The sequence below is a fragment of the Kogia breviceps genome, chromosome 15 (genome assembly GCF_026419965.1).
Source record: "Kogia breviceps isolate mKogBre1 chromosome 15, mKogBre1 haplotype 1, whole genome shotgun sequence".
NCBI classification, from domain to species: Eukaryota; Metazoa; Chordata; class Mammalia; order Artiodactyla; family Physeteridae; genus Kogia; species Kogia breviceps.
The window spans coordinates 63040513-63180179 of record NC_081324.1 but is presented as its reverse complement, the minus strand read 5'-3'; the positions used below and the strand labels follow the sequence as shown (position 1 = coordinate 63180179).

Sequence of the window (139667 nt, the reverse complement as noted above, 5' to 3'; positions counted from 1 at the left end):
TCTGGGTGGGGGGGCGAGAGCAGCCGCTGGGTGGGGGTGTTTCACACACACAACATGGCTCCATGAGCCAGTGGGTGTTGGCAGGCTCTGGCTCAGCCGGCGGGAAGATTTCAGTCCCGAGGTGCAGAGCCTGCAGCTGAGCAGTGCTTGGGGGCCAGGAAGGAGGATCCTGTGCTGCCAGGTGGGATCATCAGGGCACCTCACGCCGGCCTGACCGTGTCTGGGGGGCTCGGGCCAAGGTCCGGTGTGCCCTTGCCTTGTGTGTTTGCTTCCACGACCCAGCCGGGACAGCCTGGCGCAGCTTGTGGCCGGCCTCGCAGCCTAGACACCATTGCTGACCCCCCTCCCCACCAGGCAGCAGAACTGGACTCCCAGCCAGCTGTGTCTCTGGGTGCTGGGGGTGGGGGGCAGGGAGAGAGCACTCTCCCTCCAGTTTGGATGGCCCCCCTCCCCCGCCTGTGCTCACACGCCCACCTCCATCACAGCTATTCCAGCAGCTCCTGGCAGGTGCCGAAAGCCGGAGCGGCTGGCTCCGTGGGCGGTCTTGGAAAACGGCCGCTCGAGGCGGGGCTGTCTGGCTGGGGGTCTGCGCCTCGCCTCTGCACCCCCAGGTTCTTGGCTCCCCCTGCAGCCTTCCTGCCTGGCCGCCACCCGCCCTTCTCGGTGCAAGATTTTGCGGTGGTGTCTCCTCACCAGCTTGTGTCTCACGTAGGGGATGTTTCCATTTTTACAGCAGAAAGCAGCAGATCCAAGTGCCTCAGCCGAAGCCGAAGCCGGAGCGCAGCGGCCCCCCTGGGAGCTGCTGCCACGTCAGGTGCTTTGGGGGGAGCGGGCTGCTCTGCCAGCCGCAGCCCTAATTGCTGTCACTCGGGGAGCCAGCTCTAGCCTGGGGGGGCACAGAGTGACAGGGACGGGGTTGACAGGGGCCGGTGGGTGGGGCCCTGGGGCAATCTCGGCCCCTGGGGGACTTGGGCCCCGTGGTGGTCCTGGGGCAGGGGCTTTGCCTGTGGGACGCATGTCAGGTGGGCTGTCTGATGGCCCAGGCCGGGAGGTTAGCCCAGGTGGGTTGGAATCCTGGCACCGTTCCTGCCAGCCGTGTGGCCCTGTCTCGGATCCCCCCCATATCCTGTCCTCTGTCTGCTGTGAGGAGAGACCAGGACGGCTGGCTGCAGCTCGTGGTAACCATGCAGCCATGGCTGTTACCAGATTCTGTTCTGTTGCCATATGTTGCCTGTAGCCTCTGGCAGCATCCCCAGGGGTGGGGGGGACACGGTGTCCTCCGTCACCTCCCAACCTTGCTTGGGGCTGGTCTCCCAGGACACAAGGCCGTTGGAGCATGAGGATTGTTAGGAAGACCCAGGGCACAGCAGGTCCACGAGCTTGATGTCTGAGGGTCTCACAGGCCGGTGTGAGCTCCACTGTACTCCTGAGACGTAGAAGGAAAAGGATGGGAAGGGCAGACGGGACACTTGGCGATTCACCAGCCAAGTGATGAGAAGTCTTAGGAAACGGAGGAGTATTCAGCTTCACCTTCATCAAAGCCATGTGCATGGGCACAGTTGGGTGCTGTTTGGCTCATCAGACTGGTGGCTGGGGGGACACTGCTGACCCTGCAGCCCCTGGGACATTGCCAGCGCAGCAGTCCCACGGGGGATGGGAAGGGAGCCAAGGGCAAGACCGGCCACGGATGCTGCGCCCCGGGAACTCAGGGTGGGATGCTGGGCTGTGCCTCCGCCCTGCCCTGTGGCTGACCACCTGGATGCGTCCACAGGCTCCAGACAAGGAGGAGAGGGTAGCCTGAGTCTTGGGGCCCAGGTGCGTCAGCATGCGGAGGTGTGTCCAGCCTGGCCCTGCAGTGCCTGCCTTTCTGCAGGCCTAGTAGGGACTCAGGACCACCCAGCTTTAGTTGTGTGTCCAGGGACCTGACGGGCTGGTGCTCAGTCAGCCAGAATCACAGCTATGTGCACTTTTGATTTGAACGGCAAGAGGAAGGTCTCGGGGCTCACAGCAGTGCCTGTGAGTTCTCACGCGCGGCAGGCTGGATGCAGAGCTGTCCACACACACACGACTGGAACCAGAGCAGGTGCACTGGCCCCGGGTCCCCCGGGGGTCCACAATGGTTTGGAACCGAGCCTGCGGGTAGCTGGGCATGAATCCCACCGCTCCCACCGAGCAGCCGTGCTATCCGGGGACTCACTGCCTGCCCAGCCTCAGTGTCCTCCTGGCACCTGCTCTCCCGGGACCTTGCCAGGGTGACGTGTGTGCAGTTTCTGGATTTTCTGAGGCTTCCCTACAGCCACCCTTGTCTTCACAGGGAAGGGAGCCTGCCATGGGTCGTGAGCCTTCCCAGCCCTTCCTGGGGTCTCTGAGAGCAGGGGTCCCATTTGAGGTTCCACAGCAGCTCCTGGCTCCTCGGTCAAGTTCCACATCATGGAGCCTCAGTTTCCCCTCATTAAACGGGGCATCATCTCTGTGTGCCCTCCACCCTCTCCAGGCTTCTAGCCTCTGCCTGTCCTGTGTTGTCACCCCCAGCAGGCGAGGTGCCCATCTGGGGGTCCGGGACCTGCTGCACTGGTGGGCAGGGCTGCTGACTTCTGAGGTGGGGTCCTCCCTCAGACACAGGATGTACCTGTCCTTCCCCAAGTGACGGAATCCGTAGCTCGAGTGCTTCCCAGGGCCTGGCTACCTCTGCCTGTGCTGTGGCCTCAAGCTTGGACTTGGGGTGTTGGATGAGGGGGCCCTGCCTGGCTTCTGTCTTCCTGCACCTGGGCTAGGCAGGACGCCTTGCCAGTGTGGGGCTGCCTTGGCCTCTGCCCACTTGGGAACCCGTTCCCACGATGCTCCAAGTATATGATGATGCCAGGACCTGGGGACAGAGACTCTCCTGGGGCTGGTCCTCAGGGCAGCCACCATGGTTCAAACATCTGCACACCCACACATGTTCGCTCACATGCCTGTTCACACACATGTCCACACACGTGCATGTACACGCACACACAGGCACATGCACTCACACACACGAGGGGCTGGTGGCAGGAAGGTCAGATGGGAACACTGGCCAGCGGTGCCCAGGGAACTCAGGCCTCATGGCGGGCTGGGCTGGGCTGTGCTGGGCTGGGCTCGGCCCTCCCTCTGCCCGAGGCGGTCTCTGCGGAGGCAGGGAGCCCATGGGGCCAGGATTTGGAGTCGGAATCAGGAATTTGAATCCCATCTTTGGCCTGGGGATGTCAGGGGTCCTTCTGCCTGCCCAGACAGGTACCCACCTCCCAGGTGCAGAAGGCACAGAGGAGGTGCCTCAGGCCTGGTGGAGGATCCCCGAGCTCAGGAGGGGCAGTGTCTGGGGATGGACCTGGCCTGTGCCCAGCGAAGCCAGGGCTCTGAGGCCTGAGTGCGGCTGAACACAGAGATCCCTGGGCCACAGACTCAAGGGCCACCCCAGGAGTCGGGCCCCACTGCTTGTCCACCCAGCCACCCTGTAGGTAATGAGGCCAGTCAGTGGGGTCTCACTTGTGCCCACCAGACCCAAGGACATGCCCAGCTCCTGGAGGTCCACCCAACAGCCTGCCCTCCTGGCCAGCCTCCCTGCACTGTGTTGGCTGTGCTGCACACCTTTCCCCTGCCCAAGACCCCTCATGGGGACTGACCATCAAGACCATGGCTCTGAGAGGCTGCCAGGGGCCAAGTAAGGTGCACCTGTGAGAGCAGCTTGTCCCCTGACCTCTCCTGCCCACTCACTGCCCGGCCTTCCTTCTGTCCCAGCTCTGGCCCAGCCCCACGCTGTCCTTGACCCTGGGCCCTGGGCGTCCCCCACCTCCTCGTCTCAGCCCACTGGGGCTTCGGGCAGAGTCCCCTGCTGTCAAACATGCTCCCACCCAGCAGCCTGAGGTGAGGGGGGAGCATATCTACACTTGCTCCTGCCCACCTCCCTCCCCAGCCCTCGGCCCCTCAGGACCCGTGGCCCCCAAATGCCCAGGGCTCTGCCTCTGAGCTTCCATTGGTGCCGGCTTCTCTGATGACTGACTTTCCCACCGATTCCTGTCGGCTCTGCCTCGGCTGCTCCACCCGCCTGACACTGTGGTGGAGACAGATTCTTCTGCCTGTCAAGCCCAGAATGGGGAGGCCCCCAGGGAAATTGAGGCTATATAGCCCCAATGGTAATTACTCTACTCAGCCCACCACGTCCTTGGCCTCAGAGACACCACCTGTGCCTGGCAGACACGGGAGGACCAGATCAACAGGGCAGCTGATTGGCATCTGTCCCTGGAGGGTGGGGTGCCCAGGGCACATCACGTCCTCTACCCCCTCCCGCACACAGACACCCTGCCTGGCATAAGTCTGGGTGCCTCCAGCAGCCCCACGCCCACTGGTATCTGTGCCACCCTGGGGAGCTGGTGGTCCCTGGGAGGCCCCACCTGAGGGAGGAGCTGCCCCAGAGGGATGGGGCCCCTCATGCCCCTGCCCACCCCTGCACCTGGCTGACCCGAGAGTCGTCGTGGGATGCCTGTTTTAAATGTAGGTCTTGTTATTAATATTATTCAGGTATGGCAAAGCCAACAGATCAGGAGACAGCCGTCACTGAGAAGAGAGTTTTTACTCACAGATCCCAAGAGGAGGGGGCACTCCAGCTCCGGGGGCCACATGGGGAAGCTGCAGGGTCGGTGAGGCAGAGGGACGGGGGAGCTGTGGGCAGGACCCTGTCTTGCCGCTTCTGAGTGAAGGAACTGTGAAGCAGGTGAGCAGGCTGAGGGTCAGCTCTGGGGCACCGGCCCTGGGTGACTAGGGCAGGTGGGAAGTGGCCTGGAGTGTGGGAGCCCTGGGGCGGGGGAGGGCTGGGGGCGGGCTCTGGATTGGCTGCTTTGTGTATGAAATGTGCAGACCGGGGCATGTTTGCTCTCTCCCAGGGCTGGGAGCTGGCTAGCCCAGGGCAGGGACAGTCCCTCCAGGGTCAGCAAGGACCAGGATGACAAAGCATCAGAATACAGAAAATAAGGACTTCCCTGGTGGTCCAGTGGCTAAGACTCTGAGCTCCAAATGCAGGGGGCCCGGGTTCGATCCCTGGTCAGCGAACTAGATCCTGCATGCCACAACTAAGGCCCGGTACAGCCAAATAAATAAATATTTAAAAAAAAAAAAAAAAAAGAATACAGAAAATGAAAAGCATGGAAAGCCAAGGGCAGGGAGTGGGAGTGGCCAGCAGTTGCTGACACCCAGGCCCCCTTTCTGCCAGGACCCCAGGGCCCACCCTGGCTGCCTATCCCACTGAGCCACCTGGACCTGTGACCCGCTAGAATCCCTGAGGGCCAGCGACACGCTAGAATCCCTGAGGGCCATCCTTAAATGTTTGGAAGCGGGGGCAGAGCCTCAAGAGGACTGGCCCCTGTTTCAGGCCTGGTCCCTCCTGGCAGCCGGCTGACCTACCTTCATGTGCTTTCTGGTTATTGTGGCTTTTCATTACAACTTTTGTTTGAGGAAATTTAAAAAGTATGAGAAGGAGGAGCCGTCCCCTCGGAGGGCAACTCTCTGACGTGGGGCATTCCTGCTTCTTAGCCCCGTATGTGTCCCCCTGAGAATGTCTTGTCTGCCCCATTAGCCACTGTGTCCCGGAGCCCAGCACGAGTGTGGCCACAGAGGCCTCTCAGGATGAAGCCCCACGTGTCCCTCACCAACTCTGACTCCACCGCGTGGGACCCTTCCCCACGGCAGCTCAGGCTGTGGGGATGGCGTTCTGAAGCCTTGTCCCTTCTGAGGGTGTCCTCCTTCCAGGAAGCCGCAGTGGACTCTGGTGCCAGGTCCGCTTCGGTCTCCAGTCCTGAGGGCCCCGTTTCATGCTCTCCTGCTTCAACTGAGATGACCCACGTGCTGAAAGATTGTGTAACCAGGACATTTTCTCTGCAGGCGATCCTGCGCAGTCAACCTCGAATGAAGCATAGAACTATTTTTATGTACTTTAAACAAGTTAATGTTTAAAATACATACATAGAGACTTACAATGTTGGGGCTTTTTTGGAGGGAGGACATTCCTTTTTTCTTTAATGTGGTAAAATACACATAACACAAAGTTTACCATTCTAACCGTTTTTAAGTGCACATGCACAGCTCAGCAGCATTGACATTCACACTGTCCTGCATCCGTCACCTCCGTCACATCCAGAACTTTTCATCTTCCCAAACTGAAACCCTGCTTCTGTTAAACACTGAGTCCCCCTCCCCTCCCCCAGCCCTGGCAACCTCCATCCTACTTTCTGTCTCTGTGACTGTGATGACTCCAGGGATCTCATACGAGTGGAGTCATGCAGCATTGGTCCTTTGGTGTCTGGCCTATTTCACCCCTCTGTTTCATGCTTTTTTGCTGCCTGGCACCTGGGCTTTCTGGGTCCTGCAGCCACGGGTGGTGAGGCAGACAGATGTCCCGCTCTTAATTTCGAGAACTCAAGTCTCGGTTTTCAAACACACACCTGCCTCTCTGGTTCTTCAATTATCAGGCATGTGTAATGAAGCGATTCTTCTGACTTCCCACCGTGCAGACTCTGGAATGACATCCCAGACAGCATCTGGATTGAGCCGGAGTCCCTGGGCCCGGTACCTCTGCAGCCCAGCTCCCGAGTTAACAGAACCTCTGTGCTGAGTCTCGTGGGCCAAGAGCTCAGGCTCTGCTGTGAACCCCCCAGGCCCAAGGACGTGTTTCAGGATGGTGTGGGCTCCAGGTGGCCTCAGGACACAGAGTGCCCAAAAGGTGCCCCAGCCCCTGTTGCCACTTCCCTACACGGTCAACCTTTCCAACTGGTGGGTCCCCAAGCTGGACCCGTGGCCCCAGCAGTGCCAGGCTTGTACCTCCAGACCAGGTGGAGAAAGGGGCTCCACCTCCTGCTTCAGTGTGAAAAATTCCAGGGAAGCATCTGACTTGGGGCATTTACTGCTTCTAGGCCCCGTCTGTGTTCCCAACCAGCCTGGCTTGGGTCACATGACTCTCCCTCCACCCAGTCACCGTGAAGTGACCAGTAGAGCAATGGTTGTGGCTGGGCTGCCGCCTGCTGCCGTCCCCTCGCTGGCCTGTGCCCAGCCGCATGCTGGCTCTCCCAGGTTCCCGCCAGTATTTCCTCCTTGAGCCTCGGGGCCACACAAGCCAGGCCAGCCCTGCTTCCTCAGCTGCCACCCTCTCATGTGTGGGGCGGGCCTGCAGGGATGGACTGGCCTCCTGTTTGCCCATCGGGACCAGGCTGGGCCCCCGGAGCAGCGTGGAGCCCTCGGCCTGCAGTGCGGGACCCGGGCTGCTCCTCCTGCCACCAACGGGCCCAGGTCACCTCATTACAACCAAGTTGGCACCCGTTTTGTAAATTATGAACATTTGTGTTTGGGGAGCCCTGGTGTGACTTTGACGTGCGCCATTGATGATTTGGCGTGGGGGGGCATGTGGAAACGACAAACCTTATAAATGGGAATCCGCTGGAACGCCTCGTTATGGAGATTTACGCCGATCCTTAGATATTGGAGATTAATTTTTTGAAAACATCTATAAAATAAGAGATTTATACCTAAAACAATACTGTACACTATGACAGGAAGGGATTAGAGTCAATTTATTCACGTATTAGTCAAAAATTCAATTTCATATATTGTGAAGAAAAATTAAACCCTTTCTGCATTTTATTACAAATTATGTGTTCTCCATATATGGAAATAAATAATTGATAGAGTTACAAATACTTAATCTAGAAAATATTTATTGGGAACAGACAACTCTTTTTTTTTTTTTTTTTTTTGGCTGTGTTGGGTCCTCGTTGCTGCGCGCAGGCTTTCTCTAGTTGTGACGAGCAGGGGCTACTCTTCGTTGTAGTGCGCGGGCTTCTCATTGCGGTGGCTTCTCTTGTTGCGGAGCACGGGCTCTAGGCACATGGGCTTTAGTAGTTGCGGCACGTGGGCTCAGTAGTTGTGGCTCGTGAACTCTAGAGAGCAGGCTCAGTAGTTGTGACACACAGGCTTAGTTGCTCGTGGCATGTGGGATCTTCCCGGACCAGGGCTTGAACCCGTGTCCCTTGCATTGGCAGGCAGATTCTTAACCACTGTGCCACCAGGGAAGCCCCAGACAACTCATTTTTCATGTGTTTTCTTGAGGACAATATCGCACACTTTAAAAAATTAATGACGACTTTTTGCAAGAAAAAAATATCTACATCCTAATTCTTTTGTTCAGTATCATGTTCTAGCTAAGGATAGGGAGCTGGGCAGCAGGATGAGGGTGTCGGCTGTGATATCTACCCCTTGACTCCAGCTGTGGGCAGGCTGAGGGGCTCCAGCGTGCTGGCACTCAGCCAGCAGAGCCTCAGACCAGGGAAGGTGCATTTGGAGACTATTCTGCTGCCCGAATGCTCCGTGGTTTGTAGTTTAAGAAATCAGTGTTTCTGACTGAATGCCTGAGAAAGCATCAAGTAATGGCATTGGAAGATTGACTTGCAGAGCCGAGAACTCAACGCCCGTGGACTCTTAGCCCAGGATTTCACGAAGCTGAATCAACCAGGCTGCCAGCTCCGGTCCCAGGCTTGGTGCGTGTAGGAAGGCAGGCCTCACGGGTGGTGTGAAGCAGGGCTCGCCGGGGGGACGGTGGCCTCACATCCCCAAGGCCTGCTTGGCCCACCCTCCCCACACGTGCTGTCCTGCCAGGGGATGCCCAGCCCACACCTGGAACTCTGCCGGGGCCACCTGGCCCTGGGCTCCCTCCACACACCTATCACCCCATCCTGGGCCTGCAGTGGGGGACGTGAGAGGAACCGGGGGGCTCTGGGAAGTGTTCACCTTGCCCATGACCTCTGCCCTCGGCCCTCTGCCCCACTGTGTGCTCAGGAGGCTGGGCCGGTGGGGTGTGGGCTGACATTGCCCCTGTGTCAGGCCACCACAGAGTGCCTAGGGATTGAATAAATAACTGCCGTGTTTATTAAAGAATAAATTTGGTGCCTAACGGAAGTGCCGTTTCTATACATAGAAAAAAAGATTTAAAATAAAAACCAAAAGAGTTTCAAAGGCGCTGTGACATTAATTATTCATCTCTTGCTAATGAAAACATACGTTTGCAGGCAGCATGCCCCTCATGGGGTCTCAGGGCTCCCAGATAAGCCTGGCCAAGGGCAGGGGCCCTGGAGCGATGGCTGCGGTGTGGCAGACCTTTTGGGGCCGGGGCAGGTGGCCTGAGACTTGGTGTCCCCTTGTGTAAAATGGGGGGACCAGGTACCCACTCTGTGTGCCAGGCTCGGCTGCTCTAGCACTCAGGACCCAGCAGGAGACAAAAGAGACAGCCTGGCCTGGAGGAGTGAACAGTGGGTGCTGGTCATCAGGATCCCCACCCTTCCACAGTCTGGTCAGGGAAGCAGGGAGGGGTCTGACCTGGCCGGGGAGGAGGGAAGCAGGGATGAAGGCCGGTAGCTTCATCCTGATCACATGATTCAGCCCCGAGGACAGTTGGGTGCATGTGCCACTGAGCTGGCCTGGCTGGGCCACGGGGCTGCGGCTCTTGAGGGAGAGACTGACCTCACTGAGCTGCAGCCCAAGGCCCTTCACTGCCCTGCAAGGCCCAGGGGACTGTGGCTGCAGTTGGTGCTGCTGGCCTGCCCATCAGTTTCCCCCTCATGGGCTTCAAGTCTGCAGACTGCTGGCCCAGCAGCTCGGACTTTTGCCCGGGATGGGGCGTTACACCTGTGCCACCCCTGGCAGCCTCAGACCCTGCTTGTCACCTGTTTCTACGTCCTGTGCTTGTCCCTTGTATCCATCAGATGGACGTGTTAAGCTGATGTAACAAACAGCCCCAAACCTTAAAGCAACAGAGGACGGTTTCCTTCTCACATGAAACCCATGGTTGGTGGGGGACCCAGGTCTACATCATCTGTTGGCCCAGGCTGATGGGCAGCCACCACCCGGGACGTCACTGGATCCCGGCTGAGGGAGACAGGTAACCTGCAGGCCTTGCACCCGGCCCAGATGTGCCCCACCTGCTCCTGCTCACAGAGTGGCCAGAACTGCACACAGGGCCACCTCGTCAGAAGGGCCAGCCTCCTGGGCGGGAAGGTGCTTATGGGAAATGCTTGGGGAGCATGACTCTGCCCTCCACAGGCCACACAGCGTATCCAGCCCACCTGGCCTCCACCAGGAGGCCCCGGCCATGCTGCAGTGGCCAGCAGGTACTGACAGGAACCCCAAACAAAGCTGGGTCCAGGGCCCTCCACAGAGCCCCCACCTGTGGGGCCCTGGAGCTCTTGGATCCTACCATCACCTGGGGCAGGAGGATCCCCGGGGATTTGCTCTTTTTTCCCATTCATTCATTCATTCATTCACAAACACGCCTGAGCCCCCAGCACCACGCAGCCTGAGCTCACACTGGGTAGGTGGGTTCCCTGGGGGACAGAGGGTGCTAATCCCATTGCCCACCCCTCTGGGCCAAAGGACCTGGGGCCCAGAAGAGGAGCATCTTCAAGCTGCACTGACAGCGCAGGTGGTGCAGGTGGTGTCCATGGTGACGGCTCCCTGTGGAGATGAGATGTGCCCTTGGGCGGCAATGGAGGGGGACCCTGGAAGGGGCCTTTGAAGCTCTGCCAGACCTGGAGTGGGGGGGAGGAGGGGCCTGCCAGGGCCCTGTCCTGGTGCCCCTGTGCTGGGGCGGGCAGTGGCGTGGTAGCTATGACCTGCTGCCTGCTTGCGAGGACCTGACCCCAGGGTTCATATGCCGAGTGCCCCGCAAGGGCAGATGGAGCCTTGTGGGTCCTGGCCCTCGGACGGCCCAGCTTGGCCTACAGAAGGCACATTGGGCGCTGGCACAGACGCTTTTAGACTATGAGCAGGTGCGGGTAAGCAGCCTGGCCCACCCTCCCTTCCGCATTCCCCGCCCCAACCCACAGGTCTGACCTCGCTGGAAGCATTGCTCAGCCCAGGATGGATTTCCTGTCTTCGCCAAGGCAATGTGTTGTGAGCAGGCGCTGAGCTGATGGCTGGCCCGGGGATGTTTTTCTGTTGTTGAGGGGAGGGCCGGGTGGGGTGAGCTGCCCAGAACTCAGGCTCCTCTTTCTGCCCACGACTCAGGGAAGCCTCACCCAACATGGGCACTGAGCCCCACTCTGCAGTGCAGGCAGCTGTCCAGCCCAGACCCCTTCCTGGCTAGGACACTCTGCCATCCTTAGGGCACCACCCCAGAGCCCTTTCCAGAGCTGGGGTGACCAGGACACAATCTCTGAGCTCGGCACACATGTGGCCTCATGTGGGGGACAGTGCAGTGGCAGCTCACCCAGAGAAGGGTCATCAGCTGCCCAGCATCTTACAACCAGGCCCCCGGGAAAAGTGCCCCCCTGCACCTGAAGGCTGGGGTGCTGCGTGAGGACACGGGGTGAGAAAGAGGAAACTCTGGGCAGAGACCACAGCTGGGTGTCTGCCCAGGAGGGCTGACTCCATGACCTCACAGGTGTGCATACTCACGTAGCGAGTTCAGGGATACACACACAAAACTTACTGTGAAGACTGAAGTGAGGACAGCTGAAGCCTTGGGCAGGCATCAGAGCTGCTGCAGCTATAATTGGTCCCTGGTAGCTGGGCCTGGCTCACCCTCTCCAAAACCAAAGGGCAACCACAGCCCCCGGCTCGGTGAGGGGGTTCTGAGAGCCCATCCCCACCCCACAGTGTTCCTGAAAGCTGTGGGGAGCTCCCGCAGCAGGCACCTGGGACGTGGGACTGTGTGGTGTGGTCCCCGAGGTGGGGCATGCCCAGACCCCCCAGCTCCCATGTCCCCAGATCCCCCAGCACAGCAGTGGTGGGGTAGGGGTGTAGATGGAGGGGAAGAGGGGGAGCTGCAGGCCAGGACCATGTGCCCGTGGTAGGTAGACAATTGGCTCCAGGCCTGGCTCGGGCCCTGTGAGGGTCTCGGGGATGCAGCCTAGGCCTGGGCAGGATCCATCACTCCCTGGACAGGCTGACCCAAGGCCCTGAGGCTGGCTGGGCTGCCCCACTTTCAGGGGCGGGGCCAGGGCAAGGGCCACCTAGCAGGGAATGGAACTGCCAAGGCCCTCAGCCCCAAGCTGCACAGAGCAGAATAACGGCTCTGCTGTTAAAACAATTTATTTTGTTCTCCAAGAGACTAACAACTGTTTACAGTCAGTGTGTCTGAGTTGCTCCCTGAGGTGGCTATTCTACCAGAGCCAGCCTCCCCTCGGCTTCCCATGTGAGGAAGGGCCCTGATGGGCCTGAGGCTCGGGAGGGGCAGAGGATGCCACAGGGAGCCAGGCCATGTCCTTCCGGGCCACTTCCATGACCCTGAGGCATCTCAGACCCCCCAGGTCCACTTCTCCTCAGCCGAGGCCTCTGGGAACCATCCTGGAGCGGACAGCACTCTGTGGCTTGAACTGCCTTGGGGAGGGTGTGGGGTGCAGCTGGGGAGTTGGGGAAGCCCTTCAAGACAGTGGGCTGTGAGCACTGGCCCAGAGGAGGAGGGAGCTTGTGCCCAGAGGGAGTGCAGTGGGGGTGCAAAGGCCTGGGGTCCACACTGGCCATGGCCAAGACTCATTTAGCTCCACAGCCTGTCTGCCACGAGGGCCACACAGCACCGCCCTCAACTATGTGCATACAAGGTAGGTGCTCAAAAAATCCTTGCTGAATTTGAAAAGTGACAGTTGTGGAACATGGGACTGGGAAGCACGAGGCCATGCACGCGCAGGGTCTCCTGCTGCCTGAAGCCCTGGGCTGCTCTCCAGGTGAGCCCTGTGAGCAATGGCCCCAGACCACTCCCACCGCACCTGCTCCTGGGCTCATCTCCGGAGAGGCCCTAAGCTCTCAGGAGGCTCTGGGTGTGGACACTGGCGGCTGGGCACCCGCCCCAAACCCGGCCAGGCCCTCCCACCACGCTCCTGGCTCGCTGAAGCGACTGCCCTTTGGGGCAGGGATTTGCCTGAGGTTCAACAGCAGCTTGTAACCTTAATGCCAAGTGAACTGTGAACAACCCGCCACAAGGTAATGAGGGGCAAGTGAGCTAGGAGCAGAAGCCCTGGCCCCTCCAGGCCACCCTCGCTCCCTTAGCTGGGTGCAGGTACCCCACAGCTGGGTGGGTGGTGCCAGGGAGAAGGAGGGCGACACTGCAGACCCACCCAAGCCTGAAGGCAGCTGCTTGGGGTCAGGTTATGAGGTGGCCTCCCTACCAGCACCGTGTCCCAGGACTGAGCACCAGTGAGCATCTGGAGCTGACAGTGCCCAGTGTGGGCTCGAGCGCTGTTCCCAGGGCCACGTGGTCCGGCCTGGGCAGCTCAGGACTTGGGGGGTCCCTGGGCTGATGATACGTCTTCTGTCAGTAGCTGCTGTGGGCTGTGGGGCGACGGGAGGAGGCCTTAGGCTGGACGAGGGGAGACACAGATACGCGATCCTCGGAAAAGGGTGGAGAGCTGGAGGGCTGGGTGAAGTGTGGGCGCTGTGTTCTGTGCACACGTGTGCACACATGAGAGTCCATGTGCACACGTGAGAGTCCGTGTGCACGTTCGGCGGGCCCCTCCCGGGCACAGCCCACGCACGCTGTGAGTTCCTTGGAGAGTGTGAACTGCTGGGCTGAGGAGGGCGGGCCCGGGGCCTTTTGGTGATTCCCTGAGGAGGTCTCCCTATCACCCCATTTCACAGAAGAGAAAACAAGGCCTGGGTTGGTGAAATGGCCCCCAGGGTCCCCCAGCAGTGGGAGGCCAGGCTGTCAGCCCCGCCCAGTCTCCTTGCTGCCCCCCATGCTCCTTTCGGAACCTTTGTCTGTGTTTTCCCCAGGAGGCGGGATGGCAGTTGATCCTGGGGCCTCTTGTGTCCTGCTGCTCAGGCCAGGTGCCCAGAGACCATAACCGTGTACATTAGCTTGGCGCAGTGGCCTGAGCAGGGGAGGTCCAGGCAACGTCTGTGGCCCCAGGCTGTCCCCACCACACCTGGGATCCATGCCCCTCCTGCTCCGTGGCTCCCAGGGACCAGGAGCTATTGCGGCTTCGCCGGCTTCTTGGCTCTGCCAGGCTTCGGTGAGCAGAGATTCTTGCCGACGTTGACAGGCTGGGCACCACGGCGCCCGCATGGGCCCTGACAAGGCCCAATTAGAGGGGAAGTGGGGGGACGGGGCAGGCCCGGCCAAGAGCAGGTGAGCCCTCAGGCCCAGGCTTCCCGGGGTGGCCACACGCGGCCACCAGCTACCAGTGCCAGTGGGTGCACAGCACACCCTGCGGTGACAATGCTGGGTGCTGGAGAGGGAGCCTTTCTCCCCAGGACCCCACTTGGTACCACGCCTGTCAGACCCTCAAGCCAGTGTGTCCAAGTGCATTCTGGGTGTGGGACCTGGGTGCACAGACTCCAGCCAGGTGCAGAGGGGAGGTGGAGGGTGGGCATGGAGCCCCTGGACGGACACAGGAAGACCAGGACCTCCTGTGGGCAGCTGCACTGGGGGCCAGGGACCCCCTCCTACCCACTCAGCATTGCTGGGAGAGCGCTCATGGGCTCAGAGCTCTCCCGGGTGCCGAGTGCCTCCTCATCTTGCTCCCTGGTGTCCCCACTCAGCTGCCCTCTGGGCAACATGCACGCAGCCAGCTTGCCAGCCAGCCTCAGTGACAGAGCCGTAGTTGGGGAATTTCCTTATAAATGAATAGTGGGCCACAGCCACCAGCCTGGACTGTGCCCTCATGGGCACATGGAGCCATGTTGCTGGCGTTGAGATGTGAACGCTCTGGGAAGGTCGAGGCCTTGGCAGGGTCCCCAGCTGACCCCCTCCTCCCTCCATCCGCCTCCCACTGGCACCTCCCACAGACCTCACACGCTGGAGGGGTCCACGAAGCAGCTCCTTGTGGCCTGTGGCCCCGACTTGGGCAAGGCCTGCCCTGCCCTGCACAGGGCCCAGGGAGGGGTCCTCACTCTGCCCCCAGCCTCATAGCTGCAGCCTGTTCTGTGGAGACATCTAACCCTGATGCCCTCCACACTACCCTCGGGTCACCCTGTCTGTGTGCCCAGCTCAGCCCCTGCTGAGGTTGTCAGCTCTCTGTCCCCTCAGGCCGACCCTGCCAGCTCTGAGTCCCTATGGGGGACCCAGAAGGATGGGGGTGAGCTGCTATTTTCAGGACTGAGGACCACCCACACTCAGAGCCACAGCTGTGGGGCTCCTGACTGGGGCAGGAGGCCCCTCTGTTGTGAGGCCCCCAGAGCCAAGATGGAGTGTGGGAGGGGTCAGGCAAGACCCCCCCACCCCAGACCCCTCCCACAAGGGCACAGGGAAGGGCTGGGCCTACTTAAGGCTCTGGGACTGGTAGGTGGGGCACTGTCCCTACAATTTGGACTGCCTACCTACTCACAATACACTGTCCTTGGCCCTGAGCAGGCAGGGGCCGAGGTGACAGGCCCAGGATCCCCTGAGCCCCACTTTCTCTACCCTCACGAGCACCCGGGCCAGACCTGGGTGTTCTGCCCTGATGCCTGGATTTCATGTCCCTGCCCCCACCCCTATGTGAGCCTGTCCTCTTATTAGCACTGTTTTGCTGATTTTGCAAGTCAAATCCTTCATTACTGAGTCCCTAGCTTGATATGCAGCCAGCTGAGCTGGAGGCCAGCTGGGAACAGGGAAGGCTTGGCATCACGTGACAGCAGCCGCCCATCATGGGGGCCTGGAGACCCCAGAGGCAGGTGCAGCAAACTCTCCAGACTCATCCACGGGCGCCCAGCGTCCCTCTGCCCTCAGCCTCACCCTGCCTGGCCTAGCACCCCTCACTGGCTTCCCTGGGGACTCCACACCTCACGGCCTACAGGTAAACCTGACAGGTGAGCCCAGGCCCCACCCAGGCTGCCCAAGCTCAGGGTAGGCGGTCAGCCTCTTGCTTTCCCACACAGTCTGTTCCGTCTGTCAGGACCTGCTCAGCCAGGGTGGGGGTGGGGTGGGAGGGGGTGAGCGCCCCTTCCACGATGCCCTCAGGGACTGAGAGCTGAGACACAGCAGGAGAGGGTTCCACCGCCACAGCCTGGCTCTCCACCGGGCTGAGTGTATTTTTAGTTTCTCCAGGGCCGGAATTTCCTTGACTGAAGGCTCAGTTGCTCCTTGGTCCCCCTGGCTTTCAGCAGTGTTGTGGGTGGAAGGTGAGGGGCTGGGGGTGCCAGGTCCCTGGGTGTGAGCTTTCTCCCGTCCAAGCGTCATTGACCCCTACTGCCCTCCCCAGCCTTTCCTCCTCTGTAAGTCCCAGTCCCCTCTTGTACCCTACCAGTGATGGTGATGGTGACGGTGGGGCTCAGCCCATGGGCTGCGGGACAGAGACCCTCCGTGGCCCAGGCAAACGGCAGGTATGGTGGCAGGTGGCTCCGGGCTGGTGGAGGCCAAGGCCCCCTCAGCTGTGCTGTCCGTCGTCGGTGCTCCACTCTGCCTCAGACTGCCCTGTGGTCCCAGGAAGGGACCAGGTGCTGTTCCAGGCATCACAGTTGTTCCCACGTTCCCTCTCCAGACCAAGGAAGCCTTTCTGGGGAGTGGTGGTCAGCCCATGCCTGATGCTCGCTTGCCACAGACAGGAGACTGGGTCACCCCAGACCAAGTTTGGAGGGGTTGAGTCAAGAACTAACAAAGTTAGGGCTCTGTCAGGGGGCAGGTGAGGGCTCAGACTCCAGGGCTGGGTGGATGCAATCTGGGCTGGCTTCCAGGAGGAGGTGGCCCCAGATCCAGGTGTTAGAGCATCCATAGGACTCATCGCGGTAGAGAAGGCTGAGTGCCAGACACCGTGCTTGCAGCCTGGATGCCCACAACAGCCGGCGAGGACACAGAGGCTCCCTGAGATGCCGCTGTGGGGACAGCGGATGCCAGGCGCCCCCTCACTTCACCGCATGGCAGTTCTCACCCCGGCGCATGTCCTATTTCTGGAGTACAGCGCTGGGTGCTTCTGTGTGGTGGTGTTAATTAGGGTTGGTTTTCACAGAACACGCCTAATGTGTGGGAAACCTGCAAACGTCGCTGTGCTCAGTTCACCTGCACGGAAGGGGTGGGTTTGGGGGCCATCTCACCCCTTGGGCACATCAGTCCCCAACAGACAAGGTGCACGTCCCCAGCCTGGGCCCCTGAACAGTTCAGACCCAGCAGTCAGCATGGGGGGCGGTGCACAGTCTTCCCTGGGCACGGCAGGCATGGGGGCGACAGCGCCACTGCCCCGGCCTGGGTGGTCACTCTGAGTCAGGCTTGGCCCGGGACAGGGCCTTGGGGCCAGTGTGTCCCTCTGCAGGTCTGGAGAGGTCCAGGGCTGGAGCAGGGTGTGTGTCCTGGGTGACATTGACCCGGGGACAGGAGAGCCTTCGTTCCCGCACACACACACCCCACCAGGGCCTGTTGAGGGAAGAGCAGAGGAGTGTGGCTGGACAGAGTGGGACAGACAGAGAACAGGTGGACGGGTGTGTGGACAGGGCCCTCAGCAGTCATGGAGAGTCAGATGCTGACGGGCGGGTCCAGTAGAGGGGAGAGAGCAGAGGGGTCCTGGGGTGGTGGGGCAGGACGGGAATCAGGGATGGGTGGTGGTTGAGAGCCTGGAAGTGGGCAGGTGTGGCTACAGCTGCTCCTGGGGGGCAAAGAGGCCCCAGGAAGGGCTCAGCCATGAAGTCCCTCTTGGTTCTCAGGAGCTCCAGTGGTCCCAAGGCCGAGCCCCTTGAGCTCCTGAGGCCCTGAGACCCTCCTCCCCTTCACGGCACAGCGACTTCATCCCAGAAGCCCCTGGTATCCCAGAGCCTGCAGCACCCCCCATGCTCCCACTTCTGCTCTTTCTCTGTTCCATCATTTTTCAAAAATAATTGTGTAGCATCAGGCTGCCCCTGACCTGGGATCGTTGGCTCTCGTCCCCAGGCCCCCCCAGGCTGGCCTCACGCGATGTGTGTGTCAAGGTGTTTCCCCTGCAAGGCCTTCATCGTTCCCTGATTGTTCACATTAATTTTTCTCCCTCCTCGGTGATCCTCCCCTGTGCTGTGGTGGTTGGGAGGGGGCTGCCTCCTCCCATCCTGCCCGGCTGCTGCTCCTCTGCCCTCCCCTAGACGGGTGTTCCTTTATTGTCCATAAATCTCTGCATAGCCCTTTGTGAAGACAGATCGGAGGCCTCCTGCTCCCCAGTGTTTGTCGGCAGTGGGTTTAATTAGCACTCCCCGCAGAGGAAGGGAAGGGGCTCTCCACCGCCCCCAGGCTTCTTCTAGGGGACAGAGGCTGGGGCTCCATCTGGATTCAACACACCAGACCACAAAACTGGCTTCCCCACGTTCCATCCCAGGCAGCCCCATCTCCCTAGTGGCCCAGGGGGTGGAAGCCCAAAGCCCAGCAGCACCCCTACCAGCCCCCAGCACACAGTAGGTGCCTAATAAACACACAATGAGTTGGTAGATGCCAGGATGAAAGGCCCCACCTTTCATCCCACAGCAGCTGCTGGCTGTGAGTCTGCTTCCCGTTGCCTGGCCGGGGTGTGCAATAGGCTGCAGGAAGGAAGGGAAACTCGTGGGGTGCTCCCAGCCACCAGCTCCAGCAGCCCGTCAGGGCCGAGGTGCACTCAGGTGGCCCAGCCTGGCCCCACAGCGTGCCGCCCAGCCTGGGAATCCAAGTGTGTGCTCTGTGCCAAGGTCTGAGGGCCAAGAAGACAGGCCTGTGGGGGGTAGGCTGGGGGGTTGGCTGGAGGAATGACCTCAGGATGGTGTGGCAGGAACGTCCCTTGCGCCTCTCCACCGGGGGCCGCAGCCATCTCAGAGGCTTGGGAGTCCCTCTGGTGCTGGCCCAAGCTGAGAGCCTTTCTCACAGCGGCTCCACGAGCCACGGGGACCCCTGCCATGAGGGTTTACTCATTCCTCATGACAGGAAGGAAAACCGAGGGCCAGTGAGGTGTGGTGATCTGCCCCGACCCAGGACCCAATCCTGGACCTCCCCAAGCCCTGGCCGTGTAGGTCTGGGCACTGTGGATCCATTCCGTGACTGCCTGGCTGGTTGGGAATCAGCCTGAGGGGATCACAGAGGTCTTCCTGGAGGAGGGGGTTGTGTCGGAGTTGAGTGTTGAAGTAAATAGGGGGTGCTGGGAGGAGGATCCTGCGGCACTTTGTGGCTGGGAGCTGGGGTGGGCAGTATTGGGGGGGGATGGGGCAGGGCCCCTGTATTCCTGCAGGATTCCAGCCTGGCCACGTGGGATGGGCTGCGTCCAAAATGCTGCTGTCCCCCCAGGGCTGCCCAGGCATCACGTGCAGAGCCCGGCCAAGCCCCTGGGCTGTTATGTGCACCGGCCGGGCCAGCTGTCCAGGGCTCTAGGGCAGCCTCAGCCCAGCGCAGGGTGGGAAAAGAGGGGGGCAAGGCAGGACCAAAGGCAAGGCTGCCAGAGGGGCCGGGCACAGTGCAACACATCATGTCAGTGGGGTCAGGGTGCATCCACGTGCCAGGTCAAGTGATGCTCTGGGCAGAGGGACACCCCCAGGCTGACTGGCACAAGGAGGAGAGACTTACGCCAGGGCTGTGCAGGCCCAGCACTGGGGTGAGGACGCTGAGTCTCAGGAGGGAGCCACATGGTGCTCTGGGGCAGAGCCACGCTGGCCGTGGGCGGCTCTGAGCAAGCACAGCCTCAGGCAGGTCCAATGCTCCGGACGTCATTTCACACCTCTGGGCCTCAGTGTCCTTGTGTGCACGCAGTGGACGTCAGCAGCCTCTTCCTGCGAGGTTGTCGTAGGGGGTGAGGGTGGGTTGGATCACCCTGGCTGTGAGGAAGGGCCTCTGCCCTGCAGCCCCTGGGCCCCAGCTCATCCAACAAATAAATACTTCCTTCCCATAGACACACTCCCGACACGTTCTCAGTCTCACTGGACATCGGTCTACAATCAGCTGCTGAATATTCTGCTGCTTCTATTATTTCAGCACTAATTTAAGGATTAAAAAATAATTCTACCAATTACTGTGCAAAGCCCTGGGTGCCAGATAGACAGGGGCAGGTGCTCCTGTCCAAGGACCTGGGCCAACCCTGCAGGTAGATGGAAGGACAGGGTGGCCCCAGGGGCCCCTTGGCTCCCAGTGGGCATGCAGTCATGCCCCACTGCCCTCCCAGGGCCCCAGGGTCAGGGCTGGCAGAGAAGTGATCCCTGGGAGGAACCCAGCCTGAGCCCAGCACCCTGCTCACCTCCCATGCACCCCTGCAAGCCCAGGCCCCAGGTGCCACCCTCCACTGACTTCTCTCGGTAGCACCAGCTTGGCTGGGCTTGTGACACAGATGGGCCTATGCGCTGGGAAGGACCCTATGCACAGGCTGCCCTGTGGCTGGCCTGGCACCCTTGCATGAGGGCCAGGAGCATCCTGGTAAACCAGCAGCTGGCCTGGGGAGATGGACATTCCCAGTGCACTTCTCATGGTCTGAATTAGCTTCCTGCCCAGCCTGGTCCAAGGGTCTGGGAGACTGAGGCTGGACATCGGTCACCTCCTGTCTGGATCCAGTGGGCCTGACCCCAGGGGACCAGCACTCCCAGTAAAAGGTAGGGGTCAGCATCGGGTGGGGCAGGCAGGAGCTGAGCCTGCCGCCCCGGGGCCCAGTGCCAGTTGGTGATGTCATCGCTTCCTGGGCTGTAAATATCACCCAAACTCACAACTCCCAAATTGTCCTCCAGCCCGGGCCCCTCTCCTGAGCTCAGCCTGCACAGCCCACGCGACACCCCCACCCAGATGTCTCCTGGGCCTTGACAACGGGGGCCGCTCCTCTGGGGGCCCCCACCTCGGGGACAGGCTGCTCAGCACAGACGCCGGGAGCCCTGCCCACTTCTGCCTTCTGCTGGGTCCAACTCAAACACAGCCGCAGCCCTCCTGGTCCCCCACCCGACCCTCCTTGGGCCTGGCCAGACCTGTGTGCCCACTCACAAGTCTCCACTGTGTTCTCAGAGGCCAGATGGGTCTATTCAGGAAATCAGAACCCATCTCTGCCCCTCAGAACAAAGTCCCCAAGATCTGCACCCCACCACCCCCCAGGTCCACCTGCTTTACCCTCAGAAGGCCTGTATGGCCCCTTGTGGCCTGGGTTTCTCTCTCCTGGGGGAGGGGAGGATGTGGGGCCCCAAAGGACGGGCTGGGGCTCTGGCAGTGCCAGGAGGAGCGTGTGGCCATGGAGGCATGGCACCTGGGGGTTAGCCAAGTCCCAGCTCACCATGGGGCCCTGCAGCCTCCTGAGTTGCTGGGGGCTCCCAGGCCCCACCTGAGGGCCAGCTGGTGGTGACAGGCACAGTCAGCCTGAAAAGTGCCCTGAGGGCAGATGGGTGTCTCTCAGCAAGAAGCAGGCTCAATAGAGGTAGTGAGCACCCTATCCCAGGAGGTGTGCAAGCTGAGGAGCTCAGGTGTGCCTCAAATATCTTTACAAATGCATGTCTGCAGTTTCCTGGCTGCTAGGGAGGTGGTGGGAGCCCAGGGGCCACCATGCTGAGCAAGAACCCTACACCCTTCCCGGATTTAGCAGCTTGGCTGTGTCTTCTCGGGCATGGCAGGGGCTGCTCAGGAGAAAACTAGATAAAGAAACTCCTGCCTACGTTCCCTCTGCGCCCAGGCACGGGCTGGCGGACTCCCGGCCTGGCTGTGCAGTCGTAGGGACGGTGCCCAGGGGTGCTCAGGGGTGCTGATGGTCACCAAGGTTGCCCCATACCTCTACACCAGACTGCACGGAGCTGTGTGTGTGGAGGCTGTCTAAGTGGGTGATGGGGTCTCCTGGGCTCAAAGGGGCCTGCCCATGCTGCCCACTTGAAGCCTGAGGGCAGTGAGGCCTGGTCTTGAAACTCAGGTGTACCCGCGTCCACCGTGCAGAGGGGCAAACTGCCAGGGCTCACACAGGGGGTGCCAGGGGGCCCAGGCCCAAGGGTCCCTTAGAAGAAGAGATGGGGCATGTGGGAGGACCTGGCTGAGGAGGGGGAGGGGCCGGACAGGAGAGGCAGGGACCCTCCCCCAACGGTGCCCTGACTCTGCCTTGGGCTGCGGCAGGGAGGGTCTGAGCTCCCACCATGGGCACAGAGGGGGCCAGGTGCGGGAGCGGGGCCTGGTTGCTGAGCACACCCCCTCCCCTCCCCTCTCCCCGGGCTTCTGGAGCCCTGGCCGCCCCCACGGCCATCTGGCTCCACCAGCAACGTTCCCCCACTCCCTCTCCCAACTCACGGTGTGTTCCTCCCTCTTCCTGCTCCCCCAGGCCCCTGCCCTGAGGGGGATGGTGGGATGGCCACGTGGCCTCTTTTGTTACTGAGTCCTCATGCCCAGTAAGGACTGAGGAAATGTGCATGTGCATATTTTTGCTTGTGCTGCGTGTGAGCACGCATGTGCGTGCATATGCGTGCACACATGTGGTCCCTGCCCTGCCTGTGCATGCACGTGTGTGCAGTATGGTGTAGGTATGCGGCACCCTGGGCACATGCCAGAGCAGGCATGGCCACAGCACTGGCATGAGACCACAGGCAGTGGTATGAGGGTGGCACACGGCCCCTGCCAGGCCTTGGAAGGGGAGGTCAGCCTCACCTCCCAGCACTCCATCAGGAACACCCTAGCCCACCCACATAGGGTCCTCCTGGACCTCAGGCTCCTCCTGGGACCACCTCAACCCACATGGGAGCGGGGGGCAGCCGAAGCTGGGCTGGAAGGCTGGGACCTCTAGGGACTCTGTGTGACCACAGAGCAGATGTCCCCACAGAGGCCGCCTGGTCTGGCTGGGCATGGTCTGTGCTGGACACACACCTTTCTCAGACACTGCTGTCAGCCCAGCCGGGAGGGAGGGGGCCAAGGCACACTGAGGTCAGTCTTCATGGCCATCACAAGTGCTGGGCTGAAAAGGGTCGAGCTGCCTGTAGCTCAGGCCACACCACCAGGCAGCTGCCTTCCCTTCCTGGGACTCCGTGTGCCATGATGGGGGCAGGGCTGCACCTCCAGGGCCCACCTGCCTCTCACGGCTCACAGCAACCCCCAGCCTGAGAGGCTACAGCTTAGGAAAAGAGCTCTTTATTCCACATCGTCCAATATTTTTACACAAGTAAAATAAAACGCATATCTCTATATACCGCGATCCGGGCGGGAGGTGGCGTTCTGGAACAAACGCCCCAACCGCGCCCTGTAAACATGACGGGGTGGAGATGGGACAGGCGGGTGGGCAGGTGGGAGGCGCCGTCAGGGAGGGCCTGCCACCCAGGGCTGGCTGGCAGTGGGAAGGGACCCCGTATGTACACACACCTGGCTGCTGAGAGAGGCTTTGCGCTCAGTGGCTGGTCAACAGGGCCCGAGCACCGTCCACAGCACCAGCGCGAGGCTCAGGGGGACGAGGCCCAGGGGGGCGAGGCTGCAGGCAAGGCCAGGCAGGGCACCCGAGCCCTCCACCCCGCCAGCCCCGCCAGCCCCACCACCCGCCTGGCCCAGACGGCACTGGCTGCGTGTGCGGTTCTTGCGGGAACAACCTGGCCGCCGGCGAGGGCCCGTGGTGGGGGGCTCTGGTGGCTGGGAGCCCTCAGGCTGCACTGCGGTCAGCGGGGGTTCAGCCGAGCCAGGCAGGGTCCCGAATGGGGAGTCGTTGATGTGTCGTGGGCCAGAGCCGTTGCCCGGCGGGCTGTCGCCAGACGGCACACGTCCCTTGAGTGCGTTGCCAGCCGAGGCCGCACTCCCGGCCTCCAGCACCGAGGCCTTGTCCTCAGCGTCCGGCTGGCAGCACTTGGGCAGCCCCAGCAGCTCCTCATCTGCAGGCCCGCCGGTCCAGAAGGGATGGGACGGTCTGGCGGCCACAGCGCAGCCCTCCAGGTCGGCAGTGGCCAAGCGCTTGAGGTCGCGGCCAGCCAGGCGCGGGGGCAGGCTGCAGGGCAGCTCGGATGAGGAGCCGCGGAATTGCTGCAGCCAAGCCCAGAGCGGGCGCGCCCGGCAGTCGCACACCCAGGGGTTGTCATTGAGCCGCAGGTACTGCAGGGCCCGCAGTGGAGCCAGGGCCTCTGCGGGCAGTGCAGAGAGGTTGTTGGCAAACAGGTAGAGTGTCATGAGACGGCCGAGGTCCCGGAAGGCGTGTGGGTGCACGCTGGTCACACGGTTCTGGTGCAGCAGGAGGCGGTCAAGGCTGTGCAGGCCGCGGAAGGCGCGCTCGGGCACGCTGGGGATGCGGTTGCCGTGCAGGAAGAGGTGCGTGAGGTTGCCCAGGTCGCGGAAGGCGTCGTCGGGCAGCGCCTGTAGCCAGTTGTCCTGCAGGTAGAGGTACTGCAGGGCAGCCAGGCCGCGGAACAGGCCGGGACCCAGCTCCTGCAGGCCGCAGCGGTCCAGGTGCAGCGTGTGCAGGCGGCTCAGGCCCTGGAACGTGGCGGGGTCCACGGCATGCAGCTGTGCGTTGTCGCTGAGGTCCAGCTGCTCCAGGAGCGTCAGGCCAGCGAAGGCGGCGGCGTCGATGTGGGCCAGCGCGTTCGAGTGCAGCCACAGGATGGTGAGGTTGCGGCAGGCATGGAAGCCGGCGGCTGGCACGTATGTGATGCGGTTGCCGTGCAGGAAGACGCGCTGGCTGGCAGCCGGGATGTCGGCAGGCACGGCCTGGAGACCCTGCTGCGGGCAGCTTGTGGTTACCTTGGGCTCGTTGTAGCACACACAGGCACCCGGGCACGGCGCCGCCACACTCCACGCCTGCAGCCACAGCACCCAGGCCAGCAGCTGGCTCCCTGTGGGCAGAGCAGAGGGCAGTTAGTGGGCAGGGGCTCCTGCAAGGCTGGGGTTGTGCAGGAGGGGCTGGGGCTGGGCCCAGGATATGCTGCCGCCCCTGGGAACTCAGGTGCTGTGATCCTTGCCCCACCCGCCAGGTGGAAGCTGCTGCACAACAGCCCTCCAAGGGGTTGAAAGCTCCACACTGGGAAACGTCACCTGCAGACGCCCACGTCACCCTGCCTGGCACTCAAACACACGAGCTAACACGCCCACACCCCCTGCCACTCGGGGTTAGCAGGTCACCCCCAAGGCCCAAGTGAAGGCCTCCTGGGATGAACATGCACACCTGCAGATACCTTCTCGGACTCCAGTGAACACAGAGCCCCCGTGGGCCTGCCCGCTGTCCCTGTCCGTCCCAGCACTGACCCAGCCTGTCCCTGTCCCATCAGCCCACGGACCAGGCAGGGAGAGAGGTCCCGGCAAACACTGGAGCACCAGGCCAACCCCACTCATGCAGAGGAGCCCTGAGCCAAGGATCACGGCCAGGCTTGCCTCCTGGCAGCTGCTGCAGCAGCCCTCCCAGAGCGTCCTCTCGGGCTGCAGGAAGGGTGGAGCTGTGACTCAGACCTGGTGCCCTGCCCAGGCCCCCAGAGCCCCTGGGGCCAAGGCCTACCTGGATTCTGAGGGAGCCTCCCCACCTCGGGGAGCTGAGCTTTAACCAAGAAATTGCAGGGGCCTTGGTGAAGCTGGGAGCCACAGCCCCAGTAGCCCTCCTGCAGGGGCCTGGGTCCCACCAACAGGACACAGGAAACTGCCACAGCAGCCCCAGGCTCCAGAGCAACTCTGCCATCACAGGATCAGGAGCCTAGGCCCTGAGGGCAGGCATAGCAGGACAGGTAGGTCCAGGGCTTGGGGGGGCACTGCAGCCCTCCCCCGTGAGCCCCTCAGGCAGGCTGCTCCCTCCTGCACATGCCCTCCTCACTGCCGCTTAGTGCTTCCTGGCCTGGCTCAGAACACCTCCTGCAGCCTCCTCCCCTCGGCCTCATTCTCTGCTTGGTCTCCTCCCTGGGCAAGGAGCTTACTCCTTCCCGGCCAACCTCTGCATAGTCCAGCTGCCCCCAACCCTCCTGCCAAGACATTCTCCCAGCAGGTTCTGCCCCAGCCCAGGGGGCTGCAGCTCGCCTCTTCCCTCCCCCATCTCAGGGCCTCACCAAAGACCTAGACTGGGTAGGAGATCCCTCCTGGGGTGCTGTATCCAGGCTGGGCTCACCAGCAGGGCCACATGCCCAATACTAAGCTCCCTGCCTATCATCCCACCGTTAGAGCCACCGCTTTGAATGCTGAAGGTTCTTTCCTCCTTCAGGAGTAAGTCTATTAAAATGTGAATCCCCCTGGGAGGGTTATGGCTTATCAGCTAACACTTGAGTTATCAGCTAACACCTGCGTTGACAGCTAACACCTTCCTTGGCAGTCAGCTGAGAGCAGGATTCTGCAGACATAAGGCCGGCTAAGTGCTGGGGCTGGAGCCAGGAGGGAGAAAGGAAGGGACCACAGGCCAGCTTCTCCCACCCAGAACCATGACCTTGGGCCCCGAACCCCCGTTAGGTCCTCTCTGCCAGGGCCAGTGCAGACGCTTACCCCAAGCCCAGAGGCTCAGCAAGCTGGGCATGTCCAGCGGTCACAAGGAATACGCCCTCCCAGACTCTGGTCCCCAGGTACTGGGAGCACCGTTCCCACAGCCTAGGGGCCTCCTCTGTCCCCTGTGCTCTGGTGGCCACTGAGGCTGGGCCATTTCTTGGCTGCTGGGGACATGGCAGCCCCAGGACCAGCCCCTGCCCAAGCCCTGGGTGCCCCTCCCTGGGCTGGCTGCACACAGGAGGCCATGAGGGGGCATCTCAGTTGTTCTATTTAAACTGCTGGCATCCTCTCCTGGCTCTCTCCTTATGGGCCTCCTTTGGAAAGTCGGGCCTGATTAAGCCAGCTCCCACGGCATCTCACTGTTGCCACGGGATGTGACTGTGCTATGAAAACAGTACTTCCTGCTCCCGAGACCTTGTGGCAGAGGACAATCTGGGGCAGGGGGAGGTGGGGCCCAGGTACTCATCAGGCCAGACTCTGGACCTCACCACCACAGGCTGGGCCACACCACCAACTTGGTTGCCAGTGGCCGTCCATCATGACCATACCTACCACATCACCCACTGCACTGTTACCACTGCACCCTGACCATTGGCTCCCAGGTCTGCAGCCATGGTCTGTGAGCTTGGCTGGGTTGGGGTCAGCTGACCACTGGAACTGGCCGGCTCCTCCAGCCTCCAGCCGTCACTATGCGGGGCCCCCAGAAGGCTATAAGCCATGGGCTTGGGGCTGTGCCCACTCTATGAATGCCCTGAGATAGGCACTAGTGTTGAGCCATGCATGGGGGAAAGTGGAAGAGCAGCCACGTGGCCCGGCCTGCCAGGAAGTGGGCAACAGGCACGAAGACATGGCTCCCCTCTCACCGAGGCAACTGCTTTTCGGAAACCAACTTCTGACGGTCGGTCCCTCAGCACGGGCCCTGCTGTCAGCATAGCAGCCGGCAGTGGGCTCGCTCCTCGCCTCAGCCACAGTAATTGGCTCCAGCCTGGCCCCCTTGGGGCCTGCCCGCTGGTCTCCATGGCAACCCCTCTGCTGAGCAAGCAGAGGGGGTATCTTTCTATGAGATAATCAAACCCAACTTTGTGTCATATTTTCATTCTCACAGCAGGGGCCGGGAGACCCCACCAGGTAGTGGGAGCGTGTCCCCTGGCCCAACCCCCTGGACCCTATCACTCCACCTAACCCCTCCCAACCCTAAAAGTCCTCCCCATCCGTCCCCCCGCCCCGTCCCCAGCCTGTCCTCCCAGCCCATCCTCTCATCCCACGTCCTCTACCCCCTAATCCATCCTCCCTGGCTTTTGCAGTCCCCTGAGCCTGAGGTCTCTCTGGCCTGCAGATCTGCACTCCCTGGTCCTGCCCACTCATCAGAGGCCCCCAGGTTGCACCCTTCCTCACCAGCCTCTCCTTTCTCTCCCCCCAACCTTCCCACTGGCCCCAGACAGCCGCCCATTCCCCTGGCCCCACCTCCCAGTCAGGCCCAGCCTCACCGGGTCCAGTGGGAGCTTGCCTCCTGCACACAGGGTGAGAAAACAGCCCTGCCCTGCCTGGCTCTCATACACAGAAATCATCGCGAGGCACACCACGCCACACCAGGGTCCTGGTCCCACACCAGGCCACCAGGCCCCCTCAGCTAGCTTCCCGCAAACCCTGCCATCCCTCCTCTTTCCTCGGGCCTCAGCACAGAATGGACGGGTCAGGGGTTTTCTCTAGTGCCCTCCCCACGGACGGGACCCCTGGGTCACAGCTAGGAGCCCCCACCTTAGCCCAGGTCTGCTCTGGAGCTAGGGCAGGGGCAAAGGGCTATGGTTGGTGGACGACCAGCCACTCCGGCCTTGGGGGTGGGGGCACAGCGACCAGACTCTGCTCAGGGTCTCTCCTCCAGGCCAGCTGACAAGGCCCAGGAGGCTGGGGGGCATCAGGCCTGCGTGTGGCCTCGAAGGTCATCTGCACTGCTCACCCTGATCCAGCTCCTGGGCACTGCAGGGGGCGGGGAGGAAGGTGGAGGGAGCAGGAGAGGGGAGCAGAAGGGAGGGGAGCCAGGAGGGGCGGAGGCTTCTGAGGAGTCACCAGCAGTCGCAGGCGCCAGTGGGCAGTGGGAGGGCGGCTGCTGAGGTCAGCAGCTCAGAAACAGGGCGTGCTGGAGGCTGCAGGCATGGGGAGGTCTTCAGTGTGTTCCCTGGCCACTGCCACTCCCGGGGCCCCCCAGCCTGGGCTGAGGTTGCAGGAGTGCAGCTCCTCTGAGGTCTCATGGGGATGCCTCTAACCCCACAAGTGAGGCCGAAGAGATGGCACAGGGCTGGCAGCCTTGGAAGCCCAGAGCCTGGGCTCAGTGCCCTTGGGCCTCTATGCCTCCCTGCGGCTATGGGGTGGCTGAAACACTCCCTTTGGGGGTCATTACAAGGGTCCACCAGCTGATATAAAGAGGCGTGAGTTGGAGCTGCATAAGAATCAATTTTCTTTTTGGTGTCGTGAGCCCATTTTACAGATTAGGAAACCGAGGCAGTGAGCAGTTAAGCCATGGCCTGCTCCCACTCAGAGCCAGTCCAGGAGGAAAGGTGGGCAAGAGAAGGAGCCACAGAGCTCCCAGAGGGGCAGGAGGGATATCCAGCCCAGGCCTGAAGAGCGGCCGCTATGTGGCCATGGCAGGAGAGTGTGGGCAGCTCCCTCCTGTGCTCTTGGTGGCTGGGAGGGGACGTTTCCCGGGAGGTTCTGAGCTGCTGCCCACCCCCCTGGAGGCTGGGGTCAGCCGTCTGTGGAGGGGCCAGACCGCTGTAGCATAGCTAGGACATCAGTCTGCTCAGGACCCTCTCGAACACCAAGAATGTCTCACGAAGGGTCATGTCACAGACCGCAGTTACAAGGCAGAACAGGAGGCCACAGTCAGCATAGCCAGGCCAGAAATAGCTCTGAGCGGGGGTGGGAGCCATTGGCGTCCACACACCACAGAGGGTCAAGGCACCCCTCACGGCTGCACCCATACCCCTCCCATCCCTGCCAGCCCCCCACTCGCGATGGGCTCACCACCCGCCCCCGTCGTCCATCTGTCCCCCTTGGTCATCGTTGTTTCTCATACTCACCACCCACCTTCCGTCCGTCCTCCAGGCATAGACATGCGCGGCGGCAGCACACGCGGCCAGGGCGTTTCCTGGGCCCCTTCCCTGGCTCCGGTGCCAGGGAGGAGGGTGGCAGCCGCTCCCGTGAGGCAGCCCACCCTCAACAGAGCCCTGCGTCTCCAGGGGTGCGGCTACCAGCTCCCTGCCCGGCTGTGCCCCTCAAGGCCCCCTCCTTATTGATCTTTTCAGGGTGCAGCTGCGGGGCAGGGCAGGGCGGGCTGGTCAGGTGGATTATGGGCAAGGTGACCTACCATGGCAGGAGGGTACTGGACACAGGGCTGAGCAGTTCCAAACACCAGGCCAAGCTGCGTGCAGTGGGGGAGACTGAGGCCCACTGTGAGCAGAGCCGGCCTCCTGACTGCGCTGTGCACAGGTGGACCCAGGGTGAGCAGGCCAGGTCCCTCTGTCTGGTGAGCTCTCCCAGGGGCTAGTGTATTTAGCCGTTTTACAGGTGAGGAAATAGGCTTGGTGGGGTGTGGGGGGGTGTCTCTTGCTCACAGCCCAGGAGCCGGTAGGATTCCCAGCCCTGTGGTGTCCAGTTGCTGAAAAGCCTTGCTGGGCAGTAAAAAGTTAAAGCTCCCCCGCCCCTACCTCACCCATCAGCCCCACCTGGAACCCAAAATTTCCAGCCGACACAGCACCTGGGAGGCAGCTCTGGGCCCTTTCAAGGCAAGGAAACAGAGTGGCGGGGGAGGGTCTGGCCTGCCTGGGAGCTGGAGGCCCTGGATGCAGAGCCCACCCACCAGCGTGCTCCCCAGGGGGCGCCCTGTGGTTGGGATGTGGTCCTGGCTGTGACACCTGTGGTCCAGGAGCGGGCTGACCACAGGTGTCACGTGGGGGATTGAAGGGGCCAAAGAGCCCTTAGCTGGCCCCGGACAGCAGGCAGACGTCAAGCGAGGAGCCCTGGAGCTCACTGCCAGGGTGCGGGTCCAAGAACACCCTCTGATGGGCAGGACACTGGGGCCAGCCAGCAGGCCTCAGGAATATACATCCTTGGCTAAGGCCAGGCTGCCAGCCTGGAGGCTCTGGAGCCTCGCCCTGTCCAGTCCACATGCTCTTCACCCAGAGCCCACCTCCCTCGGCTCCCACTCAGGAGCCCCACATGGAGGGCTCATGACACCAGCATCTGAAGCCTCGTCCAGCCCCAGGATCCTGCCCATGCAGGCCACACCCACACTTGCAGCAGAGACTCAGCCAGCATTTCCTCCCCCCAGAGGTTGGACACCCCCGTCCCCCCTCCCAGCAAACCCCCCACTCCATCAGGCCACCAACAAACGCCTGCTGCCTAATTACCTGGAGAATTCTGTCTCCACGACCAGCTCATCAGGGTCCTGAGGCTAATTCAATCCGGCGGCCAGTGTAGGCTCGAGTCCCCAGAGGATGCTAATGAGAAACTGGCCAGTGGCCGACATGCCCCTGCCCCAGGGAGGCTCAGAGAAGGGGCACTCCCCGTGCCAGGGCCTGGGACCTACCGCCACACACCTACCACCATGCCCACCCGCCTGCCCAGATCCCCGTCCACTGCCAGCTCCTGTCCAGGACTGGATGCCTAGCCTGGCAGGGCCAACATGGGTCCTGCCCTCCCCACAATCCATCCCCCACTCCTCCAGGGACCCTGCATCTACCGCCAACACAAAGCTGACCATTCCTGCGAGGCCCTGACGGCAGCTTCCAACAGGGCAGATGCAGTGCAGAAGCCCACGCTTGGGGTGCACACTCTGGGTGGGGGGCAGGGGTGCACGCCATGGGCACACACAATAGGAACGCACTCTTGGAACTTGTGCTGCTGGGGCCTGCGTGATCAGGGCACAGAGGCGAGCCAGCCAAACAGCAGAGGGGCTGCTGTGCAGAGGCTGGCAGACATGGGAGCCCCACCCAGGAGCCAGGAGCCAGGAGCCAGGCCGAGGGGTTCTGCTCTCTTCTGTGGCGGGAGTTGATGGGTGGGCACATTCCCAGGTGTTCCTGAGCCCTTGGCACTTGTCAACATCACCCACAAGGCAGGCGGTGGCCTCTGGCCGAGCAGGATCTATTTGGCTATGGAAAGACAAATGCAGGTCTCCAGAGGCCCTCGCCTGCTCACCCTTGGGGATGAGCCCGTCCAGCCTCTGGATTAGCCCTCTGCGGATTAGCCCCGTCTGGAGGGAGCAGCTGGACTGAAGCCCACCTTCACTGTCCCAGGAGAGCCGAGTTCTCGCAAACGCTCCCAACCAGGGTGGCTTGGGCCCCAAGAAGGGGTTAACATGGGCAGGGTGCTTGGGGGCTTTGAAACTGAGCTGGAAGAGTGAGGGTCGGGGGCAGCACTCTCCAAGAGAGACCGTGGGGAGGACCAGCATGGTCTGCTGAGCACCCCTGGCCAGAGGCAAGTGCGGGGCCCAGGACCCTCAGCCTGAGATGCTCCCATTCGAGTCACCACCAGCTGGGGTCACTGCATCCAGGGGCCGTGGGTCCACAGGATGGTCCGGGGAAGCCTGTTGGCAAGGTGGCCTGCACGCCGGTGCCTCTCTCCTTTCCTGGACCGAGTTGTCCTACCTTTGTTATTTGTTCCTAAATGGGAAGAGTTGTCAGCCAAGGCCTGAATCCTAACATCTTGGGAAGTGCGTCAAAACTCTCTTGCTGTGTCCCCTCCTCCCAGCCAAGTGGACAGTGTGATGCTAGTGGGCCAGCGAGCTAACCCCTGTGTGCTGGCCACAGAGCCCAAGAGGAGGGTGTGGGGTCCTGAGGAGGAGAGACCCCCACCAGCCCAGAGGTGAGTGAGTGGGTGGCCAGAGCTGGGCACACACGAGACAGCCCTGAGCATTCCAGCAGCAGTGCCTTGAGGCCATGCAGGGCCTTCTTGGTCGAGCTTGTCTCCAGGGAAGCCCTGTCCATACACCTTGACATCCCAGCCTCACACAGCACCAAGCACCAGTGGAGGGGAGAGTGGGGGGATATGGGGCCCTCGCCTCCCTGGAATGCTCAAGTCACAGATGTCCCTCACTCCTGGAGGTTTCGCTACATCCCACAGCACAATGAGGAGATGACCGTCAACCCCACTCCTCAGACAAGGGCACTGAGCCTTATCAAGGTGCGGGGACCACAGGGAACCAGCAAGACTAGGGCACGGGGTCCAAGAACCCCCTCCTGCCACATCAAGTGACCAGGGAAGGCCCTGAGCCCCAAGTGACCCAGATAACAAAAAGAGGAAGCAGCCCCCCTGCAGCAGGTGAGCTGCTGAGCCCCTCCCCCCAACACATGCTCTGGGCTCTCTGACCCCCAGTGAGGCTTATCCTTGGCCCAAGCTTTCCGCTCCATGGGCTGCCCGAAGTGGACCCCAGGGTCCAGGAGCCCTGGGCTCAGATGCCAGCTCTGTACACCCTCACTAAGGTGCTGGGGAAGCTGTCTTTACAGCAGTGACATGAGGATGACAAGAGGCCAGGACCCACCTCCCCGGGGCCCCAAAATGCTTCCAGCCTGGAAGCCCACTGAGCACCTCCACCCAGGCTCTGGCTTTGTGGCCAACACCCTGCCTCCCAAGGGGCTGGTGTGGGGCCTCTGCCGCTCTGACCTTGGGCAGCCCTGTCTGAGGTGAGGAGCCCAGGCAGGAGAGGCCCACAGCTCACAGGTGGCATCCTCAGCCATGCTGATTGCTCTACTTGTCTTGAGGCCCCTCCTGCCTGGCATGGTAGCCCTGCTTTGTCCATGAGAGGCTGCGTCTGGGTGGGAGGAGGGCACGGTAGCCAGGCCATGCTGCGAACACACCTAGGGCAACCTCCCTGCCTCCACTGAGCTCAGCCTCAGTGGAGGGAGGAGGCTCGGAGACAGGCGTGGAGCCCAGCACAGATGGAATGGCCTCACAAGTTGCTGCTGCTCCTCTCGCAGGGCTGGCACACTCGGCGGGCCCCTCTGTGCCCACCCTCCACCCGTGTTAGAGACCTGTGCTCATCCCACCCCAGACCCAGGACAACAGTGATGCAGTACTTGCTGACGGGTTAGGGAGCAGGGGGACGAGGCTGCTCCCCCAGAGAAACGTCCAGAGGAAGGATCTCCACCATGGCCTCTGGGGTGTCCAGAGCAGCTCCTGCCTGATCACCCACACCTGCCAGTCGACAAGCCCCACTTTCAGCAGAGCATCCTGCCACCTTCCATACTTCCCTAGTAAACGTTACCAGAAAACCAGGTGTCTGGAAAAGGTGCCAATGCCGACAATCACGGCAATGCCTCCAGAGGAAGCAGAGACAGTGCAGCAAATAGATAAAAATTAGGGAAAATCTAATCAGTGTCCTCGTAGGGATAGAAGAGGATTTAAAACAAGAACTGGGTGCTATGAACAAGGAGCCATCAGAAAACAAGAAGAGTCCCTGGAAGTTAAAGATAGAATTGCTAAAATTATCCCCCAAATCAATAGAGAGGTTGGAAAACAAGGTTAAGGAAGTCTTCCAGAAAGAAAAACAAAAAGAGAAACAGGGAAAAAATGATGAGATTCAGAAGACAAATACAGATCCAACACCTGTCTTCGGAATTCCAGAAAGAAAACAGAAAATAGAAGGAAAAAGTTATCAAAGAAATAACACCCGAAAATCTCCCAGAGCTGAAGGCTCTCCTGGGTAAGTGCCTGGCACAACACATGACATTCACAGCGCGATTTCAGGTCTCTGGGGGGTCAAGAGAGGAACAGCAACATGGCAGCAGACTTCTCCACAGCACACTGGACACCAGAAGACCACAAAACTGCAACGGCTTCAAAACTCTGGGGGGAAACTATTTTCAACCTGGAATTCTGGACTGGGCCAATCCAGCTTGAATAGATTTGCTAACATTCAAGGGCTCATAGAATGAGTCTTCACTGTGCCTTCCTTAGATAGTTAGCTGGGAATGCACTTCAGCTAAAACAGGACATAAACACGAACCCCAAGAAACACTGGGTGATGAAAGGCAGTCAGGGGCAGCTGTGAGGGGGCCACAGCATGCCCAGCCCAGGAGGGGACAGCAGGACAAAGGCCTAGAGGGAGACTTCCCCTGGGGAAAACGAGACACCCAGTAGAATGCCTGACACAGAGAAGAGTAAGCACATGAGGGTGGCATATGGGACAAGAGAAAAAAGACAAAGTCAACTGTAAACTCCAGGAAAAACAAAAGGCCAGACGAGAGCGAGACGGTCACCCCCTGTGGTCAGGCAGTGACAAGCATTTATGTGACCTGGATTAGGAAATACTGGTCATGAATTTAACTGTCGGTAGTGAAACAGCCACACTGGGGAGTATGCTGGAGAAGAGGGGGCTGGGGTAGGAGACATGGAAATGTGAAGGTAACCACCTGGAAAAACAGAGAACATGGCAAGAGCAGGTGGGTTGGAAGAGGGCTACAAACCAATGCCCCAGTCCAGCCTCTGAGGGTTGGGTGCAGCCTTTCACTTTGAGCAAGATATGGCCGACCACAGTGTTATCTTTTTAAAAAGACTGCATACTTGGCAATGAAATCTCAGAAACAGAGATAAATAAAAAGAAGAAAATAAAGCATATCTGCCAGAAGGTGGAGACGAACGTGGGTTAGCAGCAGGCGTCTCCAAGGTGCAGGAAGAAAAAGAGGGCTGAGAGCTCTCGAAGCCTCCTGGTGCTCAGCCCAGCGTCTGGCTGCTCTTCAGCGGATGCTCAGCCAAGGGTGGCCAAGGACGCCCCCAGCCTTCAGGGACGCTCCAAGCTCCTGGCTCCAGGGGCCTCTGAAATCCAGACTCTTGAAGGGACAGCTTCCAACCTGAAGATCCATGTGTGCCCTGGGCCTTTCACAGTCCCACCACCTCCAGGCAGCCCCTCTCACTGTCCCTCCTCAGCCCTGCCTGCTCCCAGGTAACAGATCCGACCCCCTGACCCCAGACTGGAGACCCTCAGGAGCAGGGGATCCAGCGGATAAACCCGGGGCCTCTGGGGTAGCGGTCTGCAGCCCCTGGGGAGGGCTCCCCTGACCTTGGCCTCTATGAGAGCCCCAATCGCGTTTCTGCATCCAAATGCATGACATGCAGGCAGGGGTGACATGAATAAGTAATTGCTCTTTTATTAACGAGTGATAAATTATTCCTATATGATTGTGTGTGATAACTCTTCCTTATTTGAAATCAATTTGGGATGGAAATTGTTGGTGGCTTCTCATCAGTGAGGGTGGGAGGACCAGGAGCGCTGCTGCCTCCTGGAAAAGCAGGTCAGTGTATTTCGGCTACTTCCTGAGGCTGATGCACCAGGCGCTCCTGGCAGCAGAAGGGGGTCGGCTGCCCTGGGGGTGGGGCTGGGAGGGTGGCCTCATTTCCTCAGCACCGGCCCCCGGGACAGGTGCCCAGCATGGCCTCTTCCACCCCACCCCCTGCCTCACTGGACCCAGGGCACCGATGCCCCTGGGCAGAGGAAGGGGCAGGCTGGGGAGGAGTCCCTGAAGGCCCAAGGCATTGCTGGGGACTGCCGTGGCCAGGCATCAGGAGGCAGGGGGCCATCTTCAGGCCACACTCCACTCATCCCCACTGTGTACACCTGAGGACCCGGGCAGCCCAGTCTTTCACCCCATAGAGGACATACCCAGCGCCCAGCTGGCCTCCCCTGCCTCCCCACCCAGGCCAGCATGGCTCAACTTCACCAAGCCTGACAACGGCATTTGCCTTTTCCCTAAAAATGTTCCTAACGAATTCACATCCTCATTCCCTTCTCACCCAGCCCAACATACAAGGGTCCCCAGCGTGAGCCCAGGCCTGGGTCAGACAGACTTGCTCCCCACCCAGTGTCCTTGGAAGGCCCTTGGCCTGCTCACCTGCAGACGACCTGTGAGGGGTTGCACACAGCAGGTGTTCAATAACCACCGAGCAAAGGAAAGAAGGGTTGCACCCCGAAGGCCTCCCTCACGTTGACCCCACACCACGTGGCCCCATGGGGCCAGGGGAGCCCGGTGTGGAGGAGGAAGCAGACGCGCAGGGAATGGGGTGCCCTTGGCTGGTGCCAACAGCCCCCACAGGCCCCGCCTGCTCAGAGCAGCACCCCGTGGCCCAGGCCTCTGCACCTCTTCTGTTGATGCATCAGAAAAATCCAGCAACCCACTGGGCAGGTAGCCAGCTGCCTCTCACCCATCCTCCTACTGTTCCCTGGTCACAGGCTCGCCCCCGTCATGAGCCAGGTCACCCCAGCCCAGACACGTCACCCTGCTCAGCTCAGGCACGGCAAGCAACCACCGCCTCTCAGAGCCAGGTCTGTCATCTGTAAAAGGGGGAGGCTATGTCTGGGAACTTGACAAATCACTCCCAGGGTCCGTGAAACCCCCACCTCTGTCCACTGCCAGGTGCCCCCTTTGCCCCACACCTCAATTGTCAACTTGGCAGGTTTGCCTTGCTTGTTTCTGCACCCCCGGGTCGTGGGCTCCTCGGGGCAGGACTAGGGCTGGTGACAGCACAGGAGATGCTCCATAAATGTCCGTCACGTGAATGTAAGAAGTGTGAGGCTGTGGAGATGGTTGTCCCAAAGGTGTCCAGGCCCAGGAGAGTCCATGGGGCACTGACATCCCCACAGGGCGAGGCAGCAGTGCCTGATGCCAAGGGCAGCTTCACTTCTATTCCAGGCTGAATGTCTGTGCCCCACCCCACAAAATCATATGCTGAAGTCTTAACCCCCAATGTGATGGCATTTGGAGGTGGGGCCTTGGGAGGTGATTAGGTTTAGATGAGGTCGTGAGGGTGGGGCCCCATGATGGGATTAGTGCCCTCATAAGAAGAGATACCTGAGAGCCTGTTTTCCTGTGAGCAACATGAGGAAGGCGGCCATCTACAAACCAGGAAGAGAGCCCTCACCAGAACTGACCCTGCCAGCACCCTGATCTCAGACTTCCAGCCTCCAGAACTGTGCGAAATATATTTCTGTGGTTTGAGTGCCCGTCTGTAGCATTTTGCTATGACAGCCTCAGCTGATTAGTACAACAAATTTCTTAAAACTCTGGTATATTTTTCCAGATTTTTCTACAATGCACACAAACTGGTAAAATCAGAAGAGTTTTTAGTTTGTTCCGTTTGGTCTCATGTGCCAACACTGGATGGGGCAGCTGGCCCAGGGTAGGGTGGGTGAGGCCAACCCTAGGCAGCAGGAGTCCCTTTCAAGAGCCCCGTGCTGTGGGGTCCCCGCCCGGTCTCCCAACCTCTACAAACCCATTCCCTTGGCTGAAAAGTGCAGATGACAGGCCCCACCTCACAGGGTGTTGAGGCCACACAGCTCACGAAGGCCTGGTACGCACAGTGGATGCACAGGAAATGCCCGGCCCGCCCGCCCCATGGGAGCACCTCATGTTGCCCCAGGCAGGGGCCATGTCCCCCCTGACGGAGGGGAAGTTAAGTCACACCTAGCAAGGGCATGGTGGTGCCTGACCTGACCTGACCTGGCCTGACCTGAGCTAAGGCAGCCCCCCCTCCTTGTTCCCAGACACCCCCCTCAGAAGGGCTCTTCTTCCCAGAGCCCCACCACACCCATCCCACTCCCCTCCCCAACCACAGCCTCGCCCCAAAACCTGGACTTAGCCCCTATGGTGCCACTGAGGGAGCAGGCGAACAAGCAGAGCACATGGAGCTTGGCCGGGGTCTCGGTTCCTGGGCTCCCACCAAGGGTTCTCGGCAGGGAAGGGGCCTCAGCTAGGCCTGAGGGGCCCTGTGCACATGACATGCCAGGCAGGGCCTGACCCCACCTGGGCCTCGGGGCAACGTAGGGACAGTGAACCCACTGGCGTCCACGTTGGCCACCCGGCAGGAAATGAGCTGCGGGGGTCAAAGTGTGAAGGCCTGCAGCCCTACCTCCCTATTTCCCACCACCCACCCCAGGGACATACTGTCCCACCAGAGCCCCTTGTACTGACAAGGATGGTCCTGCTGTATCAGGCTTCCTGTGATCTGGGGGTCAGGGGAGGCAGCCACGGCGTCGGGAGGGCTCCGTAGAGGCACTGACAACCCCCATGCCACTGCCACCCGCCTCAGGCCAGCCTGGGGGCTGGGCCACAACTCCAGCAGCAGGTGAAGAATAGAGTCCATTAGGGCCACCATCTGTCTCAGCCGTGACGGGCCCTCTCGGTGACATCCAGGAGGTGTGTAGATGGAATATCTTTATGGGGAGAGTTTTTCTTTTGCCAATTTTCGAAAAAGAAGCCAGACACTTGTCACACCCGTCCCCGTGTCAGCCTCTGCCTGACAGAAATTGGGGCTGAGGCAGGGAGATGAAAGACAGCCTGGACATGGCCAGAATGCAGGGGCCACGTGGCACATGGCTGGAGCACAGAGCAGCAGGCCGGCCTCCTGTTGGGGCACGCCGCCATCCACCGCTGCGGCCCCCACCCCATCCTTCCAGCCCGAGCTCCCCGAACCCCTCCCTCTGCACCCCTCTTGGTCCCACAATCTCCTCATCTGACCCCCATCTTCCTCCACCCTGCTGCCCAGGGCCTCCTGAGCCCACCCCAGGGGCCCCGCCGCACTCACTGGGCTGTCCCAGAGTCTCTGGGCTTCTACTCGCACCAGGAGCCCCCTCCCCCTCAGCCAGCAGCTCTAGGGCCTCTTTAAGACATAGGCCCAGGGTGGCCTCGGTGAGGGCCCAGTGGGGGACCCAGGCCTCAGGCTCCTCACCAGCCTGCCAGCACCCACACCCTCACTTCTATCCCCTGGGTACCTAGTGGGCTTTGGGGTGTCTCCCAGGGACCTGGAGGGCTTGAATATGTCACATGAATCTCGAGATCCCTGCTGCCTGGCATGGGGCTGGCCTGAGAGTAATGCTAGAAAGCACTTGCAGGGGAACACAGAGGTGCAAGCCAGTGGCCCTCGGGGACCTTTCCAGGGATCCCCGTACCCCCACCTGGATTGTGCATTGTGGTGCACGGCTAACTCCACCAGGGGTGAGGAGGGTCCTCCCCAAGGGAGGGGAGTCACCTGCTAGGCCATACTCAGGAACCCCAGCCCCAGGCCCCCCCCCCCCGCCCTCCATTAGTCCCTGTCACGTGGGGAAGGCCACTGCACAGTGGGATGGGGGTTGCTCACTTCCAGGGCAACATGATAGTTCTGCTGCTTCCTCAGATGGCCCTGGGGGTCACAGCCTCAGCCCGCAAGGAGATCTAAGAGCACGGTCCCCATCAGGTTCATCAGCCACTGCCTTACACGGCCTCACCCTCCGGGAGGCCCTGGGGAGCCTGGAAACTGGGGCTGGACGGTGTGACTGGCCAGCTCTGTGTTCTCTGAGGACAAATGGGGGCTGAACGTGTCCCGAGAGAACAGGGAGGCCTCAGCCGGGGCAGAGGGAGGGAAGAGGCAGTGGAAAGCATAGGAGGGATCACGGCAGGGCTCTGGGAAGGGTGAGGGTGGCCCAGGACACCAGAGCCCACTCGCAGGTTCCTGGCTGGGGTGTCCTGTGGAGGCAGGTGAGAGAGCTGGGTGTGGGGTGTCCTGTGTGACCTTGGGACCCACAGCCCTCCTGAGACTGCTCTGATGCCCAGTGCGTCCTGGCGGCCAGCCAGGACTGGTGTTTCTCTGGAATTCTGCTTCCAGCCACATCTTTGGGAACAGGAGATGCTTCTGGGCCAGAGGCCACACAGGGGGCAGGTGGCCCACCCTCCCTCAGCCTGGTTCCCATCTTGCCCAAGGACTGGGCAGGAACACTGGCCTCCTTCTCACCACACCAGAAGGCTGGTGTAAAGTGAGCTGTGGGGCAAGGCTTCACACTCACGTGGTGAAGCAGGGAGACCCTGAACCTCCTTCCAAGTCATCACTGCAGCCAGCTCAGCACCCACCTGCCCCAGGCCCCCGCTGGGCCTCTGCCTCTCACTGAGAAAGGCAGACACCCTATGAGGGCCCCAACTTCCCCTCTCCCAGTCGCTGGCCCTGCCTGGGGCCTGCACCTCCTACCCCCATCCCACCATGTCCCCCTGCAGCCCCATTTCTCACTTGGGCCCCCATGGCATTAACTAATAGGTCACAGACCCCCCCCCACTTGGAACGGGTGGCAAGGACCTCATGCAGAAGGGCTGGTGGGGGGAGGGAGACCCCAACAGAGGCTCCTCCTCTGCGCTCAGCAGAGGCTCCTGCTCCAGAGAGGACAGTGGGGCCCACACCCATCACACATCTGCCTGAGTGCCACCATGATGTCCCCAGGGCAGGGAAGGACTTGGGAATCTGAGGAGGCCCCTGGGACATTGGGGCCCCACGAAGTCCCATCACAGCCTCTATTTCCACGCAAGTTCCAGCTCAGGGCAGGAGGTCCCACCTGAATGGGAAGGGGCCCCAGGAGCTGGGACAGTCAAGCCCTCACCAGGGGCTGTCCCGTGGGCATCATTCACCACTGACTCCCCCTTCGCAATCTCCTGTGTGACATGGAGGCTCAGAGGGTGAGTGGCCTGCCAGGTGCACAGCTGGCTCTGGGCTGAAGTCCTGGGCTCCCAACGCAAGCCCCATCAGCCCTCAGCTAGAGCAACTCCCCCACAGGTTGGCACCTCTGCTCTCTCTCCAGACCTGTGCCATGGAGGGGACCGCCCTCTTGAGCCACCTTGGGCAACTGGCCTGTGCCTGATGGCCAGTGGCCAACCCTGAGGGCTAGGACCACCAGCTCCTGCGACCCTGGGAGCTGACTCAGGGCACTGGCTGAGGCCACCCGACCATTCATGGCTCCCTGCACACCGGTTCCAGGCCCGAGCTAGACTCAGGGACATGAACGTGGGGAGGCAGACACAGGTGTGTGTGCCAGGCAATGGGACCAGGGAGCCAGAGTGGAAGAGATGTTCCCAAACCAGACCCACTGGTCCAGGCCTCATCAGGGGGCAGACACAGGAGAGTTCAGTCAGGAGGGGCCTGGCCGGCAACATGTTTTAGGAAAGCATCTCAGAGCCTGAAAGGAGAATGAGATGGCGGGCAAGGAGACGTGGGCGTCTGAGGCCACGGGCCCAGGAGGGGGGCTAGTCCACAGCAGATCTTTGATGAGGGATAAAAGGGGACAGGCAGGGAGGGCTCAGACTTGATACTGGACTTTGGGGAAGGGTAGAGGGAGGTGGCCAGGACTATGGACCTTTGGCCTAGATGTAGGGGGTGGAGGGGCAGGTGGTATAAGGGCGATCACCACCAGACAGGCTGAATCTGGGGGACCCAGAACACCCAGTGAAGCAGAGCAGCACGTGTAGGGAAAGTGGTGTGGAGCTGCTGGGTGGGGGCAACCGAGGAGCCTGAGACCCCCACTCAGCTGCACAGGTCTGGCACACAGCTGGAAGGCAGCAAATGTTTGCTAACCAACCACTGGGACCCAAGGGCCAGACAGAACTCCATGACAGGCCAGGCTAAGGCCTCAGAGCTGGCCCTGCCAGGCAGGCCAGGAGGCCAGTAAGTCTGGGGGCTGTGGATTCCCTGCCAGCCTCGAGCCCTCCCCTGCCTACCATGTCCACTCTTTGCTCCTCCCTATACACTGAGCACCTACTATGTGTCTGGAGCTGCCACAGGATGCCATGAGCCAGCCACCCACCCCCACCACCCCCAGAGCCCAGCACCCCACACACCTCAGACTCAGAGGGTTTTCCCACCCATGAAGGCATCGAGTGGGAATCCCACCTCTGGCCGACAGTCGTGGATTATGGACAAGGTCTCCGGTGACCAGGAAAGGGCAGTGCTGCCCAAGGTCACACAGCAAGCCGGTACTGCAGAGGCTGATCCAACAGGCTGCCCAGACTTCAGGGCAGGGAGAATTCTGGCAGGTCCCTGAGCCCACCCCATCTGGGCTCTGGCAGGAGGTAAATAAAGACAACATCTCAACAAGGTCACAAGGGCTGGGACAGACTGGGCACACGGTGCTGGGTCCAAGCAGTTGAGGGGCAATCTGAGAGGGCTCCCGGGAGGAGGTGAGGGACTTAGAGCCTTGCCTTGGCCTGAGCCCCTCAGCACTCCACCCCCTTCCTCGATGGGCCCCTCACTCATCAGCTTCAGCCTTAGCCTGACATTTCCCGTGACATTTGCTGCAAAGAAATAGAGCCATAAACCCAAAGGTTAAATTTGCACATTGCCTTGCTGCCAGGAGAGCATGGTCCCTCCACCCACCAGGTGCTTGGCTGCAGGATTTGTGTGGGATGGCCCACCCACCCTGGAGCCCTTGATGGACCCAGGCCCTCCAAAGGACCTCAGCCACTGTTTCCCAAAATAGGTTACTGGATACACTAGACCCTGAGTGTGTTACACAGGGGTGGTAAAGGAGCTCTGTCAGCACCTCTTACCCAGCCATTCCCAAATTCGCTTGACCACGAAACACTTGTCCAATCCCCACCAACATTCCATGGAACCTCAGTTCCATGGAGCGTGATCTGTGATGGCATTAGGCCAAAGAGCATCCCCCTGGGGCACCAGGAGGCTGCCTGAACAAAGCTGAGTCAGCTCCTGACACCCCGGTTCCTCCACTGGGCTCCCCGTGTCACCATCAGCCCAGCTCCACGTGCCAGGGCCTGGCCGGGGCTCACCACCTGCCAGGCCCACCTGGGCCAGCCCTAGACAAGCACAGCTCCTCCCCGGGGCCCCTCCCCCTCTGGGAGGGCTGCCAGCCCTGCCCTTCAGCTCCACCTCCTGCCCTGCGTTGGCGGCGGGGGGCACTAGCAAGGCTGTAGGATAGGGCCGCCATGGCCCATTCTCTATCCCCAGGCAGGGAGAGGCAGCGGGCCCACTAGGAGACAGGACTGTCAGGACACTGCGGGGCCGGGGTGGAGGCTAAGTGAAGGGGGCAGGAGAGAGACAGCCCCAAAGCGCCGCCGGCTGCGCTAGGGCTGGACCAGCAGCAGAGCCAGAATCCTGATGAAGGCCAGGAAACAGATTCCACTTGTGAGTAGCAGAAATGCAACCCCAGGGGTGGGAGAGGCCCCAGGGCTCTGCCCGCTCCACTTAAAAGGTTGGGAAGGGTTGGGATCAGGCCCTGCCTCCTACTAGGGGAGGGGCACCTGACCACGCCCCCGGGGGACCTAGCAGGGCTGTACCAGGGACACTTCTCTGGTTGTCCAGCTGCACAAGCACAGGCAGTGTGAGAGGCCGAGGCAGGTTTGGATAAATAAATGATGGCGCATCCTCGGGAAGGGATTCCACACAAACCCATGATACACAAGACCAGTTCCTGACATACAAAATGTTTAAAATACAGCGACCAAAGAAGAAACTGCAGCACAAGACACCCGGCTGGGCCCACATGATCCAGCAACAGCACCAGGAGATGCAGGGGTGTGGATGCTGCTCTGGCTGGGCTGCCATTTTCAGCTCCGTGGCCACCTGTCCTTTAAAGCATTTAGTCCTATAAACTCAGGTGGGCAAGGACCACATCCCTTCACCTGCCTGGCTCAGAGGCAGTCTGAAAGGCCAGGAATAAGTGAGTGAGTGAGTGAGTGAATGAACAGGTGCCTGAAAGCAAACGTGGCATCTGGGAATGGACCGCTGGAAGGGGCAGGAGCAGGTGAGCCACAGGAGGTCAGGCAGCGTGGCCTAGGGGTCAGAGGTCAGAGCCCTGGGCACAGGGCAGCCTGAACCTCATTGACTGTGCAGGGCCAAGAGCCATCAGGAAGCCCAGGATGGGGCCCGGGGGCCAGAGTGCCACTCACACCTACTCCCCATGCTCACTGAGACCCCCATTCTCCCATTCCTTTGGCTCAGTTCACTGGTTCTCCATGCTCCTGACCCCTCTCTGGATGCACAGGCTGAGGCTCCACGGAGACTTTCTGGCTACAGGCCCAGGAGAGCAGGAAACACAGCCCTGGGGGGGTGAGTTCCTCCTGCCTCCACCAGCTGGGCCCCTCCTGGTGCTGCCCCAGCTGCCACAGGCCTCCGTGCCACAAAGCCATGAATTCAAGGCCGGGGCAGGGAGCACTGAGGGGCCGGCCCAGCGTGCCGGCCGTCCTGGGGGCAGCGGAGAGAGGGTGAGGTCGGAGTCTAGAGAGTGGGGGTGGGGACAGTTGCACACATCGGGCCCCTCACCGTCCGTCACTCACAATGAACAAGAGCAAACAAACCCTGGGTCCCACCACGGACCTGGGGCAGCCCTCGGCCTCCCCTGTCTTCCAGAGCCCGAGCACATCTCCTACTGACCCCTAGAAGCCCTCTTGCTTGTTGAGACCCCCCTGGGCCAGGCTCTCCTCCATGACCACAGGGAGAAAGCCAGCTCTGACCTAAGGGCCCCCAGCTGACCGTTAGTCCTCACATAGGGAAACCAAGGGTCAGGGGTTCTGCAGGCTCCCAGCTGGTAAGGGGCAGAGTAAAGATGCTGCCCCAGTGTGGGGGACACATCGGTGGCCACTTCACACCTCCCGCAGGGCCCTCTCTCCCTCCCTGCCTCCCCACCTGCCCACCCCCTTCTCCAACTCCCCAGTGACCTCGATGGGCCTTTACTTCCCATTTGTAAATGGTTAGGAGGGAGGGTCCAGCTGGCAGTGCAAGGGTTCCGGGGGGACTTCCCTGTGTGGGAACCATTGAGTGGGGCAGGGTGGTGGTGTTTTCAGTATTTTGAAGGCAGAAGCACTGGGGTCAGAACTCTGTGGGGGCCTCACCCTTTAAGTGTTCCCAACAACCCCTGAGGGAGGCCCAATTACTGACCATGTCACAGGTAAGGAGACTGAAGCATAGGTGAACTGCATACCCAAGGTCATACCACTGTTGGTGGCTGAGCCAGGACCCACATCCAGGCCCTTGTTCTCCTGCCACCCCACACCCAGGAATCAGGGTCTGGAGCAGCCTTCTGCCTTGCAGGGGACCTGGTTTCTTCCTCACCTCAATTGGAGTAGAAGTGGGAGGGGTGATGGTACCCACTTTAGAGATAGAAAGACTGAGGCTTAGAAAAGGGGAGTGGCCAGCCCCACTGCCCACCCCATCGTGGGAGCCACCCCTCTGTTTCACCTCCACACAGCCTATAAGGATGACCTACTTCTCGTCATTCTACAGACAAGGACACTGATGGGTGTGGGGGAGAGCAGGTGGTATGGCCCTGCCTCTCTGAGCCCTGGCCTGGGGTCCTCCTCACCACAGTGAGTGAGTCACCAATACCCTTACCTCAGACCTGCACACAGCATCTGAGGCTGCTGACACACCACAGAACCTCTCATCAAGAAGGCTCTTGCCGTGGAGACCCCCAGGCACCGGGGGCAGAGCTTTCCTGAGGTCACCCTGGGTCAGCCGTGGGGTGGGCATATACCTACCCTGATCTGGACCTAGTGGCAGACTGCAGAGCATGCCAGGGGTCTGGCCTGTGTGTCACGGTGCTGACCTGGAGGTGTGAAATGGGCCTTCCCTGCCTAGGTGGGTCTCAGCCCCCATCAGCCACCAATGCCCCAGCCTGGGGGGAGGGGAAGGAATCAGACACTCCTTTGGCCTCACATCCTGGGCTGGGGCACTGGGCCCCCAACACACATTCCCTGGGCCTCTGCTACAGATTTGGGTGGAACCTGGCCACGGGCTGCCTGGGCACACAGGGGCACCCACGTCCGGAGGCAAAGAGACACATGCCAATATGCTCACAGGCACACACAGTCATGCGAACAGAGACACACGTGCAGACGCATACCGAGTTCACACACACAGCCCCAGGGGGCTGGGAGGGGAGAATCCCGGACACGGGGATCGGATCCTGTAGCTGGTTTCTCACCCTTCTGAGCTCCGGCTGCCCAGGGCCTCCCCCTTAACACACATGCATGTAAGCACAAGAATGGGTCCCTCGGAGGGGACCCAGTGTGCGCCAAGCGTGGAGACCACAGCAGGCACGCTATGTGCATGCATGGCCGTGGGCGAGCAGGCGGGGGCGAGGACATGGATGTGCACCCACAGCGTGTGTGTGTGTGTGTGTGTGTGTGTGTATGCGTGCACACGGGGCAGCCTGGCATGCGTGTGCACATGCGGTGTGCAAGTGTGCAGCCCTTGTAGACATGTGCACGTGCAAAGAAACGTGTGCAGCCTGCGGCACCTTGGAAATAAGCAGGGCACCCTGGGGCAAGGGGGGGCGGTGGGGGGACGAGGGGAGCACCCTCCAAGCAAGGCATGTCCAACTCCCCCTACAGGAGGTCACCCCCAGCACCTCACACCAGGTAGGGGGGAAGGATCCCATGAGAGCTGCCAGGGAGGGGGTGCTTGGAGCCCCCCCACCTCTGGTGCCCCTCAGAGGACCCCGCAGGGGCCCTCAGGCTCCCTCAGGCTGCGGATAGGGGGTGCTTGGCTGCGCCTCTCCTCGCCCGCCCCCTGGGGGGTACAGCTCTGGGCCAGCCCCGCCCCCCACGCCCTCTACTGTCGCCAACGCCCCCATTCATCCTGCTGCGGTCTAACCCCAGAAAAACCAGATGTCCTGAGCTGAGTCCGCAGGTCGAGGATGGAGGCGGCTGGACACCCCCCCACCTCTGCTCGGTACCCGGGTTTCTTCAGACCTGCTCATTAACCCCTTCGCGGCCGGGCGATCAGAGGCAGGACCCCACCCTTCCAGCCAGCAGCCCCCACACTAGCCCAGCCGCCGCCGCCGCCGCCAACTTTCCAGGGAAGCGGCAACTTTTCCTGCTGCCGCGGGCTCCGCCCTCCCGGGGCCGGGCAGCACTGCGGTGGCCTCGCGGCCGCGCGGTAACCCTCCGCAGCCTCGGCAGCCCGGGCGCGCCCCGCGGCTCAGGGAGGGGCGCCCCGGTCCCCGCCCGCCGGCCGGCCCGGGCGCGGCACTCACCTCCGGCGGACGCCCTCTTCATCTTAGGGGTCGGGCGGGGCGCGTCGGGGACCGAAAGTCGCTCCGGGGCCGGCGCCCGTCTCCCCGCGGCCGGGTCCGCATCCAGGCGCCGCAGCTCCGGCCCGGCCCCGGCCCGGCCGCGGGACGAGGCTGCACGCTCCGCCCGGTCGGCTGGGCTGGCGGGCGGCGGCGCGGAGGCGAGGGCAGCCGGCCGGGAGCGGATGAATGTTTTATGGGATCATGTGGTTTGACGCGCGAGCGCTCCGCCGGGTCCCCGCCGGCCGGGCCAGGCGGGGCGGGGGCGGGCCTGGGCGGGGCCTGGCGGCGGGCGGGGCGCCCACCTGAGCTCGCCGCGCCGGGCCGGGCCGGGCCGGGACGGCGGGAGGGGCGCGGGCCGGGGGCGCGGGCCGGGCCGCGGGAGGCGCTCAGCCCGCCCGATGCAGCGGCACCGCGCGACCAGGACAAAGGCGGCGCGTTTCTAAAGAGGCGGCGGCCCCTGCAGGCGGCAACGGGAATGGCGGCCCGGCCCGAGTCGGCTAGGAGCGCGGGCTGAGGGCGTGGCGGCCCGGACTGGAGGCTTTTGGGGGACCCCGAGCGGCCAGCTGCCGCGCAGGGGTTGGTCCGCAGGCCTGGGAATGCGGGGTGCGCCTCTGCCTGGCCCACGCCCTTCCTCGCCTCAGTAAACGCTGGAGGCCAACCCCCCCTGACCAGCAACCCTTTGCTGGGGTAGCATTGCTCCATCTTTCAGTTAGAAAACAGGCTTAAAGCTTAGGAGATTTCCCAGGTCCCCACCTGTCTTTGTGGCCTTCTCTGCACCACCCAGGGAGGGGACTCAGGCACGGGCCTGCCCCTACCTCCACAGGTGCCCCCCACCTGTTCCCTCCTGTGGGATGGGGTCTCCAGCCCAGGAGTTCCTCTCTGAGCCCACTTTTTTAGTACCTCACCCTCCTCAAAGCCAGGCCAGGCTCTAGGGCCAGAGAAGCCAGTGACACACACTCCCACCCCAGGTATATCTGCACAGGCGTCCCACCTGCCTCTGCTGCTCGGGGATCCACCTGGCCTCACAGATAAGCTCTTGAGTCTTCAGCCAGCTGCCAGGCCAGCGTCCCTGCAGGCTGCTCTGCACATGGAGGAGGGCTGGGAGCTGATCAGCCAGATCTGGGCCTCTCCGAGCCTGCCCGGCAGGTAAGAGGGCCATGTGGATGGGGACTGGCTGGCAGAGTTGGTTCCAGTCTGTAGGACCCTGTGCCCAGGGCAGGCCCTGGACTGGCAGGCTCCCTGTGACTAGAGTATCCTGGCTGAGGGTTTGGTGGTCTCTCTGGGAGCCCAGCCAGTGTTCCAGTGATGTGAAGCTGAGGGACCTGGTGACTGGGAGGCCTGGCACATTCTGCCTCCCCATCAGGCCTCCTGACCTCAGATGTGGCTGGGAGACATCAGCAGAGCAAGGGGATCAAGGCCTGCTGCCCTCACCAAGGGCAAGTGGGACCTCTCTGAGCCCAGTGCTCCCATCTGAGCACAAAATCACAGGCAGCCTCATGGGCTGGAGACCAATGATGGTGCCCGTGCCAGGCCAGCTCTCTGGCCTGGGGTACAGGCCACACTGCCCAGACCCCTCTGGCTGCTGCACTGTGGCCCTGACCACACCTTTGCATGTTGTGTCCCTGTCACCCTTGTCCCAGGATTGGCTTACCAGGTCATTGTGGAGTACATTCAATTCCCAGACACATGGGAGCTGAGGGAGAACCAAGACCCCCAGCTCCTGTGCACTTGTGCCTGCACCCGGCCATGCACCCAGAGCCGCCTCCCCAGTGGGTACTGGTTGCTGGGTGCCACGACTGAATCCTCCCCACAGCCACATGGAGGTGTGTCCCCCATTGTGTAAATGGGGAACATGAGGTCAAGCTCACAGAGCCAGCAGGAGGTTGAGGCTTGTTCCCCATGTCAGCTCTTTCCCCAGGGTCCCTGCATGCAGGAGCTCCCAGATCAGGAAGAGTTCTCCCCAAAGGCCACCTCAGACCAGATGACAAGCCATGTGGCATTGGCCATCATTCTCGGGTCAGGGCTAGTGTGGACCACGATCCCATGCTCCTGGGTGGCTATAATGATCTAGGACCGTGGGCTGGCCCACCACTGCTAAAGATTGTGCCCCGCCTGCCTGTAGGTTCAAAGCCCCCTCCTGCAGCAGCTGGGGGCAGCCGTTCTGGGGCACAGGCCCACGTGTTTCATCCACCAAGCCCGGATTTTCTGGCTGTTCTGGCCTGTAGCTGGGCCTACCACCCACCCACAGGTGTGTGTGGTGGGATTGGGGTTGAGACCTGCAAGCCAGCCACTGCAGGCTGTGGGAAAGATTTCCTCTGCACCCCCACCAGCCCCCAGTCAGCACCTTGACCAGCGCCCTCCTCGTTGGAAGCCCAGCCTGTAGGATGACTCCTGCATGTCTGCTGTGGGTGTTGGCTGGGGGCAGGGAGAGGTAGGTGTGGGCCAGCACTGAGGGGGCCCATGGCAGGCAGAGGAGGAGCTGAGCAGGCCTGGGTGGCAGGTCAGTTGGCCTCCAGCAGGATACAGCTGGCTCCTCAGGCTGGAGACAGTGGCGTGGGTGGGGGAGGGGTATGGTAAGGCACATTTATCAGGGTGTGGGCAGGTCCAGGAAAGCATGAGGGATGGGGCTGCAGCCTCTGGTCCAGGAGCACAGCCAGCCCTAGGGGTCAGTGCTCGGGGCTGGAGCCAGAGACACCGTGGGAAGAGCCTGGTTGCACACTGCTGACCAGTCCCTGGGTCGCCCAGCAAGGGTGGAGAGATGACAGGCCATTCGGGCCGCACTGATCTGAGTTCTTCAGGCTTTCTGGACACATGGCTCTGGGGATCAGGAGTGGGTTTTGCCTGGAGACTGCAGACAGCTCTGCTCTTGGGGCTGAACAATCCTGTCACCGCTTCCTGGCCTGGGCTTCTGCCTGAATTGCCCCCCCTCAGATCCACCACAATGGCCTTCTGTCAGCTCACCCACTACACCCATCCAGTAAAGCCACACACAGGGCTGCCTCAACCCCTCCTCCGTCCTGGGGACCAGCCTCCAAGTTCAGCCTGTCAGGCATAAGAGGGCCCTCCCAGCTGTGTGACCTCAGTCCAGCCCTTTGCCCTCTCTGAGCTCGGGGCAGCATGTGGATGAGGCTGACACTAACACCTCCTGGGATGGATAAACTGGCCACTGTCCCTCCTTTGCCCAACCTATCCTATTCCCTGAGAAGCCTGTACAGGGCCCTTAGCGGGCACGTGGGATTCTCATTCAAACCTCCAGGTCCACTGGAGGTAGAATCCAGCTTGGACAAGGGGACCCTTCCACTGTGGCTGGCGCTGGGTGACAGGGACAGGAGTCAACCTGCTCAGACGCTCCCAGAGGCTTGTTTCCATCTTGGACAGAAAGGCCTGTGGTGGCTTTGCTTGGGCAGCTGATGTGGTACCCATGGGCATCCCTCCCAGAGAGGGATGGGGGAATAAGGGGCATGGCCTCTGCTGCACACATTTTGGGCCACCCCAGGGCAGTGCAAGGAAGGACCTGTTAGCTCCAAGGGCATGCAGCAAACCTGCTTCCACCCAGGTGCTGCTCCAATGTGACCCTTCCCAGCACTCTGAGTGGGTGGCTGGGAATGTGGTCGCAGTTCCAGGGAGCTGGGGGGTGCCGGCCTGCCATCTGCTCTCTCTGCACAGGGCAGCTGTCTGCCCAAGGCCCAAAAGAACTCTGTGCCAGGCCTGCTAAGTGCATCGTCCCATTCTGTCCTATGGTGTAGACAGTACCACCACTACCCATTTTACAGACAAGAAAATGGAGGTCAGGGGAACTCAGGTAGACCCACATCCTGGCAGCCCCTCCCAGGATGACCTTTGCCCACAGCCACTACTTCACCCAGAAACCCCCGTCACCCCAACCTCAGGGCTGCAGAGGGTGTCTTGGCCTTCTGTCACCAGCTCTGTGCCCCTGAGGAGTCCCTCTGCCCAACTTTGGTGCATACTAGGCCATAATTAATCTGCTTCTTCATCTCCTATTCATCAAAGCCACACACAGCAGCAATGGGGGCCAGTGCAGGGAAGGGGCTGACAGCCCCTGGATGCCCTGGCAGCATCTCCAAGAATCCCACTGGGCCTGCCCATCTCCAAATGCCTCCGATCTCCATACCAACTAGAGGCTTCCTCCCACAGGATGGCATCCTGGATTCTGCCATGCTGGATGCTCTTTTTGCCAGGAAACATGCACCTCCCACCTCTGGGAGGCTGCCGGGCATGGTCGAGGAAGTGTGTGCATTACACAGTGGTGGCCCTCACTGTACATCCCATCCCTGCTTCTAGTGGCCGGTCTCCACGATGGGAACCTAAGCCTGGAGAGGGTAGGGGACTCAGGCTGAGTGGGACCCGCAGCACTGGCACGTGGCACCCAAGTCTGAATCTGCCCCTTCTGCTGACTCCCAGAAGATGCGGTGAGTCCCCAGGGCTCCCTAGTGGTCACTGGGGGGTGGGCTCAGGGTCCTGTCTCAGTGAGTGTAGGTTGGTGGCCTCTGTCTGGTTACCGGCTGAGACCGGGGCTAGGGCTGAGTAGGACGTTCCTGTTCCCTGAGGGCCAAAAGTCTGTAAGGCAGGGTCCGCAGGCTGTGCCCAAGGCATCAGCACTTGATTCATGCCCCTCCCCCACCCCTGCAGGGAATGCGGATCCTTCCAGAGCCACCCACCCACTAGTGACAGCTAAATTGGGAGCCACTGTTCACAGCAGGAGCCCAGCGAGCGGTCAAAACCGGGTCGGGAGAGGGGGGCACCTGGTTAGAGGACCCACAAGCTCCCAGTGGGGTGGGGAAGGCAGGCCTAGGCGTGGCCATGGCTGCCAGCTGGAGTAGATTGGAGTGGAGGGCAGGATGGGCATTGCAGACCCATTCCGAAGTCACAGTGAGAGGCTCCTGCTGGGCCAACTCAGGCTTAGTGCCCAGTCTTGCTTTTCCCAGGGCTCCCTGGGCCCCTGAGACCCTCTGTGGGCTGCCATGATCCACGGGGCATGAAGGTTTGCTCCATTTTTCAGTTGGAGAGGCTGAGGGCAGAGAAGGGCCAGTCCAACTTGGAGCTCAGAACTCCCACCCAAAGTGTACTGTGGAGAACCTCCTGGCAATCCTCCCCTCATTGCCTTCATCCGCTCTCTTGCTCAGTCACTTAGTCATTCAACAAACACATTGGAAGACTGCTTCCAGATACGCTTATATCTCTCTGGACCCTACTCCTCTCACCCTCACAGGGTACAAATGGGGAAATTTAGCCCCAGGGAAGACAGCCTTGTCCTGGGGTCACTCGGCTAATGAACCCAAAACAAAGGGTGTGCCCATGCCAAGTGGTCCCCCAGAAACCCACAGGGACTGATACAGTGGGGCAGGCAATTGGGACAGAGATGGCTTGGCACTCACCTGGTGCCCCACATTCTGCTGGGGTGACTCAGTCCAAGGTCTTGAGGCTCTGCCCCCCCCAGCAAGTGGCTCTGCACCCCAAGAGCCATGGGACAGAGAGCCATGCCCCATGCCCCAGCTTATCCTGGACTGAGCCTCACCCTGACCCCTGTCCAGGGTCCCAAGCAGGGAGCAGGACAGGTGCCAAACCTGCCCTTCAAGTGAGACAGAGGTCTCTGTGGTCAGTCCTGGAGACTAGTGTCCTGGGCTGGGACTCACCAGGTGCAGATTCTGAGTTTTCTCATCTGTTCAACGAGCCCTATCACCAGCCTCTTTCACAGGAGTTGAAGGGTACGTTTGCAACGCCTGGCGTGAGGAGGGGGCTCTGAGGCGGCTGCAGCAGCAGGCAGGCCTCTGAGACTGGGGTATTTTTAGCCAGGATTCCTGCTGACAGGCCAGGCTGGCCGAGGTTTGCTGCCAGCCACAGAGGCAATTCTCCCAGCCTGCATCAGGACATTCAGGGTCTGCCACCCAAGTCCAGCCCCGGCTCAGGGCCCCCGCCCCACCAGCTCATCCAGCTGCAGCCCTTTCCAGTCAGGTGGCTAGTTCCTCCCAGGAGAGGCTCTCCCAGGTCAGGCATTCTGGGAACTGAACCTGGGCCCTGAGGGTGCAGCTGAGAACTGGTGAAGGGAGACCTGGGAGCAGAGCCATCGGCTGCCTATGTGCTGGATCTTGGGATCCAGGCCACCACTCTTGACCGGCCTGAAAGCTGGGTTTCTGGGAGTCTCCAATTAATGCCCAGGCTCTGGGCTTCAGGCTCTGGGCTAAGCATGTGTAAGTTCGGCCTGAGGGCCCACTGGCTGCTGCTTCCCACCTGCCTGCAAGCCTCCTCTGGAATGACTGGTCAGCAGAATGGCCATAGCCACCTGCCCCGGGCTTAGCTCCTCTCCCGGACATCCCTGCCCAGTGCTGTCCACCTGCTCTGGCCACTGGGTCTCTCCAGCCTGTCCTACAGGGTGGGCTGGCTCTGCATATGAGCAGAAGGGCCCACACCTGGGCCTGCAGAGCATCCCGGCTCGGCCAGGACCACTTCCTTTCCCATAGACAAGTGAGGACACCCAGAAAGAATGTCCTCCGCTTGGGCCACTCCCTTGGCACACCCTCTTTCAAAGGCCAGGGGGCAGAACCACTGTTCAGCACGCTGGACAGCTCCGCGCCTGCGCACTCTGCCTCGGGGGGGGCGGGACCGGAATGGGGCGGGGCCGCGGGCGCAGGTCAGAGGAGGTGGTTCGGGCGCTGGGCTCTGGGGCGCGTCCCGGGCCTCGCTGGAGTTCTGAGTGGTGGTTCTCTGACTAAATCAAGAGGCCTTGCCAAAGTAATTCTGAGCAAGCAAAGAAACCCAGGCAAAATTTTAAAATAAGCATACCGAGGGAGACGGGCCATGTGGGATCCTAAAATATATTCTAGAACCACAATAATTAACACGGCCCATGGACAGTCAGATGATGGGAAGGAAAACCCAGAAAGAGACTCCAATGCGAATATGAGAAGGGAGCAGGTGAAATCCAGGAGGAAAAATGGATTATTCAACAAATAATTCAAAATATATAACAAATACATCATCTTAGGACAGCTAAACAGACGTTTGGGGGAAATTTTTGGATTCCCTACCTCACTCCTGATACTAAAATAAATTCCAAATGGACTAAAGCTTTAAAAAGCAAAAAACCATAAAACTACTCGAAGAAGAAAAAAAACTGTAAACTTGAATCATTCTAAGAATTATACAAAAACCAGAAGCCATAAAGTACAAGATGAATATATTCAACCTCATAAAAATAAAAGGCAGATGCATGGCAGTGAGAGGGGGGCACAAAATAAAAAGATAAACAACATACTGTGGGAGAATCGGAGACATTTCACAAAAGGCCACTTCTTGTTACATATAACAAATTCTTAGGAATCAGTGAGAAAAAGACCAACAAACCAAGAGAAAAATGACCAAGATATGAAATGAACGCATCAAAACAGGTTCAACTTCACTCAAAATAAGAAAGATGCACGTTTAAATTGCTGTAAGATGCAATACCCCCACCCCCTGACAGGGCAACAGATTTCATTAAGGTCGGGGGACTCACTCTGCGAGAGAGGGGACACCTGCAGGTAGTCTGGGGGGGCCCACAGGTAGGGATGGGGGTGGGGGGACACCTGCAGGTAGGGATGGGGGGTGGGGGGACACCTGCAGGTAGGGATGGAGGGTGGGGGGACACCTGCAGGTAGGGATGGGGAGTGAGGGAGGGCACCTGCAGGTAGGGCTGTATTGTCGGATGGCTGGAGATGGGGTGAGAGTGAGACACACTCTTGTGCCCCTTTTATCTACATTACAGGTTGGGGATCCACTCAAAACAGGAAATAAAGCATTATTTAAAAAGAAAACAAATGACCCCATCCCCTCCTGGCTGCCACCACTGACAAGGTGGCAGGCAGGGACTCTCCTGGTGCCCACCTGTGCGGAGCTGCCACCAGGCGCCCGGAAGGGCCTCCCCCACCCTCGTTTTCACTGACGCTGTGCTAGCAAGACCTGCTTTAATTAGTCTGTCGTCCAGCTGTCCTGCTTCTTGGCAGCAGTGCCAGATTAACAGGGGTGCACAGGGGCCCTGCTCCCTGGCTCCCACTGCAGCCCCTCGCCAGAGGCTCCACTGCCCCTCCTCATGGGTCCAGTCAGCTTCACCCACATTGCTTTATCGCATCCCAGCTATCCCCACTTGTCACAGGTCGCTAGCAGATCCTTGGCCTCTCACAGACTGGCCACATGTCCCTGGGCAGTCCCTTCCCCTCCCAGCCTCAGTTTCCCTGTTGGTGAGATGGGGTAAGACCTACTTCTTAGGAGGTAGAATTAACAAGAATAGGGAAGGCAGGAGTGGTGGGATGTGAGAGGAGCATCCCTGCCAGGGTCCCAAAGTGGGTTGGGGGTCCCTGAGTTTGCAGGTCCTGCCTAGGCCTGTCCATCTGGGAGGTGCAAAGACAACAGTCATTTGGAGAAGAGGTGGGTAATCCAGGAGGGTTGCCTGGAAGGGGCAGATAGCTGGTCCCTGAGTGCTGGGCTAGGGTGACCAAGGCTGACTGTCCACTCCTTAGGGACCCACTTGCCTAGTTTTGCCTCCCCCTACCCTGCCCCGCTGGACCAAGGAGGAGATGCTTGACCAGCCTGGGCTCTGGGCAGCCCCCGGGGCTGAGCTTCAAGGACTAGAGTGAGGCGGAAGCTGCTTTCACTGAAGCAGAGCATGGGTCTCCCATGCCCCATAACTCACCAGCTTGTCTTGTCCTGGCAGAGCTTTCTGGGGAAAAGGTCATCTTTTCAGCTGAGGCTGACTGGAGGTAGGAGGATGGTAGCAGGGCCGGGTGCGGAGGAGTGAGACTTGGGGGGTGAGAACTGGGGGGAGGCACCTCCAGCAGCCACTCTGCCTGCCAGGTCAGGAACGCCTCCTATGTGCCCCTCAGGGAGCAGGCTGTGCTGCCCCTGCCCCACCCCGGTCCTAGGACAGTGAGACCCCATCTGGGGGACCCAGGCTCCCGAGAGGCGGGAGTCCAGCCCCGAGAGCGTCTGGCTGGACGCCAGACGCTTTTCCCCACAGGTGGGGAAAAGGCTCTTCCACGTGCTTGTCGGGTGTGGAGCATGGTGTGGACGTGGCAGCAGCTTGGGCCCATGTCACAGATAAGGAGACTGAAGTCCAGGAGGGTCTCTGTGGTATACAGGAAGTAAGGAGTGGGGAAGGGCCACAGCCAGATATGTGGTGGGTCACTGTCTCCACCTTGTCCAGGCCTGACTCCTGGGGAGCCCCCCGGATGCCTGGTGGGCTGGGTCCCAGATGACAAACCACACCTCTGTGTCCCTTTGTTCTTGGGAAGTTTCAATGACTAAAAAGCAGATCCTACAACAGAAAAAGGACATCAGGTAAAAACCAAGGAAAGAGGAGTAAAGTATGTGCTTTAGTTGATAATAATAATGTATCAATATTGGTTCATCAATTACACATACTAAGTAAAATGTTAACAATAGGGGAAACTGGGATGGGAGCTCCCTATGTTATCCTCTCAATTTTTCTGTAAATATAAAACTGTTCTAAAATTTTAAAGTTTATTTTAAAATAAAAAGGAGAAGAAGAGATGGGTTTGTCAGCAGAAGTCTGGGATATACAGAATGGAGCAGGAGGACACCCTCCCTCCAGTGACAACCCAGGCTGTGTGTGCCCATTTCACCCCGTCAGGCCCAGTCCTGTGCTGCCCTTCCCTGCTCTCCCCTCACCGCTGCCTGCCGCTGCCTGGGACACCCTCTGAACCCCTCTTCCTGGCTGTGCGAGGCCTGGTGGGTGTAATCCATGAACCCCACGTGGTTGGACGTGGCAGTGGGTTCTGAGTTAGGCAGGATCTAACTCTGCAGAGAGTATCCCTGCACTTAGGACCTGGCCCGGACACCTTTCCAGGTGGGATGAGGGGGTGGCCCCATCTGAGCTCCCAGGGTGTGGGGGCCATGGGCTGGGGCCCAGCTGGCCCTCTCCCGTGAGGCTGTGGCCCCCTTCAGTTTCTTCTGCAGAAAACAGAGTGTGGTGGGTGATGCCCAGGCCTGAGGGTCAGACGAGCGGGGTTCAACCCCACCCCCCGTAGCCATATCCCTCCCTAGCTGAGTGACCTCATTGCCAGGCTGGGGCTCCTGTGATAGAACAGGAACCAGTTAGCTCCCGCTAAGCTCCGGGGAGGTGGCACGTGGGCAGCGGTCCTCAGCTAACTGTGCCTACCCAACGAGGGGCCAAGCAGGGCTCTGCCTGTGGTAGGAGTTTCCTCTACTGGGCTGGGGAGCTCAGATTAGTCCAAATTAGGTGATGTGCACATGCTCATCTCCAGGAGCGACGAGGGGCTGGGGATGGGGTGGAGGGCCCAGCTCTGTTACTGACCTCTGTGTGCCAGGCCCTAGCACCCACCACGCCAGAGGCTCCATCAGTCCCAGCCTCTGCCCCTCCTTCTCCTTACACAGCTCAAGCACTCACCCGGGGCTCATCTGGGAGCCTGGAGCCCTGACCCAGCCCCAAGGCACACACATCCACTAAAACCTCCCATCTGGGGACCCAGGACACTAAGGGGCAGCACCTAGGGGTGGCCATGGCCCCTCCTCTGCTAAGATTGGGTTCAGATATGTTACTAGACCCTGCAAACTTGCGTCTCATAGCTTCTCACGGGGTGTGAGGACGCTGACTGGTCATGGGGACCTCTCTACTGAAAAGACACACCAGACCATTGCCAGCATCTTTCCAGAAGGGAGTACCTGCTCCCAGGAGTTTAATGTAAAACATAGAGGGTCACCTAGATGCTGTGCTGGGGCAACACCTAGTGAAGCTGCCCGGCTCCTGCTGTGCCCTGTCACAGGGCCCTGGCCTGTATACTCTTTCTTTGTGTTCACACCACTTGCCTGCTCCAGAAGCCAGGACCATGACTCCATGGGCACAGCCCGTGAGGGTGAGGGCTGCCCTGGGCCAAGCTGCTCTAGTGAAAAGGGCTCCAGGCCAGGGAAGGCAGGTGCAAAGCCTGGCCCTCATGGAGCCAGCCTGGGGTGCAGCCAGCCCTGCTGCCTCTCCCTGGCTTCTGTCCCTCCATCAGGAAACTCCCAGGAAGTCCCTCACTGGCCTGGCCTGCTCTGAAACGTGGGCAGGGGAGTGAGGTCCGGATGGGCTGCCCTCACCAGAGTTCCTGGATTGGAACAAAGGGGCAGGGTCTCCCCCAAAGAAATGAGGCCCCCAAAGAGCCCAGCTCCCCAGACAACTGGGGACATGTGTTAAAGAGCAGGTGGCTGCTTCCATTAGGCAGGAGAGGAAACTGAGGCTCAAAGTTGTTCCAGATGCCCCCACGTGCCACAGTGAGTGGGTGACACCCCAATGGTCATCTCTCCTCTGCCACACAATGGGGGTGGGAGGGCAGTGGCTGAAACCAGAAAATTCTGCTGTAGACTTTTTTAGTTGCATGAGTCTGAGGAGACGATTAAAGGGTGGATTATGGGGAGATAAAAAGTGTGAGAGAAAGCTTAAGAGCCTCAAAAATCCCGTGACACCCCCAATGGGGTGACTCAAAGACAGACACCAGACAGCGGACGTGGAGACAGGAGAGGATGGACTAGTACTGGATCAGGAGCCCCCTGCAGCGCACCCTGCCTGTCAGTCCCAGGGCTATCAGGTGCTGTGGGTATGGAGGGAGGGGCAGCATCTGCCTGGGCCTGAGTCCCAGAGGCTCAGACACCCTGCGGGCACTCAGGCTGAGAACAGCCCACTGCACAGATGGCGATTTTGGCCGGGGAGTGGAGAAAGCACATGCAGAGTCTTGTGGCCGCCGTGTAGTACGCTGCAGCCCTCATGTACCCAGCACCACGCTGGGCTGCAGGGAGACCAAAGGAGCCAGGGGCCACCAGGCCTCAGTTTCCCTCATTATATACAACTTCAAATAAGATCCCAGTAAAAGTGCACCTGTCCCTGGGTGAAAGGGAGTGGGTGCCAGTCCTGGCTGAGCCTGGCGTTTAGTTGGACGGAGAGAGGAGGCGGCACCTGCCACCAACCGTCCCAGCTACCCCCGCCCAGCCCGCCAAGAGAGGAGGGAAGCCTTGAAGTGCCAGGCCTTTGAATCGCCGTCTCCATGGCAACGTGTGGGCACAAAGGGCCGGGCCTGAGCAGGCTGCGGTGGCTGTGCAAGGCTGGGAGGAAGGGAATCTTTTATTTGTGGGGACAGGGCGTCGGGGAGCTGGGCTGTGCCCATGCCTGTGGCCAGACCGAGGTCTTGAGGCTGTGCCCTCTGCCCCATAGCCAGGACCCCTGAGCCAGCACCTGCCCGGCACCCCCGAGCAACACAGCCAATCTGGGAGGATGGAGCGTGGGCAAATCGAGGGCAAGGCTGGAGCGAGAGTCCAGCACACATCCAGCCTGAGAAGCAACCCCAGAGGCCCCCAGGGGTGAGGGAGCCTCCTCCTTCCCCTGCACCCCAGTCTATAGGGCACGCTTGCTAGGACAGGTGCATACCAGGTGCTAGGGCAGGTGCAAGCAGTGAGGAAATGTGGCCGAACTCAGGTGCTACCAAAGGTCCTCTCAGAAGAGGAGACCAGAAAGAGAGCCCGGCATGGGCAGAAAGAACCATCAGTGTGAAGGCCCTGAGGCAAGACAGACCTGCGGGAATCTAAGGGTGGGCAGGAAGCCAGGAACCTGAGGGGGCAGACAGGCCCCCTGCAGCCTCTCCCCCCACCCACCTGGCCATGGGCACCAGGCCTCCGACACTGGGCACTGGGGCCACCAGGCATACGTCCTGCCTGCTCCCGGTGCCGCCACTGTCCACTCCGGGCTTCCAGCCGCCAGCCCCGTCTCCCCCGAGCTCCTCCCCTCAGGGCTGACACCCTGTTCCTTGAGCCCCCAAATGCAGGGAACTGCACCCAGGGTGCACGAGGGGGTCTCTGACCCCAGAGACCTGGAAGCAGTGCAGAAACCACCATCATGAAGCAGAGATTTTATTTCCCTTTTTAAAACATCTGAGCCAGATTGAAGAGAGAGAGAGAGATGGCATGAGTGTCAGAGCCCTGCGGTTACTTCCCCCAGACCCATCCCACAACAGCCCGTCGCGCCTCCCAGCAGCACACCCTTTCCTTGTAAATGTTGAGATTGGGTCAATATTTTATGAAACTGGGAGAACCGAACTGGAAATTCAAACCCAGCATGTTCAACGAGTCACCCGCATGTCCTCTGAGGCAAGGGAGGGATGCTGGAGTACCCACCACCGCAGTCCTCAGATGTTAATGAGGGGCCAAACCACGGGCTATGGGGGGCTTGTGAGAAACGCCGCATTCCCTCCACCCATGACCTGGGCGGGCCTGCCTGGGAAGCTGCAAGCCCTCTGTCCCCAGAAGCCTGGGGCCCGTCCCGAGACCCACACTTTACTTCTGCGTTTTGGTCCCCTCCACGGTCCCACAGCTCCTGGCGCCCTGTGCTCAAGCCTCAGGGCAATTTAGGGCAGTTGGTGCTGTTTCCTCCCAATGCGTCTGGAGACAACACCCCTTCACAGCCACCTCTGCCTCGAGCCAGGCTGCCTCTCTCCTGGTGGGGTCTGGCTCGGTTTTGTCTCCCCCAAGTTCAACTTTGGGTTCTGAGCCCAGAGACAAGAGAGTGAGGGCTCCAGGGAACCAGGCAGGACTGAGGGTGAAGGGAGGGGACAAGGGCTGGACCAGCACAGAGCCACACACAGTGGGAGGAAGGGGGCCCTGGGGGGAGCAGGTGGCCGGCTCAGAGCTCATTCTCCCCAGGGGCACCATGTCTGAACAGCCCAGGACCCCCCATTCCAAAGATGACCCTCCAGCTCAGGGAGCCTGGATGAGCATGTTCCTCAAACCACCACGCCCTCCAAGACCACGTTGTCAGGGGCAACAAATGGCATGTTCCGCTGCGGCCACTGCCCACTGCTGTGGGGCTCCAGCCCAGACAAGCTCCAGCTCCTCCTGATGCTCAGAAAAAGGGCTGGGGGCTGCCACCTTCTCCCCCATCCCCATTGATCCTCTCCTACCCCACTGGGGATGTCCTCTCCCCAGACGTCTCATGCTCCCATTTCATCCACCTCAGCTCCCCTGCAGAGATGAAGGGCAGCAAAGTGAAGTTTGGGCGTGGGGAGATGGAGCTCAAGCCAGGCCACCCAGGGCCTGCCACACCCCCGCTGGCCTTTGTGTGGCCAGACTCTACCCGGACACAGCCTCAGGCCCCCACATGCTTCTTTTCCTCCCTCAGAGGCTGGGGGTAGTGGCCCCTGTCCTGCACCATGATGAAAAAGGGCACAAGGCTGCTGGAGACCCCAGTGCCCCCTTGGCAGCCTGAATCAGTGGGTGCCATGGAGCAGGGCACAGTGGGAGCCACTCCCGGGGACACTGGAGGTGAAGACATCGAGGAAACCCAGTGACAGGATAGGAGTTCCCAGGCTGGCACTGGTGGTATAGGGGGACACATAGCCAGATGGGGCAACGGCAGGGTTACCCCCCGCCAGAGGGCTGAGCGAGGTAGCACACCTCTGTTCTAAATGGGAAAGGGCTAGGTGCTGTGGCCTGGGGCAGTGGCTCTATTCAATGTGTTTTAAAAAAATTATTTATTTATTTATTTATTTTTGGCTGCGTTGGGTCTTCATTGCAGCACGTGGGTTTTTCTCTCGTTGCGTCAAGTGGGGGCTACTCTTCATTGCGGTGCATGGGCTTCTCACTGCGGTGGCTTCTCTTGTTGTGGAGCATGGGCTCTACGCACGCGGGCTTCAGTAGTTCCAGCACATGGGCTCAGTAGTTGTGGCTCGCGGGCTCTAGAATGCAGGCTCAGTAGTTGTGGCGCATGGGCTCAGTTGCTCCTCAGCATGTGGGATCTTTCCGGACCAGGGCTTGAACGTGTGTCCCCTGCATTGGCAGGCAGATTCTTAACCATTCTGCCACCAGGGAAGTCCCTCAATTTTTTTTTTAAACTTTTAATTTTATATTGGAGTATAGACGATTAACAATGCTGTGATAATCTATTCAATTTTTTGTAAGGGGGACATTGCTCCCATTGATCATCAGACCCTTTTGTTACAAAATGCCCCATCCTCGAAGACAATGCTCTTCGGGAGGAGGAAGGTGAGGCAGGTTCAAGTCTGTCCTCGGTGGAGTGGGCCTAAGACACCCACCTGGCCAGCCCTCAGCCCCTGGGGCTGCCCCTTGAAAACGGTGCCCAGAATTGGGCCGCCCCCTGGCTGACACGGGGCCTGCGGTCACCAGGCCCAGGGCTCCAGGCTGAGCACCCACGAGGGGCAGCTCAAGGCTCATTCGCTGGTTCAGGCTGTCACTCACTCAGCACCCGAGCTGGTGCCCTGGGCAGGTGTCTGTCCCGACACTCTGAAGAGGGAGGTGAGCTTTGGAGTCTGGGCCCTTTCCCAGAGGGAGCTCGTAGGTCTCACCAGCTTCTCGCCCGGCCAAGGCCACGGCCGCACACCCGGCTCTGTACATAGGGCACGTCAGACCTAGCCCATCTTCCTGGTGCCTCTGTGTCAGGTAGGAGGCTGCAACTTTCAGTGTGGGCTCGGAAGGCTGGACAAAGGGCATGGTGGGGCTGCGGGCACGGAGGGCTGCAGGCCCCAGAGGGCAAGGGTGTGGAACCGTGTGGGGCAGTGGGCAGGGCTGGGGCAGGAGACCCTGTGTGTGGATATGGTGTGGGGTTTGGAGAGGCTGCAGGCCTAGGGGTGATGGGGTGGGTTGGGGAGACAGCCCCCCAGAGTCCAGACCAGAGTGTCCTGGTTGGGGGCACTCTCCTCCTTGGCGCAGTGACCTCCAGGGAGCATGCCCTCCACCTGTCTGTCCCTCCAGATAGGCATCCTGGGTGGCTGGCCCTGGGCCCTTGGGGGCCACCGGTGTCTCTGTCTCTGGGGCTCACTGTGGGCCAGAGTGACTGCTCTGCAGTAGGTGCCACCCAGCCTGCTCCTTGCCAGCTTCCTCTGGAGACAGAGGGCCTGAAGAGGGGCCGTGGGAACCCAGTCATCCCCAGGCGAGCCGGCCACATATACTGGGTAGACTGTGGGGAGAAACTCTGGGCTGCAGTGGGGGCGAGGTGGGGTAGACAGTGGTGATACAGCCACAGTGAGCCTTTGGCTTCAAAGAACAGAAAACCCACTGCAAACTGGGCTGGATTGTGCAGGGAACTCATGGGCTTGTGTAACTGAGATTTGCAGCAATGTAAGCTTCAGGTGCCGCTTGATCAAGCTCACTCTGCTCCTAGAGGTTCCCTTAGCCATGCTGCCCTGTGTGCCTGCTTTACCTTCCTGGAAGCCCACAGTGCATTTCTCACCTCAGCTGTCCAGCAGCCACCCTCAGCTCCACCCTCATTGCCCCATTTCCATGCCCAGGGCAGGCCACAGCGACCTGGCTGGCCTCAGTTCTGCCTGGTCCAGATCAGCCTCTGTGGCAGGTACAAGTCTGTGCTGACAACCTGAGCCAGCCAGGCCCCAGTCTTCACAGTGGGAATGGGCCAGGCTCAACCAGGTCACAGCTGCTGGGGGTGGGGTGGGATTCTTGCCAGTGTGGCTGGGGAGGGGTGGGGGTGGAGGGTAGCCCGGACTGATTCTGAGTGTATGGAACAGCCGTGGGAGGTTTTTCAGGCATGGCTGGGGGCAGGAGGGCAGTTAGGAGCTTCTGTTCAGGATGGGGGCCAAGCAAGTGGGCTGGGAAGGAGGGAGAGGGAGACAGAAGTGGGGTGAGTGAAGAAGAATGGGGGGGCGATGTCTGTAGGGCCAGTGGTGCCATGTGGTGGCTGGGGGGATGGGGTCGAGGCTTGTTTGAGGAGGGTCAGTTGTGTGGAGACTACAGTGGGAGCCTGGGCCCAGGGGTGGGTCCTGGGAGTGGCTGGGCTGGTGGGAGGACCATTGTGGACTGTAGTTACAGCCAAGACACCAATGCATTCACCTGAGAAAGAAGGTGGACAGTGAAGGGAGGGTCCCAGGCCAGAGGCCAGATCCAGCAGTGGGAGGAGGACTTGATGGCAAATTCAGAACACCAGCCATGGGGCTGAGGGGGTTGATACCACCAAACCTGAGCTTATGGGAAGGAGCTGTGGAGGTTCTGGAACAAGCAGCCTTGAAGGGTGAGCTCCCTGTCACTGGAGGGCACAAAGAGACTGACCACCCCGTGAGGCAACAAGGCTCTGCAGCCTTCAAGATGCTGGGTCCAGGGAGCCTCACATTGGTGCAAGGTACAGCCACCTCTGTCAGGACCCCCACTGGGAGAAGTTGGCCCCTGAGGATGCTTGGCCAGGCCCTGGAGGCCCAATCTTGCTCCCTGGAGGTGCTCCCTACCTGTAGCCTCAGCAGCTGGGTGTGCGTGGGGTCTCTGAGCTGCTGGGAGGTGGGTTTTTCAGGATGCGTGGTGCAGAGGCAACACAAATGTGCTTTATGGCCCCTGGCCTGCCGCCCGGAATGTTCTAGAGCCTCACCCGGTCCTTGGGGGCCCAGGGATACAGGAGGCAAAACCTGTGCTGGGCTCTGGGATGGGCCAGGACAGTGTCTGGGGGTGACCCGTGCGTGGGGGCTGGTGAGAGCAGTGGGGGAGAGCTCTGTGCTGGGGGCAGGCGGCAAGATAGAGGCCTGAAGGGGAGGTGGCCTGGGGTGGGGGAGGGGTGAGGCCTGATCTCCTTCTGCAGATGTGGGTCAGGGTCTGGGTGTCCTAGAGGTGGGATAAGGCCCCTTGGGGTGGGGGTGGGGGCTCTATAGAGGGGGCTCCATGGCCCTCTGCTGCCCTCTGCTGGCCAGCTCTGTCACTGCGGGCCTAGCCCCTCAGCTCCCCAACACCCCCAAGGGCATGGACCCCAAGAGACCAGGCCAGGCGGTGCCGGGGCAGGCGCGGGGTTGACTTGCTGAGGTCTGAGGGGGCTGGGAGCCTGTGCCGACCCCTGTGCCCAGCGTCATCTGGGGCAGGAGGTCCTGGGGGCCTCCGTGGGACAGCCTGGGGGCCGCCACCGCTGCCCCACAGTGGCTCGAGAGGAAAGGGCTCAGAAAGGCTGGGCTGCCACCCAAGGTCTCAGGACAGCAGGGGCCAGCTTGGCAGGTGCCCTGCCACCAGGAAGAGGACAGGAAACCCCACCCCAAGCACCTGGCACTGTGGCTCCCCATCTGGGCCCTTGGTGGGAGATCTAAGGAGAGGCTAAGGGCAGGGGATCCACCCCTTCTGCCCCCAACATCACCCTGAACGTGGCCTGACTCCCCCAGTCCCTCCCAGAGGGCGCTCACCACCTAGACGCTCTTTATGGTGGACCTTCCTCTGTGTGCCCCAGAGCTCTGTACACAGGTAATGAATTCCATCAATCCTAATGGAGTTTGATACATGATGAAAACAGGCCAGTGGGCTGTTCTGGATGGATAGTGACTTTGGTGCTGAATCTATGCCCAGCCCAGGGCTGAGCTGAGGCCAGGTCTTCACCTGTGATCACCGGGGGCTGTGAAGGGCTCAGGGCAGATTCCGTTTGCTAAGAGCCCTCAGCGCCCCCGAGGCTCCGCTCCCCCCGGACATCACTCAGAACCTGCCCTGCTCTTCGGGGGGTGGGGGTGACAGGTCTCGTGCCCCCAGTGCTGCTGCTCCTGAGTCCACCCACCCTCGCAGTTTGCAAACAGACCACATCCCTCGCAGGTTGCTGGGGGGACAAAGCTGAAGGCGTCTCTCGGCTTCTGTGGGGCCTCTACACCCACTGAGCTGCTGTGAGCTGGTGCAGGGCCATTGGGCGCCTAGAGAACTCGTCCTGAGGCAGCCCTGCCATGTGGCAGGTCCCTGTGAGGACACGGACACTCTGAGAGCACCAGGAGCACCCGAGCCCTGCGGGACAGGAAGTTCCAGAAAGGAGGGTGGGTGTGCACACGTGAACACGTGTGTAGGGTGGGGCCAGTGTGCCTCGGGTACAGGAGCACGTGTGCACACGTGTCACACCTGCAAAGAAGAGATTGGAGAGAGACACTCCTGAATTTCAGCCCTGGCTTCCAGCCCTGGGTTTGGGGTCTCAGACAATGCTGTTCTGTCTGTTGACCTTCCATGTGTTTATAAAGATGTCTACAGAAAGCACAGGCTAGCTCTATAATCAGAAAGGAAACCAGCTTTTTCAAAACATCAAGCAGTGTTCAAAGCACATGAAGGTCTCTGAGAGGCTAAGGGTAAGGCCAGGTGGTCTAGAGAGAGGCTCCAGGAACCTGGCAGGGTGGCTAAGGCAGAAGCGGGGCTGCACTGGGACTCAGGGGACCCACAGGGCTCTGTTTTAGTATCGTTTGTGTGAGTGTATGTGTGTGTGTGTGGGGGGGTGCATTTCTTTCTATTTTTTTTGATTTATTTATTTATGTATTTTTGGCTGCGTTGGGTCTTCATTGCTGCACGCAGACTTTTCTCTGGTTGCAGCGAGCAGGGGCTACTTACTCTTCGTTGCAGTGCATGGGCTGCTCATTGCGGTGGCTTCTCTTGTTGTGGAGCACAGGCTCTAGGCACGCGGGCTTCAGTTGTTGTGGCACATGGGCTCAGTAGTTATGGCTCGCGGGCTCTAGAGCACAGGCTCAGTAGCTGTGGTACATGGGCTTAGTTTCTCTGTGGCATGTGGGATCTTCCTGGATTGGGGCTCGAACCTGTGTTCCCTGCATCGGCAGGCAGAGTTTTAACCACTGCACCACCAGGGAAGCCCTGTGTGTTGCATTTCTCACCAGCCACTCTGCACCTCTGGGCCCTGTCTTCACCAGGCCCGCCTGGCTGATGTCCTTATGGCCTGGAGGTGGGGCCTTCCCACTGTGCCCCACAGTCTGCTCTGCCCCAGGGCGCCCAACCTAGTCCTTCCAGACCCACCCCTCGCCCTCAGGGAACTTGCTGGGGCTCGCCTGGGGTGGGCACCCTCGCTCCCCAGGCTCAGCCCCCAGAGAAGACATGCAACCCCCAATGACCACAGCCTCCTGATTCCCCTTCAGCCTCAGCAGGCGGCAGCATCTGAGTGGACAGAGGACACAGCTCTTCTCCCCCTTGGCCCCCTGCCCCGCACCACATTCCCCCACACGTGTGTTTAAACATTAATCGGAGGAGGGGAGGCCCGTCTGCACTGCTCTCTGCGATACGGGGTCTAACGTGGACGGCCAGGGGGCCGGGTTGTCCGTGCCTTGCCTCTCCAGGAGGGCGGCAGGATGCACAGAACAGCGTGCTCTGCTGAGGGGCAGGGAGGCCAAGGTCAGCATCGCTGAGCACCTGGAGGTATAGCTCGTACCAACTTCAAAGTGTGGCCGGAGCAAGGAAGGAAAATCAATGTTGGGCTGAAGGACTATTCGCAGCTGCAGGGATGGGGGTGGGGGCGGAGTGGGGACAGGGCTGGGGGTGGAGCTGGGGGCGCCAGACCCACCCCGGCTCCACAGGCCCCTGCGCCTTTCCACTTCCCATGGGAACCCGGGGAAGGGGCAGCCAGGTGAATAGCACTCCGGGAGCCCGTCCACCTGGGCCCTGGACATCCCCTGGGGGTGGTCGAGCTCTTGGCCCAGCTGGAGCAGAACTGCTGACCACGCACTAGGGTGGATCTGGAGAGAAGCCGAGGGCCTTGAGCAGCAATCCAGAGACTCCCTAGGCCAGCTCCAGCCACGCCAGCTGAACCAATCTCCAAAAAGTCCTGGCGAGCCTGGACTCGGTGAAGGCACTGGTGAGGGTTCAGCCTGGGGGCCTCATCTCCGTCTCTGACTGGCCCTGATTATTACATGTTACAAAGTAAGCTGTAAGGTTATTTTACGACGTTATAACTTTTGAAAAAGAATGGTGGCAACTCTTTATAAAAGAGCAATTGATACAAAAACATTACTGTAAAAGACAAGAGTCACTGAGTCCTGGCCTCCACAACTCACCTGTTCTTGTCCCACTCCCACCCCCTTCTGCGGCCTTTGTGGGCATGCAGCCTCACCTGTGCAGGCCTTCCTCACCCGCGTGTACTAGGGACATGTGTCACTGTGGCCAACACACAGAAGACACTCGTTTATCATCATGTGGATGCCCCAAGGTGCTCCCAGCCCTTCAACCCCTGTGGTGACATTTAAGGATGTCCCAAACCTTCTTTATCAGGGGGCTCTGTGAGAAATCCCAGCCCAAGACTTCACCCAGGACCCAGTGTGCCAGGCCGGCCCTGCCCCTGCCGCCAAGCAACCCCCAGCGAGACCTTGGGCCGAAATGCCTCCATGCAGCCCAAGGAGATGGTTCTTCAGGAGGCCTGAAGTCCCCGAGAGGTGCTGGGGCAGCAGGAGGAACTGGGGCCCTCAGTCATGCTTTGTGAAGCCCCCATCTGTCCCCGACCCCTACCGAAGGGAACCCATCTTGGGGACCCCCGTGCAAGTTCTGATGTAGCTACTGTTGGGGGAGGAGCAGCTCAGGGAGCCCCCGACCTCCCCCATGCTGAGACCCCCAGGAGAGGCTGTGGTTTGGCACTAATTCGGGAGCTGGGACTGATGGGAGCTGGCGGCGGGGGCACATGCCAGTACTGCTGAAGGCAGACAAAGGGGCATGGGGGCACCCGTGGTGAAGGGTCAGAAGTCAGAAGCAAGGGCTGCAAGCCAACCCCAGGACCCCCGCGGGCTGGAGGATGCTCAGGGTGCATCCAGCTGGTAGAGGAGGACTGTAAGTCTCCGCATCTCGGGCCAAGTCTCACTGTGACCCCCTGAAGACCCACAGCTCTCCCTTACCAATCCAGGGTCCTCCTTGTTCCAACTCAGCTGTCACCTCCTCCAGGAAGCCAACCAGTCATTGCGTGGGTGCCCAGGAAGCACAGCCAGCGCTGAGGCCGTTTGCTGGTGGCCGGGTTGGCACACGCAGCCAGGCCAAGCCCTGGGGACTCTGGACAAGCTCATCCCTGTGTACCAGGGCCTCCCACCTTGGGAGAGAGACCACCAGGGACAGGGAGCTGTGCAAGTCCCACGTGTGCGAGGCACCTGGCAGGGCCAGGGCCATTTCCACCTGTGTCCAAAGGCATGAAAGGCCAGTCGTGTAACCCTGCCTTGAGCCAGCTCCTCACGAACATCCAGGACTTCAGCCAGAGCCCCTGCTTTGCCTTTTCTTTCTATGGCTATTATTTACACACTTTAAAAAAATATATATTTTAATTACAGAAGTCACACCTGCTTGTTGGGATAAAAAGCTCAAAGTAGACAGGTGTGTAAAGGAACGAGTGACTGTGTCTGTCCCACTGCACTCTCCCGGGAGGCCCTGCTGGGCCCATGGCACGTGCAGAGACCACAGGCATCACCCTGCATCCTGCCCCATGGCCTCAGGGAGAAGCCAGGTGGATGCCCCAAAGGAGCCACATGGGGCGGCTGGCTCCTGCTCCCCGGGGAGGTTTCCACCTGGGCTGGGGTGCCACCATCACCAGGCCGGAGCAGAGAGGGTATGGCTGGCCCAGTGTCACCAAGAGTCCTGGCTTCTAGTTGACTGCAGAGGACCATGGGTGGCATGTCTCTCACATCCCACCCAGACTCACAGGGTGTGTGTGGGTCACCCAGGGAGGGCTGCAGGCAGGAGGACCAAAGCCACAGCTTCCCAGGATGGCCTTGCTTCTGAGACTCGGCCCAGGACCCTTTGGCCATCCACAAGGTCCAGGGCCCTGGTGACCTGCCGTCGCCCCCCGAGGGAACAACCATCACGCAGGAAGCTCTGTGTGAGGGGACTGCCACGTCCGTGTCCCCAGCAAGGTATCCGCTTCCACATGGGATCCTTGCTTGCAACCTGCTCATTGTCAAGTCCTGCGGTCCCCTGGGGCCCCCTTCCAGCCTGTGGGAGACCTGGTCTCCTGAGGCTTCCCCGCACCTCTCAGGTGCCCCGCACAGCTGGCGAGAGCAGAGCTCTGGTTTTTCAGGAGTTTGGTGGGTGCCAGGGCTTGTGCTAAACACCTTCGGTGCCCATTAATTGTTGGCAGTAACCCCCACGGGGGATTACTGTTCTCATCTCCCCATGGAAGAGGGTCCCAAACTCTCTCTGGCCCAGAGCCACAGTCTGCGGCCTTGCTCCGCAGTCCCTGCACTCCGGGTGTGGGTGTGCGCAGGACACAACCTGAACTGGGTCGCCGCGGGCTGCTGTTCCTGTTGTTGTGTCATTCCGGCCTTCACATGACACGTGCCTGCTCCGTCCTGTTAAAGGCGTCTGGAGCCCCCAGCCAACTGCCCTCTTCGTGGGCAGGATTCCACTCCACTGACCTCAGATGCACAGGCTTATTTAGCCTCGACTATGCTGTCATGCCCTCCCTTCTGTCACCAGGGGCGGCGGGTCCCTTGGGCTTGGCCCCTTTTCAAGGTCCGAGCCCAGGCCGGAGTCCCCACATTCCTGCCTCCTTGGCCTGCAGGTCCCCAGCCCAGTGCCAGCCATGTGCGTCACTGGGGGTCGTGTGCTCCACAGACCTAGTGCACGCCTGACAACCAGAAAAGGTGGAAGAAGGCTCTGGGGACAGTGACCCAGGCTTCCAATCCTGTAGTGGGCCCTGGGCGGGTTGTTCCTCCCCTCTGGGCCTCAGTTTCTCCTGCATAAACCAGGTCAGCAATCATAGCTCCCGAAGGGGAAGGTTTTGACTGCCACACTTGTCAGCGCACAGAGGACACTGATTTTACAGGGAAAGAATTGGGGTGGAAATCTGAATGCCTTTCCTCACATATATTGAAAGTCACCAGGGCTTCCCTGGTGGCGCAGTGGTTGAGAGTCCGCCTGCCAATGCAGGGGACACGGGTTCGTGCCCCGGTCCGGGAAGATCCCACATGCCGCGGAGCGGCTGGGCCCGTGAGCCATGGCCGCTGAGCCTGCGCGTCCAGAGCCTGTGCTCCACAACGGGAGAGGCCACAACAGTGAGAGGCCCGCGTACCGCAAAAAAAAAAGTCACCAGACAAAGCGGACTGTGTGGTGAAGAGTGATGGCATCCACGTAAACACAGCAGCGTGTTCTGAGATGGAGCAGACAATCTTAATGTCAGGGAATGCAATCATATTTTACTAGCTCTGAAAAACAATGACTAACATCACAGAGTTAAATAGAGCTCGGGCAGAGTCTATGAACACTGGCAGGGAGTGGATAAGGGGATGATGTGCCCATGAGGGAATTTAAGCTCCGGCGGGGCAAATACTGGCCTGTGTTTGGTGCAGGCTGATAACAGGAAGACAATCCCCAAATTAAACAAATGTGAATTGAACTCCTCAGTGTGCAGACAGAGCAAATATATCAGTGAAAATGGGTATAGAGCAAGCAGCAAACTGTAATAAATTAGAATGAGTTCTAATGGGGAGCCATGATTCGGCAAGACAAATATTTCAGGAAATACAGGTAAGAGGCCCATGGCAAAATAATAACTTTGACAGAGTTCCAATGTCATGCTCACCAATGAGGTGAAAACAAACATTTTACCAGGTATCCGTAGGAGACGAGGCACAGGGGGAACTCAGAGGGTGTGCTCTCTGGGAAGAGCCGGGCCACACGACTGCGGCAAAAGTGGGTCAGTGACTGTCCTGAGGTGGGCGAGTCCACTGAGTGGGACAGACCCGTCCACTAGGGCCTGTTGCCCAGCTGCTTCCTCCTCGGACCCGTTGCTGACTGGCCCTCATCCAGGTGTGACCAGCAGGTGACTGCCACATGGCAAAGACCCCAGAGGTCTGGCCTTCTCAGATCTGGCTCAGTCTCCTGAGCTGGAGGACAGGAATCCAGTGCTGATGTGAGGCAAGGAACCCAGTGTGACCTCCCACACAGGAGGCAGGGCTGAACATGCCCCTGGGGACTGTCCCTGGCTGGGGTGCGGTAACAGGCTGGGCCCAGCACTGATCACAACTGTGCTGCCTGGTCTGTGAGATTTGCCTGGACCTTGCCTTGACCTTGTCAGCTGTGTTTTGGCTTAGACTCCACCCTCTATTCCCTGAGTCAGAGCAGTGATGGAGATGTCGGAGAACAGGTGCACGGGAAGGTCAGCCCATGAGCTGACCTGGCATTTCACATGCACAGTCATTTTGCCAAAAGTGTGTGTGATGTGGATGATTACCGGCATTCTTCACTATCAGTGCAGTGAACTGTGGCACAGCCGGGGCTGCTGTGGTACCCCCCACCCTGGCCCCTAATACGAGTGCATTAGAGGGAGATCACTGGTAGGGGCAGATGAGATCAACAAGATTATCCTGAAGATGGGCCAAGTGCAGTACTGGTTGCTGGGGGGAAGGGTTGGGGTTAGGGTCAGCTCCAGCGCTGTGTCAGCTGGGACTAAGTACCAACACCAATTGGTGTGTGCGTCACCAGGTGCCCACAGAACTGCTCAGCTGCACTTTGTCCTGACACATGATGCTGAGGGCTGGGAACCTGGGTCCAATCCTGGTAACCAGGTGCAGATGCTCTTGGGGGAACTCAGCCCAGGCCAGCTTTGTGTGCCCAGCAGAGGAGAGACATGGCACCAACGGGGTGTCTGCCTGTAAAGCAGGAGCCTGGGTGCTAAGCAAGGGCTGGGTGTGGTCCAGGGTGACTCAGGATTCAGGGTGGGGCCTGGAGGACGTCTCCAACCCAGTCACCAGCCTAGAGCTTGGCATCAAACTTCCCACATCAAATGTGCTCCTTCCTTCCTTCCTTCATTCAGTAGACACATCAAGAGGCAGTTGGGGAGGGACACAGCAGGTGGCTGGGAGTCAAGTGCAAAAAGAGGGAGCTGTGGTCAAGCTGGTGCCCAGCTGGAAATGTGCCCACCAAACTGACCCTGAGGAGGAGGAGGAGGGAGGGGGCTGGGGTGCAAGGGGAGGGACAGGTGCCCGAGAGCAGCGAGCAGTGTGTGAATGACCTGGAGCTCAGAAGAGGGGCCGGCAGTTTGACTAGCACGGTGAGAGGTAAGGTGGGTGTAGGCAGGGCCTGGCCACTGAGGGCCCGAGGAGCCAGGCTGAACCAGCAGCCTTGTCCAGATGGCAGCAGGGAGTCCCTGAAGGGTTTTGGGGAGGAGGGGAGTTTATCCATGACAGGAAAATGGGATAGTCTGGTGGCCATGGCCAGCTGTCAAGGCTGGCCTACTCTTGGGAAGCTAAGTTTCTGAGCTGCTGGAGGGACCCCCAAGTTCCTGCCCCTGGGCCTTGACTCACCTGCCCCCTGTGTCTCTTCCTTTTTCCTCTTCAACTCCAATAGGGGGAAGTGGGGCAAGAGGCCCGTGACAATGTCAAGAAGCCTCCCTCAATATAGGGCGTGGTGATGGTATCCCCCAAGAGACATGAGCAAGGTCTGGGGGAGGGGTGCTACTGACATCTGGCAGGTAGAAGCCTGGGGTGCTGATAAACATCCTGCAATGCACAATTATGCAGTCCCAAGTGCCAAACAGGTCAGGGTGTCCAATGCACCAAGATGCGTGGAGCACCCAGAGAACCAGGTGAAACAGGTGGGCAAGGTATGGAGTGAGGCTGCCACACACAGTCAGACCCAGCACCCGTGGGTGTGCAGAAACATCCTGAGGAGATGCAGGTGTGGGGAGAAGGAGTGATGGGGAGGGTGGTCAAGACAAGTTCCTCCCAGGAGGTGAAATCTGGGGCTGGGACAGCAGGCCTAGCATGATGTTGGAAGGAAGGGAATCCAAGGCAGAGGGACAGAGGGTGGGAAGGCCCTGAAGGCCCTTAGGAGTGAAGGGAGGCCGGTGGAAGGTGGCAAAGCAGGGGCTTTGCTGTCAGCCCCAAAGGTGGTACAGAAGGCAGGATCTGTAGGGGAGAAGCAGGACATGTTGGAACCATGGGAGCTGCAGAGCTTCCCAGGGGAGCTTGGTGGTCCACGCCTGCCCGTTGCGTGGGCAGTGGGACCGGAAAGACGGGAGAGAACGGAGTTGGCAAGTCCCTAAGGAGACTCCTTCCCACGCTCAAGCCTTAGGCCAGGGGAGAGGACGGAGGGCTTCCCAAAGCCCCTTTACACGAGAGAGGCAGCATCGCGCTCGGCCTTCCCGGATTCCCCGCAGACCCGGCCTCAGCTGTAAGTTCCTGCAGCTCAACGCCCAGGGAGGCGCCCATGTGTACAGGTGTGCGGGGGACGGGGAGGGTGGGGCCTCCCGCGGAGCAGGCGGAGCTAGGGTGGTCAGCCAAGTAGGCGCGGTCTCCTCGGGGGGGCGGCCACTAGCTGAGAAGGCGGGGTTCAGGCGCACGTGGCGCCGCTCGGTGGGCGGGGCCTGCCAGGGGACCCACACCTTTCAGGAACGCGTGGGGCGGAGCCTCCGGGGGAGAGGGCGAGGCTCGAGCTCAGGGTGTGGTGGGGCGCGACCGAGGGCGGGGCCTGGCGCGGGGCAGGGCCTCTCGGGAAAAGGCGGGGCCGAGCGCGGGGCGGGGCTGGCGAAGCGTACTTAATCAGCCCACGGGCACATGCACAACAGCCATGAGTCTTAGGCGAGCTTTTCCCGAGCTGCGCTCCGCCCTCTCCCGCCGAGCCCCGCTGTCTACAGCGCCGGCGACCCGCGAGCAGCACGCCGCGGGCCTGGAAGCCGTGCGGGGGCGCGGGGCGGCCGAGGCCGCGCGGCCGCCAGTGCCCGCCGTGGACTTCAGCAACACGCAGGAGGCGTACCGGAGCCGGCGCAGCTGGGAGCTGGCGCGAAGCCTGCTGGTGCTGCGCCTTTGCGCCTCTCCCGCGTTGCTGGCGCGCCACGAGCAGGTGTGCGGGGACTCGGGGACGCTGGGGGTGGGGTGCGGCCAGGGCTCCGTGGGCCTTCGCCGGTCCTGGGAGCCGTTATGAAGTTTCAAAGTGGAAAACGGGGCCTCTGGAGCATCGCCTGTGGCCGGGAAGTCAGGAAGGAAGGTGTTTCCTGCACGCCCTTTCGGGCCCGTGAATTTTACTACGTGTCAGTTACTGGCAGCTAAAAACTAAGATTAGTTTAAATATTAAGCTATATACTGCTTGCAGTAATACACAGTGTTCACCCGAAATTTAAAACTGAGTGTCGTCTATGTTGCCCAAAGGGAAGCCTGGCCGTATTGAGTGGCTCATAGCCTGGGACCCCAGAGTTCTTGGACGCTGTCACCCAGGGGATCCCCAGACATGGTCACTCTGAACAGACAATGTTGAGGGAGAATGGGACGCTTGCTGCTCAAATATCCGACTTTTGAAACTTTAACACAATTGCATTGAAAAGTGTGAGGGCTTTGGGGAAGTGAAAAGCAGAAGTGCAGCTCTTGGTTAAGGTGATCCTGGGAACAGTTTAAAAGCAAGGGTCCAGTTGGTGCTGAGGGTCCTGAAGGCGCTTCATGCAGGTGGTGTTGACTTCTCAGTGAGACTGTGCTGAGGGCATCGTAGCTCCGGGCAGAGGCTAGGGAGACTGGACCCAGGAGGAGCACCAAGCCACACCTTGGGCATAGGTGAAGGTGAGGCCACCCAAGGTGGGTGGGTGATGAGGGCAGAGTTAGAGTTGGGTGGCTCTGAAGGGGCTAGGTTCAAAACCAGCAGAGAAGCCAGCAGAGCTGTGGGTCCTCGGGTACTGTGGGCAACAGTGGGAGGGACATGTCAGCTCCACCGTCCCTTGGGTGCCTGCCTGGGGCGAGTGCCAGTGCACTGGGAATGTGCTGTGGGTACCTGGAGGAGCAAGGAGGCTTCTCTCACGCTCACCTCGTGTTCTACCTGTGCCCTGGGGACATCCTTAAGGAGCCCAGTAACTGTGCGGTGTGCTCTGCCTGCCTTCTGTGGGACCTGTTCCCCCTGTCGTCATTGCTGGTGGTCCCACTGGTGACAGTGACTTTGGTGTCTGGTGCTGGAGGAGATGGGGCAGAGGCCAGATTGCAGAGTTGTGGGCCGCTCACCAGAACCTGGTCCTTCTTGTGCTCTGGCCTGCAGCAAAAATTCCTCCTGCTGAGCCAGTGCAGGTCTGTGCAGCTCATGCCCCAGGGAGTGTCAGCCTGTAGGAGCCCAGTTTGAGCTGTGGCATTGGCTCAGGACCCAGTGGGGGCCTGCACTTGCCCGAAGGCAGGCCTTTTTGAGAAGGGTTTAGAAAATTCAGGCCTTCCATGATGAAAGCCTCTGTGCTTGGGTGTGAGCCAGTGCAGGAGAGTGTGGGGGAAGGGGGGGCAGTCAGAGAGGGGAGAGAACCGGCTTTACCCGTCCTTGCTTTGCAGACATGTCTTTGAGTCTTTTACAGTGTTTGTGTTAACTGGTGCAAGTTTCTAAATCCACGAGGGATCTTCCTACCTGGGGAAGAGGTGGGGCTACCCTCGTCTCAGGTAGTGCCACCCCAGGGCACACCTGATGCCAGGATGTTGTTTGTTTGTTTGTTTGTTTGTTTTTGTGGTACACGGGCCTCTCACTGTTGTGGCCTCTCCCTTTATGGAGCACAGGCTCCGGATGCGCACGCTCAGCGGCCATGGCTCACAGGCCCAGCTGCTCCGCGGCATGTGGGACCTTCCCGGACCGGGGCACGAACCCGTGTCCTCTGCATCGGCAGGCAGATTCTCAACCACTGCGCCACCAGGGAAGCCCCGCCAGGATGGTTTTAAAGGGGCTGTTTTGCTCTGGAGTTGGCTTAAAACTGCCAGCCCTGCACCATGTGCTTCCATAGCCCTTTGTGACAGGCTGGCCTCCCGTTTGCCAGGGTGAGAGGGTCAGTGACCAGCTCAGGTTACCTGGGTGGCCTTCACTGTTGTTCCCTCTGACAACAGGGGAACAGGAGGGGAGCGGGAGGTCACCAGCCCATGACCCCTGGACCACATCTCAGCATCAGCCTTGCTCCTGCTCCTTTTATGAGCATTGGCTGGAGCTGTTTTCATGCTAGTTGGGTAGTTATGACAGAGACTGGGTGGCCCGCACAGCCTAAATTATGTACCACGTGTTCCTGGGTGGGAAAGTTTGCTGGCCCTAGAGTAGACAGTTGGCCCACTTCCACACACACTGTGTTTCTGACAGTCCTCAGAATTGACGTGTATGATGTCCAGGGTTTTCCAGAGCTGAATGATGGTTTTCAGGTCCCTGTTTCTGCCTGGCCTGCCTCTGGGGTGAACTTTGATATATCCAAGACCTGGCTTTTCCTCCTGATAGGGTGCTCTGACCCACAGACTCGTGAGTTCTGGCCAGGGCTCTTGTGAGGCGGAGGAGAGGTGGAGGAGGCCTGCCCATCTCCCTGGTTGGCCCTTTCACTTTCCATTTCTATTCTTCTTTATAAAAATAATGAGATGCAATAAAATCAGACATGGCACAGACAGAGGTGATGGCCTGGAAACCTTCATCCTCGTGTTGCCGCACGGCTCCTTAAGCATCTCTGTCCCAGTGCCAGCCACAGTTCAGGTGTGTCGGCCTTTGAGAGGCTTGGGCTGTTTGGGACTGTTTTGTGGATGAAGGTGTGTGACTGACTCATGCTTTTGCTTAGACTAGAGATTGCTCCCTGAGACCCTGATCCCAAGAGATGTTCCCCACAAAACAGTGGGGTTCTGTTATTCACTGGGTTTGAGAAACCTTAGACTGTTCCTGCCTTGGAGCTGGAGCCGGGGAGCGGGTAGTAGACACACGGGAATTCCCAGACAGATGGTAGGTGTGTCCTCCCCCTGCCCCTCCTTGACCTCATTCCTTCCCACCACTGTCCCCAGTGCAGGAGCACCATGTCACCTCCTAGCCTGGCAAGCCCCGCACCCTGGATCTAAGTTGGCAAACACCTCCCGCCCTTGCCCTGGCCGGCACTCCCTCACTCCCATTCTGAATTCCGTGGAGGTCCCTTGCCCCTCCCTCCTTCTGGGTCTCCCTGCAACTAGAATGGGAGCCCGTCATCTGTTTTGTTCACCCTAGAATTGTGTCGGGCAGGAGGCAGTTGCTTGGGACATTTGAATGATGATGGCAGAAATTTGGGGTGTAGTGAGATATGACGAGGAGAAAGCTGAGTCGTTTGGGAGGCTGTCTTCCCCCGGGGGCACGTACTCTCGGGCTGCCGGCCTGCTGAGGCCTGGATGAGTGTGCTGAGTCCCCGCTGGTCCCTGGTGGATGGTCACCTCCCAGACCTTTGTGGGTGGTTACCTGGCTCACTTTTAGCCTATGCTTTCTCCAGCAGAACTCATACTCACTTGGAGTTTTGTGTGTTCATCTGTTCGGCACCCACTAGAGGGCCGGCCCCTTGCCAGGCACTGTTTTAGGGACTTGGAATAAGCAGTGAACAAAACATTGAAAAATCTGGGTTCTCACCTTCTAGAAACTCACACCAAATTCCCCTCTTCCCCAGCATAACCTGCAGAGGTGTGGATACAGAGAATGTTATGAACACGCCCACTGCTGTTCCCAGAGAGAGCTGCCGTTCACTTCTTTATCCACCAAGTGGTAGTCAGGCGACTGCCACGTGCCACTGGGGTCACCCATGAGCGTGCAGGGCAGGGAGGCAAGAGCAGCGCCTGGGACCGGCCACCCTGCATGAGGAGTGGGGCACGGACAGTCACTGTGAGCAGAGAAGCAATCTGCTTCGGGTGGTGTCACTGTAAAACCAAGGCCGTGAGCCGAGTTTGGCCCTGGGGAGAGCACGTCAAGGCTTTGTGACGGGCGGGCAGGGAAACAGGAGTGTCCTGCTGGGGACATGGGAGGCCAGGTGGCCCAGGATAGCCGCTGCCCTTTACCTTTCAGTTGCTCCGTCTTGCCAGGAGACTTCTGGGGCAAAGGTTGTTCGACAGACTGATGAAGATGACCTTCTACGGGCAGTTTGTGGCTGGTGAGGACCAGGAGTCCATCCGGCCCCTGATCCAGCACAATAGGGCCTTCGGCGTGGGCTCTATCCTGGACTATGGTGTGGAGGAGGACCTGACCCCCGAGGAGGCCGAACGCAAGGAGATGGAGTAAGGCCTGTGTGGCACCTGCTGGCAACCCCAGCACACCGGGGCTGGGCTGGGCCTGGCTGGGAGAGCTCTGTCCACCTGACTAATGGCAGCCCTCCTGGGTCTGCCAGAGGTTGGGTTCTTGCCCCGTGAGGATGACAGCTCTGGGCTTCCACCGAGGCCTTGTGTGCCGAGGCTGGAGGAGGGGCGAGGATGGGGTCAGCAAACTCTGGTCCCCAGCCCAATCAGCCTGGTTTTGTACAGTCTGCAAGCTAAGAATCATTGTTGTATTTTTAAATGGTTGAAACATAGCAAGGGTAATGTTTTGTGACATGCGAAAATTATATGAAGTTCAAAGTGCTCTCACCCCACGGGGGCAGAATTGAGTGGCCGTGACTCAATGGTGGCTGCTGGGTGCTACCCGGCAGTTTACAAAATATGATTGCTGACACTGGTGTTGGAGGTGCTCTGGCTTCCTGCTCTCCTGCAGCATCTCTTCTGGGGATTCTGACCTACTGGGCCGCCTCCCACTGTCCCACCCTTGCCTGGCCCCTGAGATGATTTCCTGATTAGCAGGTGGGCCCCACCTGGTGGGTGTGCAGACTGCCTCGGGGGTCCGAGGAAAAGGGAATGTGCTGCCAGGAGCACACATGTGGCAGGCGAGCCCAGTGGCTCCTGCCGAGGTCACCAACTGGCTGAAGGGCCCGTTCTCTGGGCAGTGAGTATGGGGACAGATGGGCATCCCCCAACCCACCCTCCTGGGCCATAGGACAGAACTCGAGGACCATTTCACCCTCTGCTTCCTGAAGTAGGAGCCTCATGGGAGATCCAGGCAGAACCAGCCCTTTCTTTGCAAAACGCCCGGTTCCTGGGCTGGTGCCTGCACCCTTCCACCCCTCGCTGGCATCTGGGCCCCTAAGTCCTGACAGCAGCCATGCCTGACCATGTGAGGCTTGGGACAGGCTTGCTGAGTAACCTGCCCTGTCTCAAGCTTTGGTGTTTGCTCTGGCTTGGGGAGGGAAGGGGTGGGGAGGGGTGGGGAGGGGAGAGAAGGTGTCACATGAGGCTCCTGCCCTGGGAACGGAATGTCCCAGCCGAGCTGCTGGTGGATTGGCCTGGGGAGCCAAGCCCCTGCCTCGTGATTTGCTGTCTTGAAGGCGGGGTTCTCCAACTCAGCACCCCGGTGTTCCTAGGGGGGCTGTGGGCTGGGCTGCAGCCTGCCCTGAGGCTGCCTGTTGAATAACAAATGGGCTGTATCCCCAATGGGTCTGGGTGAGGGCTGGTAGTTTCACAATGGGATTTTCTCTCTCTGGTATGAAAAGACTTCTTTCCCAGGGCAATCTGCCTGGCTTCCTCCCTGCCCTGCAGGAAAACACTGGGAGGAGGGCTGGCTTTGCCCTACCATAGGCACTGGAGCCTGTGACCCTGGGCCACCCTGCTGTTGGTGCCCCTTGTCCTGCAGGAGCCCTGCTTTGTGGGCTTTGGGACGTGAACGGCAGTCCCTTCCTGTCCTAATGTGGTGGCTGCCGTCCGATGCCAGTGGCAGGGCTGCTGCCAGGCAGCCCTGTGTGCTCGGTGGAGCCTGGCTGAGGGTGCAGAACCAGGCTCATAGGCACTGATCGAACATCCACACCATCGAGATGCCAAGCATTCTCCATCAGGAGCCCCTGTGTGGGGAACGGAGGGGTCACAGGACCCTAAACCTTGCTCTGGGGAATGATGTAGAGGCCACTGCCCCAAGTTAAAGCCACAGGAGTGGAGTGGGGTGGGGCGGGGAGCGAGCGCAGGTGGTGGGGCCCTGCCCCAGGCATAACCATAAGAGGCACAGAAAAGATGGGGGCGTCTGAACATGCAGGAGGCCCAGCAGGTGCCCTGAGGACGTGGCCCTGGGAGGAGGGGGTCCGGGGGGCTTCCCCAGGTTAGGAAGCAGGAGGTAGGAGTCCGGAGTCGCAGGAGGGAGAATAGCCATCCAGGGAGGGGGTGGGATGGTGTTTCCCAGAACACCTGTTAGAAGGCAGAGGCCAGGAACCTAACTCTAGGAGAGGAGCCTCGCAATGTCCCCCCAGCAGGCTGAGGGCCGTGGGGAGAGGGCGCAGGGCTGGGTTCCTCTTGACAGTTGGCTGTGATGAGGTTGTGATGAGGATGGCTGGGGACAGTGTGGCCAGCAGGTGTGTGTGTCCTGACTGTGCAAACCCAGGGCTGGCCAGGGGTGAGGCCTGGGCCTTGGTCCCCAGGGTGGAGGCCGCTCCTCGGGACTGGTGTGCGCAGTGTCTTGGGTGCTGCCTGGAGCCAGGGCCTGGGGGCCCGCAGGCTTTTCTGTGTTCTTCTCTTGCCTCCTGCGTTTCACCAGGGGAGAGCTGGTGTGAGGGCAGCCGGCGTGGTCTCCCCTCACTTTTCACTTTTTTCTAAAAGGTGTCCAGCCAACAAATTACCTGACGCAGAGCTGAGCTTGGAGGTGGCTGGCTGAGGGGATGGTTGGGGTCTTCCTGCCACTCCTGCAAGCCCCTGGGTCACTCCTGCGGTCCTCTTCTGCCCCCTGCCCCCGGGGGCACTCCATTCCCTCCTCCACATCTTGGGCCTTGCACTTACATGTGCACGCATGTGTCTGCACGTGTGTACATGTGTCTGCACGAGTGTGTGTGTGTACAGAGCATGCTCTTCTCTTCATGGTGACACAACACTCCCCTTCCCCCCAGCCTGGTAACTGCCATCTTTGTCTCCTCGTGATCCACTCGCCGGGCCTGGTCAAGAGTGCAGCCCCGCCCATGCTAAGTACTGTCTGACCTGGGATAGGCCGCTGCCCCCGATCATGTGGCTGTGTGGCCGGCTGGCTCCCCTGTGCCTTTGGAGCTGGGCTGGGGCTTGGAGGATAGAAAGCCAGCTGTGGAAGTGCTAACTGGGACCGTCACATGGCCCCAGGCCCCTGGGGGCCTCTGCGTAGTGGTGTCCCCTCAGTGGAGGGCAGTCTGCCTAGAAGGTGGATACCTGCAGGTTATGGGCTGTGTGGTGACAGAGCAGGCCCGAGCCTCCCGCAGCTGTCAACTGCGGGATGAGGCCCCTGCCTTAGTGCAGATGGCGGGTGCCATGTCATGCCTCCACCTCAGTGGGCCACAACTGCGGGGCGGCCTGGGTCTGGCCTTACAGGTGCCCTCTCTGTCCTGTCCTCATGAGGACTGGGTATATTCAGGTATGATGGCCAGGGGAGGCCAGGGGAGGGTTTGGATTAAAAAAATAAATTGTGGTTGCTGGTTCAAAAATAATCCTGAGGAGCGCGGGTGGAGGTGGGGCCGGCTGTGGGCAGGGGGCAGAGCAAGGGGCCCCGCTCCTTGGCTCTGGGGATCAGGAAGCTGGTGGTTTCCCTCTCTCCGCCATCCTCAGCCCTGACTGGCCTTTTCCTCACAGGAAAGGGTCATGGCTAGCCGGCCTCAAGGACCTACCCATGCCCTGGGCTGTGTATCACTTTATTTCCTCCTCACCCAGTGTAGGGAGGGGGCCTCACCCAGGGGGAGACCCAGGTTCCTCCGGAGCAGGGCTTGTAGGCTGCCAGGCTCAGAGAAGGTGACCCCGGAGGCCGGGGGCGGGCGGGGTGACGTGAGTCACTCTTACCTGGCCAGATGACCCTGCCTTCCTCTTCAGCCCTCCTGGGTCAGGGTCAGGGTCAGGCCTCAGCCTCTACTTCCTCCCACCTGTGCCTCCTCAATGGGACGCGTTTGTCACTTGTAGCTGAGGTGGCGTGACCGCGACCCTCTCCCTCTTCTTCCCTCCTGCAGGTCCTGTACCTCAGCATCGGAGAGGGACGGCCACGGTGAGTGGGAGGCAGCCATTCAGGAACGAGCCCGCTCCCCACCCGCACCCCCCGCCTCCTCCCCGTGCCCCTGGGCACCCAGGCCGTCGTTCTGAGTGGCTGACACATCCTTACGGCCCTCCTGGGGGGCCAGTGCACTCGGCCCTCGCTGGGTCTGGGCTTTGCCTTCCTGCCCTGGGTTTGCCACACGACTAGGGTGACCCGAGGAGAAGGAAGAGTGGGCACCAGGGCGGGCCGGTTTGGGGAGCAGCACAGGCAGGGGGCCGTGTGCTCGGGGTGGCGGGGGCTGGAGCTGGAGTGCAGCGCTGGTGGCGGGATGGGGGCTTGGTGGGGTGGGGAGGTGGCTCAGGCCGGACCCCCACCCCTCCAGGCACCAGTAAGAGGGAGAAGCAGTTCCAGGCCCACCGGGCATTTGGAGACCGCAGGGATGGCGTTGTCAGCGCCCGCACCTACTTCTACGCCAGCGAGGCCAAGTGTGACAGCCACATGGAGACGTTCCTGCGCTGCATCGAGGCTTCAGGTGGGGCCCTGCTTGTCGCTGGCCTGCCGCCCGCCAGGCCCAGCCTGGGCTGACCTCCGCTCGAGGAGATGCTGGTGTGGGAACACAAGGCCGGGCCCCGAGTGTTTGCTCAGGGCTCCATCCCCACCTCTGTGGCCTTGGTCGTGAGGATGACCTGGGCTCACACCTGAGTCCAGCTCCTTCCTGAGGAGCCTGGCTGCCTGCAGGAGGGTGCCTCCCCGCTCCCGGGTACCAGGTGTCCAGATGTGGGCCTGTCAGTGGGCCAAGTGGCCCCCAGTCCCAGACAGGGGCTTGACTCTTGTCACATGACCCCTGGCTCTGCCGAGGGCCACACCATTCCGGGAGCTGGTGCCACGTCCTCATTAACAGAATTCTTCCCCGCGTGGCCTCTGGGTGGGAACACCTGCTAGGGAGGTGAGTTAAGCTGGGAGGTCACAGAGGCCTCAGCGTCCATCAGGTCCCCAGCAGCCCTGCTGTTAGTGGGTCCCACACCTTCTGAACACTTTAAGGAGTGGGAGTGAGCAACGCCCAGAGGCAGCCTCCTAGGAGCAGCGCTGGGCACCCCGGGCAGTCAGGCAGACTCCGGCTGCCCAGTGTCCAGTGCTACGGGCGTCTTCTTGGTTCCCTGCCCACTCTGCCTGGGGGCAGACAGACGGGGAGGGCCCCACAGAAGCAAAGATGTGTGTCGTGGGCTTCCAGAAGCCAGAGGAGAGAATGGGGGTGGCGGTTGAGTGCCTTCTGCCTCCAGCTTGTGCTCTGCTGGACGTTTCTGTGTTCGGTGAACCCCCAGGGGCAGCCCCGGGTGCCGAGGGCATTGGAGAGGAAACGGGCAGGGATTGAGTGGGCAGGTCTCACCAGCTCCTTTGCCCACTGCATTCCTGGACCCACGTGACAAACTCAAACCCCGCTGAGTCCCCGGTTCCCACCTGCATGGTGGGGCATCCGGAGCAGCCGAGTGCAGGGTGTTTGCGGGCTGCATAGGCTCGTTGTCCTTCTGCCATGGGTGGTCAGCCAGCCCAGGCGTCTGGGTCCTCGGTGGGCTCTCCCCTCCTGTTGCCACCCCCCTCGGCCTGAGATTGCCAGGCAGCCACCAGAGCTGCTTCTGAGGGCCAGGCGGCCTGCCCGGGAAGCATGGCCACCATGGGCCTGCTCGGGCCTGGTGGGTGAGGGAGGGAAGATGTGCTGGTGCCACTGCAGCATCTCATTGGGTGGCTGGATTGTTCGTGCTCTGGGGGTCTCAGGGCCCAGGTGCAAGGTAGACTCAGTACCATGTGTTGTAGGTAACTAATAGGAAGAATGGCCACTGCCTGCCTCCTGAAGTCTGTCATATGTCAATGAGAAGTGTCCTAACTCTTTTCTTCTTTTTTTTTCTTTTTCTCTTTTTGGCTGTGTTGGGTTATCATTGCTGCATGCGGGCCTTCTCTAGTTGCAGCGAGCAGGGGCTGCTTGTTGTTGCGGTGTGCAGGCTTCTCATTGCAGTGGCTTCTATTGTTGCAGAGCACGGGCTCTAGAGCACAGGCTCAGTAGTTTTGGTGCGTGGGCTTGGTTGCTCCGCGGCATGTGGGATCTTCCCGGACCAGGGCTCGAACCCGCATCCCTCGCACTGGCAGGCGGTTTCTTAACCACTGCGCCACCAGGGACGTCCCAAGAAGTGTCCTAACTCTTGAGTGGCACAGATTCCAGGCGCAAGCTCAGGCCCTCCCGCCCCACACACACCCCACAGCACTGACGACTCTTCCTGTGGGTTCTCACAGGTGGCGCCAGCGAGGATGGCTTCTCAGCCATTAAGCTCACCGCACTGGGGAGACCCCAGTTTCTGGTAAGTGTCAAAACCTTCCACCCTCAGGGAGTTTGTAAGAACTTGGGGCTGCCGTGAGCGTTAAGTGAAAGCTCGTGTGCTGGGGCCTTGGCCTTGGGAGCCAGGCACACGGGCGGGATGGGGTGGCTCGGGCTACACGGGGGTCCTGGGAGGGGGCTGGGTGTGCGCCTGGGGTGGCAGCTCAGGCCCGCGTCTGCAGCTGCAGTTCTCAGATGTGCTGACCAAGTGGAGACGGTTCTTCCACCAAATGGCCGCAGAGCAGGGCAAGGCCGGCCTGGCTGCCATGGACACGAAGCTGGAGGTGGCTTCTCTGCAGGTGGGGCCGCCCCTCTGCAGTGGGTGTGAGAAGGGGGTGGGCCGGGGAGGAGCCCTGCCCAGGAGGAATTGGCCAGGCGGTGTCCGAGGTGGGTTCCCAGGGCCTGCTGCCCAGCCCCCAGCTGCTGGGTTGGTGGGGAGGGAATCTGAGCAGAGATGGAGGATGTGCTGGGTGGGAGGGTTGGAGGGGGGGCTGGCCCCGCCAGTAGCCGAGCTCTGTGGACCGGCAGGGATGGGCAGGTGTGGAGGGGTGGGCAGCGGGGAGAGACCATCTCTGGAGCAGAAACCCAAGGCAGAAGTGTAGCCAGTCTCAGTACTGGCATAAGAAAGTCAGCCTAGCATCACAGGCCAGCAGGCAGGGGCAGGAGATGTTCTTGAGCAGGGCTGGGAGACGGCAGTGGGACCAACACCCTCTCACTTCTGAAGGAAAGCGTGGTGAAGATGGGCATCGCGTCCCGGATGGAGATTGAGAACTGGTTCACTGTGGAGACCCTTGGCGTGTCCGGGTAAGAGTAGCCCCCGGGCTGAGATTTCGGGACCGGCCGCCCTGGTTCAGCCAAGGCTCTTGCTGAGCCCCAATGGCTTCTCCCAATCCTGGTCTCCCTCTTCCAGGGTACGGGGCCCCCTCGAACCCTAGGGCTTCTTACAGAATTATTTGGGCTGTGGAGTGAGGGTACCACACCCAGACGTCCCAGGACCCATCTGGCAGGCGGGTGAAGTGTGAGGGCAGCTGAGATCCCGGAGGGTCCCAAGCCTCATTGTGAGGAGCTGGGGGCTGGCGGCAGTGTACCATCCCCTCCTGCCTGGTCTCCCGTGTCCAGCTCTTCCCCGAGCCTGATGTGGCCTGGGTGGTCTCGGCCCTGATGTAAGAATATTCATGTTTTGGTTTCTGTTTTTTAAACAGAGGACCGTGTTTACATTTTACCAGTCTTTCAAAACTGAGCACTGAGGCAGGTTCTGTGGGGTTGGGGTTGGGTCTGGGGGTGTTCCTGCAGGGAGGGGGCTGGTTTGGGGCCATGGTGAGGTCACGTGTCCGCATGCTGACACGCCTTCTCCCACAGCACCCTGGACCTGCTGGACTGGGGCAGCCTCATTGACGGCAGGACTGAGCTCTCCAAGCACCTGGTGGTCCCCAACATGCAGGTGACGCTGTGCGCGTCCGTGCCCCCCACCTCACGGTTCTCGCAGGGCTATCACGGAGGGTCCCCGCTCACACCACCAGGGCTTCCTCAGAGTGGCGTCCCCAGGATGAGTGTCCCCACAAGCCAGGCGGAAGCTGTCACCTATTCTAGTTGAGCCTCAGGAGACCCATGCCGTCCCTTCTGCCCAGTGCTGTTTGTTAAAAGGGAGTCGCTAGACTGGCCTGGGTTCGGGGGAGAAGAATGAGACTCCACCTGCCCCTGGGAGGGTGACCAGGTATTTGTGGCCATGCTTGAGCGCACCCCTGAGCTGGGATGGGAGGAAGCAGCAGAGGTGCCTTGGGAAACACCGCACAGATGCTGCCTTTCACAAGCTCCAGCCTGGCGACGGAGGGCCCAGGAGGGGTGTGCTTGAGGCCTCGCCGGAAGTGCCCTGGGCAGTGTTAGTGGGCAAGCGGGGCAAGCAGAGGGCCCCCCGTGCTTCACGGGCCTGCAGGGTGGGTGCCTACTGCTGACCTGCCCAGTGCCCTGAGTGCCACCATCTGGGGCCGATGCCTCCGTCCCCCTGTTGACTGTCAGTCTGTGCTGTGTGGCCAGCCAAGTCTGCCTGTAAGCACAGTTCTTCCTCCATGTCCTCTGCATGCTAGGAGCTGAGTCTTTCCAGGTGATTGGGTGGGTCAAGGGTCACTTCCTGAACTTTGCGCAGGAACAGAAGGGGGACCCATCGTGAGGATCCTGTGGAGGCCGTGGGAGCCGACCCCTTGGGTGCAGGCCTGACCTGGGGCAGCCAGCCCCGTGAGGAAGGGTGTGCTGGCGGGTAGCGTGGTTATGGGACGCTGTGTGGCCGGCGGGACCCTGGACAGGACACTGACCTTAATGCACAAACAGGGTGGCTTGTGGAGAAGGGGGCACGGTGATGAGGCCCACTGGTCCCAGGCACCAGGCACTGGGTATCGGTAGGCCCTGCACCAGGGACGAGAGGCTGCCCACGGGACGGGGGGAGCCCTGGCCTCGAGATCCCAGGTCTGGAGCCCTGCCGTGGCCTGACTGCGTTGCCCCCTCAGACAGGACAGCTGGAGCCCCTGCTGTCACGGTTCACTGAGGAGGAGGAACGGCAGATGACGAGGATGCTGCAGAGGATGGACATCCTGGCCAAGGTCGAGGACCCTGGGATGTTCTGGGGTGGGGGGGCACCTGTGTCACCCGGGCCCCAAACAGACCCTCTCTCCCTGCTGTGCCCCTCAGAAAGCCAGCGAGGTGGGCGTGCGGCTGATGGTGGACGCCGAGCAGACCTACTTCCAGCCGGCCATCAGCCGCCTGACGCTGGAGATGCAGCGCAGGTTCAACGTGGAGAGGCCACTCATATTCAACACGTACCAGTGCTACCTCAAGGTGCACCCAGCGTCTGCCGCGGGGAGACAGGCCCCCATGACCAGCTGCCAGCAGACCCGTCCCCTGGGCCTCAGGCCCCACACAGGGTGCTAAAGGGGCAGGAGGACGATGAAGGAGCTTTTGGAGTCCACGTAACGTGCCTTAATCGCCAGATTTCAAGTGACTGTTTACTCCCGCCCTTTTTAGCTTGGTTCCCTCTAAGGGTCTGATGAAGCCTCTGGGCCCCTCCCCAGACTCATGCGTGTGCCTCAGGGACCCTTGAGCACAAACTCTGGCGGCCGCTCGGGGACCAGCCAGGTGTTTGGAGGACTCAGGGTGGGGTGGGTGTAGGGGCTGCAGGGACAAGGGGAAGTGGGTGCATGGGGTCCAGGCAGGCGCTGACAGCCCCTAAGTCACCACAGTTGCTGGCCCCGGTGCCCCTGCTGACTATACACTGGGGGTGCCCGGGCCCCAGGGAGGCCCTATGGGACACAGGCTGGAAGGGGGCTCATCCTGGTCATCCTCAACTTTTGGCTTCGGCCCACAGGACACCTACGACAATGTCACTCTGGATGTGGAGCTGGCTCGCCGAGAGGGCTGGTGTTTCGGGGCCAAGCTGGTGCGTGGCGCATACATGGCCCAGGAACGTGCCCGCGCCCTGGAGATTGGGTATGAGGACCCTATCAACCCCACGTACGAGGCCACCAACACCATGTACCACAGGTGCGCTGCCCTCTTTGGCTCCCGGAGCCTCAGAGCTTCCCGGGGGCGGGGTAGGGGGGAGAAACCGGGAAGGGGCTGGAGCTGACCCGACGTGACCCTGTCCAACGTGGGAGCAACCTGGGGGTCAGAACAAATACCTCCTCTGCCTTTGTTTTACTTTTTCTAAAACCATTAAGGTGTTGTTTTTTTTTAATATAAAAGTCTACTGAACTGCCTGGGTTGATAAAGATGAGAGCTGTACCCCGGCAGCCCTCCCCAAATGGCATGAGGCCTGTTTGCTTTTTAATTCCACGCCAGGATCGTCCACTGTTTTGCACCTGCTTCTGCCTCTGCCGCGGCAGAGGCTGTGCAGGCCTGACTCACGCGTCACCCTCCACAGGTGCCTCAACTACGTCCTGGAGGAGCTGAAGCACAATGCCAGGGCCGCAGTGATGGTGGCCTCGCACAATGAGGACACCGTACGCTTCACGCTGTGCAGGTTGGCCCCGCCCCCTTCCTGCTGGGCACTCCTGGGTGGGCAGGAAGCGTGGGCAGGCAGTGGGTTTTGGGGGGACATCTGTGGGATGAGCTGGAGTGGCGGCTTTAGGGCCCCCATACCCCCCGAGGCTGGCTGGGCGTTGTGCTGCAGTAGCCAGAAGGCTGTTTGCAGTTACTTGGGTTTTTAACATTAATACCAGACTTACTAAAGTTTCAAATTAAAAAATAAATTTCATTAGGTGAAATTTAAGTGTGAAATGTTGGAGCCCTCAGATGTGTCGCCTCATTTATAAACAATTTCTCAACACTTTAAACTGTGTTTAGAATTTAAGATAATCTGTTTTCTCTTTAAACGCCTGTCCCGTGGAGCATCCTTATAAGTCAGATATAGGAATGAGGTGAAATAAATATACATTTTTTTCTTTTGGTCGTGTTCTGGTAGTTCCCCGACCAGGGATCAAACCCAGGCCCGAGGCAGTGAAAGCACCGAGTCCTAATTACTGGACTGCCAGGGAATTTCCAATCACCACGTTCTTTTATCTCATATCTTTTTTTTTGCGGTACGGGCCTCTCACTGTTATGGCCTCTCCTGTTGCAGAGCACAGGCTCTGGACGCGCAGGCTCAGTGGCCATGGCTCATGGGCCCAGCCGCTCCGCGGCATATGGGATCTTCCCAGACCGGGGCACGAACCCGGGTCCCCTGCATCAGCAGGCGGACTCTCAACCACTGTGCCACCAGGGAAGCCCTATCTCGTATCTTAACCCAAACTGGACCACAGCAGGAGTCCTAGCTCCCCCTCCCCCCGCCACAGGAAGCTGGGCAGGCAGTGGCCTTGCTGGCCCTTGCCTTCCCCAGGAGCAAGGCAGGGGTCCCCCCTCCTACAGTGGGCACCCCAAGCCCAAGGCTTGGGCTGACTAGTGAAGGTGCAGGGTGTGCACCCAGAGGCACTTGCAGGCTCTGCCTGGAGTGTGACTCTGGTCGTCCTAAACCATTAATGTCGTGCTTGTCCTTCTCATACTGGGGCTGCTTTTTCATGGTGTGAAACTGCAACTAAAGGCCATGATTTCTAATACTCTGCACTTGCAGCTGCCTGGCTGTGAACAGGAGCACTGAGGCCAGCGGGGCTACCAGGTGGAGGGCAGACTGTGTCAAGGCTCCCTCTGGAGTCCTGCTGGGCTGGGGTCAGGCTGTTTCCTTGCTGGTGGTTTGCTCTGACTGGCGTCCTAGCCGGATGGACTGTTCCACTTTCTTCCCTCCATCCCTGGGGCCTCCTTGGATGCCCCATCCTATCCCTGGATATGGGATGGCCAGGGACACCTTTTGTGCTCGGGGAAGATTACTTTTGGTTTCTTTTTTTTTTTTAATTTATTTTTAAAATTTTTGGCTGCGTGCATTGGATCTTCGTTGCTGTGTGCAGGCTTTCTCTAGTTGCAGTGCACGGGAGCTATTCTTCATTGCAGTGCGCGGGCTTCTCACTGCGGCGGCTTCTCTTGTTGCGGAGCACAGGCTCTAGGCGTGCGGGCTCAGTAGTTGTTGCTCACGGGCTCCAGAGCGCAGGCTCAGTAGTTGTGGCGCACGGGCTTAGTTGCTCAGCGGCATGTGGGGTCTTCCTGGACCAGGGGTTGAACCCATGTCCCCTGCATTGGCAGGCAGATTATTATTATTATTTTTTTTTTTGTGGTATGCGGGCCTCTCACTGCCGTGGCCTCTCCCACCACGGAGCACAGGCTCCGGACGCACAGGCCCAGCGGCCATGGCTCATGGGGCAGGCAGATTCTTAACCGTTGCATCACCAGGGAAGTCCCAGTTCTGGCTTCTTTGACTTTTGAAGGAACACAGGGCTGGGTTGAAAATTTTTAAAGCTGGCTGTCACTTAGGCTTAAAAGTATGATTCTGTGATGGAACCGTGATCAAAGGTGGTCTGTCCGGCACCAGGGTCCACCCCAAGACGATGTGCACAGAGAGGCCCTGGCCCCTGCCTAGCAGTGCCTACCTCCTGAGGTTTACATCACCATCTCAGCAGCCTGTGGTTGCCCCATTTTAGGTTTTGGTCACAGGCTAGTCCACTCAGACTGACTATGTGCGGACAGTGAAACGTCTAAAGGTATAACCTGCCCTCAGAAGGGCTTCCTTTCACCTGATTTCTGGATCTTGCCACTGGGAGCATGTGTGACCTCCCCATCTTGGCCACGGTGGCCTCCTGCCCTAGACACAGCTCCCCCCATGCCGAGTGCCAGCTGAGTGCTTGCCCATCTCACAGGCTCTGCAGCCCATGCCAGGCCAAGGTCCTGTGCACCTGCTCCAGGGGCCACAGAGCCTTGAACACCTTGGGCTGGTCTTCCCAGGGGCAGCAGTGTGGGCCTGTGATGCCACACATTAGAGACCTCAGTCAGGTTAGCTTTGGCTGAGTTAACAAACCAACCCAAAATTCAGAGGCCTGAACACAGTATGTTCTGTGAGCCAGCAGTGTGGGCTGGGCTCTGCTTCGGGCTGCTTCTGCTGGCCTTGCCTGGGGCCCATCCTGCATCTGTGGTCACATGGGGTCTGGTTGGCCCTAAACGGCCTCATTGTTGCATCACATGTCGGGTGTCCTACAGGCCAGCTTAGGCTTCTCCAAAGGTGGTCTTAGGCTACCAGAAGCCCTGGAGGGGGCAAGCCTCTGCCCATGTCACAGTTGCTATCGTTCTGTTGGCTAAAGAAGTGATGCCCAGCCCAGATATTGCCGGCCAGATGGAGAGAGCCTCTTTCTGTACTGGGCGAAGCTACAGTCACATGGCAGCAGGCATGGACACTGGCAGGGAAGGGGCAGCAGCAGGGGAGGGGTCAGTTTTTGCAGGACGCCACATGAGTGTTCCCACCACCATCAGGCAGCAACACTGTGGCAGCCCTGCTCTCACGGGGGACAGAGACATGTAAGCTGGATACCAGGGCAACACGGTGCAGACTGGGGCCCCGACCTTGGAGCCTAGCCCTGGGGGAAGGAGAGAAACGGTCTGGGATGCCCCTCGTGTGGAGGCCCAGGGTGAGAGGTGCTAAGTGCTCTGGGAGCCTGGGGTGGGGCCCTGAGACAGTGAGGAGAAGGGAGGGGGGCTCCAGGTGCAGGGATGGGGACCAACAGGCCCAGCCTGTTGCATGGGTGGGTGTGAGGACCCAGGCTGAACAACACCCTGCGGGGTGGAAGGATGGGGGTGGGCTATAGAGTGCTGGTGCTGATAGGCCGAGTCTGTATCTGCACTTGCAGGAAGCCAGAGGTAAAAACGTGGGAATCATCAATGCATAGGTATTTCAAACCCTGGGAATTTTTTAAAGATCCTACAAGGGGAGGTGTGAGGATAGGAGAGGGTGTGGACAGAGTTGGGGGCCCCCACCTCAACGTCTGAGTAGCACCAGTAGAAATTCGAGCCACATCTATTAACCCCAAATATTTCATAGACACGTTAAAAAAAAAAAGAAGTCAATTTTGATATACATTTTAATTAACCCCACATATCCAAAGTAGTACCATTTAAACATGTTTTCAGAAAAACAGTGAGATACTCTGCATTCAGTTTTCACACTGTCTCCAAAAGCTCACATGTGTTTGACACTTGCAGTGCACCTCGATTCAGACCACCTGCCTTCCAGAGGCTCAGTTGCCACCAGTAGCTGGTGACTGCCTAATGGACAGGGCAGCCAGCAAGGGGAGGATGAGAAGCTGGAGGTGGGGTCGCAGGGCTGGGAACACAGAGGCAACGGAACTCTGAGGGGTTTGAGAAGGGGATGGTGGGAGGGCTGAGAGCTTCCCAGGCCACACCAAGGGCTGGCCACTGGGTGAGTCTGCCTTGCTGGGTCATAGTGGGCAGCAGGGAAGGGGCCATCGGGGAGCAAGCACAGCAAGAGGGAGGCTGGCTGGGGAAGGGGGGCACTTGGTGGCCTTGGGCTGAGGCAGCAGCAGCAGGGACGAGGCCTGGTCTACGCAGGAGAGAGCCTATGTCCACGCCCTACCCTGTGGGTGGGGATCTGGGGGTGGAGGGAGGGTCTTACTCACCGCCCTGCCTGTTCACAGGATGGAGGAGCTGGGCCTGCACCCCGCCGATCGCCAGGTGTACTTTGGACAGCTTCTGGGTATGTGCGACCAGATAAGCTTTCCGCTAGGTGAGCTGGGCTTCCGGTGGGGGGCGGCGGGGGGGCAGGGGCAGAGGCGCTGGGACTCACCACCTCCACCCCTGTGTGCAGGCCAGGCAGGCTTCCCCGTGTACAAGTACGTGCCTTACGGCCCTGTGATGGAGGTGCTGCCCTACCTGTCCCGCCGAGCCCTGGAGAACAGCGGAGTCATGAAGGGCGCTCAGAGGGAGTGGCAGCTGCTTTGGCAGGAGCTCAGGCGGAGGCTCCGCACGGGCAGCCTCTTCCACCGCCCGGCCTAGTGCTGTGGCCACGTCCCAACGCATCCTTACCTGGGCTGCGACCACCCAGGGCTACAGCCCGACCCCAACCTCACACACAACACCTTTTACATCCCAAACTCTGAGACCCCGCTGGCCCCTGCCTGTGGGCACCCAGGTGCAGGCTATGTCCGTTACCTGCCAGAGCTGCTGGGAACTGTCAGAAACTGCCCTCCAGTGAGCAAGCATGGCTGCATCTCTGTCCACCCCCACGACCTTGGGCCTGAAGAACCACCTTCTGCAGGGTCTAATCCATGGGCCCTGAGCCCCACAGGTGGGCAGTGGCTGACTGGGGAAGCTGGCCTGTCAATAAACCACTATTTCTGCAGCTAAGAACCCTTGACTCCAGGCCCACGATGCTCTTCCCTGCAGAGCCCTCACGTGCAGTCAGTGGCAGAGGGAGTGGCTCCGATGGCCCGAGAAGCCTCATGCGCCCCCGGCACACCTTGGGCAAGGTGGACCCACCAATACCTGCCTTCAGGCCGTATTGCAGACCCGGACACGCAGGGCACTGGATACCCCCTCACCTCCAACCCCACAGCTGGGGCTCAGACCAATGCAGACAGCACACTCCCCAGAGTGGGCTTGGTGCTTCCCCGTCCTCAGACCCTTCCTGCTGCTCTGTGCCCTTCACCCCAGAGGCCCCAGTGACCCACACCAGGCTCTGGCTGCTCTGACAGCCCCACAGAGCAGACTGGATGTGGCCCTAGTGCCCTGGGACTTGCCCCAGGGAGGGGCCTCTGGGACATGGGGGTGGGGGCATCTTCTGCTGATTCCTCTGTAGGCCACGGAGCCCCCAGGCGAGGGCGCTAGCTAGGCCCTGGTCACGACCGGCACCACAGAGCTGTCATGCAAGCCACGTGCAGGCCATGCTGAGGCGTCTTTATTTCTTGGGGTCACATGCAGCTCATGAGCCTTTCCTACTCAGGGGCTGCACCTGCCAAGGGAGGGGCCGAGAGCAGAAAACATCAGAAGCCTGGGGCAGACAGCCGGAAGGCTGGGCCCACTCTTCCCTTTACCTTCCCACCCTAGCTTTGGACAAAAAAGCCCAGGTGAAGGTGGGTGGCAGACGCAGCCCAGGTCCACCTAGCTTCTCCTCACGGGGTGCCCCTCCTGCAAGCAGCTGGGAGGGTGGTGGCCAGACTTCAGGAAGATGAGCGCCACTCAGCTTTCTGCTGCCTTTGGTGACTGTGGGACAGGGCTGTCTTCCCAGCCAAGATGGGCAGCGGGTCACTGGCAGAAACCCTGCCGGGTCATAGTGCCACCTTCCCCACCTGGCAGCCCCTCTGCTGCAGCTTCCGGATGAGTTCCAATAGGTTCATCTGCAGCGTCAGCTCCTGGGATGCAGAGGGGCCACTGTGAGGTCCCCTTTAGCCCTGGCAAAGGCCCCAGGAAGCAGCCTCCTTTACCCAAGGACCCGGGGCAGATACCAGGACCTAGAGAGCACCAGGCTTGAGCCCATGGGGATGACTTCCAGTGAAGCCTGGCTACCGCCTGCCAGAAAGGGGCAGGTGCTGGGACTCCACCTGTGGCAGGGCCTGCAGTTGCCCTGGCTTGGCACAAATGGAGGAGTGTGCAGGGATGTAGGGGAACTCACACGAGGCCCTGCAGGGCATAGCGAAACCGGGGGAGGTGGGCAATGCCCTGTAGCCACATGGCTTACCCTCCAGTGGTGGAGGCAGTGTGACCGGCCTCCATGCTGAGCACAACGCAGAAACCCTTCCTGGAGCCTCCCTAACTCACCATGTCCCCTGTCTCCACACACCCTGGGCCTGGGCTCCCCAGCAACCAGCTAAAACCCCATATGGAATCTAGCCTTGGGGACCAACATCCCCTGGGCTGTGCCGGGGCAGGCCTGTGCCACTGACCTGCGGGTTGGTGGTCACATAGAAGCCGGCGACCCCTGCCTTCTCCAGTGTGCTCTGTTGGTCCGCCACCTTCCGGTCCAGCTCCAGGACAATCTTCTGGTCCATCGCCCGCTGCTCCTCACGGATCCGGTGCTCCACCGCCTGCCACGGTGAAGGCAGCTCAGGGGCTCAGCCTCCTGCCCATCAGTGCCTCACACACACACTCCTGGCCTGTCACCTCCTCTGGCCCCTCCCCACCTCCCAGTGGATCTAGCTCCCAGACTATGGATGGAGCCCATACTGCACCCAGGTCTGTCCCTCCTTAGCCACACAGAACCCTGCAGAGGGGCTCAGATGACCTGCCCCAAATGCCCTTCCTCCAGCACCTCCTGTCAGGTGTCCTCCCTTTGCTGTGCCAGGCCTCGCCCAGCCCTGACATCTCAGGACCACCATGAGCTGGCCAGATGCTGGCTCCACCTCTGCTGACTGTCAAGCTGGCCACCATCTCTGGGCCTTTGCATATGTTTCCTCCCCACTGGAGCTGTGGCCAAGCCTGGCTCAGCAACTCCTCCTTGCATGCCCTGGCTTGGGGCTGCCTTGGGACCCTGCACACGCCTCCACATGCACCCCACCACCGGTGGCTTCTTGGTTATGGGTGGGCCTCTGCGTTGTTCCCAGGCAACCTGGGAGCAGGACTTGCTGGCTCCATCATCCCATCACGGCCCTCATCCCCAAGGCCACGGGGCACAATGGCCCCCACTCACACCTGCCCTGTACAGGCCCAGCCCATTAGGAGCTGCTGTCTCGAGGAGCAGGTGGAGGGGACTGAGGGGATCATACACTCTCCACCCACTCCAAGCACACCCCAACCCTGACAGTGAAGAGCCACATGTGGGCACATGGAGCCTTCGTGGCCCACCCCAGACTGGCCAGCAGCTCCCAAGCCACCCAGAGCCCCTCCTCTACGGCCCTCTCAGCAGAGCCCAGGTGGTGCCCACCCTGCCCACACCCCTACCTCTAGCTCACGCTGCTGGGCCGCCTGGAGCACAGGCAGGTTGTGGGGCCGGCAGGCCTGTTGGGCTTCCTGGTGTTTCTGCCGCAGCGCCTGCCTGAGCACTGGAAGGAGACAAGACCAGAGGGGCATCAGCAGGTGGCAGGGGGTAAGAAGGAAGGGGCATGCTCCAGCTGTCCCACACCACAGGGAAGCACGGCAGAGGCGTGGATGTGAGGGAGGCCTGCACCGGGAGCTGGGTGGAGCTCTGGACACCCAGCCCTCAGCCCACTCAGGTGGGCCCTCACCCAGGGTATGGCCCTTCTCCAGCAGCAGGGCTCCAGGGCACTAGAGGAGGGCGAGGCCAAGCGTGTGGTACGGGGGTAAAGCCAGGGCTGCAGCCTGAGCTCAGAGAATTGGGGGTAGGGAGGGGGGAGACTGCGGTCTGGAGGTTTCTAGGCTCAGATGCTGGCTACAGGCCAGGAGTCCGGCGTGACCTGCCATCATCCAAGGGACATCCACTGAGACATCCAAAAGACCACCCAGGCAAAGGCCTGGGAAAGGAGGATGAGGAGAGCGGCCTCTGCCCTGGGGTGTGGCAGTCACTCCCCCTCAGTGCTGCCCTTGGTGGTGGTGAGGGGTGCAGAGCCACCCTGTACCCTATCCACGGCTCCTAGAGGAAGTAGGGTGGGCACAGACCCTGGGGGGCCCAAGGATGTGATGAAATAAAATTCATATTTTAAGGTAAGACAAGAAACATTTAAACAAAAATTTTTTCTGCCTATCTGAGCCTCCTCCCTCCCCTCCGCTGTGCATTGTGCATCTGCATTAAGCATGAACCGGACTCCCCAATGGCAGAAATACCTGCTCAACCACAAAGATCAATTTTTCTCCTTCTGGTGCCAGCCATGTAACTCCTTAGGAGGTAACATTCCTTTCTCAGTCCTGTAAGGGGTCATGATGACCCACCACTGGCCTTGTACGTGCAGACATCTTTGGCGGACTTTATGTACAAGGCCACTATATCATTTCCCTTAAAGACAGCGATTGGTGCAGAACAGACTGGTCAGACGACCTGGGGAGACACTGGGCTGGAGTTCTCAGCTTAAATACTTACTGATGACCTTATTAATGTCACTAGCTATATTTCTGCCTATTTTACAAGATTATTGTTTCTTTCATGACCAAATGTGTGGCTGAGCCTCCAATAAAGAATGATGACTAGAAGATCTGAAACAACTGACCAAATACATAGTTCTGTAAGATCAGGGATTGTAATAGTGTAGCTCTAAATGTGGGAAGAAGCAACAACAGGGCAATAACAGACTAGTAGGACAGGTGGCCTGGAGGCCTTGGGCTACTGTTAGTTAACAGGGTCTAGTCTGGTAACAGCACATTGAGTGGCCTATCAAGGAAATCCTCGCCTGACCTGGGAATTAGCATTCCTAACACCGTGGGACAAATTGGTCATGGAATGCCTCCCAAACCTTGGTCGAAATTAAGACTGAAAGAGGGGCTTCCCTGGTGGCACAGTGGTTGAGAATCTGCCTGCCAATGCAGGGGACATGGGTTCGAGCCCTGGTCTGGGAAGATCCCACATGCCACGGAGCAACTAGGCCCGTGCACCACAACTACTGAAGCCTGTGCGCCTAGAGCCCATGCTCCACAACAACGGAAGCAACCTTAATGAGAAGCACAGGCACCACAACGAAGAGCAGCCCCAGCTCACCACAGCTAGAGAAAGCCCGTGCGCAGCAACGAAGACCCAACGCAGCCAAAAATAAATAAAGAAGAAAAAAAAAACCTGTCCAGCCACAAATGCCAACAACGCTGCTGTTGAAAACCCTGGTCTAGAGGAATGCTGAGGACCCCTGGTGAAGCCCTGTGGTGTTGCACATACTTACGGACACGAAGAACTTTGTCAAAACTTCAGTTACTGAATGTAGCTGAAGAACGCATAAGTATTCATTATATTATACTTCCAACTTTTCTAAATACTAAACCTTTTTCAAATAAATAAAAAGTTGGGGAAAAATAAAATAAGAAAGGTGGGAAATCCGAGGGGGCGGGAAGAGCTGCCCAGCATACCTCGCAAGAAGGGGCTCCGGAGGCCCCTCCCATTCCCAGTAGGGATGCCTAGGAGGGGCCAAGGCTCCCAAGGCTTTGGCCAAACGCGTGGATCAAGTGGAAAAGTTTTCGGGTCCTGGAGGGTGTCTCAGGGCTCAGTGCAAGGGAACTTGATGCGCGGCGGAGAGGGAACTGACACTAACGGGCGCTGCAGAGCTGTCAACACTGCAGGGCATCACTGCGGGCGGCCAACCGCCAACACCAGACCTGCCAGTGGGCTGACCAAGCACAGAGGCCTCGGGCCATCCTGCCTGGAAGGGGAGTGAGGGCACGCGGGAGCGCGAGCAGGGAGTTTCTGGATGTCCTGCGAAAAGATGACTGTGCAACTGACAAAGTAAAACCGACTTGACCCATTTGTCATCAAAGGCCCCGCGCCCTCGATCCGGTCAATTTCAAGGGCTTCTTTCGAACGGTACCCGCGGAATGCCTCCGCCCGCAGAGACCGGAACTGACCAGGCAGGCCGAGCTCCCGCGCGGGGAGCTGGGCCGTCCCGTCGCCCCCGCGCACCTCGGTGCTCGTTCTGCAGCCGCAGGCGCTGGTTGTACAGGCTCTTCTCGGTGAGGTGCTGGATGTCCAGCAGCCCCTGCACGATCTCGAAGACGGTGCCGTCGAGGAGCGCCAGGGCCAGGTCGCTGAGGGTGGTGTAGGACAGGCGCTGCTGGAAGGAGCTGCGGAAGGAGGGCGCGGTGAGCGGGGCGGGGCCGAGCCGCCTGCCTGCGCGCCCCGCCCACCCCGAGGCCGCGCACCTGGGCAGCTCCTTAACCAGGCCCTGCAGCGCCGACAGTAACTGGTAGTGCCGCTCCTGCTGCCGGGCTCCGTCCACCGCCTCCTCCAAGGCGCCGGAGTACCGTTCCATGGCGCCCACACCCTGCCAGCCGCCACCGAAGCGACGCGCGCCTCCTACGTCAGTCCTCAGCGCGGCGCACCCCGCCCCCTTTCACGACAGTCCTGAGCACAGCGCGGCCAGCCTTTGCGTCATCTAGAAGGAAGCTGTCTCGGCCCCACCGGGGAGCGTCCAGCATTGTCCCCGCCCCTTACCCTGCCTCCCCGCCCACGCGACCTCGGAGGCGTACTCCACAGCCTCAAAATCGCGAGATTTCTGAGAACCCCGCCCGCGCGGTGGGCGTGGACCTAGGCCCCGCCCCCGCCCCGCCCTGCATTGTAGACTGTGCTATGGGCAGCCTGTGCTTTTTTGCTTCAGTTGGCTATTTTTCTGGAATCAAATTACAATAGGGATTAACAGATTTTATTTTTTTATATCTGGAGAAAAGGATTTGTTAGTTTTATAATTTTTCTTAAGAACAAGCATATGTATTTAGTAGCTCCACTGCATTAGAACAGTTTTAAGTCACAGTGACTTGTGAAATCCACCTTCTCCAGGCCTGTGTGTTGAGAGCTTCCTGTCTTATCAAGTCATGGGTGGAGAAGAAAAGGCTGTCCTGTTAGGTGGCAGGATGTTTACAAGTGACACTGCTTCTTCTAAAACATTGGTTCTTTTCAGACTTCAATTTTACACAAAGACTAGAGTAAAATGCTAACAGTAAACCCGCCAACTAAAAATTGGCACTTGCCATCTACCTCTACAAGGATTAAATCCCAAGCCTGTTGCAAAAATCTTGCCTCCCTGTGCACTGATGCCAAATAAAAATATGGAGACAGATGCTTGTAAGATAGGAAGTAGCGAGGCTTAATTTTCTTTGCTAGGCAAAGGGAAGACTGTAGGCTAGTGCCTCAAGAACTGTGCCCCACCCCGCCAACCTTCCTGGGGAATTACAGGGATTCTTATAGGGGAGATCGCAGTCCGAAGTGAATGACAAGGATCAAAATGGTGAAGGTCATGCATTCTTCTTCTTGCATTACTTCAAAACAGTCACCGCTGGAGTCAAGCAACCCGGTAATTGCGTCCGGCAGCCCGGTAATTGGGTCCGTTAGTCTCTGGGTTATCGGTCTTTGACCTCCTTTCTGAAATGCAAACAACTACAAGGGGTGATTTGCTACAAGAGGTTACAGGGGGAGCAAATACCAGGTGCAGAATGTCAATTACAAAGGATTGGGGGTGACAGGTTAGCTTTGTGAAGGACAATTCTAACTACAGACACTACAGATTAGTAACAGTTAAAATAAAACTAGGATTAACTCTTTCAAGCCAGGTTATGTTTCTTCTCTAACCTGTTCAGTGTTCCCTTTATTTTCCTTGTTTTTAGGAGAGGGAAAACTTCATTTTTAGTTTTGCTGCAACAATCCTTACCCTAAAAAAACCTCATGATTTCTTTTTTCTTAAATAAATTTATTTATTTATTTATTATTTTTGGCTGCGTTGGGTCTTCATTGCTGTGCGCAGGCTTTCTCTAGTTGCGGAGAGCCGGGGCTACTCTTGGTTGCGGTGCGCGGGCTTCTCATTGTGGTGGCTTCTCTTGTTGAGCACGGGCTCTAGGCACGCGGGCTTCAGTAGTTGTGGCACACAGGCTTAGCTGCTCCGCAGCATGTGGGATCTTGCCGGACCAGGGCTCGAACCCGTGTCCCCTGCATTGGCAGGCGGATTCTTAACCACTGTGCCACCAGGGAAGTCGCCAAAACTCGTGATTTCTCACGGACAAATATTTTCTGACTCCCACCAGAGTCAGTAACAATTATTGCCAGGCAACTTTTAACAACCTTGTGTCTTTTTGTCTTTATAAGCCCCTGACCCTTTCTCTTCCCTAGAACACTCTTTAAGGGTTACCTGAATCTGTGTCTCCTGCCAACTAAAAGTTGTCACTCGCCATCTGGCTCTGCAAGGATGAGGTCACCAGCCACTGCAGTCTCAAAAGACACCCTGAAAGGAGTTCAGGGTAGAGATCAGGAATGAGGCACTCTGCTCTGGGAAAACTGGCAGAACAGGTCTTCAGACAGATTTTATGAGCCCAATTTCTTGCATTTTCTCGTATCAGAGAAGCACTAGCATTGGGACTTCCCTGGTGGTCCAGTGGTTAATAATCTGCCTTCCAATGCAAGGGACATGGGTTCGATTCCCTGGTTGGGGAACTAAGATCCCACACACTACGGGGCAACTAAGCCCATGCGCCGCAATTACTGAGCCCCCACTCTGCAACTAGAGAAGCCCGTGTGCTGCAACGAAGAGCCCACACGCTGCAAATGAAAGATCCCACGTGCTGCAACGAAGAGCCCACACGCTGCAAATGAAAGATCCCACGTGCTGCAACTAAGACCCCATGCAGCCTAATTAATTAATTAATTTTTAGAAAAAGAAAAGCACTAAAATCATTAACTGAGTCCTCGTGACTAGCAGCAACCACCTCATGACCAGCTGCAATCTTCTGCCAACGTGTGTGCTTGACTGCACGTATCTCCCTTCACCAAAATCACATATATACTGACCCCACCCCCACCCCCACCTCTTCAGAGCAGTTCCTCAGGGCTATCTCAGAGACTGTCTCCCAGGCTATAGTCCTCATTTTGCCCCCAAATAAAACATAACTCACAACTCTCACGTTGTGCTTTTTTTTTTTTTTTTTTACAGTGGACACTCCCAAACACAATTCTTAAGATCCCAAATAAACCCTTTTCCTGTTTGCAGTCTCCTGCATTTTTTTTTTGGTTGTCACACTTAGCATTATATATGTAAGATTCATCCATGTCTTTGCATAGGTTGATGGTTCATTTCTTTCCATTGCTAAATAGTATTTAATTACATGTGTATGGGAGGAAAAATAATTTTCCCTCTATACTTCTGTGTTCTTAGTTGAGATCACTCCTGTAAGATACATTAACAAAAGAAAAACAATCAGAAGGTTAATAATGTACATACATCCTGTGAATTTGGGAGATACCCAGGAAAACTAACTAGTAAGTCCCTGAAATGGCCCAAGCCATCTCCTCAAATGCCATCCTCAGCTAAAAACAAAAGAAAGGTGTTAGGGGAGGGGAGAACCCGGTTAAAGGAGGTTATCAGGCAAAGCACAGTAAAAAAAGGGTATGGTTGTTATGCAGATTTAAGTCCAGGCCTTCTCCACTGATAAGAGTTTCTTGAGATAGCCATCCTTCTATTCCTGGTACTGAGAGGGAGACACCTTTATAAATGTAGATTTCCATTATAAATGTAAATTTCCCTCCCCAAAAGGGTAACTTCTACTCGAATTTCAGAGATTCTCCTGTGTCTGTTTTTTTAAATTAATTGGTTCAAAATAATCCTTATGCCAAAGAGGCATATATGGGGGTGTCATATTCCGCTCCCCTTAACATGGATGTGCAAGTTTTTGTGTGAACCCGTTTTCAATACTTTGGTGTCTATAACTAGGAGTTAAATTGTTGCACCATATCATACTGTACATTAACCTTTTGGGGGAAATATCAAAATCTTATACACATAGGCTGCACCATTTTACATTTCCACAAGCAATGGTTAAAATTTCCATTTACGGGCTTCCCTGGTGGCGCAGTGGATAAGAGTCTGCCTGCCGATGCGGGGGACACGGGATCGTGCCCCCGGTCCGGGAAGATCCCACATGCCGCAGAGCGGCTGGGCCCGTGAGCCGTGGCCGCTGAGCCTGCGCGTCCGGAGCCTGTGCTCCGCAACGGCAGAGGCCACAACAGTGAGAGTCCCGAGTACCACCAAAAAAAAAAAAAAAAATTTCCATTTGCTCTACCTTGTTGCCAATATTCATTATTTTTTATTTTTCTTGACAATAATAATTCTAGTGTGTTTGAAGGGGTATTGCATCGTGGTACTCATTTGCACTTCCATCATGACTACTGATGTTTGACATCTTTTCATGTCTTTGCTGACCATTTGTACATCTTGTCTGGAGAAGAGTCAGGTCAAGTCCTTTGTGCGTTGTAAAATTGAGTCCTTTGTGTTTTTGTTGTTAAGTTTCTTTTAAAATAATTAATTAATTAATTTATGGGGGCTGTGTTGGGTTTTCGTTGCTGCACACAAGCTCTCTCTAGTTGTGGTAAGCGGGGGCTACTCTTCGTTGCGGCGTGTGGGCTTCTCATTGTGGTGGCTTCTGTTACTGCAGAACACAGGCTCTAGGCGCAAGGGCTTCAGTAGTTGTGGCACGCGGGCTTAGCTGCTCTGTGGCATGCGGGATCTTCCCGGACCAGGGCTCGAACCCATGTCCCCTGCATTGGCAGGTGGATTCTTAACCACTGTGCCAAGAGGGAAGTCCCTGGTAAGTTTCTTGATATAGTCTAAAAATAGACTTTTATTAGATATAAAGTGTGCAAACATTTCCTTCCATTCTGTGGGCTGTCTTTTCATTTTCTGGATAGCAGTTTTGATATGATAAAGTTTTTAACTTTGAGGAAATCCTATGTATCTATTTTTTTCTTTCATTGCTTGTACTTTCGTGTCAGATCTAAGAAACTATTACTAAATGTAAAGTGATAAAGATTTATTCCCTTAGTTTATTTGAGAGATTATAGAGACATCCCTCGGTATCCACTTTGCTAGGGTTTAGGTCTGTGGTCAGAGTCAGTGTCAGGGCTTAGGGGTCAGGGTTAGGGTTAGGATTATGGTCAGAGTTGGAGAATCAGGATAGAGGGTGATGGTTAAAGGGTCAGGGTCAGAGATTAGAGTTTAGGTGTCAGGATCAAGGGTCTAGAGTCCAAGGTTAGGGTTGTTAGGTTTAGGGTTATAGGTTAGGGGTTAGGGTTATAGGCTGTGGTGTTAGGGTTAGATTTAGGTTTAAGCATAACCCACCCTCATCCCCCTTCTCCTTCTCTGAGGCTTCCAGGATGGACATTATTCTCCCAGGTTCACACATTAGTCAGGTAGGTGAGCTGTATCATTGTGTTTCTGTCCCCCAGTCTTGGGCTCTGAGAGAAGAATGAATGTCTGTACTTGTCTCTGTTTTGAATCCAACTCAACCTCAGTCAAGGGTTGTGGAGGGCATCAGAAATCAAGCAGTTTCTGTCAGCCTTCCCTCCTGCCTGGAAAGGATTGTGCTGGCCCCACTCTGCCTGGGCAGTCCTAAGTTCCAGCACAGCTCTGATGCGAAGGCACTCAGAAGACATGTGCGGATTTATTCAGGACTGGGTGCAGTGACTGGCTGACCCTCAGGTGCTGCCTTTTTGAGGGCTGCTGAGGCCCTCCTGTGACTTGATGAATCCTTTGTCCCATCTGAGCGGGCATCAGTAGAAAATCAAGTCTCAGACAGGAGGATAGCCCTTGACCTCTGAGCATCCACGCAGGCATGTGTGGTTCTCCAGCTCAAGCCAGCCTGGGCCCTGTCAAGCTCTTGTTGCCAATTACTGAGCCGACCATGTAGCTGTGCAGTTGAACGGCTACCTGGGCAGTGTAGACATCCCCCTGGATGTTTCAGTTCCCTACGTCCATGTGATTGAGAGAAGTGTCTCTTCCCTCACAGCCTCGAAGCCGGCCAAGAGAGGTAATAACCCTCCAAACATGGAGTGTGGCCCTGGCCACAACATCCAAACAGCAGACTATTACCCTAAAATTCTTTGGTTTTCCAGTTGTAATAAACTTTGACACTCGTACTCGTTAAGACTCAAAGATATGGGGGCCACTGGGCCTCCCAATGGGCAGTTTCTCACTGAGGCCACATGGTCTCAGTGAGCCATGTGAGTTTAGGGCTCAGCCCTTGTGTCCTCCAGAAAGCTTGCCAACTGTGGATTGTGTGGCATGGAATAACCCTTGAAGCTCCCACTGCTTCACTGAGCAAGAGTTTACTTACCACCCAGCATTTGGTCTCTGCTCTTTGTAAAGGAGAGAGAAGAGACTGGAAAATGAGCAATTTTGTTCTTCAGGAATGGGTGATTAATGTGGCCAGGGGGCAGGTGTGACTCCTGGGCTCCCACCAGCAGGGACGTGAATGAAGTCTGTGTGCCTTTTGAGGCACACAGGCAATCAGGGCCAGTCTCTGATGTGAGGACCTGATGCCCAAAGCAAGAGCCTGGAGTTTACCACCAACAGCTAAGTTGCTATTTTAGCAAGTGGAAGAGCTTTTTGCCATCAAGGGAGGACAGCAAGAGCCATGGATGGGTGGCTGCAGCCCCTGATCCTAACTGAACCCCTTCCTTCTTTGGGCTTCAGATTCCACAGCTGTGCAGTCATCTGTCAGTGATACAGAAGCAGTTGCTTTCCCTGACTGGGTATCTGTTCTCATGGCCAAGTCCAGCAGCTCAGCTTTCCTTGGGGGAACTGCTTGTTACCTGCTTCCAACCCAAACATTTCCAGAGGGCAGACCCCACATTCCACCCACAATGAAGATGGGCTTCTGATCCACGTCTAGCCAGTCCTAAGTTCTATCCTCTTGGTGCTCTGATGGGTTCAAGAATGAGAATGTGACCCAAGCCAAAGGCATTTTAAACCATGGCTTTTCATGGGAAGGAGAGACCCTTTCTGGTAAAGTGGACATTGAGTGGTATCAGCCTGCAGTTGCTCCAGGAGGCCCTGGATGCAGTGAGAGAGACTGTTCCTGTGAATGGGGCCACCCCAAAGCAGGACAAAGGATTGGCGAGAGACCAGATCACACTGCAAGAGAGTATTTTCTACAGAACTGTCACAATTCATGAACAAATATCGATACCTTATTATTAACTGAAGTCCATATTTCATTTAGGTTTCCTTCATTCTAACTTTTTGTCTTCCAGGATGCCATCCAGGGTATCACGTGACATTTAGTCGTCATGTCTGTTTAGGCCCTTCTGGGCTTTCACAGTTTCTCAGACTCTCCTTGTTTCTGTGACACTGACATTGGTGAGGAGGTCTGGTCAGGTATTTTGTAAACTGTCCTGCGCTGGGATTACTTGGTGTTTTTCTCATGATTAGGCTTGAGTTATGGGTTTTGAGTAAGCAGATCACAGAGGTAAAGTGATTTCTCATCACTTTATATCAAGGGAACAGGCTCTCAAGGCAACTTATCATTGTTACCATTAACTTTGGTCACCTACCTGAGGTAGTGCTTGTCAGATTTCCCCACAATGAAGTTAATTTTTTTCCCATTTCCATACTGTGTGTCTTCTTTAGGAGGAAGTCACACTGGGAACCAGCACCTATGGAGGCAGGAGTTAGCTCCACTTCCACACTCTGTGGATGGCTGAGTGTCTATATCAATTATTTGGAATTCTTCTACATAGGAGATTTCTATTCAACCCCATTCATAAAAATCCCTATGCAGTTACTTATTTTTACCAACATGGACACCTATGGATAGTTTTTTTATTTTTATTTTTTAAACTTTGTGTTATTATCCAGCAATCCAGATTTGGTTGCTAAGTTCATTCCCACTTTGGCTATTGAGAGCTCTTTCCATTGGCTCCTGTTTTTTGACATCATTTCATCATGTGGATTTGTTTTCTTGGTACTTCCTTACTTTCTGATACAAGATCCAAGATTGGCCTGGCTCATATATTTACTGTCTCAGTCCTAGTGTCAGCCATTTCTTCAAAGAGCTCTGGATCCTTTTACTAGAAAATGGTATTAAAAAGTTACATACAGCTTTCCGGGTGGTGGGGACGGAGGTGGGCTGGGCGGGTCCGCGAAGCCTCGGGGCCCATGCCGGGATCCCCGCCCGCCCCAGCGCCCGCCGCCGGTCGAGCCCTGCGCCCGCGCCTCCGTCCAGGGTCGCCGGTGGCCGGAGGTGCGCCCAGGTCCCCAGGACAGGCGGGCGCAGAGGTCGCTTGTGTTGGGGCGGGAGGTGCGGTGCGACGAGGTTCCGACACCTCCGCGGAGCATCGCAGGTCCGGAGATGGGGTCGCCGCGGCTTGCTATGCTCTCCGCACTTTCCCGGCTCTGAAGCCTCGAGAACACCGCTAGGCAGCAGTAGTTTAATGGGGAATTTGCCTTTTGGGAACTAGGGGCCTGCGGGGGTCTCAGTTCTTGGCTGGCCCCGGAACACGAGGCTGCCAGGCGTGTGACGGCAGCAGGTAGGAGTGAGCCGCTGGTGCAGTGATGAGCAGGAAAGGAAGGACACTGGCTGTTGGTCTGTGAACCTAGGCAAGAATGACCAGCCAACACAATCCAGACCAAGGTCCGTAGGCCCAGCTTGTTCCTGTGCGGCTGGTCAGTGGAACAGACCTGCAGGTGTGGCTCTTGTCACTCTCGGACTGGCTTCAGGTCAGATCCTGCTGATGAGCCCAGGGCACTGCCCTCAGTTCTCCAGGACAGTGAGCCTGAGTGGAGCCAGGGAGGTGTGCCCGACTCAGCACCGTGGCCACGGCCACGCACGTCCAGTCTGCCGGCAAGGGCAGTGGGGAGCCGGAGGAAGTCATGGCCTTGGGAATGTCCTCTGATGAAAAAGAACCTGCAGGCTTATAAAATAACTTTTGTGTGGAACGTTGGTGTGCTGAAAAGCCGTTCTGTGTGCTTTTCCCCCTTGGTGTGGATCATCAGTGCTGAGGCAGCAGGTGTGATGCAGAAGTGTGAGCAGAGACCGTCTGGAATCCCCAAACTCCAGGGAAACTAGAGGTGACAGCAAGCCAGTGAAGAGGACAGGAGTTAGGGGGCCGGTGGCAGTGGCGGCAGCCCAGCAGGTTCTCCTGTCTCAAGGCCCTAATCCTGGCTCCAGCCGGCTGGTCAGGGGAGCTGCAAAGTCTTCTGGGCGAGCAGAGCTCACAGTCCTGAGCTGTTCTTTGCTGTGTTTGGGTGATCTCCCCCCATCCGGGGGGAGAAATCTAGATTAGTGCTTTAAGAATGTGGATCTCATAGCTGAAAACTTGGAACACGTGTTTTCAGCACAAGGTGTTAAAGTGAACGGAAGGATTTAACGCCTTTTCAAGGAGGGTGTCTCCATGTGGGCAGAACTAGAGAATAAATGGGTCTTGAATAAAAGAAAAAAAAACCCCCAAAAACCCAAATATATGGTTACCAAAGGGCACACAATGATTCTCTAACATAGTACCCTAAGTGAAAGAAGCCAGGCTCAAAAGGATGTATCCTGTATGACTCCACTTATATAATATTCTTGTAAAGATAAGACTATAGGGACAGAACATATATCAGTGGCTATGAAGTGGGGGAGGGACTGACTACAAGTGAGTATGGGAGAATTTCCTAGCATAATGAAATTGTTCTATATCTTGATAGTGGTGGTTTTTTTGTGTGTGTGGTACGCGGCCCTCTCACTGTTGTGGCCTCTCCCGTTGCGGAGCACAGGCTCCAGACACGAAGGCTCAGCGGCCATGGCTCATGGGCCCAGCCGCTCTGCAGCATGCGGGATCTTCCCAGACCGGGGTACGAACCCATGTCCCCTGCATCGGCAGGCGGACTCTCAACCACTGCACCACCAGGGAAGCCCGATTGTGGTGGTTTTTACATAACTATATACATTTGTCAAAAAGGTAGAACCATGCAATAGAATAGGTAAAATTTATAATTATATAATTTAGAGTTATACCTTAAATAAAAATACAGTAAAAAACCTTTCCAAGAATACCGTAAAAAAAAAAAAAAAAGAAGCCAAGGGATAAATTAGGATGATGGGATTAACAAATACAATCTATTTCATATAAAACAGATATTCAACAAGTATCTATGTACACCAAGGAAGGGCTATCAATGCTCTCTAATAACCTGTATGGGAAAAGAAGCAAAAGATGCATAGATATATGTACATGCATAACAGAGAAGATTCTCTTTCCTACAAAATACACATTGTATATCAATGTTACTCCAAATAAAATAAAAATTAATCTAATTTTAAAATGATAATGAAAGAGACGATTTGGGTGTATGTTCTGGTACATTCCACTCTAACTTACAAGGTCCAAAGAGGATTTTTCCTAAGGCTCTGGTTGCCGGGATAACCGCAGTTGGGCCTGAGGAAATCCTGCTATTTGTGGCCATTTCCCACAAAAGCAACCTCGAAAAGATTGCTTATGGGTAATGATATTCACAAGGACTGCTGGGCTCTAAATGATACCGTCCCTAAGAAATGTCCATGGGTAAGTGTTCAAAATGATTGAAAACAGGGCAGACTATCAAAAAGGCAATTTCAACAGGTAGCTTCTACTCACACAGTTTTTGAAGAAAAAAAGCCCATAAAAATATGCTCAACATAGCAGTTAGCAGACACATGCAAATCAAAACTACAACGAGGGATCTGCTTCCACTGGTCTAAAACACCATCACCAAACTTTCCAATGAATAAATGGTGGAGAGGGCATGGAGAATAGGAAATTATTTTATGGTGCTGGTGGGATGTAAACGGTAACAACCACTGTAGAGAATGTTATGGAAGTGCCTTTAAAATGTAAAAAAAAAAAAAAAATCTACCATATGATCCAGTATTGCTACCCCTAAGAATATACATGGAAAGAACCAGAATTCTAAAAGACATGTGCATGCAAGTGTGCACTGCAGCACCAGTTACAAGATGTGGAGACATACAAAATGTCCATGGAGAGATGCACAGATAAAAAAGATGTGATACATGTACACAATGGTATATGACTCCGTCATGTAAAAGAGTGAAATAATACCTTTTGCAGGATCATAGAGAAAACTAGAGATAATCATACTAAGTTAAGTCAGTCAGAATCAGAAAGACAAATATTATATGATATCACTTATAGTTGGAATCTAAAAATATTTATCATTGAAATAATTTAGAAAACATAAACGGACTCAGGGACTTAAAAAGCAAATATATGGGGCTTCCCTGGTGGCGCAGTGGTTGAGAGTCCGCCTGCCGATGCAGGGGACACGGGTTCGTGCCCCGGTCCGGGAAGATCCTACATGCCTCAGAGCGGCTGGGCCTGTAAGCCGTGGCCGCTGGGCCTGCGCGTCCGGAGCCTGTGCTCTGCAATGGGAGAGGCCACGACAGTGAGAGGCCCGCATACCACACACACACAAAAAAAGCAAACATATGGTTACCAAAGGGGACAGAAGGGGACAAGGGATAAATTAGGAGGATGGGATTAACAAATAAAAACTATTACATATAAAACAGATATTCTACAAGGATCTATGTATACCAAGTAAGGGCTATCAACATTCTCTAATAACCTATATATAGGGAAAAGAAGCCGAACATACATTGATATATGTATATGTATAAATGAAAATGATTCTGTCAACCTGCAATGTACACAACAGTGTATATCATTGTTACTCCAATAAAAAGTAAAACTCAAATTAAAGAATTGGTAATGAGACACAAGATTTGGGTGTTTGTTCTGGCACATTGCTCTCCAATTTACAAGCCACAAACAGGGTTTCCCCTAACGCTCTGGTTGCAAGGGCAACCAGAGTTGGGCCCCAGAAATTCTGCCGCCTTGTGGCCGCTTCCCTCAAAAGCAACCTCAAAATGACTGCTTATGGGCACTTAATACTCACAGTGACTGCTGGGCTCTAAATGATACTTGCCCTCAAAAAAGATCCAGGCCTAAAAGTTCAAAAATAATTGAAGACATGGCACTCTTTCCAGAAGGCAATTTCGACAGGTAAATTCTACTTAACACTGATTATGAATAAAAACAGCCCATCAGAACATGCTCTACATAGCAATTAGCAGAGACATGCAAATCAAAACTACACCGAGGGATCACTGGCACAAGTGTGAATAACCATTATCAAAAATTGACAATGAATCAATGGTGTACAGGGTATGGAGAAAAGGAAACCTTTTTATGGTGATGGTGGGATGTAAATCGTAACAGCCACTACAGAGAACATTATGGAACTGCGTTTAAAAAGTAAAAATAGTGCTACCATATGATCTGGCAGTGCTACCCCTAAGACTATATGCGGAGAATACAGGAAATCAAAAAGACACATGCACCCAGCATGCACTGCAGCACCATTTACAATACCGAAAATGTGGAGACATACAAAATGTTCACAGATGAACAGATAAAAAAGATGTGATACATGTACACAATGGTATCATTCTGCCATGTAAAAGAATGAGATAATGCCATTTGCTGGAACACAGACAAACCTAGAGATAATCATATTATGTAAAGTAAGTCAGAATCAGAAAGATAAATATCATGATATCACTTACAAGTGGAATCTAAAAATAAACACCATTGAAATAATTGAGAAAACATAAACACACTCAGGGATTTAAAAAGAAAATATATGGTTATCAAAGTGGACAGAAGGAGTCAGGGATTAATTAGGAGGATGGGATTAATAAATTCAAATTATTTCATATAAAAAAGATATGGAGGGCTTCCCTGGTGGCACAGTGGTTAAGAATCCACCTGCCAATTCAGGGGACACAGGTTCAAGCCCTGGTCTGGGAAGATCCCACATGCTGCAGAGCAACTAAGCCCGTGTGCCACAACTACTGAGCCTGTACTCTAAAGCCTGTGAGCCCACACACTGAGCCCACACACCACCACTACTGAAGCCCACACACCTAGAGCCCATGCTCCGCAACAAGATAAGCCATAGCAATGAGAAGCCCGCACACTGCAATGAAGAGCACCCCCACTCGTCGCAACTAAAGAAAGCCTGAGCACAGCAACAAAGACCCAACACAGCCAAAAATAAATAAATAAAATAAATAAATTTTTTAAAAAAAGATATAGAGCAAGGACTTACATATACCAAGGAAGAGCTATCAACTCTAATAACCTATATGGGAAAAGAAGCCAAAGAGGCATAGATATATGTAAATGTTTAAAGGAAAAAGATTCTCTATACCCACAAACAACATAACATTGTATATCTGTGTTACTACAACAAAGAATAAAAATTAATGTAATTTATTATTTTTTAAAATAAATTTATTTTATTTATTTTATTTCTGGCTGAGTTGGGTCTTTGTTGCAGTGTGGGGGCTTCTCATTGCGAGAGCTTCTCTTATTGCGGAGCATGGGCTCTAGGAGCACAGGCTTCAGTAGTTATGGCTCACCGGCTCTAGAGCACAGGCTTAGTAGTTGTGGCGCATGGGCTTAGTTGCTTCGCAGCATGTGGGATCTTCCCAGATCAAGGCTCGAACCCGTGTTCCCTGCATTGGCAGGCAATTCTTAACCACTGCGCCACCAGGGAAGCTCAATTAATGTAATTTAGAAAGTGGTAATGAAATATCAAAAAAACAAACAACCCAATCCAAAAATGGGCAGAAGACCTAAACAGACATTTCTCCAAAGAAGATAAACAGATTGCCAACAAACACATGAAAGAATGCTCAACATCATTAATCATTAGAGAAATACAAATCAAAACTACAATGAGATATCATCTCACACCAATCAGAATGGCCATCATCAAAAAATCTACAAACAATAAATGCTGGAGAGGGTGTGGAGAAAAGGGAATCCTCTTGCACTGTTGGTGGGAATATAAATTGATACAGCCACTATGGAGGTTCCTTAAAAAACGAAAAATAGAACAACCATACAACCCAGCAATCCCACTACTGGGCGTATACCCTGAGAAAACCATAATTCAAAAAGAGTCATGTACCACAATGTTCACTGCAGCTCTATTTACAATAGCCAGGACATGGAAGCAACCTAAGTGTCCATTTACAGATGAATGGATAAAGATGTGGCACATATATACAATGGAATATTACTCAGCCATAAAAAGAAACGAAATTGAGTTACTTGTAGTGAGGTGGATGGACCTAGAGTCTATCATACAGAGTGAAGTAAGTCAGAAAGAGAAAAACAAATACTGTATGCTAACACATATATACGGAATCTTAAAAAAAAAAATAATAAAGGTCATGAAGAACCTAGGGGCAGGATGGGAAAAAAGACACAGACCTGCTAGAGAGTGGACTTGAGGACACGGGGAGGGGGAAGGGTAAGCTGGGATGAAGTGAGAGAGTGGCATGGACATATATATACACTACTAAATGTAAAATAGATGGCTAGTGGGAAGCAGCTGCATAGCACAGGGAGGTCAGCTCGGTGACCACCTAGAGGGGTGGGATGGGGGGGTGGGAGGGAGGGAGACATAAGAGGGAAGAGATATGGGGATAAATAAATATGTATAGCTGATTCACTTTGTTATAAAGCAGAAACTAACACACCATTGTAAAGCAATTATACTCCAATAAAGATGTTAAAAAAAAAGAAAGATAATTTTTGTAAAGAAAACAACTCTTTGTAACATGAATAAAAGCTAATCAGTTCTATGCATCAAAAAAAAAAAGTGGTAATGAGACACAAAATTTGGGTGTTTGTTCTGGCACATTCCACTCTAATTTACAAGCCCCAAACAGGATTTCCACTAAGGCTCTGGTTGCCAGGGCAACCAGAGTTGGGCCCGAGGAGATTCTGCCGCCTTGTGGCTGTTTCCCACAAAAGCAACCTCAAAACGATTAATTATGGGCATTTAACATTCACAAGGACTGCTGGGCTCTAAATGACACTTGCCCTCAAAATATGTCCAGGCCTAAATGTTTGAAAATAATTGAAAACACGGCACACTTTCCAGAAGGCAATTTCAACAGGTAAATTCTACTCACACTGTTTATGAAGAATAACAGCACAAGGAACATGCTCAACATAGCAGTTAGCAGACACATGCAAATCAAAATTACAATGAGGGATCAGCCTGCACTGGTCTAAAACACCATCATCCAAATTTACAATGAATAAATGGTGGAGAAAGCATGGAGAAAGGACATGGTTTTATGTTGCTGTGGGATGTAAATGGTAAGAGCCACTATAGAGAACATTATGGAAGTGCCTTTAAAAGGTAAAAAAGGATCTACCATATGATCCGGCAGTGCTACCCCTAAGAGAATATGCGGAGAAAACCACAATTCGAAAAGACACATGCACCCAAGCGTGCACTGCAGCACCATTTGCAATATCCAAGACGTGGAGACATACAAAATGTCCATGGACAGATGAACAGATAAAAAAGATGTGATACATGTATACATGGTATATGACTCCGCTATGTAAAAGAATGAATTAATGCCATTTGCAGGAACATAGAGAAAACTAGAGATAATTATACTAAGTGAAGTTAGTCAGAATCAGAAAGACAAATATTATATGATATCACTTATAGTTGGAATCTAAAAATATGTACCATTGAAATAATTTAGAAAATATAAATAGACTCAGGGACTTAAAAAGCAAACATGGTTACCAAAGGGGATCGAAGGGGACGAGGGATAAATTAGGATGATAGGATTAACAAATACAACCTATTTCATATAAAACAGATACTCAACAAGGATCTATGTATACCAAGGAAGGGCTATCAACACTCTCATAACCATTATGGGAAAAGAAGCTGAACATGCACAGACATACGTATATGTATAAATGAAAATGATTCTGTATACCTGCAACATACACAACAGTCTATATAAATGTTACTCCAATAAAAAAAGTTAATCAAATTTAAAAATTGGTAATGAGACACAAGATTTGGGTGTTTGTTCTGGCACATTCCTCTCCAATTTACAAGCCACAAACAGGGTTTCCCCTCAGGCTCTGGTTGCCGGGGCAAAGAGTTGGGTCCAAGGTAATCCTGCCGCCTGGTAGCCCTTTCCCAAAAAACAACCTGAAAGCCATTGCTTATCGGCACTTAATATTCACAAGGACTGCTGGGCTCTAAATGATATTTGCCCTCAAATAATGTCCAGGCCAAAGTGTTCAAAAATAACTGAAAACACAGCACACTTTCAAGAAGGCAATTTCAACAGGTAAACTCTACTCACACTGATTATGAATAAAAACAGCCCATAAGAACATGCTCAATATAGCAATAAGCAGAGACATGCAAAACAAAGCTACAACAAGGGATCACCTGGCACCGATGTGAATAACCATCATCAAAAATCGACAATGATAAATGGTGGAGACAGCATTCAGAAAAGGAAATGTTTTTTTTTTTTTTTTTTTTTTTTTTTTTTTTTTTTTTTGCGGTACGCGGGCCTCTCACTACTGTGGCCTCTCCCGCTGCGGAGCGCAGGCTCCGGACGCGCAGGCTCAGCGGTCACGGCTCACGGGCCCAGCCGCTCCGCAGCACGTGGGATCTTCCCGGACCGGGGCACGAACCCGTGTCCCCTGCATCGGCAGGCGGACTCTCAACAACTGCGCCACCAGGGAAGCCCAGGAAATGTTTTTATGTTGCTTGTGGGATGTAAATGGTAAGAGACACTATAGGCAACATTATGGAAGTGCCTTTAAAATGTAAAAAAGTATCTACCATATGATCTGCAGTGCTACCCCTAAGAGTATATGCGGAGAATACCAGAATTCAAAAAGACACATGCACCCAAGCGTGCACTGCAGCACCATTTACAATACCCAAGATGTGGAGACATACAAAATGTCCATGGACAGATGAACAGATAAAAAAGATGTGATACATGTACACAATGGTATATGACTCCACCATGTAAAAGAATGAAATAATGCCATTTGCAGGAACAGAGAGAAAACTAGAGATAATCATACTAAGTAAGTCAGAATCAGAAAGACAAATATTATATGACATCACTTATAGTTGGAATCTAAAATACACACCATTGAAATAATTTAGAAAAGATAAATAGACTCGGGGACTTAAAAAGCAAACATATGGTTACGAAAAGGGACAGAAAGGGGCAAGGGATAAATTAGGAGGATGGGATTAACAAATACAAACTATTTTATATAAAACAGATATTCAACAAGGATCTGTGTATACCAAAGAAAGTCTATCAACACTCTCTAATAACCATTATGGGAAAAGAAGCCGAACATGCATAGATATATGTATATGTTTAACAGAAAAATATTCTCTAGCCCTACAACGAACACAACCTTGTATATCAATGTTACTGCAATAAAAAATAAAAATTAATCTAATTTAAAAAGTGGTAATGAGACAGAAGATTTGGGTGTTTGTTCATGCACGTTCCACTCTAATTTACAACCCCCAACAGGATTTCCCCTAAGGCTCTGGTTGCCGGGGCAACCAGAGTTGGGCCCAAGGAAATTCTGCCACCTTGTGGCCGTTTCCCACAAAAGCAACCTGAAAGCGATTGGTTGGGGGCACTTAATTTTCACAAGGCCTGCTGTGCTCTAAATGATACTTGCCCTCAAACAATGTCCAGGCCTAAGTGTTCGAAAATAACTGAAAACAGGGCACACTTTCAAGAAGGCAATTTCAACAGGTAAATTCTACTCACACTGATTATGAATAGACACCCCATAAGAACATTCTCAACATATCGCTTAGCAGAGACATGCAAATCACAACTAAAATGAGGGATCACCTGACTCCCGTCTTAGAGGCCATCATCAAAAATCGACAATGAATAAATGGTGGAGAAAGCATGGAGAAAAGGAAATACTTTTATGGTCCTAGGGAGATGTAAATGGTAACAACCACTACAGAGAACATTATGGTAGTGCCTATAAAAGATGAAAAAGGATCTACCGCATGATCCGGCAGTGCTACCCCTAAAGAGTATCAGGCAGGAGATAGATGGGTTCCAGGCTAGACATTTACAACTGGCCTCCTGTTCACACTTCTTGGGGTGAGAAGATGGGCTCCAGGCCAGACATTCATTATCAGCCCCCTGTTTACATTTCCTGAAGCAAGAGAAAAACGGGCTCCAGGACTACAGATTTATGACTGGACTCCTGTCTATATTTCGAGATCTGCACCTCGATATAAAAACCAGCAACAGAAATAGGGTAAATAACTGGACATTGGACATTTTAATGGCAGGGACAGAGTGGGACTAAACCCTGTTAAAAGATCAAGAAGGGCTTCCCTGGTGGTGCAGTGGTTAAGAATCTGCCTGCCAATGCAGGGGACACGGGTTCAAGCCCTGGTCCGGGAAGATCCCACATGCCGCAGAGCAACTAAGCCCATGCACCACAACTATTGAGCCTGCACTCTAGACCCTGCGGGCCATAACTACTGAGCCCACGTGCCACAACTACTGAAGCCCACGCTCCACAACAAGAGAAGGCACTGCAATGAGAAGCCCGTGTACTACAACAAAGAGTAGTCCCCGCTTGCCACAACTAGAGAAAGCAGCCCCCATGCAGCAACGAAGACCCAAAGCAGCCAAAAAATAAATAAATATATATATTTTTTAAAAAGATCAAGAAGTCATACATTTCCCATCCTTGGGGCAAGGGAAACATTGCACATTCACAGAAAGGCTCATTGGGGGTCAAAAAGGAGGGGGTACCACTTCATAAAATGTTATGCTAAGGCCGTCCCATAGGCCTCTGGGCTGTAAATCTTGGAAAAACGTTGCACACGCATGTTGGGGAGGACCCTAGGGCAGGTCAGGTGTGGGGAAAGAAACCAGATAATTGGCCAAAGGTAAACCAAGACCCAGAAGAAGTGACCTATATAAGTGACTTAACCGCCTCTTTACTGGGCTCCTCCTCATTAGGGAGGGCGCCCACACCCTTTCTCTCCAGGTGTGCATCTCTGCCTTGCTTCTGTCTTAACAAACTGTCTCTCTGTGTGCTCTCCCACCTGTTGTGCTATGTCTCTAATAATAAGCTTTGTACCTGTTTTTAGTTTTTGCCTCCATGAGAAATGCATTTTTCACTGCGGGCAAGAGCCAGGGGGTGTGGTGGCTAGGATTCCCGGTTTTCATCCAGGCTCCCCAGGTTCAATTCCTGGGCAAGGAATTAAGATCTTGCTTCACGCCACCACCCACTGATGCCTCTCTAAGATCAAGGTTCCCACCTCCTGCCTCCTTCCTTAGGGTCGCCCCACCTATGGATGACAATACCCACAGCAGAGTGGTGTTTCAGGAGTTGGGATTTGTCCTAGGAGCCAAGGGTAAGGGGGAAAAAGTAATGAGACATAAGCCTTGGGTGTTTCTTCAGGCACATTCCACTCTAATTGACAACCCAGGAAGAGGACTTTCTCTGAGGCTCTGGTTGCCCAAGTGACTTGAGTTGGGCATGAAGAAATGCCGCCGTCTTGTGGCCGTTTCCCGTAACAACTTTAAAACCGGTGCCGATGGGCACTTAATCTTTCTTTACAAGGCCTGCAGGGCTCTAAATGTCGCCTACCCTCAAGAAATGCCCTGGGGTAAATCATCGGAAAAGAATTCAAAACAGGGCCAACTTCCAAGAAGCCAATTGCAAGAGGTAAATTATACTCACACTTTATAAAAAATAAGCACATGGAAAGATACTCAACATCACCAATTATTAAAGAAATGCAAATCAAAACTACAATGCGGTATCACCTCACACCAGTCAGAATGGCCATTGCCAAAAAAATCTACAAAAAATAAATGCTGGACAGGGCATGTGGAAAAGGGAATCCTCCTACACTGTTGGTGGGGATGCAATTTGGTGCAGCCACTGTGGAGAACAATATGGAGTTTCCTTAAAAAACAAAACATAGAGTTCCCATTGGGTCCAGCAATCCCACTTAGATCCGGAGAAAATCATAATTCGAAAGGACACTGAAGTCTGTGAGCTCTGGTGCCCCAATGGGATTCATTCCCAGTGGGGACATGAGCGGGTCCTGCAGTGGTTCTGTTTTCCACCTGGGCCGCTTTGATGAAGCCATGGCAGCAGTGGGCCCAGAAGTCTCCTGGCGGTGTTTCAAACTGTCATAGCAGTTTTACAAAGGAACGAGAGAATGAAGCTGAGCCCTTGACGGCCACTCCTTTCTGGCTCTGAGTTGCTTCTATCCGGACCACCATCACCTGCACAGTCTGCTGTGACCCACCTGCCTCCGCCTGGGCTTTCCTTTTCCTCCCTGCGATGATTCCAGTGACATTTCCAGCCTGGACCACTCTCCCAGGCCAGACACCTCTGTCCAGCCACTGCATCCCCATCTCACCTTGGGGGCGAACATCCTCCTCAGAGGACTGTGATCCTGCTGCTCCCCACACCCAGGAGGCACCCACCTCCCCTGGCTGCTGAGCCCAGACACCTGGTGTAACGGAGTAGGACCCTACGGGGCCTTCGGGGGACAGATCCCTTCCCCCACGTTCTCGGCTGTAGCTCCTCTCTGAAGTACCTAGAGAATAGTATCTGATGCACACTTCCCGAGTTGTTTTACAGATACTAAAACCACCACCAAATGGAAGAAATTAACTACTTGATGATCATGAACAGGTAACCTCAGAGCTACTGGTGCCTAAGAATTTACAAGGTTAACCGCCATTACCTCACCATCAGCCAGAGAATTGTGCACCAGATGATCACATACCCTGAGACCCCTTTCTCTCACCTGGCCTTTAAAATTGCTTTCTTAAAACCCTTCAGGGAGTTCGGTGTTTAGAGCACAAGCCACCTGTCCTCCTTGTACTGGTGCTTTTACAATTAACGCTGCAGTTTCCTTCATCACACCTGGTATCAGCAGACTGGCTTTATCATGCATGGGTGCGTGGAGCCAAGTTTTGTTCCGTAACACTGGGGCCTCCCGGGCTCCCACTCTCCTTGTGCCCCAGTGACTGTCAGCTCCTGTTCCAGAGTCTATGGCCAGTCCCCACGCTAATTCCCCTCTACACCCACAGCCCTGGAACAAGCCTGATCTCGTGCCTGGTTCCTCCATCAGGCCCTGACAAAGCTCCCTGCCCCTGTAACAGGGAAGAGCTAAATCAGACTCCAAGTTCAGATCTGTTTCTTTGACTTTAGCAAAGGTTAAAGCTTTTCATTGCTTTTGTTATTATAATCATACATAATGGCCTGCCTCAGGGAACCCCGACCCTCTGCCTGAATGTTAAACCAAAGTGCCTTTGTATATCCTGACCCTGTCCACCTGTGGATGGCTGCAAGAAAGAAGAAACACATCCACTCCCCGAGGCTGGCCATTCCAGGGGACATTTGCAAATCCTACAGCCTTTTTACTTTGCTTCCTCAACTCCTCCCCATCTCTGTTCCAGATGCGCAGGCCCAGTGGCCATAGCTCACGGGCCCAGCCGCTCTAAGGCATGTGGGATCCTCCCAGACCAGGACACGAACCCATATCCCCTGCATCGGCAGGCGGACTCTCAACCACTGTGCCACCAGGGAAGCCCATGAGATAGTTTTGTTCTGTGTGTACACCCACATTGGCACCTTCAGTCTGAACTGCAGACCTTTGGCTTGACCACCTCCACTGAAAGCATTAGCTTCACCTGCTGTGAACCAACTCCTATAGGATTTCCAGAACCACAAAGCACTGAAGAGCTCATGCTGATGTATAATCACATTTCACAGCACCCAGGACTGCATGCTGGTGTCCGGGCAACCCTCACAGCAGAGCCACCCAGCTGCCCACCAGAACCTATTTTCCTTTTTCCTGCTGATGGCTCCCCTGCACCTCCCAGCCTTCCCACCCCTTGCAGCTGGGGCACAGTGTCTGCTGTTACCAAGGGGAAGTGGTAGAGGTGGTGAGGGCCTTGGCCAGTCTGCATCCTAGGACAGTGGGCTTGGTGCCCACATGGTTACCCCACCCTGCTGGTTGGAGCACTCCACCCGGGAGCAGGTAGGAGAAGCAACTGGGACAGTGCCTGGGTCCAGACACCCACCTGCCCTGGACTCTCACATGAAAGGGACAGAGACACCTTGAGCCTCAGCCCATTTTGGGAGACACTGTGTTCCAGCAACGAACATTTGCCCTAAAAGCCAAGGTGCTTTACAAATCCCTCCCCAGCTGTTACAGAAAGTCAGGCTTAATCTCATCACACTTTTCTCAAACCATAGCTCACACTGAGACCACCACTCAAGTGATGGTGCTTCAAAGCAGTTTCCTTGACAACCTTGACAAACCTGTTTGGTTTCCTTGACAACCAAGGAAGATTGGTTCACAATCTCCCAAACTCTTCTTCAAACATTCCTATTCTAGGCTTGATGAGCCTAAAGTGACAGTGCTGTCATCACACACCAGAAAGCAATTCCTGCAAGCCCGTAGTTTTGTTTTTTTTAATAAAGTTATTTATTTATTATTTTATTTTTGGCTGCATTGAGTCTTCGTTGCTGTGTGCAGGCTTTCTCTAGTTGCGTCGAGCGGGGGCTACTCTTCATTGCGGTGCGTGGGCTTCTCACTGCGGTGGCTTCTCTTGTTGCGGAGCACGGGCTCTAGGCACATGGGCTTCAGTAGTTGTGTCCAAGCCCGTAGTTATTGGTTACGTGATGCTATTGATGATGAAATCCCAGAAGAGCCAGCTTCGCAAGGTAACCAGTTTTGTGCTTGGTACTGGGCCCCTTTCCACGGACAGAGTGTAGTGGCTGTTTTCCACAGCCCCATGGTGGAAGAGCTCACCAGGCCTTGATCCTTTCCGGGTGCTTCCTGGGTCCTCATTCTCCCCAGACCCACACCCACGTGGCTGCTGTCTGTGCCAGTCTATACGGGACCCTGGTAATCTCCTAAAATTAGAGGGTTATTTCATACACAGATAATGGGTTGAATGGTGGCCCCAAAAGATGTGTCCCCCCAGAATACGTGAACAGGACCATATTTGGGGAAGGGGTCTTTGCAGATATAGTTAAGGATCTTGAGATGAGGTCATCTTGGGTTAGGGTTAGAGTAGCCTTAAATCCAATGACAGTGTTCTGGTAAGAGACAAAAGAGGAGAGAAGCAGACACAGAGGAGAAGTCACGTGAAGATGAAGGCAGAGACGGGAGTGATGCAGCCGCAAGCCTGGGGATGCCTGGAGCCCCCAGAACCTGGAAAAGGTAGGAAGAACCTTACCCTGGAGCCTCTGGAGGGACGTCAGTCCTGCAACACCTTGATCTCAGATGTCTGGTCTCCAGGACTGGGGGAGGATAAATTCCTGTTGTTTTAAACCACCCCTGCCCCTGCTTGTGTTCATTTGTTACAGAAGCCACAGAACAGTCACACAGACCCCGCTCTGCAGGATCCTGGAAGTGTAGGTCTCACTAAAGGCAGACAGAGGCTGCACTGCGGAACCCTTTGAGTCAGCACTGGGCCCACAGAAATCCTAAAGCAGTGGCTGGACACCAGAATGTTGGGGGGTCAATTTGGAAGCCCATCGCTAAGGGTGCCGGCTGCACACGGCCTCCCAATGTTCTTACACCTATATATGTGGGGGGTAAGTATTTCAATCCTGATTCAGGACCTTTGATGTCACCATTCACGCTGCTGATTAAGAACCCGCCAGTTACACAGATGAAAACCCTATCAGGACACTTGCTACACCAATGAACAATTCTGAGGTTGGTCAGAGGTGGGGAATTTTCTCTCATGCAGCTAGCAGCCCCCTCCCCGACCCAAGGAGCGTCCTCATTTGGAAAGCTGGTGTGGGCATCTCTGAGCAAACCTTAGCTGAGCCCCAGGCCAGCTGCTCCTGAACTTTATCCACCCTTGCCAGGGAAGCAAACATAAATATGTGCAAGGACCTTACAGGCTGGAGGAAAGGGCTTGGAGCCACGCCAGTGACATCACACTTGCTAAGTTGGCTCCTGCAGGCCATGCGGGATAGTGCTGGTCCTGGGTGCTCTTCTGGAAGCTTTCTATTTACCTACCTGAGCTACCCCTCCTCTCCTGGCCCCCATTGCCTTTTTTCATGCTTCCTCACCTCTGCCTGGGGAGAACTTCCAATGGCAGGTACAGGTGACACATCCTCTTCTTTACTTAGCAGGTAGCAGCCTGGCAACTCCTGTGGAAGGTCCAGCAGAGCCCGACTCAAACCGGGCCACCCACAAGGCTGTGGCCCCTCCCTCCCTCCCACACGCCCAGCCCCGCGGTGGCTGATGGGGCAGAGAGTATGGCCTCAGATACAGCTGCAGGTGCTCTTGCTGCCTGGAGCAGGGGTTAATACAGAGCTCAATCCAGGCACACCTGGGGAGGGCTGGCTGGCCGGGTCAGGTTGCTTAGGCCAGCCAATCCTCACCCATCAGGGGCTCAAGATGCAGAAAATGGGTCTTACTGCACTGGCCAGGTCCAAGTAACAGGTGTGGGGTCCTGAGGGTCTGGACAGACAAGGGGCTGCAGCTCTGGCTTGTTTTCTAATTATTTTATATGGTCGAAGAGTGAGAGAAAATTTCAAGAAGACCCTCTCCCACTGAGAAGAACCCAGGAGTTAGGGAGAGGAGGGGTGGTGGGTGGAGACAGGAGCCCAGTTCCCCAGGTGCAGCGGAAGCCTCTGGAAAACCCGGTGGAGGGAGGCCACATGAGTGAAGCCCAGGGTCACAGACCTGTCCAGGAGCTGCTGTTTGTTAGTTCAGGTCCTGCTCTGAGGTGCTCAGGGTCAGCTCTGACCAACAGGTGGGCTGGAGATACTCTGCAATGAGGGCTGTGTGCACGATTCCTGTGTGCTGAGCCCTGTCGGGGTGCCTGCCCAGATGGGCCCTGTGCTCTGGGAGGGGCCTGCCCACATGAGCCCCGTGGGCTGCTGGGCACCTGCCCAGATGTGCTCCATATCCTGGGAGGGGCCTGCCTAAGTGGGTCCCATGCCCTGGGAGGGGCCTGCCCATGAGAGCCCTGTGCGCAGGGAGGGGCATGTGAATGAGCCTCCTCTCTGATAATTTCCTGAGAATATTGGTGGGGGGGCATTCAGGCAACAGATCAAACAGCTTGCTCTGGATGTTCTTGTGGGGAAGTGGGGACGTAGCAATAGGAGCTTAGCCTACAAAACCCCAGAACCACTCCCAAATCAGCTCCAGAACCACTTCTGGAATGGCAAGGAGAAGTGGGTCTTCCACCTACTAGATGTGGAGGAAAGGGGTGGGGTCTTCAAGGCCACCCTCACCTTTGGGGACTTGCTGGGAAGCTCACAGGACTCAGCACACATGTGTGTGCTAACAGCTGACATGGGTCACGGTGCACAGTAAGGAGGCACGGGTGGTAGGGCCCCTGCTCCAGTCACCTCATGACCCTTCATGCCCCCTCCTTCCCTCGAGAGTCTCTAGCGTGTCTCTTCCCCCAGTGACAAGAGCAGAACCATGACAGTTACCCCCACCCCCCATTCCCCCAGGGAAGCTCATTAGAGACTTGGCACCCAGCTAGGGGCTGGTCATGTGGTGTTGTCTGCCCTCACCCTCCAAAATGCCAGTGCCCAGAAGGGGAGCCGGGATTCAGCATGAACCACATGGTTTGTGCAAACAGCACAGGCGCAGGGGGCTGCCCCTAATGGGAGGAGGGAGGGTTTAGATCAGGGCAGGGAGCTGCTCACCAGCTGTAATAGCTTCCTGGGGCAGCTGTGACAAATGACCACAAACGGAGGCTCAGAACAACAGAAACCTGTCCTCTCTCAGTCCTGGAGACCAGACATCTGAGATCAAGATGTCCCAGTGCCACCCTCCCTCCACAGGCTCCAGGGGAGGGTCCTTCCTGCCTCTTCCAGCTTCTGGGGGCTCCAGGCATCCCTGGGTTTGTGACCACATCTCTCCCACCTCTGCCTCCATCTTCACATGGTGTCTCCTCTGTGTCTGTGTCTATCCACTGGTTTCTTAGAAGGACACTGTCATTGATTCAGGGCCACCCTGATCCAGGATGACCTCATTTCCAGATCTGTAACTAATTATACCTGCAAAGACCCTACTTGCAAATAAGGTTACAGTCTCAGATTCCGGGGGGCCTGACGTGGACACAACTTTTGGGGGCCCCCATTCAACCCACTAAGCAGCCCAATTCCCAAATGCCAGCTCATCTTCCTCAGGACAGCATCAGGCTGGTGATGTTCTGTCTTTCTGCATGGTGGTGTCTCTTTTTTTGTGGTAACTTAGTGAGGTTGGGTCGGGGGTGCTGCTGGCTGACCTCCCAGTCATTCCAGAGACCACGCTGAAGTGTCCTCCCCAGGAGTGTGGGAGCATGGCCAGGCTTCCCCATGCATACTCTACACTGACCGCTGGGTGGTCAGACACCTGCATGGGCTGGACCGGTCCCCGGACCACTGCACCTTCTACCACATCCACAGCCTAGTGCCCTGTGTGCGGGCCTACAACCATGATGTGTGGACCAGCAAGATTGGTGGGTGCCCTCCTGCCTGCCACGTGGCCTCCAGCCCACCACAGACCCTCCTCTAGTCCTGCTGTGGACATCCCCATCCAGTCATGGACCCCTGTTCCTGCCATGGACACCCCCATTCCATTAGCCCCCAAGAGGCCTTCTGGGAGGGGTGAGAACTTGACCAAGAAGAAGACAGGGCAGGCCCTAACTGCAGCAGGTGTAGGCAAGTACTGGGGGTGCTTGGCTGTTTGTCCCCCAAAGGCCCAGAATGTGGATGTCTGAGCCATGAGGGCTCTGACTTCAGGGGTCCACCTCCACCTGGGCTCACCTGGGGGGTCGCTGCAGGGAGAGTGCATCCTTGGGTGATTTTCCAACTCTCCCCACCCTCAGCCTCACCCCCAGGGCCCCCCTGGCCCCACCAATAGTCTTTAAATGGTATCTGTCACCCAACAGATCTGTGTGAGAGATTTTAATATTGTGTGGGAGTCCAGTGACCAGTGCCCCATGTGTCCTGTGTGTCTTGGGAGGGGAAGGCACCTCACTCTCACATTACTGCCCCAGTGCACCTGAGGGCGGGGGCCGGGGGGGTGGGGCAGACCCGGGCTTTGTTCCGGCAGAAGCTCCCTTTCTGCAAACAAGTCTTCCCCCACTCCTGTTCTCCTCCTTGGAGGCTCAGGAGGCCACAGCATCAGGGCACCTCCAGCACTGGGACTCCACCCTAGGGAATTTCTCAAGAGCAGGGACCAGGCCTGAGGGCTGAGGGAGGAGGGAGCCGGCCTCTTCGTGATCCACGGGGGCCAGGATGCCTCCTACCCAGGAGGGCCTTGGACTCAGCTTAACTACCACCTGGGGTCTCCTACCCCTCCCATGGTAGAGGGGCCCTTCAGATTCCAGGGCCCAAGACCTCCCCCCACTTCTGACCCCGACTGCAGAGTCGGGGACCCAGAGACCCTTTCCCTGGTTCTTTTTTTCTTGGAGGCTCCCAGAAATCCCTGAAGCTGTTATAATCAGGGTTTATTATGGTGAAGGATGCAGATTAAAATCAGTCAGGACAGAGGTGAGGAGCAGGGTCTCCTTACATCCTCGGCTGTGGCAGCCCAGGGAAGCTCACCTGAGTCCTGAGGTGCAGGGTTTACTGGGATCTGTCATGTCAGCATGGGGACCACCATGTGCCTGATCTCGGCCTCCAGCCCCCGAGGGGGACTCAGGAAGCCCCACTATGCATCACGCCAACAGTACAGATCAGCATGGAGCAAGGCCCACGGAGCACAGACACTCCCTCAGACTCAAGGTGACCTCCTGGAGTCAGGAGCAGAGGCCTGGCCTCTCTGTGGGCAGGTGAACCTGCACTGCACAGGCCCTGGTGCAGTGCCCATTCCATGTGGTCAGCATGGGTATATGAGGGTCAGCCAGTGCCCTTGTGCCTCAGCCTGTGACCACTGACCACGCTGTCCTGCTCTGCTCACAAGACCAAGGCCAAGGGAGGGACAACGGGGGTGGGAAAAAAGTCAGTGACAGTCAGATTGGGTGAGAAAGGGTCCAAGGAGCGAGAACCCGGCTGTCGTTGCCTGGTGAGCTGAGAGCTGACGTCCACCCTACCTGCAGTCAGTCCATCTCCCCACATTCTGCGGTGGGGCTGCCTTTCCTGCATCCTAGGGCAGGGTCATGCCTGTGTATACAGCAGGATGCACAGCAATGCATGCAGCAGGCCTGATGCCTGCCCTCGCCAGTGAGTTGGGGGTTTGGTGAGGGTGGAACATCCCGACAGGACATGGGGCCGACCTCGGGGAGGATGTAGGAGTGAAGCATTTGGGATCGTCTGGAGGGAGCCCTCACCTGTCTGCACAGGTGGATTGAGGACACCCACCAAGGGTGGGCAGGCGGGGGAGCCCAGGGAGGGTCCTGGGTCAGCACTGAGGCTGGATGAGGGGTGTGGAGCTGGGGGTGATGGCGCTGGGGAGAAGGGGCTGATCGCCGGACAGTGAGGAGATGGACCATCCGAGACAGGGGTAAGCTGAAGACTGTGCCCCATGGGAGGACGGAGACCAGCAGGCGGCGCTGCAGGCGCGGGGATCAGGGCTGCCCCTGCTGTTTGGTGCCTGAGACCCACACCGCTGGAAACCACCCAGTGTCCAGCCAGACCCCAGCCGGGAAGAGAAGGGAAGCCCCGTCTACACTGCGGAAAACACCGGTGCGGGACGTTCGCCCTCCTCTTCACCTGGCGGGGAAACAAGCAAATTGAATTGGAGAGTGATGGGGCTAAGGTGGGAAATGTGGGTGCTGGGAGCCTGGAGAGGAAGGGTTCCTGAGGGGGTGAGACCACAGGGAGGAGAGGGACAGGGGATGGGCAGAGGGGCGGCGCGGGGCACGTCCATCCTCCCTCAGGCCGGTCCCCCCCACCCTGGAGCCTGGGTCTATAAACACAGGGGGCCCTGGAAGGAGGTTTTCTGTCTGGCTGGTTCACCGAGGCTGGATGTTTGTGGGGACATGGGCCAGTCTGGCGGTCCCGGTGAAGACATCGTTCTCTCTGGGGGAATGAGGTAGACACTCAGTCCCCAGTCTGTGGATGCTCTAGTCCTCTGGGTGTCATGTCTTCTCTTGGGAGTCACTGGGGCTTTAACCTCACTCCATGGGGTATGGAAGGGGAAGGATGGATTCGTCCTGGCCTAGCTGTGCCTGGGCTCTTGGGGAGGATCTCTCTGGCCCACAAATTCACAGGCTCAGTCACCCCTGCTCGACAACCCCCTCCAGGAACTCAGCACGAGGACCTGCCCTGTGAAACAGGGTGCCTGGGTCGGGGGGTTGGTGGGTCACTTCTCAGATGGCCACACTCAGGTCTTGGGGTGGGGGTGGGGTGGCCACTGTGTGTGGTTCCTTTCTGGGGCCTGAGATGACCCAGGGGTGGCAGGGTTGAGATGAGGTCACTGACCTGGGGGGAAGGTCACTGTGACAGGGACGTGTGGGATGGGGGTCCTGGGCCCTGGGTCCCCCCCCCGAGGAGAAGTGGGGGTCATGCCCAGAGGGGAGGCGGCCAGTGACGGTCCTGGGTGTCAACAGGCACAGCACCCCCCCAACAGTCCGGGTGTGGGTTTCTTGTGGGCCCGTCACAGAACACCAGATGGGGGGCGGGGGTTGGAACAGGGGACGCTTACTCTCAGGCCTGGAGCCCGAGATCACGGCTGGGGGCCAGCTCCTCTTGCGGGTTCTGGGGTCACTTGGTCCCAGGCCACTCCCAGCCCCACCTCTGTCTCTGCCATCACATTTCTTTCTCTCCTATGTGTCTGTGTCCAAATTCCCCCAAGAGGACCCCCACCCCTGAGGTCAGAGACCTCATTTCAACCTGGGCAGCTCTGCGGTGGCCCATCTGCACACAAAGTCCCATTCTGAGGTCCCAGGGAGTCCATCGTCCTGGGGCCTCTTGAGGTGACCAATCCTGGTGGTCGACACAGCTTGTGGGGGCATGTTGGAGCCTCATGGAGGAAGTGGTGTCCTGACTCAGGGAGGATGGATGGACAGGCAGAGGTGAGAGGGAAGCTGACGGGGCCGTCACCCCTGCCTTCTGGGGGGTGAGGAGTCTCTAGAGGGCCGGGCAGGAGGTGGAGGCCAGGACACAGAGGTCAGAGGTGGGCGGCCTGGTCTACGATGTGCGGGATCACATAACGGCCACCATAACCCAGCCCCAGCCCTAATGCTAACCCTCCAAACCACCAAAACCAAGCCAAATCTAACCAAGTCACACAAATACATCATAAAAAAGAAAACTACACCAGTATACCTTATAAATATGAATGCAAGAATCCTCCACAAAATTAGAGCAACATGAAACCAACGGAACATTAAATGGATGATGCCATAGCAAGTATCTCTACACCAGAAATGTCAGGTTGTTCAACATATTAAAACTAAGCAGGGACTTCCCTGGTGGTGCAGTGGTTAAGAATCCGCCTGTGAATGCAGGGGACAAGGGTTCAATCCCTGGTCCCGGAAGATCCCACATGCCGCAGAGCAACTAAGCCCATTCGCCACAACTACTGAGCCCGTGTGCCACAACTACTGAAGCTGTGCACCAAAACGAAGAGTAACCCCCTCTCACCACAACTGGAGAAAGCCCATGAGCAGCAACAAAGACCAACGCAGCCAAAACTAAATAAAATTTTTAAAAAACACAAAACTACACAATGTACTGAACAACTGTAAAGGTGTGAAGTAAAAACACATGATCATATCAATTATTGCAGAAGAAGTTATAATCAAAATCCAGTGCTATTTCATGACACAAACACTCAAGAAAGTAGGAATAAAAGGAAATTTGTTCAATATGAAAAAGAGTAGTACACAAAGCCACAGCAAACATCATGCTCAATGCTAAAAACTAAAAGATTTACTCCTGAAATCAAGAACAAGCCCAGTAAGCTGGCTTTCACCACTGTTAATAATGTACTGGAAGTTCTACCCAGAGTTTTGAGGAAAGAAAGAAAAGGCATCCATGTGTGAATGGAAAAATTAAAACTGTCTATTCATAGAACACAGATCACACCATCTTATATATAAAATTTCCTATAACAACAAAAAATTATTTGACTAGTCAATAATTCAGCGAAGTTATAGGAAAAAAATGTCAATTCACAAAAATCATATCTTATACGTATACACTAGCAATAAATAATCTGAAAAGAACTTATGAAAACAATTCCATTTAAAATAATGTCAACATTAATATTTAGGAATATATTTAATCAACATACATGACTTGCTTTTATGTATCTAAAGTTGTCTGTATGTTTGAAATTACTGGAAAGTAAATTACTTTTCAAAACACCATGTCAGGGCTTCCCTGGTGGCGCAGTGGTTGAGAATCCGCCTGCCGATGCAGGGAACACGGGTTCGTGACCCGGTCCGGGAAGATCCCACATGCCACGGAGCGGCTGGGCCCGTGAGCCATGGCCGCTGAGCCTGCGCGTCCGGAGCCTGTGCTCCGCAACGGGAGAGGCCACAACAGTGAGGCCCGCATACCACAAAAAAAAAAAAAACAAAAAAAAAACACCATGTCAAAACCATGCCAGAAAAGCAGAGAAAACATCACACTTCCATAATAGAGGCCAATCCTTACCCAGATCCAGGTCACCCAAAGTCCACATTTAATTTAGAAACTATATTAGGACTTCCCAATATAAAGGACTTCCCTTTCTTCCCTGTTGTGGATGACCTGGATGTGGTAGAAACAGTGGGATTTTGGAATTCCAATTTTCCACATCATTCCACCAAAAAACTATTAGAAACAATAAATGTAAAGATGCAAAATCAACACACAAAAATCAACTGCATTTCTAAACACTAATAATGAACCATCAGAAAGAGAGAAAAAAAACCCTATTTACAATTGCATCAGAAAGAACAAAATACCAAGGAATAAATTTAACCAAGGATGTGAAAGACCTGCACACTGAAAACTTTAAGACATTGATGAAGAAATTGAAGAAGACACAAATTAATGGAAAGATACCCCGTGGTCATGGAATGCAAGAATTACTGTTGTTAAAATGCGCATTCTACCCAAAACAATGTACACAGTGAATGCAAGCCCTCCTGAAATTCCAATGGTATTTTCCACAGAAATAGAGCAAATCCTCCTAATATTTGTGTGGAACCACAAAGGACCCCGAATAGCCAAAGCGACCCTGAGAAAGGAGAACAGGCTGGAGGCATCTCCCGCCTTAACTTCACAGTCTATTGAGAAGCTATAGTCACCAAAACAGTGCAGAATTGGCACAAAAACAGGCACAGGGACTAGAGGAACAGGACAGAAAGCCCAGAATTAAACTCACACGGGTGGGGTCCGTTAATTTATGACAAAGGGCCAAGGACACACCAAGGGGATGGACAGCCCCCACAATAAACAGTGCTGGGAAAACTGGACACCCCATAACTCATACCGGCTACACTGCACACCAAACCGGCTACACCGCACACTGCATACCGGCTACACTGCACACCAGCCTTCCACATCAAGCCCCTCTGGGTCTTCTGGAAACAGATCCCCCCACCCCCAGCAGTCAGTCACCCTCAGGAAGCTTCTCCTCACTTCTCAATTTTCCTCACCTTTTCCTCCCAGCGTCGTCTGGGTCGTCAGGAAACCCAGCTCCCGTCAGCGTGGACGCAGCCCCACTTTGTCCTGAAGCCGAAACCCCAGCAAGTCCTAAGGAGACTGAGTTCTTGTCAGCAGAGAAGCTGACCCCGTCGCCCCAGCCAGAGCCCCCATAGTGTCTGCGGAGGCACAACTCTCAGCTGCGCTCAGAGCTGAGCCGGCAGAGAACGCGCATGCGCTCTGGGTCAGAGAGGCGCGCTCAGCGCCACCATGTGGTCAGTGCGGGAAGTGCAGGCCGTGCCTCCCTCCCAGGTCACTGGAGACAGCACCCCCTGCTGGCAGAACTGCTGAATCCATTACATTGTGGAAATTCAAACTGAAATGGAGACAATATCCCATAACTTTTCTAAAAATAGTTAAAGAACAATGAATTGGAAACCATATGGAATGAAATAAATGCAGACGCAAACTTTACAACTTACACCAAATTCACTCAAAATTATTCATGGACAAATTTTAAATGCAAAACTATTCAAAATTATAGAAGAAAACATAAAAGAAAATTGACATGAGCTTGGGTTTGATCATATAGTTCACGAGCTTTGCGGTTTTAACACACAACACAAACAAGTGACCCAGAAAGAAAAAAAAGGGATTCTGTGGACTTTATAAACTTAAAGATTTCTACTGGGTGAAAAACCCCATTCAGAAAATTAAAAGAGGGACTTCCCTGGTGGCGCAGTGGCTAAGAATCCACCTGCCAATGCAGGGGACACAGGTTGGAGCCCTGGTGGGAGAAGATCCCACATGCTGTGGAGGAACTAAGGCTTTGCACAACAACTACTGAGCCTACACTCTAGAGCCCATGATCCGCAACAAGAGAAGCCACTGCAATGTGCAGCAACAAAGACCCAACACAGCCAAAAATAAATAAATAAAATAAATAAATTTATATTAAAAAAACCCCATAGCTCAAATTACCAGTGTCAGGAATGTAGAAGGTCATCACTACACTCCTCTCAGACATTAAAAGGATTATAAAGGAATATATACTTATAAATTGAAAAACTTACATGATGTGGACCAATTCTTTGAAAGATATAAATAAAAACTCAAAGGAAAATACATAAACTGAATAGTCCTATATCTATTAAAGAATTTAAATTCACAGTTGAGAACCTACAAACAACAACAAAAATGCCATCTGTGAATTCTGCCAAGCATTTAAAATAAAAATAGAATTAATTCTACAAATCTTTTCCAGAACATAAAAGAGGAAGAAACACTTCCTATCTCATTTTACGATACCAGCATGACTTTAACACCAAAACCAGAGAGCAATATTATTTTTTTTAAAAATCAATATCCCTCATAAACACAGACACAAAAATCCTCAACAAAGTATTAGCAAATTGAATTCAACAATGTATATAGGGCTTCCCTGGTGGCGCAGTGGTTGAGAGTCCGCCTGCCGATGCAGGGGACGCGGGTTCGTGCCCCGGTCCGGGAAGATCCCACATGCCGCGGAGCGGCTGGGCCCGTGAGCCATGGCCGCTGAGCCTGCGCGTCCGGAGCCTGTGCTCCACAACTGGAGAGGCCACAGCCACAGCAGTGAGAGGCCCGCGTAAGCAAACAAAAAAAAAAAAAAAAAAAAACAATGTATATAAAGGATAACACATCATGACCAACTCAGGTTTATCCCAGGAAGGCAAGGCTGCATCAACATTTGAAAATCAATCAATGCAATTCACCATATTAATAGACTGAAAAAGAAAAACCATATGATCATCTCAACTGACACAAAAAAACATGTGACAAAATTTAACATCCATTCCTGGGCAAACTAGGAATAAAAGGGATGGTATCACAGGAAAGGAAAATAAACAAGAAAAAGAAAAACAAACCCAAAACATGGCACCTGCCAGCTCCCATTCCTGGACAGAATTCCACCAGGCCTCTGCCCCTCAGACCAACGCTTTTAACTAGGGAATGAGTCTCCTTCACACCCAAGTCTGGGCACTGTTCAAAGGGCTGCCTCTGTGCTGGGCCCTGGGGCGCAGGAGTCTGAACGAGGGCCTGTAAGAACCGTTCCTCAGCTGGCTGGGCCCCAACGGTCTTCAGAACTAGATGCTGGGGGCTCTTCTCTCAGGAGCTGGTCTTAATAGTTGGGCTGCCGATGTGGGGTAGAACCCTCAGCTCCCCAGGGAGAGACTCCGGGTTTTGAGTTCCCTCCCGGTTGTGGGTCCCTGGGCCACAGGTGGGGTTAATGGGAAGATCGTGTCTCTGCCTTTCCTACCCCCTTCAGTGTGCCTTTCCTCTCATTTGCCCGATGGGAAAGGGTTGATCTGCCAGTTTTTAGGTTTTTTTCAGAAGAAACTTTTCCATGTACAGCTGTAGAGTCAGCGTGTCTGCAGGAGGAGGTGGGTTTAGGATTTTCTACACTGGAACCTTGAACCACATCCTAGATAACTCATGTTTCTTATCATTTTTGAGCCACAGACAGATCCCCAGATAATCTGATGAAAGCTCTGGGCCCTCTCACAGGAAAATACATACACACACATATGTAGGGTAGTTCACAAACAATCTCTGGAGGTTATGAAACCGTTGAAGGCCTTCCAGGGCCTTCCAGGAACCACAGGGACCAGCATGAAGCTCCATCCCAGGGACTCGGCGCTGCATTCCCCCCATGCCTTTTCACAGAACTACAACGCTCTAGGGCCTCCTTTCCACCCTTTAAAGCCCATGTCTCTTCCCACCTTCCCTAAACCTTCTAACAACCCCACCCTGAGCTGATCTGCCCCTCCGCAGAATCTTCATCTGCACAAGCCATGCGGTTCTAGGATTATCATAGACCCCCTGCTTTTCTTGTCCAGGACTTAATGTTGTCTCCAGAGGATAAACTTTGCACACACTAGGTTCTTAGTTTTGTAATCTCTCAGTATTGTTTGGTTTAAACCCCCAGGTATACCTCACAGAGGCTAGTTTTTGAATATCCCTTAACTGGCATTTCTCATGCACTGTAGAACATGGTCTTGAGCTTTGATTACTCTGGGAAAATGTTACTGGGGTTCGGCACAAAAATAGCCTTTGGGAGGAAGGTTAAAACAACTGGGTAGGGAATCACATCTCCTTTAACATATCAGAAGTAAACATTGCCTTTAACCAAAACACAGACTATTTTTTCTTGTATTTTTCCCTTCTTCACACTGATATACAAACTGAGGCACACAGATATTTGCTCCTAGTCCCATAACATATCTCTGAAGCCCAAACTGGATTGAAAGTGGACAGCAGTGGCCCTTTCAGTTTCTAAAATGCTAAGTAAAAACAATACAAAATGTCAAACACCAAGAAGCACATCGCAGCGTCTAGGTAATACCTTCCTCGATGTGTAAACGGAATTAAAGCCGAGGGGTCGTATCTGACCAAAGAGAAAGTACTCACCTAGGGCACATGGAGCCTGCAGGAGGGAAGGTTTACTAGCTCCGGGATGCAAAGCAGGAAGGAGGCAGGAGCGTTCCCCTGACAACAAAGAAAGAACTTTGGAGAAGCGTGCGATCACCCTGCTTCTCTCGGTTTGGGGACAAGAGCCCCAATCTCCTAAGTGCCTGAGGCTAGGGTAAACTCAAGGTGAAAATAAGAGCTGCCGCCCCCCACCCCCACCCCGCGGGAAGCTGACCGAGCTTTAGCATGAGGCTGAGCTATCTGCCAGGGTCCCATGAAGGCACAGACTGAGATTAGGGCTTCTAGGATGAGGCAGGTCTGGATTTGAGTCTCATTTCTACAACTTCTAACTTCTGACCCTAACCCTAACCACCCTGAATCCTCGTGCTTGCGATTCCGGAGTCGACGGGTTCTGTGACTGTGGGAAGAGGGCCGCTGGGAGGGGCCATGATGGAGGAGGCACTGAGGATGCTCCCAGCCGTGAACGGAGAAGACCCCCTCCTGCCACATTTGCCTCCAAGACAACCAGCTCTGTCACCGTGTTCCTTCCTCTCCTCATTGCTAACCTGCCAGCCACAGCCTGTCCTTCCTGCCTTCTGAGGTCTGAAACATACCCTCCCGAGGCCTGGAGCTGTGACGCCTGCAGGCCCCGGAGTGAGGGACAGGGACGGGGCAGGAGGGGTGGGAAGACGGTACCGATGCCCATGACCAGGGTACTCGGCTTCCACCATCCTGCAGGGAAGGCCAACCAGAGCTGTCCCCATGGGAGGACCAGCCTGACGTGGAGAAGACGGCCTGGTGTGTGAGCTGCCAAAACGTCCCTGGATGCCTGGCCCCGTGAGGCCAAGAAGGACTGACTCGCACAGATTTGCCCCCCAGGAAGGCGTTCAGATGCAGCGAATTATACACCCTGTTGGTTGCGAGATTCTATGGAGCATCGAGGCACATTGCAAGCTGGTCTCAGACCCCGCTTTGCCCTTTCCAGACCCTGACTTCTGTTCATCAACCCAAGATGGAACCCAGACTCAGTGCAACTTGTCTGCAGCCCTGCAGGTGGCTATGGCAACCAGTCCTACTCCACCAGCTGCCTGGCAACCAGCCCAAGCTCGCCCTTATCAGCAACCCCCTTCCTTCCGATCAGGACTCATGTGAGCCCTACTGAAGTTGGGAGAGCCCTCCCCGCCCCCAGCTCGGCGTGGTAAGACATGTCTTACGCCCCAGTTGACACTGGCTCACCTGCATTGCCTCCAAGGCTCAGGCACAACACGCTGAAACCCTGAAGCACTTACATTTCCAGGTAAGAGAGAAGCATGCCGCCACATGCTGTGGTTGGTTTTAAAGGCCATTGCTGCCAATAGAGCTTGTCAGAGGAGGCCCTGAACCCTGGGACCCGGTCCTGAAGAAGACCAGTGAGGCTGTAGCTGTCCTGCTGTCTGGTCACTCGCCAAGAGAGCCACCCCATCCTGCTCAGACCGAGAGCAGCTACAAGTTCAAGTCCCAATTTTCACCACGTGGTTCTTCCAGAGGAAGACACAAGGAAGAAGTAGAAAATTAGGTCAGGCTGGGAGACAGCAAGACATTCCAGCTAAGCACATCCAAGGTGCCACAAAGAGAACACAGGAAATAGCACAGAGGGAGAAACCTGTGAAAACCGAAAGAGCAGACCTGGAAGGAAGCCTGTTAGATGCTGGACAGAGACCTCAGCACCTACCCCTCTGGGAGGGACAAACTTGACAGCCCTTGGAACAGGAAAACTGCCTTCCATTCCATCTCACTATACAAGATTTACTCATTTTTCATTCAACAAATGTTTTGAGTAGGTACTATGTGTAGTACATTGAGTTTAGGCACTGTTATTAAATATATGTGTGTTACATGTAAGAGTAAATATATATATATGTGTACCGTTAAATATGTACATTGGTCATTTGTCATTATCAAACACATTTACACATTTTTGTGAGTTATTCTGTGAAATAAAATTCTTCACTAACTAACCCAAGTGCTTACAACACAGGAAAAACAATGCTCATAACAATGATATTAAGGCACAATAAGATGTAAATATTAATGGTACCTTAAGACTATCAAAGGAAGATATAACACCTTATATTTTAATGCATTATATGCATTACATATTAGTGTGCTCAGGCCACTATAACAAAATATCACAGACTGGCTCAAACAACAAATTTACTTTCTCTCAGTTCCGGAGGCTGGAAGTTCAAGATCACGGTGCCATCAGTGCTGGTTTCTGGTGAGACCTCCTTTCCTGGCTTGTAGATGGCTTCCTTCTTGCTGTGTCCTCACCTGGCCTGTCCTCTGTGTGGATGGGGAGAAAGACCTTTGGTGTCTCTTCCTCTTCTTATAAGAACACGAGTCCTATTGGAGTAGGGTCCTGCTCTTATGACCTTATTAACCTTAATTATCTCCCTAAAGACCCTATCTCCAAATACAGTGACATTGGGGATTAGCACTTCAACATATGAATTTGGGGGGACATGATTCAGTCCATAACACATAATACAAGGAAAGTCATAATCTATTCTATACAAAGCATACATGGGAAGGAAATTCATATCTATGATGTGCCATTTATAAGACAGGTTTAATTATGGCCAACTTATCCAAGGTGATAAAATTAGTAAAGCAGAGAATTAGTGATCAAATATTCATCTGATTCCAAAATCTTTGTTGTCTTCATTATACAAACTAGGATAGATTTATTGTAAAAACGGTGGCAATTCTTCTACGCCCTTTGCAACGTGACTTTGAAGCTCTTCTTTTCAGGAGGTAAAGACTATTCCCCCATCCCTTGAATCTGAGTCATTAAGACTTACTGTGGTCAATAGAATGTGGGAGAAGTGGTGATGTGCCAGTTTCCAACTTAGGGCCAAAAAACCTTGTGTACTTTTGCTCCATCTCAGAACAGTGTCATTGCCTTGTGAACAAGCCCAAGTAGCCTCTGGAGAATGGGAGACAGTGTGGAGGAGGGCTATGCTGAGGCCAGCTGAAGCCACCCTAGACCACCCTACAGCCAGCCAACCACAACATCCGAGAGCCAAGCCAAGACCTGAGGTCCATCTCTGACCCATAACTGACTGAAAACTCATGGTGGAGCAGGAGGACTCCTCTACAACACATACTTATTGTTTTAAAACACTGAGTTTGGGTGTGTGGGGGGGTTGTTATGCATCAGTAGCTAACTGATACACAGTCTATCTTTTGTTGAATTCTAATTCCCTAATATTGCTGCAGGGTTATAATATATGGTGCCTTTCCGTTAGCCAGTGTATATACATAATTATAGTTATAATGTATTGCATTCCCCAGCCTCTAAGCCTGTGAGACATGATTGTTAGGGCTGCTCACATAAGCACAGTATTTACCTATTGCCAGGATGGAGGGTCTCTAGAAAACAGAATCATCGATGGATACAACTTACTCTGACAATGCTTCCTGAAAGTCAGTGAAAATTTTAGTTGCCTTCTAAGTAACATGTTACAGTCCTAGAGCTCACATTCCAGGGCTTTCTCCTCCTCCAGGTCCACCATCAGAAAGTAGCCACAGTAAAGCAGAGACTAACATGACACAGCACTCAGCCCCAGAAAATGGAGGCCCATATACAGCAGTGGAACATCTGATATCATGGTCCTTTGTTGCATCCCTTTAGAAGTGGACAGTACAGACTTGGTGGGAGATAAGGACAATCATCCAGAATCTGAGCTGAGCTGTAGTTCTAGCTCTGCCCCCAGCAGCTCTGTGACCAAGGGCACCTCACTCTAACTTCTTTGAAGCTTAAAAATGAAATGGTTGAACTTTTCTAGGGACTTTTTCTATTTTAATGTGCTATAGTTTCTAAATTATTATTCTTTATTCTAAATTGTCTTTTAAAAATATTTAAAATTTCCACCAAACTTCCCTATTTCAAAAAGTTCTCTTTGTTGCCTCCTGTATTTTTCTCCTACAAATAAAAGGGTGAACATCTATGGGTTGCTTACAACAGACACCATTGCAAACTCTCCACAAGACCTATTTTCTTCAGTCCTCACAACAACCCCAGGAGATCAATACTATCATTATTGTTTCCATGTTATAGGTGAGGAAACTGAGGCTTAGAGAACAAAGTAATTTGTCCAAGTTCTCAAGACCACTAAGTTGCACAAATTTATTTTTAAACCAATTAGCATGACTCTAGACCCCAAAATTCACCACTGTGTTGTGCCACCCCCCCTCTCCATACTGCCCTCATTCAAGCCACCCCATCAACATGCAGGCTGTACCTTGGGCAATTATTTGTCTATTATTTTATAACGTAAGTAGAGGAAACAAGGAAAATGGAAAATTTCAGTAGAAAAGTCTCTTTCTTATATGGCTGGAAGAAGATATAGTAAGAAAAGATGATTAATGAGCAATGGGATAGCCAGTCCTCAAGCTCTAAAAACAATACCCAGGTAAAGATCCATATTTTTTGTTCATGACCTTTGCTTTATCAAATACTTATATACATTTAAACATCATTCTTAAGCACATTAGAAAAAATGATCTACTTATAACTCATCTGACAATGAATGCTTGGGGACAGAGAAAAATTGCACCCTGGCACCAGGCACAGTATCTGGTACATAGATCTCAGTGAGTGCTGGTTTGATGAATGATTCTTTAACAATGTTCTTCACCTGACAATAGGGAGACTGTGCATAACTACAGCTTCTGCAGCACTCTTGTTATTCCCAATCTTCAGGGCCTCTAGACCCGCAGCTAGCCTGGGAACTTTTCCACTTACGAAAAGAATTTACCAAACGTTGACCATTGTCACTGCCACCAGCCTGCTGCCAAGGCCAGAGTTCCCCCACACTTCTGTAGTTTCTTTTTTTTTTTAAATGGATTTTATTTATTTATTTATTTATTTATTTATTTATTTATTTATTTATTTATTGGCTGCGTTGGGTCTTTCGTTGCTGCGTGCCGGCTTTCTCTAGTTGCCGTGAGCCGGGGCTACTCTTTATTGCGGTGCGAGGGCTTCTCATTGCGGTGGCTTCTCTTGTTGCGGAGCTCGGGCTCTAGGCGCACGGGCTTCAGTAGTTGTGGTGAA

At 56.5% G+C, this 139667-nt stretch overlaps 3 protein-coding genes and 1 long non-coding RNA gene across 10 annotated transcripts in view; 2 read left to right on the top strand and 2 right to left on the bottom strand.

Moving 5' to 3' along the window:
* The window catches only part of LOC136792634 (uncharacterized), a 13660-nt gene extending 7721 nt beyond the window's left edge, over positions 1-5939 (top strand). The window contains exons 2-4 of the long non-coding RNA XR_010836701.1: positions 734-814; positions 4540-4732; positions 5591-5939. This is a non-coding gene — a long non-coding RNA (uncharacterized lncRNA). The remainder of the gene's footprint in view (positions 1-733; positions 815-4539; positions 4733-5590) is intronic.
* A 16993-nt stretch (positions 5940-22932) lies between these two features.
* Positions 22933-47245, bottom strand: RTN4R (reticulon 4 receptor). The gene is made up of 2 exons (XM_059039845.2): positions 47019-47245; positions 22933-24627 (listed from the first exon to the last, which is right to left on the bottom strand). Exons 1-2 carry the CDS (start codon positions 47038-47040, stop codon positions 23213-23215), a joined length of 1437 nt encoding a protein of 478 aa, XP_058895828.1. The 5' UTR covers positions 47041-47245; the 3' UTR covers positions 22933-23212.
* Positions 47246-74281: 27036 nt separating this feature from the next.
* LOC131742272 (proline dehydrogenase 1, mitochondrial) lies at positions 74282-93645 on the top strand. Of its 5 annotated transcripts, XM_067015049.1 has the most exons (15): positions 74544-74603; positions 78139-78350; positions 78531-78739; positions 82489-82523; positions 82894-83043; positions 84798-84862; positions 85062-85178; positions 85604-85683; positions 86239-86320; positions 87381-87473; positions 87562-87708; positions 88235-88410; positions 88790-88888; positions 92934-93022; positions 93104-93645. In XM_067015049.1, the coding sequence occupies exons 2-15, from the start codon at positions 78324-78326 to the stop codon at positions 93289-93291; spliced, it is 1557 nt and encodes a 518-aa protein (XP_066871150.1). In that variant the 5' UTR covers positions 74544-74603; positions 78139-78323; the 3' UTR covers positions 93292-93645. The 5 variants fall into 5 exon arrangements, with proteins under 5 accessions (XP_058895826.1, XP_058895825.1, XP_066871148.1 ...); XM_059039843.2 differs by lacking the exon at positions 78139-78350 and having other exon boundaries at positions 74282-74603; XM_067015048.1 differs by having other exon boundaries at positions 74540-74603; positions 92934-93375.
* Positions 92343-131372, bottom strand: DGCR6L (DiGeorge syndrome critical region gene 6 like). 3 transcript variants are annotated; one of them, XM_067015050.1, is made up of 6 exons: positions 131140-131372; positions 122669-122749; positions 98783-98943; positions 96172-96272; positions 95178-95318; positions 92343-94646 (listed from the first exon to the last, which is right to left on the bottom strand). In XM_067015050.1, the coding sequence occupies exons 2-6, from the start codon at positions 122710-122712 to the stop codon at positions 94563-94565; spliced, it is 531 nt and encodes a 176-aa protein (XP_066871151.1). In that variant the 5' UTR covers positions 122713-122749; positions 131140-131372; the 3' UTR covers positions 92343-94562. The 3 variants fall into 3 exon arrangements, with proteins under 3 accessions (XP_066871151.1, XP_058895830.1, XP_058895832.1); XM_059039847.2 differs by lacking the exons at positions 122669-122749; positions 131140-131372 and adding an exon at positions 99022-99311; XM_059039849.2 differs by lacking the exons at positions 122669-122749; positions 131140-131372 and adding an exon at positions 99022-99285 and having other exon boundaries at positions 92343-94246.
* Positions 131373-139667: the final 8295 nt, after the last annotated feature.

Bases quoted from the DNA above. Each gene is read 5' to 3' on its own strand.
- DGCR6L (XM_059039847.2), bottom strand. From the start codon at position 99,131: ATGGAACGGTACTCCGGCGCCTTGGAGGAGGCGGTGGACGGAGCCCGG. The intron at 96,273-98,782 runs GTGCGCGGGGGC...GTCTCCTTCCAG, and splicing joins GCTGCAGAACGAGCACCGAG to TGCTCAGGCAGGCGCTGCGG. The intron at 95,319-96,171 runs GTAGGGGTGTGG...TCACCGTGGCAG, and splicing joins CCCAGCAGCGTGAGCTAGAG to GCGGTGGAGCACCGGATCCG.
- RTN4R (XM_059039845.2), bottom strand. From the start codon at position 47,040: ATGAAGAGGGCGTCCGCCGGAG. The intron at 24,628-47,018 runs GTGAGTGCCGCG...CTCTGCCCACAG, and splicing joins GAAGAGGGCGTCCGCCGGAG to GGAGCCAGCTGCTGGCCTGG.
- LOC131742272 (XM_059039842.2), top strand. From the start codon at position 74,331: ATGAGTCTTAGGCGAGCTTTTCCCGAGCTGCGCTCCGCCCTCTCCCGC. The intron at 84,863-85,061 runs GTAAGTGTCAAA...CCGCGTCTGCAG, and splicing joins TGGGGAGACCCCAGTTTCTG to CTGCAGTTCTCAGATGTGCT. The intron at 87,474-87,561 runs GTCGAGGACCCT...TGTGCCCCTCAG, and splicing joins GGATGGACATCCTGGCCAAG to AAAGCCAGCGAGGTGGGCGT.